The sequence below is a fragment of the Lotus japonicus genome, chromosome 5 (assembly GCF_012489685.1).
Source record: "Lotus japonicus ecotype B-129 chromosome 5, LjGifu_v1.2".
NCBI classification, from domain to species: domain Eukaryota; kingdom Viridiplantae; phylum Streptophyta; class Magnoliopsida; order Fabales; family Fabaceae; genus Lotus; species Lotus japonicus.
Window position 1 is genome coordinate 5259393 of NC_080045.1, and position 113072 is coordinate 5372464.

At 37.6% G+C, this 113072-nt stretch overlaps 10 protein-coding genes, 1 long non-coding RNA gene and 1 pseudogene across 15 annotated transcripts; 3 read left to right on the plus strand and 9 right to left on the minus strand.

Annotated features, from left to right (window-relative positions):
- Positions 1-7443: 7443 nt before the first annotated feature.
- Positions 7444-8904, minus strand: LOC130720517 (peamaclein-like). Its single transcript, XM_057571164.1, has 2 exons — positions 8650-8904; positions 7444-7916 (listed from the first exon to the last, which is right to left on the minus strand). Exons 1-2 carry the CDS (start codon positions 8729-8731, stop codon positions 7714-7716), a joined length of 285 nt encoding a protein of 94 aa, XP_057427147.1. The 5' UTR covers positions 8732-8904; the 3' UTR covers positions 7444-7713.
- Positions 8905-16008: 7104 nt separating this feature from the next.
- Positions 16009-17143, minus strand: LOC130718964 (uncharacterized; annotated as a pseudogene).
- A 328-nt stretch (positions 17144-17471) lies between these two features.
- On the plus strand, positions 17472-20050 carry LOC130718796 (uncharacterized). Its single transcript, XM_057569423.1, has one exon. It carries the CDS (start codon positions 17694-17696, stop codon positions 20043-20045), a length of 2352 nt encoding a protein of 783 aa, XP_057425406.1. The 5' UTR covers positions 17472-17693; the 3' UTR covers positions 20046-20050.
- Positions 20051-29160: 9110 nt separating this feature from the next.
- Positions 29161-32689, plus strand: LOC130717868 (uncharacterized). Its single transcript, XM_057568249.1, has 4 exons — positions 29161-29964; positions 30503-30850; positions 31263-31877; positions 31979-32689. The coding sequence occupies exons 1-4, from the start codon at positions 29497-29499 to the stop codon at positions 31994-31996; spliced, it is 1449 nt and encodes a 482-aa protein (XP_057424232.1). The 5' UTR covers positions 29161-29496; the 3' UTR covers positions 31997-32689.
- Positions 32690-44940: 12251 nt separating this feature from the next.
- On the minus strand, positions 44941-48529 carry LOC130720152 (uncharacterized). Of its 2 annotated transcripts, none has more exons than XM_057570767.1 (5): positions 47756-48529; positions 47358-47472; positions 46635-47252; positions 46318-46512; positions 44941-45368 (listed from the first exon to the last, which is right to left on the minus strand). In XM_057570767.1, the coding sequence occupies exons 1-5, from the start codon at positions 47830-47832 to the stop codon at positions 45363-45365; spliced, it is 1011 nt and encodes a 336-aa protein (XP_057426750.1). In that variant the 5' UTR covers positions 47833-48529; the 3' UTR covers positions 44941-45362. The 2 variants fall into 2 exon arrangements, with proteins under 2 accessions (XP_057426750.1, XP_057426749.1); XM_057570766.1 differs by having other exon boundaries at positions 46329-46512; positions 47756-48238.
- Positions 48530-50974: 2445 nt separating this feature from the next.
- LOC130721008 (subtilisin-like protease SBT1.7) lies at positions 50975-54648 on the minus strand. The gene is made up of 3 exons (XM_057571732.1): positions 53946-54648; positions 52973-53844; positions 50975-52389 (listed from the first exon to the last, which is right to left on the minus strand). The coding sequence occupies exons 1-3, from the start codon at positions 54526-54528 to the stop codon at positions 51526-51528; spliced, it is 2319 nt and encodes a 772-aa protein (XP_057427715.1). The 5' UTR covers positions 54529-54648; the 3' UTR covers positions 50975-51525.
- A 3471-nt stretch (positions 54649-58119) lies between these two features.
- Positions 58120-59465, minus strand: LOC130721009 (uncharacterized). Its single transcript, XR_009013318.1, has 2 exons — positions 58993-59465; positions 58120-58477 (listed from the first exon to the last, which is right to left on the minus strand). It is a non-coding gene; the product is annotated as an uncharacterized LOC130721009 (long non-coding RNA).
- Positions 59466-62110: 2645 nt separating this feature from the next.
- Positions 62111-66190, minus strand: LOC130717442 (acyl-CoA-binding domain-containing protein 3-like). Of its 2 annotated transcripts, none has more exons than XM_057567659.1 (5): positions 65303-66190; positions 63761-63866; positions 63584-63678; positions 63378-63444; positions 62111-62460 (listed from the first exon to the last, which is right to left on the minus strand). In XM_057567659.1, the coding sequence occupies exons 1-5, from the start codon at positions 65947-65949 to the stop codon at positions 62434-62436; spliced, it is 942 nt and encodes a 313-aa protein (XP_057423642.1). In that variant the 5' UTR covers positions 65950-66190; the 3' UTR covers positions 62111-62433. The 2 variants fall into 2 exon arrangements, with proteins under 2 accessions (XP_057423642.1, XP_057423643.1); XM_057567660.1 differs by having other exon boundaries at positions 62111-62445; positions 65303-66189.
- A 1857-nt stretch (positions 66191-68047) lies between these two features.
- Positions 68048-75908, minus strand: LOC130717880 (transcription initiation factor TFIID subunit 4b-like). 2 transcript variants are annotated; one of them, XM_057568273.1, is made up of 15 exons: positions 75734-75908; positions 75362-75566; positions 75175-75280; positions 72960-73492; positions 72690-72785; positions 71714-72553; positions 70372-70478; positions 70176-70263; positions 69953-70088; positions 69787-69842; positions 69653-69709; positions 69432-69569; positions 69215-69280; positions 68881-69145; positions 68048-68424 (listed from the first exon to the last, which is right to left on the minus strand). In XM_057568273.1, exons 2-15 carry the CDS (start codon positions 75398-75400, stop codon positions 68252-68254), a joined length of 2700 nt encoding a protein of 899 aa, XP_057424256.1. In that variant the 5' UTR covers positions 75401-75566; positions 75734-75908; the 3' UTR covers positions 68048-68251. The 2 variants fall into 2 exon arrangements, with proteins under 2 accessions (XP_057424256.1, XP_057424254.1); XM_057568271.1 differs by having other exon boundaries at positions 71684-72553; positions 75734-75907.
- A 7499-nt stretch (positions 75909-83407) lies between these two features.
- LOC130717002 (QWRF motif-containing protein 2-like) lies at positions 83408-88857 on the plus strand. Of its 2 annotated transcripts, XM_057567085.1 has the most exons (6): positions 83415-85115; positions 85588-85707; positions 86044-86160; positions 86302-86391; positions 88306-88413; positions 88511-88857. In XM_057567085.1, exons 1-6 carry the CDS (start codon positions 83697-83699, stop codon positions 88574-88576), a joined length of 1920 nt encoding a protein of 639 aa, XP_057423068.1. In that variant the 5' UTR covers positions 83415-83696; the 3' UTR covers positions 88577-88857. The 2 variants fall into 2 exon arrangements, 1 of the variants encoding a protein (XP_057423068.1); XR_009012233.1 differs by lacking the exons at positions 86302-86391; positions 88306-88413; positions 88511-88857 and having other exon boundaries at positions 83408-85115; positions 85588-85826.
- Positions 88858-91375: 2518 nt separating this feature from the next.
- Positions 91376-93392, minus strand: LOC130717004 (40S ribosomal protein S24-1). Its single transcript, XM_057567086.1, has 5 exons — positions 93226-93392; positions 92981-93022; positions 92672-92842; positions 91720-91806; positions 91376-91621 (listed from the first exon to the last, which is right to left on the minus strand). The coding sequence occupies exons 1-5, from the start codon at positions 93295-93297 to the stop codon at positions 91580-91582; spliced, it is 414 nt and encodes a 137-aa protein (XP_057423069.1). The 5' UTR covers positions 93298-93392; the 3' UTR covers positions 91376-91579.
- A 15211-nt stretch (positions 93393-108603) lies between these two features.
- On the minus strand, positions 108604-109770 carry LOC130720757 (zinc finger protein ZAT10-like). The gene has a single exon (XM_057571450.1). It carries the CDS (start codon positions 109615-109617, stop codon positions 108898-108900), a length of 720 nt encoding a protein of 239 aa, XP_057427433.1. The 5' UTR covers positions 109618-109770; the 3' UTR covers positions 108604-108897.
- Between the last annotated feature and the right edge of the window lie 3302 nt (positions 109771-113072).

A 113072-nucleotide genomic window follows, 5' to 3' on the forward strand; every position in this document is an offset into this window, starting at 1 on the left:
GAAAGAGGTCCAACGTTTGACGGGGCGAATAGCAGCTTTATCTCGGTTTCTTCCCAAGTCTGGCGACAGATCTTTTCCTTTTTTCAAGTGTCTTCGCAAGAATGTCGCATTCGAGTGGACGGCGGAGTGTGAGGAAGCTTTGGTTCGCCTCAAGGAACTCCTATCGTCACCGCCGATCTTGTCGAAACCAATACAGGGACACCCGCTGCATTTGTACTTTGCTGTGAGCGATAGTGCTCTGAGTTCTGTGATGTTGCAGGAGATAGATGGCGAGCATCGAATCGTTTATTTTGTTAGTCACACACTCCAGGGCGCGGAGGTCAGATATCAGAAAATTGAGAAGGCGGCGCTGGCGGTCCTCGTCACCGCCCGGCGGTTGAGACCTTATTTTCAGAGTTTTCCCGTGAAGGTGCGGACGGATTTGCCCTTGAGGCAAGTATTACAAAAACCGGATTTATCAGGTAGATTGGTCGCCTGGTCGGTTGAATTGTCAGAGTACGGTTTGCAATACGATAAGCGGGGCACGGTTGGTGCGCAGTCACTAGCTGACTTTGTGGTCGAGTTGACTCCAGATCGGTTTGAAAGAGTGGACACTCAGTGGACTCTCTTCGTGGATGGATCCTCCAATAGTAGTGGCAGCGGCGCGGGAGTAACGTTAGAAGGGCCGGGGGAACTAGTGTTGGAGCAATCCCTGAAATTCGAGTTCAAAGCAACGAACAACCAAGCAGAATATGAAGCTCTCATCGCCGGATTGAAGTTGGCGCGGGAAGTGAAGATCAGGAGTTTGTTGATAAGAACGGACTCACAATTGGTGGAGAATCAAGTGAAGGGAACTTTCCAGGTCAAAGATCCTAATCTGATCAAGTACCTTGAGCGGGTACGGTATTTGATGACACTCTTTCAAGAGGTCGTGGTGGAGTACGTTCCTCGGGCAGAAAATCAGCGGGCGGACGCGCTAGCCAAACTGGCGAGCACGCGGAAGCCAGGCAATAACAAAAGTGTGATTCAGGAAACGCTGGCGTACCCAAGCATCGAAGGCGAGCTCATGGCCTGCGTGAACAGAGGGAGAACATGGATGGATCCCATAATATCTATCTTGGCGGGGGACCCGGCAGAAGTGGAGCAATGCACGAAGGAGCAGCAGCGGGAGGCGAGTCACTATACTCTCATTGACGGACACTTGTATCGCCGTGGTTTCTCGACGCCATTGTTGAAATGTGTATCGCCAGAGAAGTACGAAGCGATAATGTCTGAAGTACATGAAGGAGTGTGCGCGAGCCACATCGGGGGAAGGTCTTTGGCTTGCAAAGTGTTGAGGGCGGGTTTTTACTGGCCCACCCTCAGGAAAGATTGTATGGACTTCGTGAAGCAGTGCAAGGAGTGTCAAGTGTTCGCGGATTTGTCTAAGGCACCGCCAAAAGAGTTGGTAACGATGAGCGCCCCGTGGCCTTTCGCCATGTGGGGTGTGGACTTAGTTGGACCTTTCCCGACCGCCAGGGCACAAATGAAGTTTATATTGGTGGCGGTGGACTACTTCACTAAGTGGATTGAGGCTGAACCCTTGGCCAAGATTACTTCTGCAAAGATAGTCAATTTCTACTGGAAGCGTATTGTTTGCAGGTTCGGGATCCCAAGGGCGATCGTATCTGACAATGGGACCCAGTTTTCAAGCAGTCAAACAAGGGAGTTCTGCAAGGAAATGGGCATACAGATGAGGTTCGCCTCTGTTGAGCATCCGCAGACGAACGGGCAGGTGGAATCTGCAAACAGGGTAATCCTACGAGGACTAAGACGACGGCTCGCGGAGGCTAAGGGAGCTTGGTTGGATGAACTTCCGGCGGTGCTGTGGTCGTACAACACCACCGAGCAATCTACTACAAGGGAAACCCCCTTTAGAATGACCTACGGGGTAGATGCCATGTTGCCGGTGGAGATTGACAACTTTACATGGCGGACTCGACCAGGTTTTGAAGAGGAGAATCAGGCCAACATGGCGGTGGAGCTGGACCTTTTGTCGGAAACGCGCGACGAGGCGCACATTCGGGAAACAGCGATGAAGCAGCGCGTGGCGGCAAAGTTCAACAGCAGGGTTCGCGTCCGAGATATGCAGGTTGGCGACCTGGTCCTCAAGTGGCGGTCGGGAGCCCCGGGGAACAAGCTTACTCTCAACTGGGAAGGGCCCTACCGCATTATTAAAGTTCTTGGTAATGGGGCCTATCACTTAGAAGAGCTTGATGGGAGGCGGTTACCTCGATCGTTCAATGGTTTGAGCTTGCGCTACTTTTATAGTTGATCGCAGGCGAGAAAGTGAACAAGGCGGAATCGCCGGAGCCAGATATCTTTAAGATTTTCCGAAGTGTTCTCAAATTCTCCAATGTACTGCAACGACAAATCAATAAAATAAAACGAAAATTCACGAAATTCGTGTCCAAAAAATTCCAGGGATTCCCTGACGATCGGAATTGCCGATCGACATAAAGAATTACGGCGATCACTAAGTGGGACAAGCTTGATCCCCAAAGGGGCTTGCTGGAACCTTGAAGGTTGTGGCGATTCCACAAATGGCCTTTGACGCCTGGGGATCACCCTCCGGAAAGTCTGACGTGATCGCCGGTCCCGTAAGCGATGTGCTGGGTAAGTCTCGCCAGAATACGACGAGCGCCGTTAACTAGGCAAAAGTCTTGGGACCCCCAAATGGCCATTGGGATCCAAGCATTGTAAGCCCCGAGCGGGCAAAGCCCCGGGCGAAGTCCTCGAGAATGGAGGCCGTTTCTTCCTATTAGGGAAAAAACGTCTAAAGTCTTGGTGGTGGAATACCAAGCAACAAGTCCTAGTTAAAATTAACGCACGAAATCGTTAGGCGTAATTCAATCATATGACGCGTGAAAAATAGCGCAAGATATAAGGTCGGCGAATGAATAGGAGGGAAGGCGAGTAGTGTACGGCGAAAACATTCCAATATGACTTACAAAATATCCAACGGCGATATAAAAAGCTATGGCGAAGGGTTGCTTAAACATAGACGAATGGCGGAAAAATGCACTACAAGGTGACAGTAAAAGATAAAAGTAATGTTAAAAATTACATTATTCATTATTTTCTTTCTCCTGTTCTTCTTCTTCCTCTTCTTCTTCAGTCGCTGTCCAGAGGTTTTGGTCAATCAGGGGAGGATCGTCGGGACCAACCAGTCCTGCGGCGGTTATCTCTTTCATTACTCTCATAGCGCTAAAGTCAAAGTTCGGGTACAAATGTTGGGCCTGATCTTTGGCGAGGTAGAAACCGCGCTCGCGGTTGTCAAGGGCGATGTTAGCGGCTTGTTCCCTCGCCTCAATGGCTTTGGCCTTCTCCGTCGCCAGCTCGTCCTCTAGACTTTTGATCTTTGCTAGTTGGGAAGCAATCTCGGCATCTTTCGTGGCGAGGGCCTCGGCATGAGTTTCGGTCGCTTTCTTGATCTCCTCGGACGTAGCCTGCATCACCGCCTCCATGTCAGATTTCGCCAAGGCCAAGGACTCCGCAGACTTTTTCTCTTGCTCCGCCAACGCCTTTTTCACTAACTCCAGCTCAGCGCACAGTATGGCAAGCTCTGACTCCTTAGCAATCAGCGCCTCGCCTCGGGCGATCAAGTCCTTCTCAGCTTGCTCTTTTTCCTTCTTGCAAGCTTGAAGGCTTGCATCAAGCTCATCTGCTTCTTCCTTCATCAGCGCCAGCTGATCCTCCAGCTCGCCGATTTTAATCCCCGCCGTGCCAATCATCTTGTCGGCATAGACTTTGTCTTTTCCTGCCTGCGTCGCCAGTTTGTCGAAACGCTTTTCCCAAGCAGCGGCGGCTTCTTGATGCTTAGCACTTTCGGCTTTCAACCGCTCAGCTTCAACGTTGGCGGCATTGAACTTCTCAAACGTGTGAGCAAAGATGCACCCAGCGCGTAGGAGGCAAGCAAGAGTCTCCTCCTTGGTGACATTCAGGCCCTGACTCAAAACTTCTTTTTCTATAACGTCACGGTTGAGACCAGCAAGTAAGAATTCTGAGGGTTCAATGGCGTTGGGGAGCATATTATAATAGCTTGAAGAACCGACCTCAGGAGCAGGGGCTTGTTCAATTTGAGCTGCTTCAGAGGTAGTGGCAGCGCCAGGACAGGATTTTTCCCCTTGATGAGGCGGGGAAGGCATGGGGCCCGCATCATGTGTTGAGGGCGGGCTAGGAGGCGCATCTTGGCGAGGGGGAGACTTTGGGGTTTCATTTTCTTTTTCCTTATCTCCAATAGGAGTGTCGGAAGACGCAGCAGCTTTTGTGGCGTTAACGCCGGCGGAGGCGGCTGTGGCGCCAATAGAGGACTCAGCGGCAACAGCAGCGGTCGCACCGGCGGAAGCGGGAGAAGAAGCTGGTACGGCGGTTGGCTCGGTAGCTGCGGCGACAGAGGCTTCAGCGACATTTTTGCCTTTAGGCGCAGCAGCAGTGGTGGGCTGAGCGCCAGGGTTGGATGTGCCGGCGTCGGAGGAGGCTTTGGTCAATCTTCTCCTCTTGGGAGCTTTGGTGCTCTCGGCTTGGTTTTCAGCACCGCCCCGTTTTTTCGCGTCGCCCTCAGTGTTGAATTTTGGGGAAAAGCGAGCCATTCTCCTCTCGCGGGCCTTCAGGAGCTCGGCGTTCGTGAAATTCATATCTTCTGTAACAATAAAAAAAAACGATCAGTGATAACATAGGAGTCGAGAAAGGAAATGTCAATAATAAAAGTGAGCTATGGGCAACCTAAGTATTTGGGAGTTCTTGAGAGGTCAGCGCCCTCAAGGACTGTTGTGCAGTCAAGGATGGGAAGTGGGGCAAGGAGATTAAGAAAGGCTTTATCGTTGGCGGACAAGGAATCCTCTGAAGGATCGGTGATCCCGTTGGGCTTCTCTGTCCAGTAAAGAGGAAAGAGGGCGGTCCCGTCTCTGAGGGTGAATGCCTCTGGGTAGGCGGGATGAACCGCCACACGGAAGTACTTTCGTGCGAAGGAGGACTTCGCGTTACTTTTGTGGGGATGCAAACACTTCCGGCCGGCTCGGGCCTTCAAGGAAATCCATCCTTTGTTTTTGATGGACTTGGGGTCGACGTCGTAAAGGTAGAAGAAACTGGTGGGGGATGGGGCGATGCCGACAGCGGCGCTTAGGATTTCAAAACATCGAATGAAGGCCCAGGCGTTAGGGTGGAGTTGACAGGGAGCCGCGTTGATGTCGCGGAGGACGGTTTGGACAAAGGGCGAGAAAGGAAGCCTGATTCCAAGCTTGCTAAACATGTATTCGTACGCAAAGAAAAAATGGGATCTCTTTACGTCGCCGTCTGGCTTGTGAAGCCAGGGGCGATCCCCGGGACTGCAAACCCAGATCCTGAGTTTGGCGTTAAACTCATCATCATTGGACAAGCCACCCAGGGAGTTCACGAATTGCACAATGGGATCGCTATCTTGGAAGATGGAAGGTTGATCTATAGCCTCGTGTTTGGGGGCTACTTGGACTGGAAGGGGCAGGGTGGCGTAGGTTTTTAGTCGGTGAGCTGGGATCTCCGGAACCTCTAAACGGAGGCCGCCGGCAGCGGTGGAGTCAGGGTCGCTTTCGGAGGAGGAAGAAGAGTGATTAGGGGAGGTAGGGTTTGAAGCCATTTTTAGAAGACAGTGAGGTGAAAGAAAAGAAAAGATCAGTATGTGTGCGATGTAAAGATAAGGACAGTGGGACTCACCGGAGTAGGATGTGAAGAGTGGGTAGCGGAAAGGGTGATAAGCGACGGCTCCGGAGCGGAAGTGGGCAGAAGGAGTTTGGTAAGCGATTAGGGAAGTGAAGAGGGGTCTCGGAAAGGGATGACAGTGGGGAAGAAGTGTTTTTATAGGAGAAGGGGAGAAGCTGGAAGGGTGACGCGTGTTGGACGCGTGTGGGAGGTTGGAAGTCATGATGGTTTTGGGGAGGTGGGTCGCGTGCAAAGGGGAGTTACTGCGCACGATGGAACGGTTATGAAAGGTGAAGTGACGGTTCCGGAGAAAGAGGGAAATTGATGTAACCAACACATCACGTGGGGCAGCCACGTGAGGCAGATAGAAATTTGAAAGGGTTTTAAAATAAGGGAAAGCGCGAAAAGCCTCGCCACTATAAGGATCAAACGCCATCGCCTGACGATTGACACCAACAACGAAGTTCAGTCGCTCGCCGGGGTCACCGCCAGTCAATGACTGAATGATCGGCACATGACCCATGCCTGCCACCTTTCCCGCCGGCGAGCGATCATACACCTGCTCCAACTTGTCACCAATACAAAGTAGTCGTCCTCACCGCTTGCGGACTTGTGGACTTGCCAGCTTGGTTTACTCGTCAAGTCAGTGGACTGGGTAACTGAAAATGCTAGTTTCCTTTTGCTCACGCCATGTTGGCGATATAGTTAACTTCTCTTTTTTCAAGCCATGTTGGCAGTGTAGATTCCGGTGTACAATAAGACATGTGACAGCATTTAAAAGACACCCTTAGCTCTCGTACCTCGAGCTCGGCGTCTTGTGGACTAGTGGACTGGGCGAGCCCCTAGAGGGGCAACGCCCAGCGTGTATCCCGCCCTGAGGCGGGGCCCTGGCCTTCAGATGGGCTTTGATCTCGGAGGCCCAATTGGCCCAATAGGTAGTACCCAAGCTCTATAAATAGGAGGTAGTTATCAATTGTAAGGGACTTTTGGCTCATTTGATGAAATGACACTTGAAATTCAGCACTCTCTCTCACTCTCATTCTCTCTTGGCACAATCCCTCTTCCCCTAGGTACTATGCCTCTCTTCAATGTTCATTCCCAGAACAATACTCAATTGCAGTTTCACAAAAACTGGTAGAGCAAACCCAAATACACCGTAAGCCACCGTTTCTTTCTTTCTTCTTCTTCCTTTCATTTATCAGCATTCAATAATCAATTAATCATTGACTGCATTTGACCGTACTGACTCAGGTCTTATCTCCATTTCATTCAAACCCTTTTTTTTTCATTTAAACATTTCTTTTTAAATGTGCTTGTGACCTGCAAGCTCACCACAACTTTTCTTTTTAATATAAAAACGTCATGAAGCTAATTAATTATTCCATCCGAATCAAGTACTCCTATGTACTACTTTTAAGTAACGCATTGTCTTTTTAATTTGTATAAAGAAATATGATTTTGTTATGAATCTTTATGAAATTACTTGCAATTTATTTTGATTTTAGAAAGGAAAGTGTCTACTTCATCTTAACATGCTCTGTTCTTCATAAGGAGAAGAAAAATAAGAATGAATGTTAAGAGCTTGATTCTACGAATTCCTCATCTCCTCACTGCAGCAGCAACTCTAAGCACCCTAATAAATCTTTTCAAACACATATAACCAAGCTTTTCAAACCTGAATCAACAAAAATCTTATTCATTTCAAATTAAGAGGTAAATTAAATTCATAGTTCACAAACAAAACCACCATGAGAGACAAAGTATCATACTTTTATTAGCAAATCATTAATCATGATTAGTCCAGATACATCATAATTAAGGGCACAGATGAACCCAATTTATTCTCATTCACATGATATACCCTCTACTACTATGACAACTTTTTCCCCACTCTCTATATATAATACATAAACATATATAATAACAAAGGAAAGCTTAATCATAAGGTGGAGATACATGCAGGGCAATAACAGGGGAATCAAAGGCTTTTTAAAGTTTGAAGGCATGGAGAAGAATTAATTAAGGGCACTTGGGCTTGCCCTTGGAGTTCTTCATGTCCCTGTAGCAAGGGCATTCATGCTTGTTCCCATAAGTCCCAGATGGCACACACTTGCACTTGCCGCAGCAGATCCCACAGAACCTAATGCATCTGTCCTGCATCCCAGCTTTAGAGCACCTCTGTGCACACTTGGAGCCACAGAAACCTGATTCCTTAACCACACCTAGTACATACCATCAGTTAATGCCAAATCAAATATTTACAAAAAGAAAATTAAATAACATATAGAAACACAATAAGTGGTAACAATATTGATTGAAACAATCATAAAAATGACAACTTTTAAATGCATGTTTGGAAATTAAATCAATCAAAATCAATTATGAGAAAAAGTAAGTAGCTTTTAAGGTGTCAAAATATTTTTTAGCAAAAAGTGTAGGATTCAAACATCATTTAGACTGTGTTTGTTATTTTTTTCCTTTGAAAAATCACTTATTTTTATTAAAGAATATGTTTTTCTTTGTCTCAGCTTAAAAAAATCAATAATTAAAAAAAATCTAAAAGTAACTTATATAAAAGTCTATTTTGATATTTTAAGATAATCAAACATATATCATTTTCATAAAACCTCTAAAAATAATCTTTTTTAAATAGTTAAGTATCATCTTTTAATAATCTTAAAAAAACACAATTTAAATATATGGTAGATTTTCACGTTTTAAGAAGCAGCAAGAAAAGTATGTTTAAAAATCCTTCAAAAAAAAAAACAAAAAAAATCAATTCTGGGCAGAAATTTGTATGAGTTAATTCTAGATATAAAAAATATTATGAGACAAAAAAGCTGCTCCAATCATAAACATGTTAGAAGTAGCTTATTTAAAAGAAAAAGTGATTATGAAGGAATAAAAATGAAGACAAACTATAATACTAGTTCTAATTAAGGCTTGATGGCATACCAGAAGCAGCCATTGACACTTCAAACACAGAGGAACTGAGGACAAGGCACACAAGTAGCAAAGCTGCAAATCCTTGCTTCATCTTGCTTTTTGAGTGTAGAGATAGAGAAGAACAGAGGGAAGAGAACTAGCTATGAGAAGTTGTAATTGTGATGTGTGGAGGTGTGGCAAGCAATTAACTAGAGTGGCTCTCAATGGAGCAGAAAGAGAAAGGAGACAGTGAAAGATTCTAGTTTAGGATGCTTCATGGGAGTGAGAGTCATCGAGTATTTATAGTAAGTGAAGGAATATGGGTTAGGTGAAAAGGTAGGAAGATGTAACTAATGAGAATTTATTATTACTATATCCCACATCGCTAAGCACCAAAACTTGCAAGAGGAGAGACAGCTGGCTAGTGGTATTTATGCATGAAAGCCGCGTACCTTTCGCTATATTGATCCGTAGTGGAGTATTTGTCTTTGTCCCCTTATATTGTGGGCTCACAACTTTCCAGTGCGCGCTGTGGTTGCTTACATCGTCGATCGACCGGTGCGGTGTCTGGTGGGTTAGGAGTTTGATTTTCACTCATGAAAATGAGATTGTTTATGTGATAAGTCCTGTATTTTCATGTAACTCATTGCGAGGAAATTAGTCATTGATTTCGGATGTGGATACTAGGTGTAGAAAAAATATTGTTGACACATAAAGTTTGCATTGTATTTGCATATATCGACATTGCCAAGTTGCCATATTCATTGCATTGTATGAGTTGTTATTTCATTGGATAAGTGCCACCTAGAACTCTGTTTACGTGGCTTCTTCTTTGGTCCACACTCCTCATTAGTTATCTTTATTTTCTTTCTTTCTATATAAGGAAAAGAGTTTGAGGAAATAGACTTTTTCTATTTTTAACTCATGATATGATGCTATATGTCATAAGATTCAAGGAAATAGGCCTTTTCTATTTATACGTCATGATATATAACATAAGATATTCAGCCAAGACATCAAACCTATAAGTATTTACAACAAGAATTGAATTCCAAAAATCTTTTTTAATACTGCTGCTCGTAAGTCGAACCAACCTGTCAAACCAATCTTACCTTAATTATTCAGTTGCAAAAAAAGTGCAAATTAAAAGAATGAGTTAATTTAAATCAACGTGTTGGTTTGAATTTTATAACAAATAGAAATGATCCGTTACACCAATTCAATCATGTTCAGTTGCAAAATGGACCGTCTCGCAACTTGGGCTGGACGGGCGTGGTATCTTTATCAAGTCGATCGAGCTACTTTAGAGGTCCATCCTTTCATTGTCACACTAGAGTCAACACAATAGTCAGACATCCCCCAATCACAGCAACGATCATACACCCTACAATCACGGCAGAATCAAATGAGAAGTCAAGACGTCCGACCAAATTAGTACAATTATTCCCTTTAATCAACCAACCATGTAATAGGTGTAGGAGATAGGGTTAGGATGTCCACCCACTATAAAAGGGGGACTTATGTATGTCTGAAGATCCATCCTATTCATACCTTTCATTTGTCTTACTTACTGAAAGTTCATTTGTAAACATTAGCGCCCACCGTGGGTCCTTGGTAAAACTCTTCCCAAGCCCTCAAGGTCCCCCACCTTTTTTTTGAACCATGCAAACCATATCTAGCAGTAATGGCACCGGCGGTCAGGCACCGCTGACTGAGAAAGAAGTGTGTGCGCTCTTGATTCAAATGCAGAAGCAAAACCAGGCGATGCATACACTAACAGTAGGGATTAAGGAACTCCGCCAGCAGATGCATGACATGCAGGCATAGATGGTTGGGATGGACGAACTCTTGCAGCAGAACCAAGCATTGCAAACACAAGTTGTGGATCTCACAAGAGATCGAAGGCAGACAGACGATCGTGGAGTTCCAACCTTTCTCGAAAGCCCTGGTTGCAGTCGTGATACTGGACAACCTTAGAACTTTAGTCCTCGATTCCTATGATGGAACGACCGACCCTCGTGAACATTTGTATGTCTTCAATACTAAAAATGCTGATCAACGGTGCGACCGAGGGATTGAAGTGTAAGATGTTCCCGAGAACCCTAAAAAATATGGCACTGACGTGGTTTTCCAGCCTTCCGGCTCGATCGATCATCACCTTTAGTGATGTTTCATAGTGTTTCTTATCTCAATTTTCAGGAAAGCAGACCAACCAGGTTCAACATCCAACAAGGAGTAGGTGAGACATTAAAAGATTACTTGTTTCGGTTCACTAACGTCTTCATGCTGGCTAAGAACAAAGATCTCGCGATTTGTGCCGAGGCATTCAAAAATGGGTTATCAGCGGAACATAAAACTTATGTTAGAATTATGTTTGAAGACACCAAATTAAATCAAATATCTTGGCCGACACCAATTTAGCCGATTAACTCTCATATTGGCAACCTATAATCAGATTAAAGACTCAATAAACCAAACTTGTTACCAGTTATAGAAGGCTAACCTATTAATATTATATTGAGTACTTTTGCTAATTAACTTGCATTTTTACACATGAATTGTCACCTATTGCCTATTGGTAATTTGGCATCATAGTATCACGTCCCCCCAAGTTAGTGCATGTCTGGCAGCTTGACACCTGCCCTAGTTCTCTCTCTATGTATGGTTAGCAACAAACATGCAAGATCTAGTAATAGATTTAGAGAGTGAGAGAATGGTAGGGCATGGCTGAAGAGATATGGAGGTTTCTGCTTAGAACACTCTGGATTAATGTAAGTACATGGCAAATTAAAGGATGGTTCCACCGAAGGAGACGGAGGTTGTTTTGTACACTATGTTCGCCATTAGGTCAGCTTTTTCACATGATGTGTCGGTGGACTCGGTACACAAGTCTCTCTCCTTCACATTTTTGGATAGTTAGTTCCATCCCCAAATCTACCTTCTTGTTCCTTGCTAGGCTGCTAGCTAGTATAGTAGTATTCGATCAGTACGAATTGAAGCCTACTTGTTAAGGTTGCTTTAAAATAAGTATTTATAAAGGTAGAATAATTCATATTGGTAGATTTAGGGTAGAGTTAGGTCTAACTTAAATTGTAATATGATATTGTAGTTTGCTTAAAATATATTTAATGAGATCATTTGAGTGTTGACCGCATATGTTCATTCATGCACATTTCACACATTAATTATTTTGCTTTGAGCGTGAACAAGTATGTTAAAGCCTTATATATTTAGGTAGGTGTTAATTATTTATAAAGATTAAGCGATCCTTATCTCTAAACTGAGATTTAAAGTAGAATTGACCTTAACGCAAATGGCTTGGCACCAAGGCTATAAGAAAATATCGTGTGAAGTGGATTGTGAGGAATTAGTAAACATCCTAGATAATGCGAACCTGGAGTGTATCCTGCATCATCCCCAGGTTAGCATCCTCAAAGAAATTACGGCGCTCATGGCTAGGGATGACGTGTGACGGTTAATTGGGTTCACCCGAATGGAAATACAGCAACGGATTGACTTGCAAAGCATGGTCATAGCCTCTTGGCTCTTGTGTTCAAGTTATTAGTCAACCGGTAAGCGAGGTTCAACTTCTTTTGTTGAAGGACTCTCTAGTTGTGTCTTAGTTTTCTTCTTTCTGTTATTAATTTTCTGATGTGGCAAAAAAAAAATCAAATTTTGTTTCTTTATTTGTAGTTCTAGTTCTGGACTAGTTCAAAATTTGCCCCTTTTGAGTTGTTTACAAGGGACATGCATAGTAAAAATAAAACAACTATTGAAAGCTTTCATAAAAAAAACTGACATTACCTAAGTAAATATTTAAGATCCAGATCAGTAGACGTACATCAACACTGGTGTATATTAAGGGTAGATAATCACTAGAAACAGATATTAGTATAAGAAAAAGGATTAAAATATATAACAACCCCTGAACTTTGAACGAAATCTGAAAAATCGTCCCTCGCCGGAAAATTATCTGAAATCCGTCCTCGTACTATCAAAAACAAATTTAACACATCCCTCTGGTCGCCTTAGCTCCGGCAAGAGTCATTTTTTTATTTTTACCCATCCCTGAACTTTGAGCGAAATCTGAAAACCGTCCTTTTTTATTTTTATTTTTTAAAATTAAAATTCCCAAATTTCTAAGAACTAAATTTAAATCTACCTAATTTGAAAATTTCCTAATTTCTAAGAATCAAAATTCCCTAATTTGAAATCTGAACTTTGAGCGAAATCTGAAAATTCCCTAATTTCTAAGAATTAAAATTGCGAATTTTTTCTAACAACAAGAAGAAGAAGATGATGTTGTTGTTGGTGGGGCCGGGGAAATGAGATGAAGATGAAGATGAAGATGAAGAAAGAAGAAAGAAGAAGAGAAGAGAAACAAGATCTGAAAGAGAGAGAACTTGGGAATTGTGGTTAAATTGGGATGAGTTAGGGTTAGATTAAGGGATTTGTGGTTAAATTGGGAATTCGGGCTTAGATTAAAGGGTATTAGATTTAATTCTTAAAAATTAGGGAATTTTAATTTTAAAAAATAAAAATAAAAATAAAAAAGGGACGGTTTTCATATTTTGTTCAAAGTTCAGGGATGGGTAAAAATAAAAAATAGCTCTTGCCGGAGGTTAGACGGCCGGAGGGATGGGTCAAATTTGTTTTTGATAGTACGAGGACGGATTTCAGATAATTTTTCGGCGAGGGACGGTTTTCAGATTTCGCTCAAAATTCATGGACGGTTATATATTTTAACCCTAAGAAAAATAAGTGATAAATATAATATATATGATATAAATTTAAAGAGAAATAAATAATTAAAACATATCTCAAGGTGTATGCAATGTTTGGTGATATATTATCACTACAAGATGTATACCTCAAATTATAGAAAAAGAGGTTATTAAAAATATATATTAAGATGTCATGAGTAAATGATTAACATGTTTTGGTTTATTTTTAATTATCTTAAAGTCATTTATATATTTCCAATAGTGTTCTCATCGGTACAAATGATCATATAACCAAACATCATTCAAATTGGACTAGAAAATTCATTGTCAAGTGAACATTGAATTGGTCATCCAAGACGATTAAAAATAAAATTTCAACTTTTTTAATTAACTGGTTGAACAAAAACTAAGAGGTTAAAAGTTGATTGTCAAACTTACTTAAGCAAGGATGACACCTCAAATGTGGCAAAGATTAAACATTCATGATTGCTCGCCCCGATTTCTATCAATACAAGTTTGATCATATTGTAAACTAATTAAGCCGTGCTCAAAAGTGCAATATTATAGTTATTCTAGACTTAGAGAATTTTCTCCCTAGTCCATTGTTAACTTAAGTGTTGAAGTGTCTTTTGCAGCTGCTTCCTCCATCGTGTACTCTCTACTCCACCATATTCTTACACATATTTACCGTCGTGCACCGCCAAATGCGATTAGGGAGACATCTCTGCACATTTTCTAGAAAAAAATTGGCGCGCCGTCTTTGGGAAACTTGTAAATCAATTGTCAATATCATGAATTGAACACATTGAAAGAAACAATATTCTCATGGAGATTCACGTTAAAAAAACTTTCTCTTGGAATGTCTCAATTAGAATATGTTAAAGAACCTACTCCTAAAGAAAATATTTGGAATCATATCCCAGTTCTTGGTAGTTTTGCAAATGAATGAAGCATCATATTGAATCATATCCAAGACTTTGGTTGATGCTCCTCCCTACGGTGGTTGCCCGACAGTGTGGCCGTGGAGGCCACAGTGCGTTTTCTATGTTTCAATCAGGACAAACAATTGGGTGGTAGATTTGGGAGCATAAGACGTACTCGATCTGCAAGATTCTGTCTACCTTCTTAGGTCAAAGGGATCAGGATGGTGCTAATGCCAGAGACGAGTTTCTCATCGCCAACGGTGATTGGCGTAGGACATTTGTTGGAGGTGTGATGGCTTTGAGATGGAGTTGTGTTGTCTATGGTCCAAAGGGTTTATGGTGGTGTCTTTAGGTTGAACGACTAGAGCGGTGGGGAGGGAGAAGAAGGAGGACAATGGGTGACTGAGGTCTGGGGTTGAACGGAGGGAGCAATTTACTTTTTAGATTTCGTTTAACTAGATCAATTTAGACTAAATTTAAGTAAATCTTTTTATAGAAAAAAAAAAGTTAACCTGCTTTACTTAGAATAGAAAGTCAAAAGGAGAATTGTGCACATTTACACAACTTTTTCCTTCTATACCATGAACCCACAATAATATCCTTAGCTCAAATTCTCTTTGTATACAAAAAGAGATCTAACGTCATCACTTGTAAATTATTTTCCTTTTGTACTAAATTGCTTTAATAATTTCAAATTGGTGTAGTAAATCTTAAAAGTTTTCCCATCATGTACCTCCTTATGATCGAACTTTTATCTAGGAGTTTAAAAAAACATTGCAACCCGCATTCTCTATGTACTTGTAAATTGCTTACCTATACGTACTTGTCATGAGGAATTAAACTGAAAATCGTGTTAATGAGTTCAATTTTATTAGTCGTGTAACTTTGTTGGAATATTCACTCAAACACATAAAAAATTGGTTTTTTTTTAATATGTAAGTGGGCTGCATTCAGGTTAGGCTTGCTTTGTTTGATGCCCATAAAGCTCATTGGGCCTATTATACGGACTTAAGCCGAACAATTGTGATATTTTTTTGCGTTAAATATGTACATTAACTAGGGTCTCCCTAATATACACCACTTTTAGAATGGTGCAATTTTACACTACTTATTTTGACCGACTATAGCAGATCAACATATTATTATTTTTTTAAAAAAATATTATTAAAAATTTGTTATATATTAAATTTCTTAATATATATAAGGGATGCTATTTTTTTTAGGCTAGGGTACACCTTAGAGAAATAATAGGGTAATTTCCCTAATATATAAAATATGTGGTACCCTTCATTTTTTTGGGTGTGGTACCCGAATTAGATAATTTAATAAATTATTATCATATTATTCAAGGTAAATATTGCATCTTTAAATTTTACTTCACTTATCAATTAACTTTATCTCATGAAATTCATTTTTTAATGAAAAATGGACGAGTGGTGGAAACGAAAGATGGTGATGAAGATGCGCGTAAAATAATCATGGTTAATGGATGAACAAAGCTCAGAAAACACAACTTGCATATCTCATGTCCCTAAGAATGGAACACTGCATTACTATGATATATCAAAATCAAAATTTTAATTGATACATGAGTCTTTATTATTGAACCATCTCATTTTGGGTACCACACCCTAATCTGGCTTAAGGTACCAGGGGCGGATCCATACCTTATATACCAGTGTGGCTAAACATAAAAGAAATTATAGACTAAAAAAATATATTGAAAATATAATGAAGTGTATTTATAATGAAAATCGTCTATTATCCATTTTTTGAAAATGAGCTAAAATAACATCATTGTTAATTGTTCCAATAACATCTCTTTCTATAAAAGTTACAAGACGATCATTTAACCATTGATCACTCATTTTGTTACATAAATGACTCTTCACAAATTTCATAGTTGAAAAATTACGTTCCACGCTTGCAGTTGCTACCGACAAGACTATTGCACTTTTTTGTTTCCACAAGTTTTGCACAAAGATCTGAAAGTCCTTTTAACTTTGCAAATTTTGGATCACATCGAACATTTCTAACATAATTCTGAAGCTGATGTCGCACTACCACTTCTGGCACAATTATAAAATTATTTGGATAAAGTTCAACCATCCTCAATAATTTTTGAACATCAAAAGCTTCAAATGATGATGAGTGACTCAAACATCAAACACATTGTAAAAGTTCAGTATTCTCTTCAACAAACCTAGCATTGAGCTCATGTAACTGCAAATCTAAAACACTAAATAAACAATCATGCTTATAACGATGCAAATTAGAAACACTAGATGTGATAGCATGTAGTCTAGGTTTCTTCGCTTGCACATACAGTGCATCCAAATCAGGCACATCAATGTCATGCTTATTGCAAATTTTCATAACCTTAGATATAAGTTCTTCCCATCCATCATTCCTCATAACCTTAGATAAAAAAAAATTAAAAAAAAAAACCGGGGAATTCCCTTCAGGATACTTTGAATACCTTGATGTGATTTGCACTAACACATCAAACCCATCTTTGATAATAGTTTACAGAAGTATGATTCTCACACTTCACTCATGCATTAGTGAAGTAAAGGATGATTTAGGATAAAGTAAACAGGGGCGGACCCACATAGTGTTGAGGGGGTTCAACTGACCCCCCTGAAAAAAAAAATTCCTACCTACCCCCCTATAATAAATTTTTTTTGACCCCTCTGAAATTTTAAAATTGCACCCAGCCACCCTGACCCCACTACTCACTCACACTCCTTTCTCTCTCTCTCTCACACACTCTCTCTCTCTCAGTCTCTCACGCTCACGCACTCACCCTCTCTCAAACTCTCACGCACAGACGCACTCATTCACACAGCACCACCACCACCGGCTGCCGCACCGCCACGGCACGACACCACCGGCCACCACCACGGCACCACTGGCGCCACCGTCCATCTTTGCAAGCTGTTGAAGGTTAGTACTTAGTTAGGTTTAGGTTTGGAAAACCCCAAAATTGAAAACCCCAAAATTGAAAACCCAAAAATTGAAAATCCCTTGATATATTTGCAAGCTGTGGAATTTATCCTCTAATTTCTGATTGTCAACCTTCACGTTTTACAGACTTGCTCCTTTTGTTTTAAAGGTTAGTTTCCTTCCCATGGACTTATTTGGCACAACTCCTTTGTATCAGAGGGATTATTTGATTATTTCAATGCAGCATTGATGTTCTTTGCAATTGGTTTCTCAGATATTAACTTAAGAGATGTGTGATACAATCATCCAAGTGATTTAACTATAGTATAAAATGTAACAAATCAGTATTCAGAATTTTTTAACTCTCTTTGTAGTTAAAATATATGCTTGTTGTCAAAACTGAAAGGAATTTTGTGTTAAGTATCCGTCCATCTTTGCAAGCTGTCGAACTAATTTAAGTCTACTCTATCTTGTGAAGGTCATGGATAAATTTTTAGTAAAGAGAGCAAGGTCATCAAGTGAGCAATGTGGATCAAGCTCGTCACAACAACAACCACCACATGTTGAAGTTAATCTAAATGAGTTGCCATCGGATCCTGGATTGCGACCAAGAATTACAACATATCATCCTAATGATCAAGATAAGATACGGAGAGCATATTTGCAAAAAGGACCATGTCAACCTAAGAATCACAACTTTCCACAAAAGAAAGTCGGAACCTCAAAAAGAAGATTTTCCACGGCATGGTTCACTGAATTTGGAAGTTGGTTAGAGTACAGCATTGAAAAAGATGCTGCATATTGTTTGTGTTGCTATCTCTTTAGGCCCGATCAAGGAAACCAAGGTGGTGGTGAGACATTTGTCACCAAGGGATTCAACAAATGGAACAACAAAGAAAGGATCACACTTCATGTTGGAAGTCCTAATAGTGCTCATAACATTGCTTTCAAGAAATGTCAGGACTTAATGAAACAAGATCAACATATTGACACTGTCATGTCTAGGCATTCTGACACACAACGCAACATCTACAGAACACGCTTAAAGGCAACAATTGATTGTGTTTGTTGGCTACTAAAGCAAGGCTTAGCTTTTCGTGGTCATGATGAGTCAAAGGGTTCTACCAGACAAGGTAACTTCCTTGAGCTACTTAAATTTCTTGCCATGCACAATGATTTGATAAAAAGTGTTGTTTTGGATAATGCTCCTGAAAACCATCAATTAATTGCTCCAACAATCCAAAAAGATATTGCTCATGCTGCTGCATCAGAAACTACTAATGTTATTATTGCTGATATTGGAAATGAATTCTTTGCTATTCTTGTTGATGAAGCTCGTGACATATCAACTAAAGAACAAATGGCAATTGCTCTGCGTTATGTTAATAAAACTGGAAGTATTGTTGAGCGTTTTTTAGGCATTGTTCATGTTAAGGATACCACTGCTTCATCATTGAAATCAGCAATTGATGAACTATTTTGTAAACATGGGCTTAGTATATCAAGTATTCGTGGACAAGGTTATGATGGTGCTAGCAACATGAGTGGAGAATTTAATGGTCTGAAAAGTTTAATTTTAAGGGAGAATCCATGTGCATATTATGTCCATTGCTTTGCTCATCAATTACAACTTACTTTAGTTGCTATTGCTCAAGAACATGGTGAAGTTTCCTTATTTTTTAACTTAGTCTCCAAGTTAATGAATGTTGTTGGGGGATCTTGCAAGCGAGTTGACATGCTTCATGAAAAACAATTGGAACATATTAGAGAAGAATTAAGCAGAGGAGAAATTTCTAGTGGGCAAGGTCTTAACCAAGAAACTAATCTGGCACGCCCTGCTGATACTCGTTGGAGTTCTCATTATGTCACTTTGGTTAGGATAATATTGATGTATTCTGCTATTATTGATGTTCTGCACATTATGAAAGAAGACGGATACCCCCGACAGGCAAAAGGTGAAGCATCTGGTCTTTTAATTATGTTGCAAGGTTTTGATTTTGTATTCTTCTTGCATTTGATGAGACGTGTATTGGGTATTTCACATGAATTGTCACAATCATTGCAAAGGAAAGATCAAGACATCATGAATGCTATGAACTTGGTTAACATCACAAAGACTAGGTTTGCATCACTTAGGAATGATGGATGGGAGCCTTTATTGAAGGAAGTAACTTTATTTTGCAATAAGCAATCTATTAGTGTTCCTCCTATGGAAAGTGTGTTTGTTAGTGGGCAGTCACGGCGTCAAACGCGTAGCATTACAACAGAGCATCATTATCGTGTTGAGTTATTTTATACCGTGATAGATATGCAGCTTCAAGAACTCAATGACCGTTTTAGTGAGATTAATACCCAATTGCTCCTTTGTTTGGCTTCTTTGGATCCATCTAATTTGTTCTCTGCTTTTGATAAGGCAAAGGTGTTGGAATTTGTAAGTTTTTATCCAAATGAGTTCACTCCATTTAATTTAGTGATGCTTGATAATGCACTAGATTGTTACATCATGGATATGCGAACAAGTGATGAATTTGCCTCTTTGGAAGGACTCCAACAACTTTCAGAGAAGTTGGTTGAAAAAGGAAGACATGTTGTGTATCCACTTGTTTATCTTCTTTTGAAATTGGCACTGATTTTGCCTGTTGCAACAGCCACTGTAGAAAGAGCTTTCTCTGCTATGAATATTGTGAAGAATAGGCTGCGTAACCGAATTGGAGATACATGGATGAATGATTGTTTAGTTACTTATATTGAGAGTGATGTATTTAATAACATTGACTCTGAGCTTATTGTTCAACGATTTCAGAATATGAAATCGCGTAGAGGACAACTATGATTTGTATAATTTCTTATGTATAAACATATTACAGTTGTTTTTAATTATATTTTTTATCGATGTACTCATTTGAAAAATTTGACCCCCCTGACCCCGGGGTCCTGGATCCGCCACTGAAAGTAAATAGAAGAAAAATTGACAAAAATAAAGTCTAATTTCGTACATATGTCTCTCCAGTTTTCTGCCAAAATATCTCTTTATATAGATATTTTAATATCCCTTGGTGAAGAGAAACATCACTTGGAGAAACAATTGTCAGAAAACCGTTATATATTATTAATGTTCAAAATGTATACAAACGGCTATGTTGGTTTATTTGACACGCGTCAGGTGGCATAACTGACGGTCCTGGGGTCGTGAGTTCAAACCCCACCGACGCATTTTTTTGCTATAAACTTGAATTGAGGTAGCATAGGGTGTTGCCTATCCATTAGACCAAATCACTACATCAGTTAAATGCCGAACATTAATTAATATAATCAATGATAAAATTCACATTTCCAAGTTCATCTTTTGAAAATATTTCTCACAAAAACTAGTGTTGCTATAGCCACACTTAGCCTATGAGTGGGTCCGCCCATGGTACCACAGCAAGCACACACACACACATATATATATATATAGATACGAGACTTCATGTTTTAATCTAGATCATTCATGATTAAATTTTGTGGTCGTGATTTATTCTTATTTTCTCACATAATTAAGATTACCTTTCTCATTATATATATATATATATTATCCTTTTACATATATTGTTCATTACCCATTTGAGCTGGTAGGATGAATCACACAATATTAATGGTCTGGCATCAACGTTACGTGAGGTCTTAGACATAAGAAAGTAGCAATAAATACAAATCGTACATGAAACAAGATAAAGAAAAGAATTCAATTAAAGACCTAAAAAAAAAATTGAAGGAGCTCGAATACATTAATTCCAGGCCTAAAGTTAACCATTACAGGAATCTATGAGATTCTCTCATAATTTAATTAACTTTGTTTTTTCTGATCATGCAATTGAGATTGCTTCCATGTGAAGTGTGTACCATTAGCATTATTTGGACTAATATTGGTCTTCATACCGAAAAGAAGAAATATCGAAGAGTATATCTTTGTCGGACTGCCGAATCAACCAGGCCATAGCCCATTAGCCAGGTACAAGGAAAGATGATAACACTACAAAAACAAAAACCAAAAACGCGCAGTACATATATATATATATATAGCGGCGGTTTGTTTCTTTGTTTAGCAGAAATATTTAGCCTCCGTAGAGAAATTATTGGCAGTTTTGAAAACCCCATAGTTGCGTTTGCCACAAACAATGATCAACTGCATTTTTCAGCAACCTCTCGGACACGTATAATTTAGTGGTGGTTTTTAACTTTTCACAGTTGCAAGTTTTGTATAATTTTAAAATAGCATAAGAAATGGTATTTTGCAACGGTTGTAGTTGCCGTAATAAGGATGTAATTGTTATTATGTAACGCAACGGTTTCCGACTCCCTAAACTGTTTCATGGGTGCAAAAAGCACCTAAAAATAGCATGTGAGCCCCTGAAACCTAGAATGTTAATTTGGAATTTATCATACTAATTAGTAATAACTAAAGAAATGATTTTTCTTAATTGGGAGTGAAAAAAGAGAGAGGGACCAAAAGAAAAAGAAAAATCCTAATCTTCCCAATAGAAGACAAGAAACATGACTAAATAAACCACTACAGAGGACAAAGGTTTCCAAAAAAAAAGTGGACGAGGAATAATTTTTTTTAACAAAGTGAATGAATAGTGGCTCTTTGAAAGAACACCACTTGAATTTGAGCCTAAAATTATACTAATTAAACAACAAGTCATAGCAGAAGCTGTCCTAGAATTTTAAGAACTCTTATAGAGAATACTTTGTCAAAAGGACTAACAAACCATCACATAGTACATAATATACAAAAATTAGTTCAAATATGAAAAACTCTTTTAGAAAAAATTTGTCAATAAGTAATATTAGACGTACATACCAATTCGCAAGACTGTTTGAAACTCCCAGACTCCTTCAATAAAATTGTTGTAAATTTAGAAGAATGCTAAAAAAATGAATAATATTTTCACAAGACTTTTACAGTGCCCCTTTTATAGGGAGAACCGCTCTATTGTAAATCCAACAAAAGTGGGTAGGACGTCTAAAAAATCATAATTGTCAAAAACGCCTCGCGCAATTAAACATGCATGAGGGTGGAAAATCTTGTCGTTGAGGGAAAGGGAAAGGTCAAGGGAGATGCCGAGACCGAGGGAAAGGGTAAAGGTGGTGGAGGAGGAGAGACGGGGCAGAATAAGTAACTTTACCGAATGGAGGGTGATAGTTGCCGAAGGAGGTTGAGGGTGGGTGAGGATGAGAGGGCCTGAGGGAGATGTTGGGGGTGATAGTGGTAACGAAAGAGGGAGGAAGGTGAGGCAATGGGCGACAGAGGAGGATTGGGGGGGGGGGGAGGAGGGTCGAGGGAAGGTAAGGGGGAAGGGCGGCGAAGTAGGGGGAGTTTGGCAAGGCAGGGAGAGACGCGGAGGAAGGTGAAAGATTGGAAAGAGTACGTGTTTGGGGAAAATGCGGAAGAGAGGCTTATAGTAAAATTTTGGGCAAAGAAGTCAATGGTCATTAGTGGTGGCTTGGCCGATGTGAACTTTGCCCATGAAATAGGTCGTGTCCATGTGGCATTAGCGTCGGTCATACTACGTTTGCCGAGGAACATAACGTTAGCCTTTAGGCGCTCTAATTTCCAACAAGCAAACACTACGTTGACCAGTTATTAATTTAGGGAATATTTAAACTGACAGTAAATATCTCAATTAGCAGACACAATGTAACGTCGGTTAAGTCGACGCTAAACTAACGTGTTTTTTTTTGCTTTGTGTTGTTGGTTTTGCGGACGCTAATTAGCAAAATTTAGCGTCGGTGTGACAACCGACGCTAAAACAAACTTTTGATGTAGTTTGACACCACAATCTCACTCACACTTAGCATGATATATAGAGAGAAAAAATAAAAGTAAAGGATTGTGACGTGCTAAGGAAAAAAAAAATGGTGAAAATAATATGTAAGAGAAAGTTTGGTGTGTACATGTGTATACTATATAAATTTTTTTTTTTTTTTTTTTGATGAAAAATGGACTAGGGGATCACATAATAGAGCTTATTTCTTTAATTACATCACCATGCAAGTAAGTGTGAGGAAGAAGGTGAGGAAGAGAAAGGGAAGGGGGAATTCATACATGTAAACCGGATTCATGACAATACAAAACAGAGGTTCCCTCTCACCAGTTCCCGTGATGAGCGACGTGATTAGGAAACGTGCTTGGAAAAAAGCAAAAGCTTGGTAGTAGTGGCTGGTATGAAGTGCACGTCCTTTTGCTAAATTGCAAACAAACTAGCTAGCTTAGTCAAAAAGTAACTACGACTACAAATATGTATCCACTTACCACCACAATAGACCAAAATTTGAACCTTCACCTCTTTAATTAATAATTTTTTTTTAAATTAATATTATATTATAATATTAAGTTTTCCATTAATGAAAAGATCTATATCAATATTCTATTCTCATAGCCTGAAACATCTATGTCTATCTATGCGTATAAAAAAGTTTATCTTCTCTGAAAAATGGAATTGACCTTGCACCAAGTTGGTGTCGTTTCAGATTTGGCTTGTTGGTCGCTCTCATTATTCAATTTTCGTCTCCTTCGTGGCCGCAAGTTGTAACATTATTAATACGAGTTTGATCAAATTATCCAATAATGTTTTGATTTTTGAATGTACCAGATACTGTTATTGGAAGCCAATAAAGTAATTGGGTCATATAAAGGTTAGAAGTTTCAACATCGTTTAGTTTTCTTCACATAGCTCAGCGACCTACCTATACCAAACGATAAAATTCCGAAGTAGTTGGTGAACAAGACTACGAGAGTGATGGTTACTTGACCTTAATGCGGCTTAAGGGTTAGTATTAGACCATGTACAATGGTCTGTTGAAACTGATGTTGAATGTTGTTGAAACATGTTTAGCCCTTGCATTGGTCTGTTGAATGTTGTTGAAGTTGGGAAAATGTTGAAACCGTTCAACATTGTTGAGAGGAGCATCCGGAGCCACGTGGCAGCTCCGGATTGGAGAACGCTAGGCGCGTGCAGGACACGCGCCGACAACGCGCGTGGCGTGTCAGTGGGAGAGGAGAGAGAAGACCGAGTGGGTGAGGATGGGACGCGTGGCAGCGTCCCATTGGCCAGCCGGATTTTTTTTTTAAAAAAACTTTAAACTGAATTATCTTGTTGAAATTTTTTTTTTTTTTTTTTTTTTTTTACCAAAATTCATAACTTTTTTTTCTCTATAAATAGAGACTTGGTTTGATAGATTTGGACACAGAAAAAAAAACCAAGTTTTTCCCCATCTTTATTATCTCTCTCACCATCTTATTATCCTTCTATTAGCATTTGTTTTGAAATGGATCCCAACAATCACCATTACAACACCCAGAATTCTTCAAGCTACCCAATTTCCAACCAAAATCCCAACAACTATGAAGATCCAAATCAATTTTCTTACCCACGTCCTCAAAATCCCACCAATTATCAAGTCTCACATCAATTCTCCAACCAACGTCCTCAAAATCCAAACTATTTTCAAGTCCCACATCAATTCTCCAACCAACATCCTCAAAATCCAAACTATTATCCAGATCCAAATCAGTATTCGAACCAGTCATCATTTGTTCCAAACTTTCATCCATCTTATGGATCTGTGAGATATCCATCTCAAACACCCCAGTCTAGTGGTTATATGCCAATGGTTCGTGCAAATTTTCCTAGTGTTGATGGACCGGAATTTCCGGAATTTTCAACACAAGTCAATCTTGGTGACGGGTCAGCTGATAATGAAGTCAATGAAGTCACTCCTAAGAGCAAAAAAACGCATGCACCCGCATGGAACACTGCACAAAATATGGTGCTAATTAGTGGGTGGATTAACTGTGGAACAAGCAGTGTTGTGGGGAAAAACCAGAAAGGAGAAACATTTTGGAGAGATATTGCTGAGTATTGTAATGAGCATTGCTCATTCGATCCTCCGCGTGATGGAATTGCATGTCGAAACCGTTGGAATTATATGAACAAAATACTGGGTAAATGGATTGGCGCTTATGATGCCGCTAAGCGTCAAAATAGAAGGTACTACAGCACTGGAGTGTTTACGTAGATTCTGTAATGGAATCATACGATTGTATGAGCACGAGTACCTGAGAGCACCAACTCAAGAGGACCTGCAAAGAATACTACAGGTTAGTGAACAAAGGGGGTTCCCAGGCATGATCGGGAGTATTGACTGCATGCACTGGGAGTGGAAAAATTGTCCTAAAGCATGGGAAGGTCAATTTACTAGAGGGGATAAGGGAACCACTACAGTTATTCTTGAAGCAGTTGCATCTCATGATCTATGGATCTGGCATGCCTTTTTTGGATGTCCGGGAACGTTGAACGACATAAACGTTCTAGATCGATCACCAGTGTTTGATGATGTGGAACAGGGAAAGGCTCCAACTGTGAGTTTCATATTACATAATATGATTGTTGAGGATGAACGAGATACATTTGCTCAACGTTGGACCGATTTTGAGCAATCTGGGGAAGGTGGATCTAGTACACCGCAACCATACTCGACCGAGGTGTTACCCGCTTTTGCAAATCATGTGCGTGCTAGATCCGAGTTGCGTGATTCGAACGTTCATCACGAACTGCAAGCAGATCTAGTGAAGCACATATGGACAAAGTTTGCAAATGCTTTGTGATGGAAGATGATTTGTATCGTACTAATTACGTTATTTGTGTGTTGTGTGCTTAGTTTGTTGTCTTGCATTTTAAGTTAAGAAAATAAAATAAATTATTGTGTGCTTCGTTTATCGTCTTCCATTTTTTAGTTAAGGAAATAAAATAAATTATTATCTATATTAAAAAAAATTAATTCGTTAAGTGTTTATTATTTAATTTAATTTAAAATAATAATTGTAATTTTATGTAAATAAAAAAAAAAAAACATAAAATTAAATAAAAATATGAAATAAAAAGTGGTGGGGTAGGGTGAGTGGTGGGGTAGGGTGTTGAGAGAGAAAACCATTGGAGTGGGTATTTGTTGAAAGTGTGTTGAATTGGAGAGAGAAGATGATGTGGAGTGTTGGGAAGATAAAAAGTGGTGTTGAATGGGAAAAACTTGTTTACACCATTGTACATGGTCTTATAGTCTTCTCCATTCATTCAAACTGTGATCGAGTTTGATTAATTAATTAAAAGAGATTTGCATATCAATCTAAAAAGTAATGTCCATTCTTGTACTTATGTATTGGACGTCATGTCAAACCAATTGGATGAAAAAATGAAATGATCAACACTTATTTCAAACAATGAATGTTCAAATGAAAATATTAAAATGAATGTTGTTAACACTTCTTGCATGAAAACATATGCATATTAAATACCCATTAAAATTGGGGGTTTTGTTATGCTTAGTGTCGGTTTAGCTGATGCTAAAGAGCTAAAGTTAGCGACGGTGTTTGGGCCCATGCTACTTTTTTACGCTAAAACAACATTTCACATAGTGAACACGATGTATATCATGTATTGTTCTGCATGATATCTACAGTTTAGGTGCTCCCAAATAGCGAGCAAATGACTCTAAGGAGATAAAAGCGTTTAATATGAAGATCTTTCAAAATTTGAATCGTAAGTTGAAAAGAAAATTTCACCATTTAATAAATATATTATTGGTTAAAAGAAAATTTATTTATCGGGTATTGGGAATATAGATAGGAAAATGAAACTTAGATGAAGAGAGATCGCTTGTCACGAAGGTCATACTCGATTGCGAGTAGTTCTTTCCATTGATGTGGTACTTTCATCGCCTCGACAAATCCTTTCAAGCTAAAGAGTTACCACGCGACTTGTTCCTAACAGCCTAAACTTTCGGTATATTGACAAATTTGACGTTGATAAATTACCGCCGGTTGAGACTATCGGTATATCAACGAAAGTTAGACTGTCAATAATTAATCGGAAGAATCATATTACCGATAGTTTTTTACAGTTGACGACTTTCGGCTATCGGTAATAATAACTTTCTTATAGTGTAGGACACGGTGATGGTGATGAAGGTTGGGCTAGGGCTAGCGGTGGCGATGGATAGGCGACGAGTGAGAGTGAGATAGGGTAGAGACATTTTGTAAAATGCCAAAAAATAGTAAATATTTTTTGTTACAATAATCAACTCAAGTGTGTTTACAACAGTGTTAATATTAGTTTGTTTGAAGCTATTAATAGTTTTAAATTTACAATTTGAAATTGTTAGATGATATTAACTTGTATTATTATTGTAACAAATAAAACTTGTATTATAATTTTTTAAAAATAATATTAATATATCCCGAGTCAAACGGTTCAATCAGTGATCCAATAGTCAGATCAGTAACTCATTGACCCAATAACCTGATCTAGTCAATTACCGGATCAAATTTAATAAGACTGGTTTAGAATGAGCCCCTGCCCACCATGCAAGTGAATGAAAAAGGTAAAAAAAAAGTGTTATACTCCATTCAAATTCTAAAAATGGGTTGCCAAGAGAGCTGCATTAATACATTCTCTCAATTTATATAACCAAATGCCTCCATGAAATTCGAGTATATTATTTGTCATCACTAGCTCTGAATTAAATAATTGAATTAATTTAGTTGTAATTTATGAAGCGCATGCTTAGGTTGAATATGTTTTGAAAATGTTTCTCATGATGGATCTGCACTGATTAAAGTATTCCAAATGATGATGCTCATTAGTCATTAGCTTGATGGAGAGTGGAGGCCAATACTACTATTATAAAAACCTTTTGCTAAGTTATGAGAGTTATGAGCATTGGTAACGGCGCTTTTCTGTCTCACTGTCTGGTTAGTGCCGTGGTTAACCTGTGGTAACGGTCGACTTTGATCGATTTGGTTCACAGATTCATTATTTACATTCTATACATAACTTGATTCATAATTACGGTGGAATTGAGCTAATTTGTAAATGTGAAGTTTCCGTATAGTATGATCATGATCTCATGTAATTGATCTAAATGATTGAGAATACATTTAGTCATAGTTTATAAATATGTTAATTTTGTAAAAAGTTAATATTGATTAAGAAATAAATAAAATATTGTGATTAAATGTTTGTTTTTTTTAATAAATTGAATGTTCATTTAAAATATAATTAATATTGATAAAATAAATATTTTGGTGGGCTTTGACACCTGACAGTGATACTAATCCATATATTATGATGCGCTAATGGTGAATTACCGATCACACTAAGTCTCGATTCTCTCAAGTAATGATTGAATCTTTAAGACTCCAACTTCATGATTAAGAAATAAAGTGAGCTAATCACTGTATTATTAGTCTTGAAGTTTTTTTTTTTGAACGTATTAGTCTTGAAGTTTAATGTACTAAAAATACCAAAACATTAGTAAATAATAATATTCTTAAATTAACAACACCTTGGGAGCATGCATTAAGTATCCCCATCCCCTCCCTCACATCACAAAAATTCACAGATCACATGACCCAGAACGATTCGCCGTCTGATTTTTCCGTTTCAAGTATCACCACACTCCTTTACGTTGTTTACTCCCTGTCCTCTTCCCATGCCCAATCCCACTCCTCACTTTCCAGATCCATACTCACCAATTAATTTTATTTCCATAACTTTCAAAATCAAAATTTTCCCAATTTATGCACCAAAATTTTCCTCAATTAAATAAATTTCACAATTTCTAACGCAAAAACTCTACCCAAGACCCAAACAAGTAATTTATTATCCATTAAGACAATCTTATTCCACACAGACGTAACAAAAGTCAAATGTAGGAGAAATTTATCTTGTATAAGAATCCAACTTCTCATATTAAGGTTTACACAAACACTTTTAACCACTCCGATTACACCAGCGTTAACACCCGATTACTCAAAGTAATTTAATTCTAATTCCTTGACAGAAAATATAAAGAAGAAGAAAAGAAAAGCTTTAAGTATTGGGCAAATTGTGGTGTGAGAATGAATCCAGTGTAGACCACAGTTTACTTACCTGTCTGGCGGCAGAAACACCAAATCAGTTGCTTCACACACACCTTTCTTTCCCTTCTCTTTTTCACTAACAATTTGTTTCCTTCTTTTCTCATAAACCCACTGTGCTGTGCAACAAAACACCCTCATTTGATTCTCTTCTCTTCTCTCTCTCTTTTCTTTTCTCTTTAAAAAAATAAAAAATAATAATCTGTTTATTTTATTTTATTTTGTTTTTATTTATTTATAACTGTCAGTGCCAGTGTTCCCCCTTTCTTCCCTCACTCACTGTTCTTCTGCTCAGAAAATTTGTAGAGGGAGTGGCAAAGTGGTAATAATGGAGAGAAAGCAAGGGTTCTTCTCGGCGCTCAAGGAGGAGGTGGTTCGCGGTCTCTCGCCGGCGAGGTCACGGGCCAAGAGTCCGGCGAGGAGCGCTTCTCCGATGTCGGGGTTACTCCGGCGACGGAGGAAGCACCACGCTCCGCCTCCGGAGATTTTCGTTACGAGATCGGGGAGTCTCAGGCCGGCGGAGGCGTTGTCGCCGTTGAAGGAGGGTCCCGACGGAACTGACGGCCAGTGCTCCAGCAGAGGGGAAGGACGGTGGGGGCAGTGGATGAAGGGACCACTGGCTAGAGCGCCGTCTGTTTCTTCTTCTTCGTCGTCGTCTTCGGGTTCTTCTTCTGCTGCCGCATGCAAAAAGTCCGATCTGAGATTGTTGCTTGGTGTGTTGGGTGCTCCACTTGCTCCTGTTCATGTCTGCACCACTGACCCTTTTCCTCATCTCAGCATCAAAGACATACCCATTGTTAGTCTTTCTCTCTGTTCTGTTGTGTTGTTTTGTTTTTGGGTTGGAGTTAAGTTTTTGTGATGATATTCATGTTCATTGATCAGTGAAATGGTCAAATTAGTTTGGGTGTGTGATGATTTTTCTGTTCTTTGTGTGGTATTGTTACAGATCAAATAGGCTTATGGTTCATACATATCATGTTTCTATATTCCCATTTGCTAATTCTAAGTTCTAATGTCTAGCCTGGAATAAATGGGTTTTTGTAATGGGTGATATGAGAGAATGATTTTGATTTGTGATGACAAGATGCAATTGGAAGATTAGGGAATATTCTGGATTATGGTAACCATGTGACTGGTTGGTGGTTTTGTGTCATGGGCTCATGGGGTTATATTTAGAACATTTAATGTGTTTATGGTGTGTGTTGTGTCTGTATTTGCAGAAGAGGTAATAGGGGCTGGTGTTACTTTTGATCTTGAAAAGGGTTCTGTTCCTTTGTTTTTATTAGATTTATTGTTGTGATATAATGTGGTTTTGTTGGGTGTTGTTGTTGCAGGAAACTTCTTCTGCTCAGTACATACTGCAACAGTACATTGCTGCTTCTGGAGGGCAAAAGCTTCAAAATTCCATCAACAATGCTTATGCCATGGGGAAGGTGAGGATGATAGCCTCTGAGTTTGAGACTGCGAACAAGGTCACTCGCAACAAGAACTCCTCCAAAGCTGCAGAGTCCGGTGGGTTTGTCCTGTGGCAGATGAACCCAGACATGTGGTATGTGGAGCTTGCTCTTGGTGGCAGCAAGGTTCATGCGGGTTGCAATGGGGAGCTTGTGTGGAGGCACACGCCATGGCTCGGTGCACATGCAGCAAAAGGGCCAGTGAGGCCTTTGAGACGTGCCCTTCAAGTGAGTTTACCCCCTACATTCAATACTTGTACTACTCTTTTTTTCTACCTTTAAGTGCATGCTTTATTGCTTTTGATAAAATTGATTGTGAAAAAAAAAAGAGTTGAAAGTAATGTGATTCTTTTGGATAGGCTTACTATAAAAGTGATTTTTTAGGAAAATATAAATGTCTTGTGAGGAGCTAAAATCACTTTCATGCTTACTCAAGAGCTTGGTCTTTTTGCTTTGACTTCAATGTGATTTTGTCTGTCTGAAGTGTTTCTAAGAATTTCACTCAAACATGTTATGATGATGAAAAACTACTCTAGAGAAGAGTAGAACAGAAATGCTTCTATGGAGGAGCAACGTGAAACCAAACATATACCAAGTGTTCCTCTTGCTAGTCTACAGCTCACACTCTTTCTATTTGCAGGGTCTTGACCCAAGAACAACTGCGAGCATGTTTATCAATGCAAGGTGCATTGGTGAGAAGAAGATAAATGAAGAGGACTGTTTCATCCTCAAGCTTTGTGCGGATCCCTCAACATTGAAAGCAAGGAGTGAAGGCCCAGCAGAGATTATAAGGCATGTCTTGTTTGGGTACTTCAGTCAAAAAACAGGACTTCTTGTTCACTTGGAAGACTCACACTTGACCCGAATTCAGAACAATGGAGGCGATGCGGTGTATTGGGAGACCACCATAAACTCATTTCTTGATGACTACAGGCCTGTTGAAGGGATCATGATTGCTCACTCAGGTCGATCCGTGGTGACACTGTTCAGGTTTGGGGAAACAGCAATGAGCCACACAAAAACCAGGATGGAAGAAGCATGGACAATTGAGGAGGTCGCCTTCAATGTCCCTGGCCTTTCTGTGGACTGTTTTATTCCTCCATCTGAGCTAAAGTTTGCTTCCATGAGCGAAGCCTGCGAGCTTCCTCAAGGTCAGAGGGTGAAGACTTCTGTGGTAGCAGGTGCTGCATACCATGCCAAAGTTGCTCAACTACAAAAATCACATGAAAGCAATATAAATAACGTTAACTGGAAGGTTGATGTTTAGCAAAAGAGGAAGTTTCTGGATTAGCCTAGATGTCTAGTTTTAATACTTTCGTGGACTGCTGACTAATTAAGTGCATGTTTGGTAAATAGGTTCAGTTTCGTGTGTAGCATGCGTATAACAGAAGCAACAGCGTGCAGCTTCTGCCTCGAATACGCGATTATGCCCTACGGAACGCTGAACCAAACATACACTAATGCAGGTAAATGGTAAGATTGCAGCAGGGTTGTCAAGAGTTTTCTGCTGTAGATCATTGCCTCATCAAATTTGTAAATAGAAATGATCAGTCATGGATCCAAAAAAGTGAATTTAAATACTCTGGGTTTTGGTGGATGATTATGCTCATCAAGGTTTGATTTTTCCCCTTGTTATCCATAAGGCTCAATTTGGGAATCTGCTGATCGTTTTGTAAGCTATAATTCGTGTAGATTTTTTTTTTCTGTGAAAGCTTTCTGCAATGATGCTTGAAGATCACAGTTACAACCTAGGTTTTATCACTGAAAAGTTTTTGCTATGAGTTTTAAGTCACTAATACTGATCTTGCTTGTGGTACCTGAGGAAATCTCTTCCATCTTTGACAGGAAACTAAATAGGGTTGAAGAACTTTTGAATGTGTTTCATGCTGCGTTTGTTATGAATTGTAAACCATGTACCTAGAGTTAGTGGAAGCTAAGTTATTCCTAGACCTAAGATTCTTATGCTTTTTAAGGACACATATATTGACTATTTCCACAAGCTTGTAACAATATTTAATTGTAACTAATGTCAGAAGAATTTCAAGATTTCCTGCACTATTCGAACTACTTTTTTTTTGTTAGCAAGAAAAAGCTATTCAATTATGTACTTTGAATGATGATGGCTTTTTCATGCAGTTTGATATCATCATTATCTCTGTCCCCTCATGCGCTGCTAGCTCCGTCAATTATGCTTGAGATGTTCACATCTGCTTGAGATGTCCACATCTCGGTATAGTTCTTTGCACTTGGAGATAATATAGTATTTTCTTGTGAAAATATTTTTCTAATATATATATATATTTGGTGAAAATAGAGTTGTTATCTTGCCAAACCTTTTGATCCCCCAATGGACTTTGAAACCCATCGACGCAAATTAGTTTTACAAGTAGGTAAGCTACCCCTAAGTCCACGTTGAGGTAGACGTTACATCCTCTCATACTTCTTTGTTGAAAATGGAAAAAGATAAGAAAAGAGCTCAAGTATAAAAAGGTAGTGTATTTACTGTGACTGATTTTCATTTCTTTCTTGGATCATCTCTCATGCGACTTCCAACTACTCCCTCTTTCCTAAATAACTGACACTATTTTTAGTTAAATTTTGTTTCTCATTATCTGTCACTTTACAAAGTTCAAGAGATCATTAATTATATTTTACCAATTGTACCCTTCATTTATTGGTGGTAGAAAAGTTGAAAAGTTAAAGGGTATAATAGAAAGTTAGATTGTAATTTTAATAAAACAAGAACATTAATTGTTATTTCTTAATACTTATGCAACAACCTTAAAGTGTCAGTTATTTAGGAACGGATGAAGCAGTAATAATGTGGTTAGATACCAAATAAGTGGAACATGAATAGACTTTCATCTAATTCATGAGTTTGTCCACATTTTTATTAAAATCCGTCTATAAGTGACAATAGATATTCGAAAATAATGATTTTATATAATTATTTAATGTCTAACACTCTGAAATTTGTGCTTTTAATGTACTACTCCATCCCATTTACTTTCCCCATTCATTAATATCTGTCACTTTAAGATTTGCGTACATGTATTACGAAAGAATTTTTTTTTAACAATACAAAATAATATTAATGTACTTGTTTTGTTTCTATCAAAATTATTACCCAACTTCCTAATGTACCCTTCATCTTTTTTTTTTTGACATACCCTTCATCTCTCTTATTAATTATGACTCTTCAATATTTCTATCACCATTGAGTTAAGGGTACAATTGGTAAAACATATTTCTTAAAATTGTAAGAGTGACATATAAATAAAAACAAAGATCAAAATATCTATAGATACAATAGAGTATAAGTCACTTACACTTTTATTCTCATATTTTCCTCTTTGTTTTATTCATTTTCTGATTTCTCCGTAAACAAAATAAGCATAGAATTAAATCACTAAGGTGCAATTTTAGTATTTTTCCCACGTGCAATATAGTCTTTTCTCCTCTTTGGCTTTCCCCCTTCCGATTTCTCCCTAAACAACAATGCGGAAAAGTCAAGATTTATGAGAAAATTAAGTATCATAAAGTGTTCTTCCAAAATTTGAGCTAATGAATACTCTTGATTTTTTATATTGTTCCACGGTCCTAAAAGACTCTTTCTGCATGGTAATGTAACATTGACATGGTGGGAAGAGGTATCTTTAAAGATATACCAATGCTCAGTATTGAGAAAGAAGCTCAAGGTCATATAAGAACGAGATAGCAAAATGAGCAATGCTTAAGTACATGAACAATAAAACTTGTATTTATAAGTATTGTTTGAGTCACACTCGAAACATTGGGCCTTAGCGAAGTCTTTATGTATTACTAACAAGTTGATGACAGACTATAGACAAACTCGCAATTGTCTTAAAAATATGTCGACTTAAACCCACTAAATTGTCTGTTGGAGAAAATAAAATTCACTCTTGATTATCTCAGTTGATCAATATAGTGTCCACTTAATTGTGGAACATTCGGGCGATATTAAATCTAGTGACATATTGAATCGACTAAAACACAAATGTTGCAAATTAAAAATTTAGAACAATGCACTAAAATAGTATACTAGAAAATATGGGCTTGGTGAAATCAAATGGCATTACTTGAATGCTACTGCCGGTACATGCGAAGAAATGATAAAAAGAGAGGTATTTGCCAAAGAATTGGGCGTTCCTATCGTAATGCACAATTATTTAACGGGGGATTCACTGCAAATACTAGTTTGTCTCACTATTGCCGGGATAATGGTCTACTTTGACTTGAGAAGAAGCGCATAAGATTTATGTGGGAAGAACTTGAAAAATGTATGTTGCAACAATGCAATAAAATATACTAGAAAATATGGGCTTTAACCTGAGAAGAAGAGAATTAGAATTATATGTGCGGATCTTGAAAAATGCCGTATTGATATTATTCGAAAGCTAGGCCCAACCTGCTAAAAATGTAGACTCTGCCTGTTATAAAGAAAAATGCTAACAATACTACCTACCTCAATTTAGTGGATTTCATATGAAGTGTTGAAATAAGAATGTCAAAAGAAAGTGCTGCACTATTTTTCATTGTTTTTTATTTCTAAAGGTTTCACAACCGTCAATTATGAGATTAATTCCCTTGAAACTCAATAATCACATTAAGTGAAAAAGTATTTCTGAACAAAACTTTCTCCATACACATTACCTATAATTAAAATCTAAACTAAAGATTTAGGGAATTCAGTTATCTACTAGCTATACCGGCCCTTATCTAAAAACTAGATGTTTCAAATACAAGGAGTGATAAGGTTTTAAAGAAAAGTTCAAGTAACACCCATTTTTCCTTGGTTCAAAAAAAAAAAAAGAGCTGGTGGTCGTCTAGAAAATGGGCACCACATGAATTTCAACAAATTAAAAAAAGTGTGCTAAAGTGAGTGTTGCTAGCACCGATTAGGATCCTCTCATTACATGACACACTCATGTAAAATTTAACATCTATCTCATCTATATGCTTTAGAAAAGAGGAAGGCTGTAAGACCCACCTAGATGATTTGGCAATCCAAGAATGACTTTCACCCAACCCCCATCTTTGTCTGACAAGTGTCACCTTCTTATTGTTTTGGACCAAAATAGTGGAAGCCCATTTTGATTTCAGATTTTTTATGAGACCCATTTTGATTTCAGATTTTTTATGAGGCCCATTATTGTATATTAAATTGGAATGGTGTTATTCCAAGCATTAAAATGGTATTTATTTTGCTTACAAAAGAAGTCAAGAATTACAGGCGTGATAATTTTGTGGAGAAAATAACGGGTCAGTCAATTTACGTCAATCATTAACACCATAAAACAATTTTGAGATTCATGGTCTAAAAGGTCACTTTCAAATTAAGTTTGATTGAACATATTAATTAATTTCATATTTTACTGTATTAACACCACTTTAATTGTATTTCATTTTTTTCCTAAAATTCCTCATTTTGATGATTAATTAACGTGCAGCCTGAAATTTTGGTCCATATTAATTAATTTATTTTGGTCAAAGTCCATATTAATTAATTTAAATGACGAAAATTGAGCGAAAAAAAAATTCCTTTCAAAGCACGCTGATTTCAAATTCTGTCAATTGTAGTTTTTTTTTTCCTTTTTTAACATGCATTACCAGTAACCCTAATTCTCAATTTCCTATATAAACCACCTCATGGTATTCTTCAACTTCATCATTCCTTCCCATCAAATATTAGCTTTGAAATATACTTTGTTCTAATGGCAATCGACGATCTTGCCACCATCTATGCCTCAAAGGAGAACTGGACTATTGTTGCAAAGGTAAACCGTTTGTGGCTTAGTCCGAGCTTATATGGCTCCAAACTTCCAATGTTTATATGAGTTTTGTATGGAGACTCATTTGTTGACAACACATTTATTTGAATTAAACCTATTTATTTTAATGCAAGGTCAATTGATTCCACTCATTTATTTGAAAAAATCAAATTGAAGAGTCACAACTATAGAATACAAACATTAGGATATTGGATTTTGCTTTTTCTTATTTAAAAAAATGGATTTATTTCCGAAATAAAATTTTAATGATTAAAATATAATTGTGAGATTTGAATTTGAAATACATAATGTCATAATGCATTTCCTTTGATTTAGGTGGTGATGCCCATCATTGACAACCTTTATTTTGCTTGACTTTTTGTGTTTAATGCTTGACTTTTTTCATTTAAAATATAAACTAAAATTGATTCTAATTAATGCTTGACTTTTATTTGTATGAATTAGAGTCCAATCAATGCTGTCGAATTTGAGCTAACTTGAATGGAAAAAAAAATTATCTTATGTTTAGTCATGATATTCAAATTATCCCTAAAAAGTCACTGCAATGAAAAAAAAATTCTAATAAAAAGTCAATGGAATATTCTTTTCACATTTTCTCATCATTAACCCTAATTCCAACTCAACTATAAATACTCTCTTAAGCTGCCCCTCTCCTCCATCATTCCAAATATTTCCCATTGACCCCATATTTTTTAAATTAACCTTTGTTCTCATGGCTGCCAAAATCGACGATCTCGCCATGTCTCCAAAGAGAACTGGACTATTGTTGCAAAAGTCATTCGTTTATTGGTAAGTCCGAGCTTATACGGTTCTCTTTGGTTCAATTTTCAATCGACCTTTTATCACCCCTTTATCATATGAAAGATTTTAACCATTTTTTTTTAACAAGTTGAATGCTTTTCAATTGCAGATGATGATTACCATATCATTGTTTGGAACTACATATGCACAGGGGAAGTCGATTTTTGATTTTTCATTGTTTATAATTTTCAAATCGATTTTTTATCTCCCTGTAATGTTCACTCATAATGTATTGATTTTAAGAAATAAAAAGTTTCATGTGATATATCATGTGCATTGAATGCCTCTAGGAATATTAAAGGTAATTTTTTGGTATATCATATGCGTTGAATGTATCAGGTGGACGATGATGGACTCAAACTTACAAATAATTTTAAATTATGAGTACCAAGTCTACATAGCTCCCCCAGATCACAAAAAAGTTATACTATGTTCCAGATTTCAGAGTACCAAATTATCAGCAAATTCACAAACATCACGTCCAAAAAGGTTTTAATTTTCTGATTTGGTTTCCTAATGCACAAAGATCAACAATTTCCTATTATTAAATTTGTAGTATAAACTTTTGATTTGATTGTGTCTAATAAATTTTCAAATCTTAATATTTAAATTAATATTTGACTAAAATCTAATTTTTTTTTATTCAAATGTGTATATTTGGTATCAAAATATAATTATTTAATGGTTTAAATCTGCAAGATTTTCCTCCATTTAAATGCTATATTCAATTTTTTTTTTTAAAAAAAACCTTTTGACTAAACCTATTTAATGATTATTTCAACAATTGAAGTAAGTCAAATATCAGCAAAATTAACGTTAGTCAAAATTAATGCTAAATTTCAGGTTAATTAATTTTAGTCAAATACTATATCCCTTACATTTTTTTATTTTAGTGATTAGTGAACTTATTGAATGATTTTTGAATTAACCTATTTAATGATTATTTTAAAAAATAAAGTTAGGTAAATATCAAAACCATTAATTGCTAAATTAATTTCCTTTTATGAAAAAACATTATTTAGTACACCTATTTAATAATTCTTAAATACATTAATTTTTACTCAATTAATAAATTCAATAAATTTTTTATTCCTTTCCTAAAAAATGATTTTAATACACCTATTTAAAGGTTTTTAATTACAGTAATTTTTAGTCAATTAATGAAAGAAATTAAATGTTATATATATATATATATAAATATATATATATATATACAATAAGTGCTATATTCAAAAAAAATTTAAAAAAATCTTTGAATTAACCTAATTAATGATTATTTCAAAAATTAAAGTTAGTCAAGTATCAATAACATTAACGACTGAATTAATTTCCTTTTATAATAAATATTTGAATATTTAAAAATATTTGAATCAGTTTATATAATGGAATAATTAATATATCATAAAACATGCATTTTTATTGTTTTAATTCATTTTCTATTTTAATATTTATTCAAATTATTTTTATTATCAATAAGATAATTACGGAGCAAAATACAACACCTCTTTAATGTTGATTAATCAACTATCGTTGTATTTAATTAATGTCATTATTTATAGCAAATTATTGACAACATTAATAATGTACAATTAGTTGCAAATTTCTTACATTTCCGAACTAATTTATGACTAAAAATGTTTTAATTACTAATTTTCATTGACTTCCACATCATGTTATTAAATGACGCCGTGCCTTAAAACCAATTAACATAGCCTATTACTAAAAATAAATCGAATTTCCCACAAATAGAACCAAATATGATGGCCTAAAAGGTTGATTCCTATTATAACTCCACACTATAACTCTTTTGTCCGAATACCCGATGTCCTAAACCTTGATGCCAACTACAACTATTTAATCGGTGAGACTGTGGTATATTTACCCGTGTCGTTGCATCTATGACGAAGGAGTTGTATCTAACACCACACACAACGTGGTGTATCAAAAAGTATTCGATAATATTTGACACATAAGTGCTTATTTATCTTACAATTAATTTCAAATTAAATGTTATTATTATGAAAACTGATATGGTTATTATTTTTATTTTTGACAACATAAAAAGATGTCAAGCAGTTTATTGATCATGTAATTTGAAGGTTTATTGGCGCTTTTATAAGGTTCGTTTATCATTTTCAAATTATACACAGTTTATATTTTTATTGGTTAATTATTATTACTCTTATATAAATTTTTTACCTTTGTAGGTTCTATACCTCAAATATGCTTGATTGACAACAAGATCGGTTATGAAGTTTTTATCATTAATCATAGACTACAACTTCTAATAAGCGTTCATGTCGTTGCCATTGTTATGTTTATCTTATTTCAATTTCAATGTAATGCATTCCTTCAAAATTTGGTTCTTATTACTATTCAAGTGTTGACATTGTGAGGTTTATACAACCGTGAGGTTTATACAACCTCATCAAATTAATATATTTATTGTTGCCCATTCATCTTAGTGGTGTCCATCGGGCGAATTCGGGCCAAAACGTCGGTTTTGGTCGGGTGAAATTACACCAAACCATGGGCCCGCCGCCGTCCGCCCATCACCATCGGATTTGTCGGGTTCGGTTTCATCGGTTAAACAGTTAGATCGGTCGGGTACAACAGTTGTTGATCCAAGAAAAAAATCACAAAAAAGAGAGAGGAGATGAGGAGTTCCAGGCAAAAATTCATAAAATCACATCTAATATACATAAATCCTGACTTCCTTGATAAATCAACATAAATGATAGTACAAAATTCCATATCTATATATCTCAGACACGAAAGAAATACAAAATACAAAATCAATCAAGATCTTCACCACTATGGTGCTGCATGCAATCCCTCCGACAACGTCTTCACCATCAACGAAACCATGGCAACCGACAACGAAACCCCTCAACCGCGATGAGATCGCTTTTGCTGCGATGAAATCTCTCCGTTGACGATCGGGATCGCTTCCTCCACCTCAGAAGGAGAAGGAGGTGGAGCCATGGAGGTGTGGACTTGCTGTGATACACGATGGTTGGACTTGGAGGCTAGGGTTGAGGCTTGAGAGGTGATGGAGTGGCGGCTGAGGCTTGAGTAAGAGAGGTGGAGGCTTAGTGAGAGAAATACAGAGGTGGTGGAGGCTAGGGTTGAGGCATGAGAGGTAGTGGAGTGGCGGCTGATGCTTGAGAGTGGTGGAGGTTTAGTGAGAGAATCAGAGAGTGGAGGCTTGAGTGAGGCTAGGGTTTCTGAGAGAGTACATATCTGAATATATATTGTAAGGCCCAAGTTTTAACGTTTTGGATAAGTGAATAAAATAAAGGAGTTATTTGATTAAGATAAATTTGGGAAGGAAAGAGGTTCAGGAAAAGTCCAAGAATGTATCGAAAAACCGAAAGAGTTATAGCACGACTAACATACGCTTAATCCTAGGTCGAAGGTATTAGTGAATAGTTAATTTACGCTTTAGGACACGATGGAAACTAATTCCAAAAATCCTCAGAGAAATGTTAGAACTTCTCTTTTCCGTCCTTAAACAACCATTTCGATGCGAAATCCTGGAAAGTACGAACGTCAAATTCCAATTCTCGGAAGTTTGCCGAAACGGAATCCCTGATAGTTCGAAAAACCTAAGATCGACAGACGATGAAGACTTTTTCTATCCGGAAACTCAAATGAAGATTCCACCCGCGTTCACCTACTTCTCTCATCATTCCTAATCTTTCTTCAGAAGGAAGTTTTCTTGTCCGACGATCACTGCAAAAAGTAGTTTTTCGGGATAAACCGACTTACACCGACTTATGCCGATTTTGGATCTTTTGGTTTAATTCCAAGAATTCTATTTTGAGTTCTGGAATTCTGTCGCCAGAACCTATCTTAGAATGCGCAGAGGAACGCGCAGGAAAAATCGGAATCGCAAAAAAATCATTTTTCCGTTTTTTCCAAAACCTATAAATAGCTTGAAAAATTAGATTTTTTTCACAAAACCCATTTTCCCCACCCCTCCAAGCCGCGAGTTTCTAGAGAGAGAGAGAGATCCGGATCTTCGTCGTTTCTTGCCCGTTTGCTTCACCGTTCGTCACTAATCGAAGACCTCGAGGTAGGTAATCTATACTCTCCTTCGAATCGTCGTTTCTGTCCATTTCTCTTGCGACTTTCTGAGTTCAAAATTTTGAGGTTTTTGAAAAACTGTTCAAATCAGCTGATTTCAGCGTCTAAACTTCTTCCCTGCATGCTCCTGAGCGTGTTCTGCGGATTAGATTTTGTCAAATGTCGACGAAATGCCGCCGGGATCAATTTCTACCCTAAATACCCATTTTTCGCCAAAGTCGCAACCTTTACGCTCTAATCTATCGACTTGGCTTAGTGCTAGTAGGATTTGTCGTCATAAACGTCGTTGTGGACGTCCCCATCCAATTTGTTTTTCAAAAATCCAATTTTGAAATTCTGAGCTAAAAATAATGACCAAACTACCCCTATATCAGTTTTCGATCCGAAAATTTTTCCGAGCCTAGAACCGTCTTAGTTACGGCTTATGTTAACCTAGGAACCAAGTTTGATCGAAGAAAAATCGACCCTCCCAATTAAGGAAAGTGGCCGAGAGCTATATCAAGGGGGGAGGAGAATCCGATTTTTCGAAAACTTGTCTTAACGCGTTAGATTGTCGTACCACGGAGGTAGTAGTGTACTGTGTAACCCTAGGACTCTTTGATTGCTGAGTTTCTGACTCTTGGTGTTGATTTCTGTGATTTTTGCTTAAGGTTCGTTTGAGGAGATTCCAAGAAACCAAGGAGAAGAGCTTGAAGAACATTTGGAGGAGGAAGCTGGAAGACCCACCGGTGAGGGCTACTCTCTGAATTACTAGATAATGCTTTAGGTGTCGATGAAATTCGACTTGATTTATGTGTTATGCACTTAATTGCTAAATGTCTGAAATGATTTCTGAGGCTTCGGCCGAACTTGTTGAGTACTTGATGCCATGATATTGTGTGCTAAATGATTCACATGCTATGTGCTACATGGTTAACTTAGGATGTGTTGGAATATGCTGTTTATGTCTTTTGGTTGAGCTGTTTCAATGATGCTATTCCACTCGTGCCTATGTTTCTGGAAAGTGAGGATTACGGGCAGGTCATGCCGAATTTTTATGAGATTTTGAGAGAGTTTTAAAAGGACGAACGGAGTTCGGACCTTGTCATGCTCCAATGGATCGAGACCTTCTCAGGGAATTACTTGGGTTTATGGGAACTTTGAAACTCATAGGGAATACGATAAGACTAAAAAGAGCTATTTTTATAAAGAAATTCATAAGATATTAAACAACCTCTAAACCTTTAAATAAAGATAACAATCTCGGATGCAAGCTTTGGATTGAAGTTTAGTTTTGGAAAACGAGAAGTGTCGTCGGATCCAAGTGTTGGGAAGATTTCGAGTTTTGGGTATGTTGATACTCATTCGCTCTGGGAGCAGTTTGTTTAGCCATCCAAGGGATGAGCCGAGAAGCTTCACGGAGGTGTGAGACCTTGTGAATGCGTGATACTCCACTGAGGCGTGAGACCTTGTGGAAAGCATGGATCTTCACTGAGGCGTGAGACCTCGTGAACAGCATGAAACTTCATTGAAGCGTGAGACTTCGTGCAAGTGTGTAAATTCACTGAGGCGTGAGACCTTGTGAAAGCATAAAACTTCACTGAAGCGTGAGACTTTGTGAATGTGTGAGACTCCACAGAAGCGTGAGACTTCGTGAGAGCATTGATGACTCGAAGAGTTGTCGTGAGTGGCTGCACTCTTTTGTTTATGATTAATTGTATTTTGTCGCAGAATCGACATTTACCTTAGGGTATTCTTTTAGAGACTTTAAGTTATCTAGAACACGTGGCGACGTGTCGGGTGAGGTCGGAGACGTTGTTTGGCTAATCACTTGCATTCATGCACTCATTTTGAGGTTAATACACGGCGTGATACCGGACCTCGGTGGATTCCAAAATGGTCATAAGACCCGGATTTCCATATTTAGGACACTACGGTGGTCCTCAGTAGCAGACGGAATGGCAGACCTACGGGTTCACTGCTGATCTGACTACTTTTGTGTGGTGTAAGAGACACGCGAGCAGGAAGGTACCCACCGTGGCTGGTGTTAGGGCCGTCTCGTTGATGTCCATCCTTCTTCCGGAATGCATTTTGTTACCCAGCATTGCATTTCATGCAACATACATGCTAACTTAGTTGCTGAGTGTGATTGGTAACTGTTTATCCTATTTTTTTGAGGCATGCTACTTGTTTTTGTGGCTCTTTATATTTATTGTGATACATGCAACCCTAGGAAGCTACTCCAAAACTTATAAGCCTGAGAGGCGAGTATTTATTATCCTATAATTATATCTGGTTTTATTAATTATATAATTCTTTGGAGTTGACCCTCGCGTCTGCTGTGTGTGTTTGGGCGGACTACGCCATTTGTCAGATGAGTATGGGGGATTGGTTTACCATGGTCAGCCCATCAGGGGGGACCAGGTACGAGATGCTTGACCAAGACGACCCAGGTGCATGGGTGGTCGATCCCGAGGGCCACCGTGCGACCTACACCGGTCGGATCATGGAGGACCGTGTCGATCGATTCGGACGCTTGACGGAGGGAGTGATGAGGAGGCACATAGTGAGCTTCAACCTGCCTCCAGGAGTACACTGTGGACCCGGCTTGGGAGTACCTCCACCGCCACCATCTCCTTCAGATGATGAGGACCCTTCTGAGGAGTTGCCAGTAGGTGGGGCTTCGACGGAGTCTAGTCCGTCTACTGCTGCTGCTGTCGTTGCGGATCTCGTTCCGGGCCCCGAGCCCGAGAGTCCAGTGCGGGAGCGCATTAGGGTGGACAGAGAGGGCAGTGTTGAGTACGTCGACCTAGTCGTCCTGGATGCAGATTCGGATGACGACCGCGCTAGCGTGTAGGATCGAGTGCTAGTGTGGGCTCCTCGGGTAGGGATAGTGTAGGAGTTGTGTCGATGCTCTGACCGTCATGCTTCCGTTTTTGGGGACCGGGTAGTTTTCCTACCGGTAGCTTTTGTGTGGTTTCCTATGGAGATCGCAGAGAGCTGGTTGGATTTAGGGGGGGTCTTTTCTTAGGCCGCTGGGCCAACTTGCTCTCAGTTTTTGTAGGTTAGTGTTGCGGACACAGCATCTTTATTTTGGACTGTACATATTGCCTTCGGGCGTTACTCTTTTCTGTCACCCGACACGAGGCATGTATATATAGTTGTATAGTAGTTCCTTTTATCTTTTGTTGGGGAGTTTTATTGCTTTCTGTCTTTAGTTATATTGTCGAAAAAAAATAATTCACGTTTTTCCGCTTAAAGTATTTTCTTTTGGTTACTAAAGTGACGCCACCGAAATCGGGGTGTTACATATATGGTAGGGTTAGTGAATGTGGGTTGGGTTGTGGGATTGGGCTGGCCGGCTGGGCTTGTAACTTTTTTTTTTTAAGAGTTGGTTCGGTCGATTCGGTCGGGCTTGAGCCCAAACCGAGACCGACCGACTTAAACCACTGCAAACCGTTTTTTTTCACTCGGTCCACCCGAACCCCGACCCGGACCGCCCGTTTTTGCCAAAAAGGCCTCGGTTTGGGCGGTTTCGGTTCGGGCCAAGTCCGTTTGGACAGGCCTAATTCATCTACTTGTTTGTATCATAAGTTCGGTTTCATATCTGTTCTACTTACTAAAAAGAGTCTAAACTAAGTTAAAACATATTTCTACTGATTCATCTTTAAAATAAATGTAATCGCCGTGCAACGCACGGGTAAAGAACACTAGTTAACAAGACATGTCTCCTATATATTACAACATCTAACAGGTCAATCCCATTCGTCATCTCCATTTTCATAAGGTACAACAGAGAGCTCTTCATGAACAAAAGGGGGCAAAGAATGAATAGCAAAAAATGGAAAATTGAGGTAATGTCATTGCCATGGTAGACTCTAAATAATAATACATTAAGTGGGAACCAGAAAACCTAACCTATCTTTCTTTCCAAAGGAACCACGTGGGTTATTTGCATGAACTTTGTTTCAAAAGCTTGTCTGTCCCTGGTGCAGCTGCCACCTAAAAACTATCGAATCGTGCATCTAAATCTTCCTTCTACATTGTGCGAAATGCAATCAAAACTGCACAGATAACGATCAGGTGTGAGGCACAATATATATTATATTTTGAAAAATATAATAATACTGCAAGCATCTTAGGGAGTTATTTTGAAGAATTGAATTCAGTCCCAAATAAATTCTGCCAGAAGCTAGAGACAAAAGCTTATTTGTTGAACATAATCAATTTTGAGATTTTACAACTGGATTTCATAGATGTAATGTACCTGAACATAAATCACTTCACTTTCAACTCACTTTTACTATAATCAATTTTATCAAAATCAATTGTGACAACTTTATCCAAACATGCACTAAGGATGTTATAAACACATCAGCGGGTATAAACAAGACAAACTATACAATTTGGCATATTGTTGGAAAGGAGTAAAAGTAACAAAAGTTACAAACTTCACATTCCAGATTACTCTTACATGATTTTTTGAGGCCCCTCACAAAAGAATGCCCTTGCATAAAGTCTAATAAAGTCAAAAATAAATAGCCTACTGTCTATGTATGAAATACACAACAACAATTAAGTGGGGAAAAACATGCACAAAAGTATGAAGGGATAGTCACAGGAATAACTTTATCCAAGAAAAGGAACAAAATTGGAAAAAAGCAAAGGAACAGAACGATAAGCAAGAGCTTTGTGATAAAAAGAAGCATAAGCAAATCAGTTGCAAGATGGCCACATGAATTATTGAAATAATTATTAAAATTAGGGTTAGGCCTAACTCTACCCCAAAAGCTAGCTTAGGGGTGAGAGTTGCTCTACCCTTTATAATTATAAGGACTATTTGGTCATATCTCTAGTCAATGTGAGACTTCTCAACAATAAAAAAAAGGATTAACAACTAACAAGGTAAAGCACCTCAAATAGCAAAGTTGTAAGAAGCTGTTTAAACAAAATTCCACCGTATGCAAGAACAAATAGTGTATGAAGGAATGTAGTATGGATATACACTCGTACCAAGGACATACCGATCAAACAAAGTAGAACAACAATCGAAACGGTTATTCGAACAGGCTGGCTGTATTGCATTTGGTATTGAGATCTTTGAAGCTGTCTCCGAATAGCCCCATACCATCCATAGAGGTTCTTGTCATAGCATTCATCGCAACTCTTAAGGCTACTTTTACTTCTTCCGTAGCATGCCATGTTGCCCTTTTCCAATAAAAGGAAGAAAAAGAAAAGAAATACATGATTAGTAATTCAACAAATGTGTTAAAAATAAATCAAGAGTCCCCATTATGAGAAAGAAAAACAAAAGCAGATTAAGAACAAACCTTATTTGTTTCAGCTGTAGGAAGTAGCGTACTCTTAGTTTCTTTATGATGATCCACTACTTTCAGCTTTCTATAACCATTCCTAGGCCACTTCATCTTGGATTCCATGGCACTAACAAATCCTGATAAACTGGGTACCTTATGCATTGGACCAGAAGAACCACTGGAGGAACTTGATTGCTGTGCATCATCGGCAACTGAAATTTTCCAAAAACCAATATCTGCACTAGCACTCGCTGCCCTACGATGCCCGCGTGGTGTCTCCTCCTTTGCTTCACCCAACCCAGACGAAATATGAACATTCTTTGAACAATTAATGACTAAATCATTATCACTTAATTGTGGATTTTCACCGTCCCTACTCTTAGACCAAGTTGGATCATTGCTTTCAGCTGCTGGCATTCCTGAAAGAAACGAAGCAAGCTCATCTTGTTCACCTTCATCCAAATGTATCCAAGGCATGGACGCTTTACTTCCCGTAGTGGATGATTCGTGTAACAAATGCTCAACTTTTGTTATCTTATCTTCAATGGCAGTGATAAAATCTTGGTGCCTAGTTCTTGCTTCACCTGAGGTCCGGCTATAATTTAACCTCGCTGCTCGTTCAAATTCCTCTAACTGCAATTCCCAACAAAGACACGATGCATCCACATTCTCATCATAATGATAAAATATGTCAAATGAACAACCTATTTTAGCTAATTAGCCAGGAATAGGAATCACCTGCCACTTAGCAGTGCCAAGGGTAGTTTGTAGATCTCTGCGGAGTTCATCGGAGTTCCACATACTCGAAGTATCTTTTGTTGCATGTAGCCAAGTCCTATATGCAGAATCCATCCTTGAAAAAGACAATAGTAACATATCAACAACAAGAAATTTCTAGCAGTGCAGGCTATAAGATTGAGCACACAAATTAATTTAAAAATCTCCAGCTTCCTTATTCTATTATGTAAATCTAAATTAAACATTCATAAAGAGTAAAAAAAACACAAAATACAAAATTTCAGCTTCAATTGTGCATTTCTTCTGAAAATCAAAATGAATTACAAATTACATGAAAGCACAAAGCGAATTGGAAGAAAAACAGAACGTAGCTGATAATAAATATGTGAAATTTGTACCTGTCTGCAGATTCCTGAACTTCTTCAGCAGCGTTAAAAAAAGGATCTTTCTCCCACCGGTCGAAACTCGACGCCATGAATTAAAATGGGTTGGCTTCGAATTTCGTATAATGATCACAATAATAATGAAAATGAGAAAAAAAAAATTGAGAACAATGATGAACCCAAAATATAAACCCTAACTGGGGAATTCGCTGTTGCAGTAACCAATCAATGAAATTGGAATTTCAATTGAAAACCAGAAAAGGAAAGAAAGGAAGAATGATGGATTCTGAATTTGAGAGAAGAGTTTAGAATTCTGAATTTGTTAGTTGGAGGAGAATGAAGTGGGTCTAAAAATGTAAATAGGACAAAGAATTTTGTTTATAGTAGTTTGACCTAATTTTGTTTTGCAGTCAACGAGATTTTCTCATATATTGGTGGTCAACAAACCACTGCCTCATCCTGCTTCACCTTACACTTCCTACTACAAAACAATTTAGAGAAGGTCCGGTTTTGATTATTGACCAGATTCATGATTGATAAGTAAGATTGCGCTAGCCAACCGAGTTGCATGACATACACCGGAATAGCCCATAGGACGGATTTAGCCAAAGTAGCGCGAGTCGGCTTATTTAACATATTAGTTTTCCAAGATGTATGCCTGGATGTCACCCGGTCACCAATAAACTAGTGATAGCAACAAACCTATCCTTCAAATCCCATCAACACATCTGGATGCTAAAGCCTTTGACTTAATGAAATTAACTTTGAGCCCCGACGCACCACAAAAAGATCTATCAAGGACATGTTAAGCCACCCTAACCTGAGCCACCTCCACTTTAGCAAAAAGAAGAGCATCATTAGCAAAAAAAAACAGGTGGAATATTCCTGGCCCTCATTGAGAAATAGTCATCGATTTCCATCTCCCAATAGACACCTCGTTCTGAATCATATGAGCCAAACGCTCCATGCAAAGCACAAAGAGATAAGGAGAGAGAATCTCCTTGACGGAGGCCACGAGTCACCTGGAAAACAGGCAACCTCACCCCATTTTAAATGATACACAAGGAAGAGGAAGATAAAGAGACACAATGCATAATGAGCGCAACAGAAGGCTGGGGGGAACCAAACTCACGCAAAGTGGTATCCAAAAAGCTCCAATCCACTCGATCATAGGTTTATTCCAAGTCCAACTTAAAAAGCACATTCTTACTACATTTCTTCTTAATTCTCTTGAAATGGACAATCTCCTGAAAAATTATAGTATTATTTGTCGTCCCTCTACCCGGGATGAAACTACTTTGCAAAGGCTCCATAATATCCTGTAAGCAAGGTCTAAGCCGTTGTACCAACACTTTGGTGATGACCTTGTACAAGACATTACATAAAGTGATAGGACATATGGACATCCACCTTTGGAAAGAGGGCCACTAAAGTTTCTGACACTGAAGCATCGAAAGTACCTATTACAAACACGTATTGAAATATAAAAAAGAATTGTTCTTTGAAAGATTTATATTGTGTTTCATATTGAAATATACAGAGATTAGGAGGATAGAGAGCCTCGGTAAACTGAAAGATAAAGGGTAATAATTTACCTTCTTAAACGTCCCTAGGCTGAAAATTTATGAGTCTCTTACACAACTCAGCTATACTAAGCCAAGGACACAGAATACCATTTTCAAGGGGCTTGATTTTACAGCAAAAAGGAAAGGGTTACGCATGACAAAGATATAGACAAACCTTATCTATAGCTTACAATAATTGACACCTTGCTTTTTTAATTCAGTTGTCATTTTCACCTCTTCTACATAAACTATGCAGAGTGACTAGGCAGCAGTTGCACACAAAAATCTAATCTATATATTCTTCCTTTGATCTTTTTCAAAGAAATTTAAGTTGTATCTCCAATCAAATATAAACCAGAACATAAGGATTCTTTTGCTTTGTTTGAAAAGTATGAAATGGCATCTTAGTCCTATTCATTTATTTAAACAGGTAAAGGAGAATTCAAGAGGAGAGTTAAGACAAATACTAATTAGGTATGATTTTCTACCTACAATCCACTGATTGCATTGAAAGAAAGATACTTATGCAGAAGCCCTTTTTGTGAAGATTTTAAAATAATTTTTCTATGAACAAAATAAATTAAGCCAACTCACACATAATCAATTCACAGATTGACAGTGGAACTGTGCAGGATTCTAAAGCACAAACTGTATGTAAAGGAAGCAATTAAATCAGAACAACTGAGACATCACTCATAATAGTTATTAGTTATTCATAGAAAATTGATTGCTGAATGGACAAAGCCAAAAAGTCGTTTAATAATTCAAAGCAGAGACGTTTGAGTCACAGCATATCCAACTTGAAGTTTGTTCTGCTTTTCTTTGGCTATTAGCTGGAATAGACCTACCACTTATTAATGCTAATAAGAGGTTAAACAACCTGCGTTCTATGCTTTATGTTTTGCTTGCAGACAAGTTTAATTGGATAGTTGTTGCCAGTGTAAATCGACGTTAGCATTCAGTTCGAGATGAAATGTGAAGATAACTTTTCTTATCGATTGAAATTATAGTTTGTTCATGTTGCACTCAAGTGATATCCAAACTTACGTAAACAATTGAACAACATGGAGTTTTCGAGCACTTCAACAGTAATGTGGTAGGAAAAATAATTACATTTTGGCCTTGTCTACCATTCACTTGAACATTTCATCCTATTAAAACACACAATTGGGTCGCAAATAACACTTCACAAACAATAGAGTGAGATTATCTGTCATCTCAATACATAATCAAGTTTCACGGCTCTAATCATCCATGTCCCACATGGTACATTCAGTCAATTCTTACCTTGCTGGATATCTGTTGGAGGTCAGTATCATTCTTAAAATGATAATAATGGGAACGCTTGGACCATTCACCTTTCCTCAATCCTGATATCTCTTTCTAATACGGCCAATTGTTGTCTAATCAGGTTCAATCATAAACAGGTGAGTAAACAGAAAAATGAAATAATCACCAATCAAGAAGGAAAGTGAAAGATCTAATACTTATAAAAAATTGTGTATGATGGAATCTGATCTATGATTTGAGGTATCAAAGCTAAGGCATATATATCCATACATTTAAGTAAAAAAGTTAATGTAATTTTCAATGACTTTAACTACCATGGACCAAGAAAAATCCAGTTCACATGGATTCCTTGCAAATTGGTTTCAACACATAATGAGCGTATTGAATTTAACATGTACAGATGTACTGAATGTTACATTTTAAAACAAGTAAGAGTATGGTTCATTATTGGACCAATTTTTAATATGATCCACCATGTCCATTTTCAATACATTATCTTAATTACATTGATCCACTCAGGATAGGTTATTTAATAAGTTGGGGTGAATTAGACAACCCCTTTATATAAAAGATTAAACTTTAAAGTAAAAATCTTATGAAACATGCTGGACCTGAAAACAGAGCTGATTCAAGCTTTCATCTAGCCGAGTTTGCAAGCTAGCTAAACTTGTCTCCATCATCATTTCATCTGATTTTTGAACCATGGTCTGTAAAAGCTTATATCCCAAATTTCACTTCCTCATATGAACTTATTGACCAAGTTCTAAGTTCTTTCACATCGTTAGATATAAAATTAACGACTTAGTGCGTGTTTGAAAATCCTTCTACAATTGATTCTAAAGCCAGAATCAATTCAGGGGAGATGCTTCTTTGTAGCTTCTGAGCCGCAAAATTGATTCACACGAAAGAGAAGCAGAAGGTATCAAGTCACTATGTCCATGTGATCGCGATTGGGCTAGCAACCCTATGCTTGCCATCAGACCAATACAGATAAGCAAAGCTCTTAGTACCAGAAGGCATTGAATTGCTTGTGAATGTCACAGTGTAGCTCTTCTTCTCATACAGTTCCTGGAACCTAAGTATCTGTGGTTCAACCGCAATCTTCACCGATGGTGACTGAGAAGACACAGAAGCTTTATATGTTCCTGGAGTTCCCACATTAGTGAGAGTCCTAGAGTATTTCACAGTAATTGGTGCATGAGAACCACCCCCTATACCAGAAGCAGTTTCCAAAGGAACAGCAAAAGAAGGGTAATTGAAATCCTCCACCCTGTACTTCTTCTTTGGATCACATTTAAAGTCCCTCCTAGAAGCAAGCTTGATCTCTAGTGAAGTATAGTTCAAGGCACATAAGAAGCCAAGGTAGTCATCAACATTTGCATCATAGACCAAACCAGGATCAAGGGAAGCAACAGGGTCCACGTGTCCGGCTCCGAAATCCAAGGGTGTGGCAGGTTTACCAGTTGCAACATCTTGAATGGTTTGTCCATTTTTGTAAGCTGTGTAAGACGTGGTCATGAGTGCAGACCTTATAGCAGCAGGGCTCCATTCAGGGTGAGATCCTTTGAGGATTGCAGCTAAGCCACTCACATGAGGGCATGACATGGAGGTTCCTGATATGATGTTGAAGCTCACATGTCTTGTGTCAACTGGTAAACCTGTTGGTCCAATTGCTCCAGTCCACCCAGCTAGGATGTTGACACCAGGAGCTATGAGGTCTGGTTTGAGGATCTTTGGTGTTAGGCCATTTGGCCCTCTAGAGCTGAAAGCTGCAACCACTGGGGAAGGCTTAACCTGCAAATAAAAAAGATCTATTCACACTAAAAATTCACCCACACGGGATAGAACATTGATAAATGAGAGATACGGTAACTGATTTCTGATTTCACAAGAAAAGAAGAATACAAACAATTGAGTTTCCATAAAATTGATTTTGAAGTGAACTATTTATGTTTGGATACAATTATGAAAAAAAAATAGTTTTTATAGGGTAATGCAGTGAAATCCGATTATAAAATTTTAGATTTGATTATGATCGAAGTAGAACCTACTCTCTCTAGCATGTAGCTTTTCCAAAATGACTGATAAACATCTATGGTATGTTTGGAAATTCTTTCGCAAACCAAAGTAAAGTCAAAGTCATGGTTCACGGAAGTAAAAACTAAGAAAAGTTGCTTCTGTCCATCATAATTTTGATTTCACCGTGATTATTGAACAAATTTCCAAACATGCACTATATAATCCAAAAATTGATGTTACTCTATCATAACTGGTTATAAGGTTTCCCAACGTTGTACCAAACACACACAGATAGAACTAAAAATGCTGATAGAAATTTGATGGAAAAGAAAGTTGTCCTAAATGTATCAAAACACACCTGCAAATGGGTGCCTCCAAACACAAGTTTTGCTGTGGGATTGCGAGAGGAGAAAACATAGTCTTTCAAAGCTTTGCTGGATCTTTCGCCCAAAGCTGCTGCAGGGAGGAGGTGAGAGTCAGCAACCAGCTCTTCCCCAAATTCTTCATTGTTTGCTAAGATCATACCAATCCCTCCAGCCCTCTTCACCACTAGACCCTTTTCCACCCTTGCATTCCCTCCTCTCTCACATATCACAATTTTGCCTAAAACCTTTGAAGGAACTAGAGAATCTGGTAAGCAAAGATACCCAACAGAGAAGTTGCTAGCATTACCAGCATAGACAAGTGGCAGAGGAGAATCAGACAAGGGTTTTCCTCTGTAAAGAGAAGCCCCGGTGTGTGTGATATTGTTTCCAAGTGTGATGTATGCAGGGAAATCACGGTCTATGGTTCCAGCACCCACAGTGGTTATCCATGGTGCTGTGTTGGAAAGGCTTGAAGGACTTGGTCCACCGTTTCCTGCAGAAGTGGACACTAGAATCCCATGGGAATTGGCAGTGAAAGCTCCAATTGCAATGATGTCTCTGAAATAGTCCGCTGAGCTTCCCCCAATAGACATTGATATGATGTTAACACCATCTTCAATGGCCTTGTCGATTCCAGCAGCTATGTCGGAGGAGAAGCACCCACCTAGCCAGCACACCTTATAAGCTGCAACACGCGCTTGTGTGGCCATTCCTCTCGCAGTCCCGGAAGCTAGCCCAAAGAGGCTAGCTCCCGCGACTGCAGAGCCTGCTGCTGTTGTTAAAGTGTGGCTTCCATGTCCATCATCGTCCCTCGCTGATCTTGATTCTGTGCTTACATCAATGGGTCCAAGAGTTGCTTCATACCCTTTAAAGGCGCGAAAATTTAGCACATTAAGTAAAATTAATAGTCATTAGTAGGAAAAGACACTAAAAATTTTATGGATGGTGAAAATAACATTTGAATACCTTTGGAGAAAAACCTTGCTCCAATGAGTTTCCTATTGCAGCTTGATGAGTTCATGTTGTTTCCAGCTTCACACTGGCCTTTCCAAGTGCTCGGCACCGGGCTGAGACCAGTGTCGTCCAAGCTTTTCAGCTCGGGCCACACACCGGTGTCGAGCACCCCGATAACCACCTGACTCTGCTTGTCAGAGCCAGGTGATAAAGTTGTGGTTTTCTTTAGCAACCCGAGGAACTCTGGGGTTCTGGTTGTGTGGAGCTCGTACCTGACTTCAGGGGAAACAGAGAGAACCCCTGGTTGTTCTGCAAGTGTTTCTGCTTCTTGGACAGTTAGCCTTGTGGAGAAACCGTGAGCTACGTGTTTGTAAGTGTAGAGAATCTCTGCGGATTCTGATACTGATTGGAGTGAAGAGTCAAACCAGTGTTGGTGATCGTTGAAAGTTGCTGGCATGGTGGACTTGTCCATGTGAATTATGTATGTTTTTTTTGCTTGCTGTGCTGTTTTCTTTTCTGCTATGGTGTAGCTGCTGCAGAAAATTAGCAGAAGAAGCAAAGCAGATTGAAGGAGCTGGAAAATTGGCATCTTCATCTGATTTCTATGCTGTGTCTCGAGCAGTTTTGGTAAATTGAATCGTTTGGTTCCTCTGGTTTTGCCTTCAGAGATGCAGGGATTTGAGTATGTATGATTGGAGTGTTGTAACCAGGCAGATATATATATATCTTTATTATTACTTGTACGTGAATTTGGAACCTTACCATTGATAGTGTTGTATCCAGGCAGATATATATACCATTTACCTTTAGGTAAATTCTGTGTACCATGAATTTTTTTTGCGTACGATACCCCGACTAGATGAAATTGTGAAATTGAAGGGCGGAGAAAGAGAGAAGATTAGATCTTTTAGCTTTGGTTGAAATCTTAGACGTCATGCCGGTTGTTGCAGCTCTTTTTAAGTCAGAATCTAGTGGAAAAAGTGGAAATGTATGCGATGTAAGAACAAGATATGAAAATTGGTGTTTGGCGAACGATAAGATAATCAGATAATCTACTAAAACGCTCATGAATGATGGTGCTAGAGGCTTTTAGAAGTTAAAAAAATTGGAGATAAAGAGGTTTTACATCATTTAAGGTACTGTACCCTCATTTAAATTAAGGTACTACAACAAGCACCAATATGATGGATTTAATGTCTGTAAGAAAAAAAGGTGTGATGGATTTAATGAGTTGTTACAAGCAATTGATGATTTAATATTGCAGGTAGGTAGCCTATTGAATTCCTTAAGCCTTGTTATAATTCCCATGCTTAAACATCCCTACTAGGCTGAACTTTTTTACCAGTGAAGTTGCACATTTTAGCTTAACTATTTAGCTAAAACATCTATGATATAGTTAAAATTATGATGGACATAATGCATCAATTTGATTTCAGTGATTTTCAAACATACCTTGTGAGTGAGAGAGAAACAAGTCTCTTTATTTTGCAACACAAAAGAAAAAGTTACTAAGACCAAGATAGACAAAATTTGTTCTTCAATAATTGACACTGCTTTCTTTTGAGTTTAGTTTTTTCTTTTAGTTCAGTTGCATCTTTACTCGATCTATACATTAATTATATAGAATGACTAGGAGTAGGAAGCACTTGGACAAAAATCTCATCCATATATTCTTCTTTGAACTTTAATTTGGACCAAAGGAAATTTAAATTGTATCTCCCAACAGAGGGATTCTTTTGCTTTATGACTACTATGGTCAGGTTGGGCGTGTAAAATGGAGATTGGGTCCCATTCAATTATTTAAGCTGCTAAAGCAGAAATAACAAGGAAAAGTTTAGAAAAATGCTAATTAGGTAAAAAATTCTACCTACAATTCACTTATTTTCCACGAAAAGGAAGATATTAAGCAAAAGATTTCTTGAAAAATTAAAAAAAACTAATAACAATAAAGTAAGCCAACACAATATGCACCTAATCAATCCACAGATTTAGTGCAAGTTTAAAAGCTTTTCAATAATTGATTCAGTGCAAGTTTAGAAGCTTTTCTATAATTAATTCTAAAGTTAGATTTAGTTACAAGAAGGAACTAATGTAAATAATTTCTAGAAACAGTCTGTACTCTGTAGTGTGTAGGCCAAGCAACAGAGTCTGTAGTGCGTCCCCTTACCATGGCTGCTTCCCCTCCATCTCTGGCCACTGACACTGAGGATGATATTTTAGTAAATTTAAATTTTAACTACAATGAATCTCAATCATTTAATTGTAAATTGTCATATCTAATGGTTGTATTTTACATAAATGGACTACCATGCTAGACAAAACCATTAGTTATGGGGTAAAAGTTTTAGAGAAGAAAATGGATTGTTGAATAGACAAAGTCTGCCTAAAGTCGTTTAATCATTGAAAGTAGAGACTTTTGAGTGATAGCTTATCCATCTCGAAACTTGTTTGTGGTGCTTTTCTCTAGCAATTAGCTGGTTTAATGGACCTACCACTTAAGTTAAGCAACCTGTTTTCTATGCTTAGTGTTTCCCTTGTAGTCAAGTTTATGACAATTACCAATGTTGTGTTTTCAAGCACTTCAACAATAACTGGAAAGCAAAATAAACAAGTTTTGATTGCAGTTTCAGCCAAATAAACACAATAAGTTGCATCATCTCAGCACTATACCTGGAAAAAGAACATCTAAAGTGAGCTTATATGTAAAATAAAGAAGTATCAATAAGTAGTTTTTTTAATGGACGACATTGATGAAATCACAAGACACATAGGGAGCCAGTTTGCTTAGAGCTTGTTTGATTGCAGTTTTATTTTCTATATTTAAAAATTATTTTTAGAAAGTGCTTTTAAAAACTGTTTTTTCAAAATAAAAGAAGAAAAAAAATGTTTGAATGAGATGTTTTCAATATTTAAAAACTATAATTTGAAAACTAAAAACAGAAATAGATATCTATGATGTGTACTGGTATTTTAGTTTTAAAAATTAAAAATAAGAGTTTCTGAAAACAAGTTGTGACAAACAGATTTTAAAATTTTATAGTTTTTAAAAACAGAAAACAGTTTTTAAAAACGTTTATTAATCAAACAGACCGAGTATTTTTTTAAACAATTTTCTTTTTTGTACAACTAGTAAGTACTCCATGCAATGCACACAGTTCTTAAATAATACTTTTGAAATATTATTATGTTTTATGTCTGTAACACATATAGATTGAGCCACATAAAATTAAAATTATATAATAAAGCTTTTAAGGAAATTGAAATAAACATAAATGTGTGCCAAACTTTATAAACTTTCTTGTAACAATAAAAACTTTATTAAATTTCTATAATAATCATAGTCACGTAAAAAAACATAGGAAAAAAAAAGTCACTTAAAAAGAAAATTAACTAAACATTACAAATTAAAGCTTGGGTTATTTTTTTTGTTTTATTACTTTTAAAAGAATACTTAATTCAAAATAATGATTTGAGGATGAAAGAGGAGGTTTTGATGAAAGACTAATTTGAGGAGAGGAGGTTTCTAATTAAATAGTTATTTTTTATTTTCTTTAAAAAATGTTGTTGCGCTTTAATGAGAGAGTGAGTTTTTGTGAGGAGTGTCTCATTGATCAGAATGAGAAGAGGGTGGATTAAAAAACTTATTGGTTAAGGTATTTTAGTTTTCAAAACTATTTGTTATTCTAGAATAAAAAAATCGGAACAAATCTTCTTTTTTATTGTCTTGACAAAGTTGATAGTCGTTATACTAATTTGTCGCTCACACTGCACTAAGAGAATTTCTAAAGTTGTTTTTAAATTAATATTAATATGATCAAACATATTTATTAAAAAAAAATTGTTTTGAAAATCAGTTCTTTTCAACATTATTTTTTTTATTTTCAACATTAGAATAATTTTTTAAAAAACATAATCAAACAACATACCTAGACTCTCCAATGACTCTCCAATAGGTATATCATTACTTTCTCACTTTATAGATAAAACTAAAATTTTAGGAGTTTTATTCAAATTTTGGATTGAGGCAGAGAACAAATTCTCTTACATACTACATTAAATTTCTTGAGCGGTGCATTTGAAGAAAGATTTGTTGAGAGATACTTACCCGCTTAATATTATCTCAGAGCCTTGAGAGAATCAGTTTCATAGTTGTTGACCGTAAAAATACCTTAAAAACGAAAGTATATTAAAGTCAATCCTTAACGTGGTAGATATTTATTGTATAATATCAATTTTAAAACATGCTAACACTAACTACACCCTAATTACAATTATTTCTCTCCTTCTGTCCCGTTGCATCACTTCATATTTAACATCTATCATATCTTTATTTTCTCTAAAATTTCTAATCTCAATTTAGGTATAAACTCCTAATTGGGGGTCTACAACACGTTTTGGTTTATTGGAGTTCAGTATCATTCCAAAAGCAATCACCGATGAGTGAGAAAAATGGGAACGCTCTTGGACCACTCTTCATGATTCTTCAGTTTTGATATCTCTTTTAGTAATGGGCCACATTCCACAAGCTGTCGGATCAGTTTCAACTTTCAATCATGAACAAGCGAGTTAGCAAAAAAGATAAAAATGAAACTAAAGAATCACCATGAATGAAAGAAAAAAGAACTGATACTACATGTAAGGATTAAATTAACTGTATGATTCCTTGCTAATTAATGGAACCTAATCAATCTTTGCTTTGATGTCTTAAGTTAAGCCCCACCTAATTAATGAAATCTAATCTTTCCTTTCATCTCTTAAGTTAAGCCACACATATATATAATATATTATCCATCAAGAAAATGATTCTGATGTTCCTCCCACTAAATTAATGTGTTATGTGTATTTCAATTTCAAACAATAAATGTATAACTAATTTATAGAAAGCAGCTGCCGGCAAAGATTTATAAATGTATAACTACTAATTTTATAATGCACTAGTACTTTTATAAAAGGATAAATAATTAAAATTAAAATATCTAGTATTTTAGTATTTTTTTATCAATGAAATAAAAAGACAAACTACATTATACCAGCACAACAGAGACTGGAAAGAAAATACCTCTAATATGTTGGACAATTGATTTAGAGTACCCTCTTTACCATGGGCAAGTCATCCATAGCTACTTTGAGGGAAGCCAGCTCCTCATATGACTTTGTTGAATGTTGGTGTCACAGAGTCTGTGCCTTCCATACCACCACAGGGCTAGTCATTCTTGGGCAGATCCCGCTCCTAAACATAAGGGATGAGGGCACCTGGGTATGTTACAAAAAGGGAAGGCATATCCTCAATCTATGTAGATGATTCAACAAGGTAGACTGAAGCAACTCGTCGATCAACTATCACCACATCGTTGCCAATAATAGCATAGCAATCAAACTAGTGCATTTCATTCCCTCTCTTTTATGTATCTTCTCAAGAGTGTCTCTACTAGCAGATTAAGTCAGGTGGTTTAGGAGATTCTTTAGAGACCTTCGCCGAAAGAGAAGAGGACCGCTCGCTTCACTTGTGTATCCTTTTGGCATATTGGAGGGGCTCGCCTTTATACTAGAGTGGGGGGTCGAGCATCAACCACCTGAACATGAATAGGCAGCAGAATCAACTCACTAGGCGACAAAGACCATCTATGAAGACCAACCTAACAACGCAAACCAATCAAGGCATTTATTCGTAGACATATTAGCCTCTCTTCAAACATGGTGGAAAGAGAAACGCTAGGGACAAGTAGAAATATCAACAATATCCAACATCACACCTTCTAGATGAAACATCAGAGGAGGGACTCTAACATCCACCAAGTTACTCTTGCACACGACATGGCGATAACCTAAATCCTAAGCTAGAAGAAGACTATGCTTGATGACCAAGAGTTATACAGCGAGAGTACATGAACCAAAAGAGGACCCTAAGAAGCCTCCCAGCCAAGTCGCAAAAGCATAGCGCAGTTGACCAACAAAGCCATTTTGTTGGCCCTGCACTTATGTTGTATTTTAGTATGTGCACAAGATTTTTCTAAAGATATTGATATTTTAAATATGAATTATAATTAAATATTTTTAAACGTCATATATATAGTAGATTTGAAATGGAAAAATAAATTTTGCATTTTTTTTCCAGTTACATTTGAAGAGCTACTAAAAGCGCCAAATCAATAACGAGATCGTAACACAACAACTGAATCAAGTTGGAAGAAGGGAACTTCCAAAATCGCAACAGGCTCCCATCTTGTGTTGCTTGTCTTGCCAAGGCGCCAACAACCAAATTGCTCTCACAAAAAACATAAATGATATAAATTTTCCATTCCCGAAATGACGTGCTTCTAAATGATATTAAAGTATATTTTTAAATTTATAATAAAAATATATAATAGGCTTAGTAAAAGTATTATTCCCTTAGTTTTATCGTCAAGTAATTTTAGTCCCTAATAATACCTAAATGCTCCTCCATTTTGCTTCAAGTTCCCAAACTAGTTTTAAGATCATTTTATTAACCATTCCTAAGTCCTAACTATTGCATAATGTTATTTTAAGTAGATACATATAAGTCTATAAAACATAAAATGGTAGGATGTCCATGACGTGTGGGTAAAACTAAGTGGAAGTTAGAATGATGTTAAGAAAATAACCAATGAATTGTGATTAGGGGTGAAATGTCATTCAAACCCCAGAGCTAGCTTTTATAATGAATCCCCGGTTCATCACATATTTCATCCCAATTTACAAAAAAATTATTAGTTTTTTTTTATCTTGAAATATGTGCTAATGTCCGTATGTATTGCCGCAACAAATAACTAAATAACTTGAAATTTATATGTTCAACATTAGTAGCTATCAGGTCACATTACCAGCCATATATAACATGAACAAAATCATTTGGAACCATTTCCAGAAGGCGTCTTTTGTTGAGAAGGAACCAAACTACAAGAAAGAACCTTGAAGACGCTCCGCTAACCGACCATGGTGTCTTGGAGGCTAATGGACTGACCCGACCCAACCGATTACTGGCTTGAGCACATGAGAAGATCAGGTCATGGAGGCATCAGCTTCCCTCTTTAGGCACACAAGTTAACCGAAGCACTGCAGCATGCGCCTTTCGAGGAATTTAGGGATCCTGACATGTACTAATATTTGATTGTATCACAATAGAAATGGGGAGAGACAGACTGAAACAAGAGAGATGATCTAGGCTAACAAAGGGGAAGGGATTACAGCACTTTTATGTGTAGAAAGTTAGATATTTGATTAGTGTATAGTAAAGGGTTTTGGCAACTACGGAACATATGCACACTTGTATTTTAGAGGCTGAGTCTTTTTGGTTCTATCTCAACTGCCTAGAGTTTATGATGTGAACAATATGCATAATCAGGTCCAACAGTACCAACATGGTAGCAGGTGGCTGGCTCATCGCAGACAACGATGGCAAAGACAAGATCGGTGAGTGACTGAGATGCATAGGAGGGTGAAGAAGGAATACATGGAAAATGACAATTTTGTATTCTAAAAATTTTAATCACAACCATTCAATTTCATAATATTATATTTATGGTAATTTTTATGCATTTCCATAGTCCAATTTTTCAATAGACCATATTGAACAAACTTCAATATATACTCACACTCACTTTTGTTTATAAAAAAAAAAAAAAAAACTCATACTCACTTTTTCATCTATCTCAATTACACTTTTTTCTTTGCTCAAGAGAAGGGTAGCTTACTTGGTGAGCTAAGAGAAATGAAGAGATTTGCAGGGTGAGTGGTCAAGGTTCAAGCCCTAACGAAGGAACTAATTTACTAACAATTAACAACTAACATTTGCCTCTAAAAAAATATCACGTTTCTTAATTTTTTTAATCTTGGTCTTTATTATGGAGGTGATGAATAAAAGACTAGTGCTATTTAACAACACACCCTACTTTGAAAAGGACATATTAATATTATAAACTACAGATTGCTGGAAGAATATACAAGAAATTCAACGATATTATATATATTCACTATAGCAGACTTCAGAACCATATATTAACAAGAATTTACCGCAACACCAATACCAGAATGAAAATCCAAAGATAGCAAATGTAACAACAGTTTTGGATGGCCGTATTTCACAGTACTAAGAATTTAAAAATAGGTGCTTTAAATTGGACTAGTTTGGTATACTGGCAAAAGATAGCATGACCATATTTACCTCAAATGGACACAGGAGTAAGATAAGATTAATAAATTAGTTTCAACAACCAGGAAGAGCACGTAACCTTTGGCAGCACATAAAAGATCATATTTACATTCTTTTATTTATGAACAATAAATATATGGATATATTAGCGGTTTGATATTGAAGAACACGTCATAATCAGCACATGGTCTACGCAACATAGGAGAAAACAAACAGCCCAAGAACCTTGCATACTTCGAACAAGCTTACATTCTTGGAATCAATCTTCATTTTGCTGAAATAAATGCAGGAATATGTCCCGTCGCGCGGGATATAAGCAGAGAGATGACATCATTTCTTAACCTGAAAATTTCCATGCTAAGCTAACTTATTATACACAAAACTAATGTTCATAAACACGCTATATCCACTCTAAGTGAGAAAGGAATATATGTGAGAAAAATGAGAGATATGATGACTCATGTGAATGTGATGAGAAAAAAGAGAAAGGTGAAAGGGGGAAAAAGGCGGAATTGGGATACTAGAAAAAATTAGTGTGAATATATCAAAGTTGAATTTACTTGCAAACTTCAATTACTGAAATAGCTAACCATGACATTGAGAAAAACATAGATAGTAACATGGCATGGAATAATTTGACAGCAACATCAATATAGTTTCATCCCTAAAGGGATTTGCATTTACAGGTTCTATACGTCAAAACTTTGCTGGTAGACATCATCAAAAAAAAGAAAAAAGAAATAGAAGATAAGACTTTTAATGAATGGAAAAAAGGGTTCAAAACTTGCAGTTTTTGCAACTACCTACATATCCCAAAAGTTTAAGATGTGAGATAGAGGACTAGGAATGATTATATCTTATATAAAATGTTCCCCCATTCAAGAACCCTTTGAGCTGAAGCGTGGAAAAGCGCTATGCCTAGCTAGAGCTTTGAGCTTCACTTCCCTATAAGAGTAGGGATGTGACATGAATAAATCAAACAACGGTGATAGTATAGCTTCAGAAACCAACACCTCATTTACAACACAACTTCCAACTGTCCCCCCCCCCCTCTTTAAAAACTCCTTCAGCAATCAGCAATTTGCGGACCATGACTTGCTATTAGCTCCTCATTTATTAAAAGCGTCTTAACTATTGATTTAGATTGAATGAAAGCATCATGGGTCTAGATTGGAATTTGGTCATCAGATAATGTCTATGTAAATAAGATTCAGAATTATCCAAGCTACTTATTATTCATCAATCTATCAGGCTGAATGGTTATAAAATCTTACCTTGTTCTCCAAATCTGACTCGGTAAGAGGGCTATGGTCCTGAGCACCAGACTCTAGTTCGAGTTCTCTGCAGAAGAGATGTAGTTACCATAAATTCAAATATACCAGTAACAAGCCCCACAAAATTTAAATCTAACAATGTTGACGGAAAAGTTATTCAAAACAGAGGCATGAACAATAATGTCAATAAAGGACTGACTGACTACCTATCAGTTACCATCATTTGCTGATGAGGCAAAGATGTGCTTGGAGCAGCCGACTCAGAACTTTCTGACTCCATCGGTTCATGTTCACCTGTTCCCTGCAAAAAAGGTTGCCTCAACTCCCTTGCTCACGTGACTTAAGATATTAAACACAATTATGCCTCAGCAGCACAAACTCACAGCAGAACTATCTTTCATCCATCCAGGAAATTTATCTGAAAGAAGGCTGATATACCGCTCCATAGCAACCTCTGGACTCATGTTCCCCAGCTTTTGCCAAGCATTCCTTGCACAACGGAATCAGTACTGTCGATCACTCATACAAAGCAGCACTGAACCCTGTTATTATAACTAGCAATCAAGCTATACCGTGGAACTTGTACAGCACGGCCATATGTGTTGCTTACATTTATTTATCAAGTTAGAAGGTTTGACACTTATTTTTTCCTCATGAATTATCCTTGCATTGTCTTTCATGGTTGGTTCATTTATCAGTCCAAATTTTGTGCATATTACATCATGGGAACTATGAAGCACAAACACTTTTCATTCCTGAAGTCAAGTCAAAACATTGACACTCATATGGCACTCGTATAACAAATGTTTGACACTACTCATCAGGTGTCCTATTAAAAGATATTTTTATCGGCTAGGACACTTAGTCGTACGAGTTGGACAGTTAGCTGACATGAGACTTGGACATTACACAACTTAGACACTTAGCTGACCGACATATAAGGTTTGACACTTGATATCTTTCAAAACATCAACTATAACTACAAAATAAAAAGTTAAAACCAGAGAAGTTTTAAGAAATGTTTCCAATATATTTCATTTGAGAATGTCACTTCTTCCTTAGTATCCTTGTATATAGTGTGTATCAAGTTGGAAGATGACAAGTGAGAGCAGCTAATCTTGATCATATAACCATACATGAATAGTCGAGATTAATTCATCTCATACTCTCCGTTGATAGTTTGATACACACATGTGAGTGGTGTGTCTGCCGACATTTGTGTCGTACCCGGTGTCCATTCTTCATAGCTTTGAAAATATTGATCAAATGCGTGAGAACAACCTAGTGACTACTTCTGCTAACATCACAGCCTAAATCTTATTTATGATCTTAAGCACCCAATTCAGCTTTGTTTCGTGTCCTTTCCTTTCAGTAAGTAAACCAAACCTATCCTCTAACCCGCAATGAAAACTTTCATCTTCACTTGTGCCTAAACAAACTGTCAGTTATTGGAATTTTTCTACATTCACACCTTACTAAAAATGGACCCTGTAACTAATCATATGTTGGGACCCAACATACTCCTTATGCAACAAGAAACAAGTCTTTGTCTTTCTTCACTCCAATTAACCATAGTCCAAACCCTTAAGAAAGAGCAAGAAAAAACCACACACGTAAAGTAAAGAACAAGGCAATGCAAATTAGGAGAAAATTTCCAATCCTCCCACAACTCTCAACTTTTTTCCACAAAATAAACTTATACTTTCCAAATTAGAAGAATGATAACATTCTTTTACTTCTCTTCTGAAAATTGAGTAACAAATAACAATTGAGTAATGATTTTAACACATGGAGTATCTACCAAACTGAAAATTATTCAGCAAGTTAAGCAATCCAATTCAATTCAGTTCAACAAAGCATAACACAAATCATAAATTGGTAACACTGAGGAAAATAGTGATTAGGTGAGGGTTAGAATTTGATACCACTTGGCACGTGCAGAGAGCATGAGAGGCATTGGCTGAGACTCACGGCAAGGTCCTTCCGTCGCAACCTTGTGAAGCCCATACAACTCCATCTGCACATCACTTCCACCATCATCGCCGCCACCACCACCACCACCACATCCATTCCTAGCAACAAATCCAGTAGCCGCCATAAACAACTCTTCCAACTCACTCCTCTCAACCCCTTCCCATTCCCAATCCTCACCGCTCCCCTCACCTCCCTCCACAACCGGAACCGCCGTCTCCGCCGAAGCTTCCTCTTCAACAATCTCCCCCACGCGCTCCGCAGCTTCCTCTTCCACCACCTCCGCCGTTAACCCGACGGCAGAATCCGAACCGGACTCGACCGTGAGGTCCGTGTCCTCTTCGACCAATTCGTGTCCGGTTTTTTCCACATTGGTTGCAACTTGAACCGGATTAATAAAACCAACCTTGCTCTCGGTCTGAACCGTAAGCCGATCCTCCTGAAGAACCGGACCGGCCGGTTCTTCTTCATGATAATGATGGATCGTGGCGGTTTGAGTGTCGGTGGTGGTGGCTAACGAGACAAGTTTCGCGACGAGGAGTGAGAGAAGGATTGCGATGGACGCAGTGACGAAAAGATCACTCGCGCTCACGAGTTCCATAACGCAACAAGTAACAACACTTTCTCTTTTTGTTTTTTTGTTTTTTGAGTGATGAATGAATGGTGTTTGTGAAGGGTGAAGATGAAAGAGGAAAGGTTTAAATGAAAGGGTTTGAGAGAGAGAGAGAGAGAATTTAGGAAGGAAATGATTAGAAGGAAGGAACTGATGAGGGAAAAGAGGAGGAAAGGATAATCTGCACAACAGAGTAAAGCATATTCTGGGGTTTTTTCACTTTATGCTTTGGTTTTTGAAATATAATATACTATATACTATTGAAAGATAAAGATGTGTATAAATCAGATTTTTTAAATTTATTTGGTAAACTTTTTGGGGTTGGTGTGGGTCCCGATGTTGCAGAGACGCAGGGGAAAGGGTAATCGACGACGTTGTGTTGTGTTGTGTTGTGACGGAAAAGCGCGAAAAGGCCTAGTATATCCACCACCACCATGGTTGAACTTGAACCACCCGTGCGCGTTAAAAATTGGTCTTCAAATTTGTCAGCTTAGCAAAACTTGTCACGTTGATATAATGTAAATTGAGGTTTTATTTTTTACAATAATTTAGAGTGAGAGGATGGTACTTCAGTCCAAAGCAAGAAAAGCTAACTAGCAGAAGTTTGAACATATGATATGTTAAGTACACGACTCAATAATGCTCCACTAAACCAACCTTTTTGAGATTAATGTAAATCGGGGTTGGGTTAAGCAAAAATTCTTGAATTTACAGTAAAAACATTTTTGCAAAGTCTTCTATCTTAATGTTATAAAATAAGTCAATCTCTTGAGTGGTAGAGAAATGTTATGTTCTCAAAAAAGAAAATAGTGGTCGTAATTGATCACGGTAAACATCAATTTTACTTATGGATAAATTCTTAGAGTATTACTGAACATTTATATTTTAAATTTGTCACTTGAAATAGGAACTTTTGCTTGATTGCTGTTCCTGACTAGATATTAGTTTTGTACTAAAAAAAACGCCAAAAACACTTCGTTGTTATTGTAAAAAAAAAACAAGAAAAATGTGCGAGTCTAACGCAGACATGTGATTTTAACTATTTTCTAGTTTGTTGTATTGCCCGTTACCACGTGGAAAGTCATCCCAATTTTGAGTTTCAATCTATTATGTTTAATTTGTCGTTGAGAAAACAAAAACAAATAATGAGTTGATATTTCAGATAAGAATCTGACTCCATTAAACGGTTTAAATTGTAATAAAAACACAAATTTATGTGTAATAAAAGTCAAGAATGGATTTTAAAGGAGGCTCACATGCAGACATAGAACTCTTTTCGTAGAACATGACAATCGGATAGGCTTCACTTAGATTGCGTGGCCTTCCCAGTCGGATCCAAGTCATGAATTGCAGCATAGGATAGACACAACAAACCTTTGCAATAAATTCTTGAATGCAGTTAAAATTTGGCTCCTATTAAGGTGAGAGGAGTACTTTAAATTATAAGGTAGAAATTTACAACCGTTAATAAAAACACTACTAATAGATAAAAAAAAAATTTTTTTTTCCAAACATGTGCATATATTTTATTGCACTCTAAATAATCAATTTTTCAAATAACAGTTATTCTTATATTCATAATGCACAGCTTAAAAGAATTAAATTAAGGGTTAAATCTTCTATAGTGGGTACACCATAATATACTGTTGATTAAAAACATAACTAAGCATACGTGCAAGCCCCCATTCCTTTGTTTCATCTCAGCTAACTTATGGTCAGGTCAAAGTGTCATGCATGGGAGGAAGTACCTGTATGATGTTATCAGGAACTTCAATTTCCATTAGTTTCTTCCTGGGTGTTAATTTTAACCTATGGAAGTGGGTATTTTCTATCTCTCTCACACACACTAACACACACACACACACAGGATCAACTAGCCGAGTTCAGAATCGATTCACTGAATCAACAGCAACCAATAGAGCATGTTTGAATCGGTTTCTCATTCATCAGAAACTCCGACGCTACTCACAGAAACTGTTCCTGATAATTGATTATGGCTTCAAAATCAATCAAAGAAGGGTTTCCAAACATGCAGGAACTTGATAATCGTTTTCGAACCATACAAGCTAAAATCTACCAGGAAAACTTTTTACAAGACAACTGTGAATACAGGAGAAAATCAAATTTAAATGGTAAACTATCGGGGGCTATAAGTAGTCAGGTGTACAACACAGTTGGTATCCGACTTGAGGAAACTTTTCAATTTAGTTGATAAGCATAAGATAATAATAAACTCAACAACAAAATTTAAAAAAAAAAAAATATCACCTGCTAGGTACTTCATTTATCGTTATTCAGCTGGAGCATCAGAATGAATTCTTTCATACAAGCGATGTACGAGTGGTGATTTAGACATCTGGGGTTCCCTCTCTAAGACTGCAATTACATCCTTCACAGAGATGCTTCGAGCTACCCTAGCTTGAGATGCAACAGCATGATTTCTCCCATGTTTTCCAGCAGAACCTATTAGAAGAATGCAAGGAGCAAAACAGCCATGAAAAAGCAGCACAAAAGTGAAAGCGGCACTAATAACTTGATTCAAACCTATCAACACCGTGAAGTTCTTTTAAACCATTTAGTTGGCAACATTTACCATATATAGTCAAACTTTATACAAGAGGACAATGGATAGTGGCCGAGGCAGGAGCTCAGGAGCATGATAAAGCCCCAAAGAAATTAGAAAAGGATGGTGTACATTTAGATATTTATAAAAACATTTTACAACAAGAATAAAAGCCTTGCAGATAAAAGGGTCAAGTTCACTTCCATTTATTACCTATCTTAATCTTTTTATCCGTAAATTAAGATATAGCATCATGGATCTAAGTTTGGTCAATATTAATATCTAAAATTGACTGCTATCTTCCAGCTTATGTTTTTGATAACTGAAAGATAAAACACAGCTTTAAATAAACTCACCTGAAGCTGCAAGAAAAGCAGTAGAACCTTTTCTCTCCCCTTCTTGGTCATCCTTTGTACCTCTTCCAGATGTTGATAAGGATTTCGGGTTCACATCATTTGATGGCTGCGAACCGGATGACGTGTCCATCGCCTCTTCACGTTTCTGCCTGGCTTGCTCAGCCAGAAGTTGCCACTTTGAGAGCATATCATCCCCCCCAACAGCAGCGCGGGCAGCAACATTTGCAGCATTCGTCCTCAGCTTGCCATCCTCTTCCTTGTTCACCTGCAGCGTGAGATAAATAAAAGATTCCCAATGTTGTAATGGTGAAATATGAGAATGAGACATTAATACCTTTGTCGATTTAGAACGACTCTCATCCTTCTCCGCATCACCATCATCTCCAGCATTGCTCTCAACCTATATTTAAAAAATACCATTTTAAATGATAAGCTCACAGGTTTCAAATGCAAATACACAATATACATGCATGCATTGGGAGTGTGCATGTTTTTTTAAGGCTTTTATCTTGTTATTAACTCAGCATAAAAATAAAAAAATTGGAACTCACATCATTTAGTTTCCGAAGCTTCTCTTCTGCCAGATTTTTCTCCCACTCTTCCCTTACTTTCCTATTTATTGTCAGTATTTGCTGCCCAACATCTGAGGTGACAATTGTCCGATGTCTTGTCTTCTCAACATCAACCCGCTAGTAGGATAATTCTCCCAAGTAAGAAATTCTATACAGTTATGAAAGACTATCCATGCAAGCAGCGATAGCAAATAACTGACCTGTTTTGACAGTCTAATCAGGTTACTTATGAGTCCACGCATTCTTTCCTCTACACACTGGACATTTATTTTAGAGCCAAAAGATTAAAAGCAAGCCTACTGCAACGAAAAGTGAAAAGTTGCTTGAATCTTACCAGTGACAAGCATCTCTCCACATCATTGCTCATACCCTTCAAGCCACACTTGGCCACTGCCAGGAAAAAAACAGCTATAAGGTTCTGTGGACCTAGTGCATGTATAAGCTCAAAAGAAAATAACAAAAACAGATGGACGTCGGGATGACATGAAAACGAAACTAACTAATGTCAATCAACTTCTTTTGCAATGGAGCTTTCTGCAAAATCAGCCTTTCCTCCTCTTCTTGCACAGCTTTTCGAGATGCTTCTGAAACTCGACTATCCTCTTTCTGCCCAGAAAATAGCTGCTCTTCCTCTTCCTGGCAAGGAAATATTGCAAATTTCAGATTTTGAATTCCCTACTTATTGAGCTATCTGACTAAGGTCAACATGACAAAGTATCATACCCTAAGATCAACTCCACTGACAGCAGTCACGTCATTAAGCTGTTCAATGCTTTGTTCTACAGATCCCCCAGACGATTTTTGTTTTTTACTGTAAAATGGGTAGCAGGCACATTATGAATACACCAAAGTCTGTTAGAAACTAAGAATTAACCCAAAAAACAAGTGAATACTTATCGAATAAAGTAATAAACGTCACCTTGGCGGAGGAGGTGAGGAACCAGGCACGTCAAGTTGTTTCTTCTGGGCAAGAGGAGGCTTTTTAAGAGGTGTCCTTGCAATAACTCCAGATACGTTCGATGGGGTCTGGGTGTTTAACAGATAAAATTAAAAAATGGGGCTATAGAAAATAGAGCATCAACAAATTTGAAGACATCATTATATACATGAGGTCGGTAAACATAATGATATTTTGGTATTTAAGAAAACAAAATACAAAGAAAAAGCAAGATTTGAAGTTCATATTTTCTGATAGCAGATTCTGTTTAATAAAAAGTAGAATCCCAAAGACATTAAAAAATAAGCACAGCCTTATGTGCTTGTTATTCTTCTTTGCAACTTATAATACATCTGTAGAATTCAGGTTAGGTCTGGCTCTACCCCAAAAGCTAACTCAGAGGTGAAGATTGTTCTACCATTTATAATAGCTTATTTGGCCATATCTCTAGTCAATGCGGGACCTCCCAACACACCTCCCTCATGCCTAGGGTTTGAAGTCTGAAGAGGGAAGTTTGTAGGACTGAACATCTACAGGTGGCCCATTTATGGGTGGTCCAATAAACGCATCTAGGTCCAATAAAATCTACCCCAAAAGCTAGCCAAAGAAGAGAAAAGAAGAGATTTATAAAATTGTGCATGCCATGAGTGAAAAAGAAACAGTGCAAAAAAGGCACTGAACACACGACAGCAATCTTGGGTTAGCCCCAAAGAATCAGAGCCCCTGGATCAGGGGTTCTGATTAAAACTTGAAAAAAGTGGAAAAACAATAATTTTGAATTTTATTGCTTGGTAAAATGCAATTGGTGATTACAATATATAGACTATAACAAACCTAATTCAGGGAAAACAAGGAAAATGAAATCTATAGAAATAAAACCAAAATCAAATCTTTCCTAATTATAGAAACTATGACATCAGATTCTACTAATTATGGTAACTATATCACACAACAAAAGAATGGTTCTTATCTGTTCTTGAATACTAAGTTCTACATAAAAGTCGAGTCAACATGCTACCTGAGAAAAAATATTTGCATACTCAATTACAAAATGTATCACAGAATTATTGGAGAAAAAGATTCTTTGCATTAAACAATTTAACAAAAATGATGAAATTTCCTGAATACATATCACTGACATAGCTTGTATTTCGTAGTATAAATAAAAGATAACATAGTACTAAAAGGATGCAAACGGCACATGAAAACAGAAACATATTTAGCACTAATTGATCCGCAAAAATTTGGCCATGGTATCCTTAGACAATATCATGTATGTCAGTCTTAAACTTACAGAGACATTAGGGTCTAGTTGGGTCATTACAGAAGTTGTAGGAGGCGTGCTTGTTGATGCAGGAAGACCTCTTGAAAACTCGTCCATTACAGTCCTTTGATTAGCACCACCCTTTTCAACCTGTGCAGAATTAACAGAAGGCAGTCCATGCAATTTAGACAAATTATGCCTATGTTGCTGCTCTGTAGACAAGTCACCTGGCTCCTTTTTGACATAAGAAGCAGACGACATAAAGCCCAAATTTTGTTCTTTGTTCGTTGGTGGTTGCCAGGCATTTGAAGTTTGCTGAGATGCTGCTCTGTTTACAGCAGCACACACAGATCCACCTAGTTTCTTGGAGTCATTTAAAGAATTCTGCTGTTCAAGCTTTGGTATACCTATCATATGTGTTGTCCCACCTAAGTGATTTGAACTAATGCTTTGATGTGGAATTTGACTCATATGTGAATCTTGTTGCTGTGGTTTAATAAATGAATTGGAACCACTGCTTGCGCCAGAAAAAGGGTTATAACTATCATTACTACTTCCATATGCTGATGGAAAGTGTATATGTTGTTGCTGCTGCTTATTAAGCCCTTGTATGTGAACTGATGATCTTTCTGTTTCTTGGCTAACAGCATTACGTGAAAATGGCAATTGGCTTGATTGCAATCCTTGAGATTCTATTTTAACATCCAATTCCTGAGATTTCCTAGCATTTCTCTCCATAATTTGGACCGCTGAGGACGTCATTCGATTTTGGTCAGCAGCCATGCTTCTCTGATGCATCTGTGCTGAAGCATGGGGATCATTCACATGCCTTACCCCTGAACTAACAGTTTGTGTCCTTACAGGGTGCTGCTGCCCAGCAGGTTCCTGGTTTGACCTTGTCTTTAACAGTAGAAAAAGATGAAAATTTTAGCAGGACCATGTGTTTCCATTTACACCAGGAAACACCATGACATCAATATTTAACTGGCTTAATAAAAATATCCATAGTACGACAGAAATTATGTTATCTCCCTACCTGGGATTGCACTTTTACTAATGCTAGTCTAAGCATCTGCTCCCCAACAATATTCTTCATCACCCGCACAAAATCGCTTTTCTGTATTTCATCTTTCTAAAACCAAAAGAAAAAAATGGACCAAACTGAAAATTAGTAGAATGAGATATCAGTTCATAAGTTGGTTTTAGCCTATCACAAAAAAGATCAAAACTTATCAGTTATCAAAGTTTAGTGTGGGGGGGGGGGGGATCAAAGGACCTGCTAGTGTGATTGGTCTGGGAAACCCACCTTCAGTTTAGCAAATAGAGTTTGAAGTTGCATGGCTTTGTCTTTGGCAAGTTGGGGAATCAAGACGGGTAGCAACAGACCAAATGGTACTTGATTACCACGATTAGTTTGGTTGTTTGGCTGCTCGGTGACTGTAGCCTGTTGATTACTCATCTGCTGCAACTTGGCATACTGAGATTCACTACTGGGGTTATGGGTTTTGACTACTTCATTATTAAGGACTGGATCTTTTCCAGAATTCTGACTTCCACTTGCTTGAGAATTTTGGAGGGAAACTTGTACAGTCGGCACTTGGTGACATTCATCTTGAGATTGTTTCTGTGACAACAGAGCATTATTTACATCCTGTGAAGCAACATGCTGCAGTTGTTCCACAAGAGGTACAGGTTGCTTCAGTTCCATCTCAGAAGGTTGCTCTTCCTGCACTACAGATTTAGGCTCTTGATTTTGACTGTCAGTTTGGCTGTCAAGGCTAGAAGTTGGCCACTGGGGTAATGACTGACTAACTGTATTATTGTTTTCTTGAGACAAAACTGCGGAGAACAAAGCATGTGCAATTGAGACATCAGTATCACCAAACAATTATTAAATATCATATGACCCAACACTCACTTAAAACTAAAACTTAATACTTTTCCCATTAAGGGGCAGCTTCTTTATACAAATTGGACCAGGATATGTCACTAATTTAGTAATAATGAATACTGCAAAGTCTTCCTTTCATATAGAAAGGACAATTAGAAGGAAAGATGTGATAAACAAGTCGCATGTAGAGAATATCATACACTCATTACCAAGGTGTATGCTCCAAGGAAGGGGATGGGAAGTAGATAATCAACACAAGTGGGCAGGAAGAGTATATCTGAAAATAAAGGGGAATCAACATGCTGATAGTTTGAAGCTTAATCAATTGCTGGGAGAAGGTGGGAATTCAGTAGCGAGAAATGAGAATATAAGAACGAAGGATAGGAAGTGCATAAAGAGTAAGATTCCGGAGGAAGTAGGCCCTCAAAGTTCTGCAGTAATTTTATATTCTTTTTGTTCTGCTTCTGAAAGCGTGCTACTGTAATACTGATCTTGTAAGGAGAGACACTTGTACTACAAGTTGGTTAGTGAAGTGTTAGTATTACACTGTGTACTATAAATATTGTGCTAAGCACATTGTTGTAACTACCTAATCATTCTAATAACAGAAAAACTGATTATGTTATTAGAATGATTAGGTAGTCACAGTTGTGTGCTTAGCATAGTAGTGCATAGTGTTATACTAACACTTAACTGACCAACTTGTAGTACAAAGGTATAATATACTCTATTACTATCATATATAGTCCAACACTTGAGTTTATGTCAATTAGGATTAGAGATCCTGATCCCCATCACCGAATTGTGGTGCAGACTGAATTCAGATAAATATCATGAAGAGATTTGGGTAATAATAGGATGAAAGCTCTTGGCTGTGAGGACAATGTGGGAAAAGGGAACAACCATGCTTATGTGGCAAGGGTGATGTAATGAAAGAGAGGAAATGGTTTGGAGGAGGCAATAATGAAGCAGAAAAGGGGAAGGAGAGTAGTATCCAGTAACTGAGTAAGGGTATTGGGAGGAAGATGGTAGGCGCCTCAAATAGCCTCCAGTTCTAATTTCCTTTTCCTGATTGAGAGAGATCTATGTACTACATTCCCTCTGTTTATGCAGTCATTTAGTTTCCTTAATAGAGAATGAATTTCAGTTCTGAATATCAGTTTCTTAGTAGAATTTAGCAAGAAAATTAACAGCAAGCAAAAGAATGAGAAATCTAACCACAAAAGAATACAAGGAGGAGGAACCAACTTGAGACATCACTAAATAATTTTCATCAACAGCCAAAATATTTCACTGTTCAAACATCACTAATTAACAAAGTTTCTTAATTTCTTTTGATCACTTCTTAATTTTTATCCAAATATGAATAAACAATGGGGTTGTCTAAATGGCCCTAGGCAAAGTATGGGTTAAATACCATTGGTCCATTGGTCCACCTAGGACAAGGGTGATTTAAACCAAACTTTTTCTAAGGTCATTTAGACAACTCCATAAACAACAGGCTCAAACATTTGCTTAAAAAACCGTAAATTTGAACGGAATGAGAAGAAACACAACAAAGAAAACATATATGGGCAGAACGAGAGACAGAGGGAGAGGGAGAAAATAATGAATACAAAAGGATGGATACCTGAATCTGAACCAGAAAGCTGAGAAGTAGATGCATCTCCTCCAATATCTCTATTTAGAGCAGCCTGGAAAGCTTCCACATCCACCCGCGAATGCATTGTTTCATCCTGTGACAATTCAAACCCGGCGATAGAATAAGCAAAGCCCCTAATCAATAATATAAACACATTTTCGGAAAAAAAAAAAACCTCGTCATCTTCAAGAAGTTTCACTATAGATGGGTCCATAGCACTTGTTATCTGGGTTCCTCTATCCAACCAAGGAGTTCAGATACTTCCTTCACGCCAAATGATGGGGTTGCAGGGATGGTAAATTTATCAAACACTTGGAGTGCAAAACGAAGCTACTATTGGTGTATTACTCAGTAGGAAACAAAATGCTAATTGTTTAAGGCTGCACACAAATCACATTCGAGAATGAACAACGATGCTATGTATCATGCATTGCAAAGTTGCAAAGTTATAGATCAAAATCATGTATGTTTGGAATTGAGATACAGAAAAAATAGCTAGAAAAATGAATGAAGCACAATCATGAGTAATAACAAATTAACAACTGACCCAGCCAGCCAATAGAGATTCTGATGAGGTTACGGGAGCAAGCACGCAAGAGATGTGATGATTAACAGTTTCTCCAAAATCGCACGATTCGAAATCAAACACACAAGCAAAGCGAGTATCAGTAGGGTTCGAATCTGGATACTCTGCAGCACCTCAATTCCTCAATCTCTCTGCAGCATTGATTCTATCCCTTAGATCTATTCAATGGTCCAGATATGCCAAAGATAAAAAAAAAATTAATCAAATAAAAAAAGGTAGTTGTTATTCTCATCCCTGACATCTAGTTCCACCTCTATTAAACATGTAAAATCCAAAAACACCCTTTTTCGTTGCAAATTTCAGCGTTTCAGTCGCAAAAACTGAATTTTTCCAGTCTAAGATCAAGATGAAGTGAACTACAAAGTTGAAGAGAAAAATAAGTAATTGCACGCCACAAGAGCGGTGTCCCGAACCTAAATTCCTTCATCTGCTACTTTATTTTGAATTTCAAATTTTTTTATTTCACCACAAATCTCCAAATAAATCTTGATTTATTGTGTTGGTCTCATAATTTTTAAAAATTGTCTGATATCAATTTTTTTAAAATTTGCAGCTAAACGCACTTTAAAGTGTGTTGCGTTAACTACGCACGTGCGTTTAGTTGCAGAGAAAAAAATATGAACGGCGAAGGCCAACGACGAGGACGACAGACAAATGGGAATGAGTGACGGGAAAAAACGAGAGAGGAGAAGATGGAGATTGTGTTTGGAGATGAGTATGAAGATAGAATGAAGATGGGATGAAGATGAGAGGTGTTGATGAGGGAAGGAAGATGAAGAGGTAGAGGGAAGAGGATGTGAGGATGGACGTGGAGAGAGTTGTTATGTTTTTTTTCACTAATGGCATTTTTGAAGTTTTACATTTTCATTAATGACATTTTTATCTTTTCGTCATTTTAAAGGGGGTGGAATTAGATGTCAGGGGATGTGAATAACAATTACACTAGCATGACACTATTTGGGAGGTGACGAAATGAAGCAGCGCAAGAGCAACATAAAAAAGAAAGATAGATACATGTTAATAAAAAAGGTTGAGTTTTACTGTTTTGAACAATTTTAAGGTTACCTTTTTCAAATTACTTGTGATGGCGGGCACATCATCGTCGTAGAAGATGAAACCAGTGGTGAGGGGAGGGGACACGATTCTGTTCAGTTTACCGGCAGGACGAATGACGACGCTCTTGCCGGAGAAGATTAATGTCAAATTAATCCTAAGTTTAAAAGCGTGTTTAAAATGACGTTTAGTGGAAGTAAAAAACAAGTATGTATAAAAATGACTGTCACTATACGTCATTTTCTTGACAATGGACTAAAAGCAAATAACTCTTTAATTAATTAATAAAATTAACCAATTAACTTGCATTTCAAAACATTAGGACGTGAATGGTTAAATTGGAGAAAATTACACATAATTTGGACTTGGATTGACATGCTAAAAAAATAAAATCATGCATGTTTTTTTGTTTGTTCAAAATCATGCATCTATGCTATGAGTAAGGAAAGAACATGTTGCACACTTGCACCGAAACTAGGTCTTCAAAAAAAAAACATAGTCCGTTTTGCACTGAACATAGTCTCTTGATTAGTTGGGCCACATAGCCCACTTCTCCTTACTTTTCACATACATTTTTTGTTTGTTGTAAGGGAGTTAAATTTTACACCCGTTACCCAATTTCTCACCCTACCCAATATTTTTAAACTCTAAAATATACCTCATTCAAAATAACCCCAATAGTTTTTTCCTTTCCATCTATCATTATTTCCCTTTCACGTTCACTCTTCCTCACTCGCACTCTCACTCTCAAACTCTTCCTCAGTCTCGCATTCTTCCCTTTCCCATTCTCCCATTCACTGCCACTTTAAAGTTTAAATACACGTTTATCATCTTCAACAACATCAATCTTCATCTTCGTCATTATCAATCATCTTCTTCTTTGATGGAGCTTTTGCCATCGGAGCAGAGCTTCATCATTCCAGGATTCAAAACCTGGTTAGGTTAGTTATGTTATAGGATCTCAATCCTGAATAATATTACATAGAATTGTTTACATAATTATTTCAGTATTTAGAACTCGAAATCTTTTTGTTCCTATTTTTTATTTAAGGCTTAGGATTTAGAACCCGAAACCCAAACCTTTGTTCCTTAGCTTTTTAATTTTGGTTCCAAGATTTAGAACTCGAAACCCAAACCTCTACGATTTCAAAACCTGGACACAAACTTTTTTCCTGGAACACAAACCTTTGTTCCTTAGTGTTTTAATTTTGGTTCCAAGGTTTAGAACCCATAACTTGTTGCTGCTTAGTTTTAAATTTGGGTTCCGTGTTTTAAAACCCGAAAGCCATTTTGTAGGTTCCGATAGGAACTTGTAATGCTTTTTTGGACTTTTTTGACATTGAATCCTATATTGGTAGGGTAGTTGATTTCATGTTATTGTTTGTTCATGGTTTTTATTAGATGGCTAGGACACGAGGAACCCATTTTAGAGGTACTAGTGAGGATGGCGAGGGTTGTATCCCTAGTGGTCGTGGATGATGTTGTGTACCACCTACAACTTCTAAGTGGAAACACCAACGGACCGTCCATTCAGACGAGGGGCATGCTAAGCCCTCAGATCCATCACCGTAGGTTCAAGAGCAGACGTCTGTTGCACCACCGCCACAGTAGGACGCTCATGTTGATGGGGCGCAGGAGGCCCGCAAGAGTTTGTCCCTTTTGTTCAACAATAGGACCCACCATTACATGGAGGGCCTGAGGATCTTTCTCGGCCCTTGGTTACCAGACCATGTGGCGTTATTAATGTGGCATGCTTGCCTTACTAGGTATGCAGGATGTTGGAGCTCTAGTTGAATTGGACCCCGGGACCCCGGTGCCTGAGGTTCTAGCTTTGGATTCGTCGCTTATTCTTCCAGATGCGTTGAAGTTTGTCAGCGTTATGACGAAAGCTATAAGGGATTTGATAATCGCTAAACAGGTTGGAGTTGTTTTCGATGGGACAGATGAGGAAGCCATTGAGAGCTACGCTATTCACCTAGTAGCTAACTGTCACGGTGGTGTTTATTTGGTGTTTTGTATTGGGTGATTGATTATTTGGTTCGAACTTACTTGTGCTTTTTGGCCTATGTTTTTTATTTTATCTTGGGCTCAGTTGTTGTATATATATGGTGCTTTTTGTCTGAGTTGTTCTAGTTGTTTTCTTTAACTTTTGAGGTCTTTTTGTGATAATTTGCTCATTTTTGTTGTAGTCTCTGACCTTGATTAATTCATATATATTTTTGCTTTAACAAAATATTTCTAAAAATAACTTAGGGTTCCTGATACATACCGATCTTAGCATCTGGTGCTGACTAGAACTAAACCACTCAAATTTTAATTCATAAGAAAAAGATAAAATTATTGTTCGTTTATATATATAGTTTCATCATTAAAACATTTTATCAGCCACCGCCACCAAATGACTACTCCTGTAAAGAGCCCATTAATCCTCATCCCATTTATATTCTCGAATTTCTGGGCTCCATAATAATACATCTTTTGGTGAGTTGGTCTTCTAAAGATACAACAGTTGTAGGGAACTTGTTCTAATTGCATAACCCAACCGTGCCATCTCAATTATCCAATTGGTCACAATGGGACCAAGAAAAGCATCAATTCTTGAAGCAAACCGTGTTTAATTAAGTGGGCCAAAAAGTGTTTGTTAAGGTTAATAAAAAGTTGCTTTTAGAAACCCATAATAATCATGGTTTGAAGTGTTTCTCAAGTGAATCAAGTGATGGTGTTTTCAGAACCCCAAATAATGTAATTTCATTGTACGAGTTTGGTTAATTTAAAGTGTTAAACTAATCATAAAGTTAATAACACACGCTTTTAAGTGGACCTCTTAGCCAACAATTCCGCATATGCTACTTTTCTCTCCCTTGTGATTTTCTATCCCTTTTCTTAAGATGTGCTATTCACTTCTCTTAAGCAACTCTAGTCATATTGATATGTTTTCGAAGCTGACAAGTCTAGAAAAAGGGAAAAGTGAAGTGATCGGTGAATCACAACGGAGAAAATGAAACTATAGTTTGCTATTTTTTAATATTATGACCTATGTCGCAACTAACACCGTGTTAACTTAATTAGTAAGGAAATACTATTTTTTTTTTCAGAAGGATATGTATATGTATTTGATGTGAACAATGTGTTAGTGGACACTGAACAACTCTATAAGTATATTTATAAGTAACAAATGATCTACCGTAAAAAAAATGATCTAGTAGAGGAAAAAAACGCATGTTGCAAGATGTGGAGTATATTATGATTAATCAATCTTAGATATTCTGATAGCAACGTGGTTCTTAATCTACAACTACTGATATTATATTACCAAATGAATCCACATACATCATGAGAGGTCGTGTTAGTTGGAAAATCATGGCTGCATTAGTTGGTTGTTAAAAAAATTTGGTCCTCCTTTTATCCAATCCAAGCGACATTCTCTAGTGATTAAGATAATATGTGCTCAGCCGAATGTCTGATTGTACGAACCAAATTAATTTTTTTTGGGTTAAATGCGGAAACACTAACCAAATTATTACGTAGGATTTTTTTTTGACGATGTCCCAATCGGTTCAAAAAATTGTAATTATCTCTCATAAGTCATAACAGCTTTTTGAGAATGTGTTTTCACATTTATAATGAGAGATCTAATTAACTAGCTTACCACCAAACGAACACATATATTATTGATGTACATATATAAGAATTTTATACACAATTATTATGGCAAATATTGTAAGAATTTCGTAAGCTAATTTTAATATTTTTGCCAAAATAATTGTGTCTCAATATTTGTTGAGGCGAATAAACATTGTCCAGTACTACACATACGAGAACACCATAAGCTTCAAGAGTGTTATTCTAGATTAATGTGTGGCAATGCACGGGGTTGGAGCACTTAGTATCCGCGCGCGGTTGTGGTGGAAACTGCAAATGACACTGCCAGAAACAGCCGCTAAATGTGTATGATGCTTGTTTGTCACTAACTGCTGGAGAAATGATTCCTTGTTATGAACTGGTGAACTCAAACCCTGCTAAAGCAAAGTGAAATCCATAAAGCAAAGGGGCAGAACAAAGACAGCACAAGCTCGAGCATCCTAAAAGTGATCGATGCTTGTTGCTTAGCTTGCATAATCATATCAAAGAAGCTAGGGCCTTCTTTTTGTAGGAAAAGAAATTAATGCGTGCTTATTATCCAATAGCAAATTAATCCAATTCGAAGTTATAATACAATGATCACACATTTGCATTTGCAATATATAAAACTGATAATTAACACCATCATTAGCATTCTCATTAGACAAATATCCGCAATTTCGTGATCAATTAGAATTTTGAAGGCCATGTTCCCTATTCTTTAATTTATCTGCCTGAGACGAATGTATATATTTTTCTGCCTCTTGTTCTCAAAATGATATTGTTTGCCACAACATTCTAGAAAACCATCATTCTCGATTTATTAGTATTATTATTTCAAGCATATCAACCAAAAAAAATAAAGTGGCCAGTGAAATGAGTCTTTGATAACGCAGAGATTCTCAGTTTAACCGCAATCAGTAATGACCAAGGAAATTGAATGTCATCTTGCCGAATATTTCTTTTTAAGGACGGTAAACTTATCATTGTTGATCGAGGAAAGGAACCATGAATGAAATTGAATACACAGGAAGTAAGTTGCTTTTGGAAGTGGTCCTAAAGGTTATAAAAAAAACTTCTATCATTGAATATGCGTCAAAAGTGAATGCGTGCATGTGAACCTGTCCACACAACTAGTGGTGAAAATATGTTAGGTGACCTATTAGGTGATTTCGCAATGATCTCACACGGATTTGAGAGCGATTTGAGCAGTGAAGATGGCGAAGCAAGTCGAGAAGCCTAAGTGCTACGGGAGGAGAATGCGAAGTTCGTGTTTCCGTCGTATGGAGTGGGGGAGCTTAGACAGAAGAGCAGAGCCTCCTTTCTATTGAACCACCCTCATTCCTCTTCCATCATATCTCTCTCTCTCTCTCTCTCTCTCTCTCTCTCATGGGGACTAGACCTTGAGTCTCACATCTACTCTCTACAGCTAGTCCATAGAGCTAGTGATGGGATAGTCCTTAGGTCTGGTCTACGAGTATTGTGGGGCTTGAGCTAAAAGGACGATCTCGTTGGCAGAAAGCACAGTTCGATCGACCAAGGGAGTGAACAAATGAGGAGCCTCCCGGAGCAGAATGCATAAAAAATATATATATTATCACTGCATCAAAGTTAAACTCGTAAAAGAAGTCATTCATCTTTTAAAACGAAGTTGTTTATTTCGCTTAAGTCGTGCCTTAATGTTTCACGTCATATATATCATGACTCTAATTTTAATCGGCGTAATTGTATTGTTATAATAATTCAAGTATAATATTATCACACATACATTAACTAATATATGATTGTTCTAGTTTAAGTACAAGTTTTAAGGTAGTCTCTATCAATATCGCACCACAATGGTCATCCCCGACTCAAATAACTGAAATAAGTGAATTTTCTTCAATGAGTTAAAATTTGGATGATTTCAGCTCCGGTCACAACCATGAGTCAAGACATGTTTCCGGGATCATAGGTTGTTTACGGAAGTAATTATAAATCCGCAACCAACACAATCTTCAAATCGACAGTGAGAGTCAAACATACAACCTTATGAGGAAAAATGATCTGCCATCACCGACAAACTAAGATGTGTTGGTCTCTTATCAATTAATGATAGTAGGTGTGTTAAGTATCTAAAAATAATTCAATTATAATATGATATTAATTTTTCTCTTAGCAGAATTAGCAATTTTTTGGGGCATAGTGTATCAAAATTCAAAACTAATAAAAAACCATTATTTTTCATTACCAGCGGTTAAGAGTGTTACTGACAAAACTCTTAGTGCAGTAGACTTGGTGGAAGTCAAAAACAATTTTTTAAAATAAAGTGATTTTTCTAACAAATTAATAATATTAATAAAATATAAAAACAGTCTCTCCAAATCTCATAAGTCAAAGCAAGCTCCAAAACTGAATTAATTATTGGCTATTTAAGTTCATCCGAACCTTTGTAGTTTAGTTTGTACACTGATCCATGATCCTACGCTGGAAAGTGAAACGGCTGCTTTTGATTTTTCGCACCCTTTATTAACTTAAGCAGCGTCGTTTGCGTAACGTCTCTCCCAAGATTCATCTTTCCATTCCCTCATCAGCACGGCCAAATAATCCCACATTCCCACCTTAATCCTCTCTCCCATCAACGTCATTTTCTTCCATTAGAAATTTCCCATTTACTTTTATCAAAAATTAAAAATTTGCATGTCAACAAAGCTTACATTCTAGCCCTGCAAAACTCGCTACCATCAAACGCGTAGTTTAACTGACATAACAATATTATTAGGTTATTCTGGCTTAAACAAAGATTTTGAGCTCAAGTCCTTCTGAATGCAACTGCGTTCAAGACCGAGAACTTTGCCGCTCATCGATACAGAGAAAACAATTAAATATTTACTACGAAGGTGGCCCCACAAACTGACGTAAACTCATGTTAAATTACCAAATTACCCTCCCATGTTCCTCAAGTCACGGCGAGTGCAGTTAATTCACTCTAGCACCGCGCGTATGACTGACACTATTCTGTTGGCTCAACTTCCTCCTTCAATCCAATCCAATTGAAGCACAATCACGCAGCGTGTGCCTCCACAGACAGTTACACTCTCCAGTCCCCACACGCTCACAACCCGCAAAACCATAACGGTCACATTATTTCACATTACTATTTCCGTTTCAATTCCCCTCACTCACCAAAACCCTCTCTCGCGTTTTTCATTTTTCTCTCTGCGTCGTCAATGGTATTCAATTTCAATTCTGCTCCATTTCTAGGGTTTCGATGAGGAGGAGTACGCCGGAGAGGCGGAAGGCGGCGGAGACAACCACCACCAAGCGAGCTCCAACTCCGACGAGGCCACCGCTGTTACCTTCCGGCAATGTAGCTCCTCCTCCTCCGCTATCTCGGAGGGTGAAATCTCGAGAAGTTACGTCTCGGTACATGTCCTCGTCTTCTTCTTCTTCGTCTTCATCTTCTGTTTCGTCTCCTCCGAGGCGATACCATTCACCGATTGTCCCGAGGACGGTGAATTCGAGTAAGCAGAAGTCTTCGACGATAGCGGTACCGACGCCGCAAGTGAAGCGGTCTCAGTCGGCGGAGCGGCAGCGGCAGAGGCCGAGGCAAGGTACTCCTCGGCCTAGCGGGGCCGGAGTAGTCGCCTCCGCCGCCGACGCTCCGGCTGCGCAGAAGATGCTTTTTACCTCGACTAGGAGCTTGTCCGTTTCGTTCCAGGGCGAGTCGTTTTCGATCCAGGTCAGTAAACCGAAACCGGCGCCAGTTCAGAGCGTGAGGAAGAGCACGCCGGAGAGGAGGAAGGCGGCGGAGGCGGCGACGCCGACTGCTGCAAGAGGAGGAGTAAACGGAGGTTTCGACCAGAGAGAGAATTCTAGGTTGCTGGATCAGCAGCGGTGGCCGGGGAAATCACAGCAGAATGCGAATTTCATGAACAGGAGCTTGGATTGTACGGATTCCGTGAGGAAATTGAACGGTTCAAGGAACGTGGTGAGGTCGCTGCTGCAGAATTCAATGGCGGATGTGAGAGCTTCTCAGGATTCGACGCTGAGTTCGGAGATCAACAAAAACGGTGGATCTGAGCCTGAATCTGAACCGGAGCCTGTTCCTTCCGATAACGAAAGCGTGACTTCTGGAAGCTCCTCAGGAGCACAGGAATGGGGAGGAGGACAAGCGCAACGCGCGTCGTCTCGAGCGATTGTGGTGCCGGCGAGGTTCTGGCAAGAGGCTAACAATCGGTTGCGGCACCAAACGGAACCTCAACCTTCTGGAAATGGAAACAAAGCAACGGTTCCTCCGAAGCTTCTGGCGCCGAAGAAATCAGGGTTTGATAGTCCTGTATCTTCTCCACGAGGAGTTGTGAATAGCCGGCTTCAAGGTTCTCCTATTCGATCCGCGGTTCGTCCTGCTTCTCCGAGTAGGCTAGCCACGCCTTCCGTGTGGTCCCCTTCGCGCGGTGTGAGCCCATCGCGAGCCAGGAACAACGGAGTCTCTAGTAGCCTGAGTAACAGGTTTGGTAGTGAACCCTCTGTTTTGAGTTTCGCTGTTGATGTTTCGAGGGCGAAGGTCGGGGAGAATCGTATTGCTGATGCACATTCATTGAGACTCCTGCATAACAGGCTCCTGCAATGGCGTTTTGCGAATGCCAGGGCAGATGCTGCCCTCTCTGCACAGACATTGAATGCCGAGGTGTATTCTTTTATTCAAATTTTAAATTGGTTTTCGTATTTGAAAGCTAGGAATGTTATACATACTTGTGCATTACTCTTTGAAGTTGTATTGGCTTTCATTCTGACTGTAGTGAATAGATTTTGTGTTGATTCAAGTTAAGGCGCATTTGTATTATGGATCTGATATTTACTCCTCTGAATTGTGAGAGTTCACTTTTAGAAGGAAAATTAAGACATTGCTGATGTTAAAATCAACTGTTAAATTTACAGGTGCATGAACAAATTCATGGAGTTTTAAAAATGTACTCATTTATATCTCTCAAATCTCATCAAGATGCCTATTTTTTTTCATCTAATGTGAATTACTCACTTTCAGAGAGTCAAATTCATATTTATTATGTCGTTTGTGGTATTTGTTTTGTCAATTAGCTTTTGCTTGTTTAGTTCAATTTTTGTATATTCTTTCTCCTAAATATACTTCCTTGTATCAGAAAAGCCTCTACGAAGCATGGGGAGCTACCTCAGAACTACGAGAATCTGTTAGGGCCAAAAGAACGGAGTTGCAGATGCTGAAACAACAATTCAAGCTGATGTCCATCCTGAAGAAGCAAGTAAGATCCAGAGCTTCTTGTGCTGTGCTAAATTTACTGGTGTATTTTTTAGCTTGACTTTATGGAATCATTCCTCCAGTAGTTTGATAGTCATGCCATTCAGTCCTTCAGAGTTTCATGTAGGTAGTTCCATTTCTTGCTCATTTGTTCCATCTTTGGGTATGCTGAGTTTACTCGTTCTTGTGTCTTGTTTTCGGATAGAAGTTAATAGGAATGTTATAGGCAAGCAGATTGAAAATTGTACCAAAATGTGTATACTCTGCTCTTGTCTTTCTTATGCCTAGAGATTTATGTTCAGCTTCATATTAGGTTCTCACTTGACACTATTTTACTCAGATGATCTATTTGGAGGAGTGGGCTGTTTTGGATCGGGTGTACTCTAGTTCACTTTCAGGAGCTAATGAAGCACTGCAGGCTAGCACTCTTCGCCTTCCTGTTGTAGGTGGGGCCAAGGTATTTTCCTTATAGCTACTTGTTAAATTCTTTTATGACTTTAACTAGTATATGTAGTCAGTGACATTAGTAATTAAACTATTATTACTCATTGTATATTTGGTATTAACTTAAAACCTGTGTATTTTTCTTTTTCTGCAGACAGACCTGCTGAATTTGAAAGAGTCTATTTGTTCAGCGATGGATGTGATGCAGGCGATGGCATCCTCCATCTGCCAATTGTCACCGAAGGTACATACTTCTTTTGCCGTGTTGCCTTTCCCTTATGGTCCTATCTTAATTATATATGTGATGAAGTAATGGTATAACTATAAGTGCTATTAAATGTCTAGTACTCTTGCCAACCGACCAGAAGATAAAAGCTTAGAAGGTTTGATGGTTCATATTGGCCATAGAAATCACTGCAAGCAAGGGAAATGACAATTGACATGGTTTTGTTAAAGAATTAAACTCCCATCTGAACTACTTTGAACTCATTTGCCTTATTTACTTAGTGTACAGTTAAACAAAAGAAGTCAACTGCCCAATTTGACAGAGAAGACTTTAAATTGTTACCATAAGTGCAACATTGGTGTGAGCAATTGCCAATTCTAAAAAGTGTTCTCAGAATTTCGTCTTCTCATTATATATAATATCATCTCTATATATAAAACCTATTTAATTTTTAATCTAATCCTATACTTAAAAATCATTAGAAATATATTGCCTGACCCAAATTTTCTACATAAGTCAGACTGTAATATGCACAGTTTAAGATTTGAGACATTGCTAATTTTACTTAGAATTACCAGCTGACTCAAGTCTTTTTTTTTGCTTGTCTTTTAATGCCCATACAAGAAGTATTTTCATATTATATAGAATTGTCTTCGGCTCTTCGCTTATGCCTGCTCCCCTTCTTGTCTGTTTATAACCGTATGCAAATGTACACATCAACTGAGTATTGTGAGAAGAAGAATGCATTATCTTTTTTAAAACAGCTTTTTAGTGTTAGGGTTAAGTATCCAAGACACTAGGAATCTGTTATATGTTGTGCTTTTGATTGTTCTGTCTTTGTTTGAAGTAAACTCCACTATTTCTATTATTGAGTTAGTTTTCAAAATTGTGAATTTTATGTATGGGGCAGTCAGGAAGAGGAAATAGGGATATGGATATATGCATTGAGAAAAATAAGGGAGTTGGAGTGAATATTATAGAAGTGAATATATTTATTTAATTTGTTTAAAATTTTATATTATAATCCCCTCTTAAAATTTGATGTATTGAAAATCATCTTTTTTGTTTGTTTAAAATCTTGGAACCCTTTGATTTTCTTTATCTATGCATTTTAAGGAGATGAATATTTTTGGATCTGTTGAAGCAAAGAAGCGTAGAACAAAAACTGATTTGTATCCTCTTTATTGGACTGCTATGTATATGATAAACTATTTCCCTTTATGACCTCCTTTTTCTTCTGTTATTTCTCAATTTGGAAAAGAGAGTAATATATTTAGAATTAAGTTTGAAAATCTGAGTTTATTGAAATAGTAGGTCGGTACAAGTTTTAGATTACATCCACCTTTGAGCTATCGTGATGGGTTTTGATTGTTTCCTTCTCTTTTTGCCTCTGTTGTTTCTCAATTTTACAGAGTGCAATATATATTGTCATGGTAGGTTTGAGACACTATTAGGTTTGAAATGGAAAAAGTATCCCTTAGGATTAATTTGGGAGGTAACATCAGCTATCTGATGAGTTGGTATATTGGCTTGACAGAAATGTGGATCTTATCTTAACCAGTTTTCCCCCTTTCACCTATGCTGTTTCTTGTTTTGCGTAAAGTGCTTGGGGGATATCTGACTCTGCATATGTTACCAAATGCAGCAAACCCTTTTTAAAAGTAATTTTCTCTTTTCAATTAACCTTAGAGTGTGTTTGTTTCGGATGAAAAAGAAAAGCTTTTTAAAGTTGGGAAATTACATATTTATATGTTTATGGATATCCAGCAAAAGTAGTAGATGCCATTACTCTATTTGCTTCTTGATCTTTCTTTACAGTTGGGAGTTTTTATATTTATATTTATGGATAATATATCCAGCAAAAGTAGTAGATGCCTTTTGGCTTTAGCAACTGGCATGTGAAAATTTTCTGAAAGCTTTTGCAATTGACAGGTTGGACTTGTAAATTCGCTGGTGGTTGAAGTTGCCAATTTGAGTGCAAAGGAACGTGCTTTGCTTGAAGAGTGCAAAGATCTCTTGTCAATGATGACAGCCATGCAGGTAAATTTTGCATCTGAAAAAAGTGGTACTGAAACTTCTATTAATGCAAGTTGTATAGCTGTGCAAACTCATTCATTAAAACCTTTTTCATGAGCAGGTTAGAGAGAGTAGCCTGAGAACGCATATTACACAACAGAAATGCTTACCCAGAAGCCAACAATGAAAATAACAAGCAAATTAACTACAGTCTCTGACCTGCATATACTTTCAGTGCTAACATCATAACATAGGAGTGGTGATTTTGGTCCTGTATATTCAGTACATGAAACCTTCATGATTGTTGGTGTCATAAGCGAAGAGTGTGGATTGCAAAGAGGAAAGTTTGGACTTTGTTGTTCTCTCTACATGGAAATTGTATACAATTTTTTTCAAAAATACTTTTTTGTTCCTTTGAGCTTAAAAGTCAAAAGATGTATATAAACTGTAGCATTTTATAGTGTCTTATTTTGTGTCTATAACATTTTTTAGAGTGTTTTCCGTCCCTCTGTCCAACCAGATTGCAGTTGCACTTGCTGTCAATCTCTATGTTTGATACGCAAGCGCGGAAATATAATCTATATCCAAATTGGGGAGAAAGTCACTGTCATTTTTATTTTTTACGGTTTTTTTTTATAGGCAAATGTTAGTTGTTAGAAATGTTAGTAAATTAATCTCTCCTCCGGGTTCGAACCCGAGACCCTTCACCCTCACCTCACCCTTATGTCCATAGCTCTTACCACTTGAGCTATCATTTACGGAAGTATGTAATTTCAATTAAAAATCAAAGCCAAAAATTAGAGTGAATACAAGACTGCAAACGAGCGGAGAAATTGATAGGCCAAATCGTGTCCGGATTAGAAATAGAAAATTTAGCTACCCCGTTGGCTTCCTGATAAGATTGGGAAAAGGAGTCTTTCAAAAAAAAAGTGTGGGAAAAGGAGATAGAAGAGAAAGATGAAAAAATACTAGTGCCAAATAAGAAATATTTTGAGATCTTCCATTAATAGCATGAATCACGGATTAGCAATCTGATTCCACCAAAATGTTATAATAATGGAAAATGCTACTTCACAAGACTAAAATGTCACTAAATTAACATAATCCAAAATCCATGTTATTGTGTTTAACATCATGGATTCTCTCTCCTCATTTATTTCCATCCATTTAGATTTTTATTTTCGATGGTAGTGTTGAATCGTACTTTTATGTATCGTGTCGTGTAACACTGCACATTGATAATTCCTCTCCCGGGCCAATAACATCCCTTTCTTTATACATGTTGCATCTGCAAAATCAGGCCTCATATCAACATTGTCCTTCGAAGATGTTGCGCAAAGAACTTCCCCTTCATAAATTCTTATCACAATCTCAGCCAAACACGAACCCAACCTCCCATTTCTCCCACTTCCCAGTGTAACGACGGCTTGAGGCGTGGCGACTCCGGTGCGGCGCCGAGGGGGTGGGGGGAACGGTGGTGCAAATGGAGGTTGAAGCCATGCCAATTCCGGCAAGGATTGTTGACGAGCAACGGTTCTGGCTGAGGTTTTGACGATGCAGTAGCTTGATGACTAAGGAGAGGTGACGATGGCTGGGTCAGATTCAACGATGGTTGATTCGAAGGTAGGGGCTTTGTCCTCTTCATCCCCTCTCTTTGTGGTTGTGATTTGAGGCAAAGTTAGGGTTTTCAGTAGTGGTTCGTCTTGCAAGGGAAACGATGGTGGCATGGGAAAGGGGTTTTTGGGTTGACGGTGGAGGCTAGGGTGTTTTGGTATTTCTGACTGTAGTGATTGGGAAAAAGTTGATTCAGGTCGAATAAGGATGTATCTTTCTCATCTCTTCTCTGTTGGAGATGTTGTGAATTATGTGGAGGAATAACCAACTTGGTATTGGTGGGAGTGGAGGGAGAAGATGGAAGGAGAAGAGATGAGGGAGTGACGTAGCTTTCAAACAGTGGAGGCTTGTTTGGGGAAGTGATGAGGGAGTGTCATAGGATATTTGGGTTTGTCACCCTACTTATGGGGCTTGGCACCCCACTTATTCAATCCGGGATTTAAAGTTCCGTATTCATAGTGGGTGTCAAGCCTCATAGGTAGGGTGGCAAACCCAAATCCCGTGCCATAGTTTTTAGGTTAGAAGAAAAGAAATTGAGAGATAAAGATGAAGGGTGGTGGTGCTTGTTTTGGGAAGAAGTATAATGAAAATTTGGGGCTTTGCTTGATGATGGAGGTTTTTATGAGGATCTAGGATGAGAGGTGGTGGTTGAGGATGTTGAGGAAGTTGAGAGATGAAGATGAAGAATGATGGTTCTTGGTTTGGGAAGAAGCATAGTAAAAATTCGAGACTGAAAACAAAGTAGGAAAGTTAGGTGTAATGCCACGTAAGATGCCACCAAGAAATAACCACATTATTGTTTTGCATTTAAGGTTGTATACCAAATAAAAAAATGTTATGGGGGCCAAAACCAAAGGTCCTCCAATATAGGGGGGACCTAAAACATATTTAAGCTAATGCAGTAATGCTTGTTGCAAAAGTCATAATGCTGGCAAGGCAATTACTTTAATCAGAAAATTAAAGACCAGGGTGACTAAAAGGGAAGGTGAAAAATGGACATAGGATATTGAGAAATAACAAAGAGGAACAGAACAATTTTATCTGGGTTCTTGAGTAACACACATACATGAAGACAACAAGTTGAATGGCATAAATCTAATCTGGCATAAAATACAGTTACCTTTATATTCCAAATATGCACTTTAGACAAACCATCATAGAGTATTGTAGTCCAACTCAAAGTGGGTTAGGTAAACGTCTTTAGGTCAAAACTTCTATTCATGAGCATGATACGACTTCTAAGTTCTAACTATGAGCATAATTCATGACCATAAAAACACCATTAGCACTATGCTTAGTGCCATCTAAGCAAAGATAAAATTATAAAAACCTATGTAAATCAAGTATAATGCAGACAGGTCCAACAAATAAGTGAAAGCAAAAGACAATCAAATGAGTTCTCAAAATTGTTCAATGCTAGGACTCTCAGTCTTAAGTTATAATCGAATATGAATTACAAAAAGGATCTGATGCTAACACCAAAATATCTCACTCTATGGAAATAGAATAAGATCATAGCTATTTGAAAACACCGATAGCAAAATAAACTTAAAATTGAAACATGGTGTCTCAAAACTCATTTCTTCTTTCCTGCCTTGGCAGCATCAGCAGCCTTGGTCTGCAGAAGAAACACATGCAAAATTTAATCAAACAAAGGACTAAATACAAGGTAAGAAACTAACAACAAACGACAATTATTGTAAACTGCAAAATCACCTTTTTCACACCCCGGATCTTCTTGGCTCTGTTCTTCCTTTCCTTCAACTGCTTCCTTGACTTTTCTACCTTAGTGTCAAGACCATTCTAAAATAGATACATATGTTAGTTAGCTCACAAAAACAATGAAGCCATGGCCAACATAAGCATATATTAAAAAAACTGTTATACATGTAAGAGTGTGTTTGGAAGACCCCCAGAAGTACATTCGTCTTGCCCAAGAAAGCCAAATTAGGCTTTAAAAATGTGAAAGCAAACTTAGGGATGGATTAACTTTGAAATGGTTGAAAGTAAAATAAAAAACACTAAACAATCCTATATTAAAAACACATGAGTTAGCTCTGTTCTTCCTCTCCTACAATTGTTTCCTTGACTTTTCTACTTTAGTGTCAAGACCGTTATAAAATATATACATATATTAGTTAGGTCACACAAAACAATGCAGCCATGGCCAACATAAGCATATGGGAAAATAACTGTTCAACTTTTAAGAGTGTGTTTGGAAAACACCCAAAAACACATTCATTTTGCACTCCAAAAATGTTAAAGCAACCTTGGGGATGGATTAACTTTGAATGTGGTTGAAACTTAAATCCAACACACTAAACGACCATGCAACAAAAACACATAGCAGGGGAGTAACCATGACAAGATATAGATGAAGTTACAAAATGACAACTTAAATCATGACATCAATTAAAAAACAGAATGACAGCAAACAACATTTCCAATCACAGGGTACTTCTATGTTTCTTCAGATAATATTGAAGAAAACTGATGCTTAAACATGCTTAAATGAGTGTTTGGTCAGGCAACTAGAAACTTTAACACTAGACCCTACCCCAGAAGTACAATATCACAATGTAAAGCACATTAAAAAGGATTACAGCACCAAAATAGTTATTTAACAAAATAGACATGAGGGTTTTGTTTATGCTGACTGTAGACTCACCCTGATAAGTCTGTACTTAGGCTCATACTTCTTGGCATTTTCGAGTGAGTCATAGATCAAACCGAAACCAGTGGATTTGCCGCCTCCAAAATGTGTCCGAAACTTGAAGACAAATACAGTGTTAGGGTCCTTCACATCATACAACCTTGCCAACTTTTCCTTAAGCTCAGCCTTCATATATCACATACACAACAAACCAATAAATACTAAGATAGACATTTGTCAAACAACAACAACTAAAAATCATTCTAATATTCAATTGCTAGCTAAACACACTAAAAATACAAACAAAACAGTAAATGAAAATACCTTGGACACATTAGCCCTCCCAGGATGAAGAACATCAACAATCTGCGATAAAACGAGTATTGAAAATTAGGCTAATAAACTACAAATTGCATAGTTGAGAGATTTGAATCATCAGATAAAAGTGGGCATCAAGAAATTTGATAGATCCAGAGATTTCCATGAGTTGGCAATCAAACCTAAGAAAACTATACATAAATCAACACGATTTTGAAGAAGAATCAGAATGACAAAGAATGAAAACTCACGAATTGCTTCCTGGAGAGAAGCCTGTTGGTCATGAACTTCCTGGTTCGGATGGTGACAGCTTTGTCAGCCATGTTTGGTCTGCAAATGCAAAGGAAATGTGGCAGCTCCGCTTCGCTCTTCAGACACAGAGAAACCCTAAACGCTCTTTCTCTCAGTTACAACAAAACCCAAGTTCGTTTTATAAATACTATAGGGTTTCTGTAAGGTTTTCAACGGGCTGGGTTTGTTTTTGGCGGGCTGGGCTTAAAACTGAAGACAACAAAAAATCAAAGCCTTTTTTTTCATGATGTTTATATAGTTATCTTAATGATTTAATAAATAAGTATATTTAGAAGAATAATAAAAAATTGACTGTTCAAAATTTCTAAGGTTACACTACTTGATCGTCAAGGTGATGTTCGGATGTGTGGATTTGCTAAATAAATGCGGAGCACGATGAGTGAGGTAGTTGTAAACGACATTCTGACGCTCAAATCAAACTAAAGAATATATGCGTATAAGAAGAGCGATAGAGAGCAAAAAGAGTCTACCTCAATTATACTTAGATGATTGTGTTTGTACATGTGGATGCCCTTATATATTTAGTTAGTAGGTGATGGTGTTGTATTGTCCAACCACAAGGTATAACAACTTAACTATGGTTCTAGCAGCTTAACTAAAGTGCCTTAGTTAGTTGGTTAGATTTATGGTAATGTGCTCTTCCTCTCGTCTAATTCGAAGATCAGTCATAGTTTTTGGGCCTTAATTGTTTGGGCCTGACTCTTGGATTCACGTTAGTTGCTCGGACCTTGGTCTAAATAGTAAGCCCCAACTTGGCATGAAACATGAGTGGTGTAGTCGAGGAAGCCCGACAAGAGTTTCATCTCATCCTCGTCGGTCCACGACCACTGAAACAACCTGTGCTAGTCATCTGATGGGGGATTTTTCTCTTTGAATGGAGATGCCGAAATTTAGAATCGGAGGAGTGGCCACGACAAATGTTGGAATTGCGACAATGATTTTGTTTAGGATGAGACGAAGAAGAAAATGAAGAAGGAGGAGAAGGATTATGGATTATGAATTCTAAATCTAGGAATTATAAATTTAGGGCCTAAGTCTGACCTGTTATCTATCATAGACTTTACTTAAGCCTAACTTATTACCCTTTTTAAAAGTGTTGAAGCCTATTCCTAAACAGGCTATTTCCTAAACAAGCCAAAAGGCTTATGTCTAAATAGGCTCAAACAAGCTAATGTTAAATTTATTAAAAAGAAGGTGGGGCTACAAATTTATCCTTTTTAAGAGCAAGCAAGCTATTAAATAAAAAAAATGAAAAATGAAAAAGAAAAAAATACTATAAAGGTCCACCACACACCAAGCTAACATTTTCCTCCAACAAATAGCCTATAGCCTATTACTCACTGACAAGCTGTCCTTCAAACTTTTCAAGCATGAGTCATTGTAAGAAACATTGTGGACTAAAACTGAAAAATATAGTTTTCAATTCCCCAAACTTTCAAACACTTGAAATTGCTTCAGCCATATCAATCCCACGTCTAGGAGCAGGAACTTTTACAAAACTTAGTACCTTTTTTTTTTTTTTTTTTTTTTGTAGATTTCACCCCGCATTAGTGAATTGATGTATCAGCTACTTGGTGACTTAGATCTCCACATATCAGTAGTTAGACTAATTTTGCTAACATTTCTCAACAAAGCCTTCAAAAATTTCTTCTATACCTCATATATTCTCAAACAATCCATTCTTGTTGTTTTCCGCCCTACTTTATGAAAATATGAATTCGCATAGTTCATCCTCAACCACATTAAAAGGGAGGTCATGCACCATTATAGCAGTTGTAATCATTTCCTTTATTTTCTCATTAGAATATCTAACTCCATAACTCATAAACGAAATAACTAGATTAGAAGGTTTGAAAGCAATATGAGTTTGCTTCTTCTTTGTAGCCATGTGAACCCTCTTTTGCATATAAATTTCACCATGTTTCTTTAAATGATTAGTGCTAGCCCCTGGCCCACTCACTGCAAATTTTTCTTTAAATCATCTGCAAACAACATTTCTTGTGCTTCATACCATTATAACCTCATCAATATCATTCCAAACAACTGAAGTTTTCTTCCTCTTCATCTTCATGACTAAAACTTCATTCACTTGATCATTGTCCTTTTCATTGTCTTGTGGATTATGCTCTAGTTGACTTGGTGCTTGTTCATTTCCTTGACTAATAGGAGCAGGAATAGGATTGGATGAAGACATTTTTTTAAACCAGCAAAAACTAAGCAAATGGTTTGAAATGTGAAAAAAGAAGCAATAAGTACTCAGGACCTATGAACTAAAGCACAAAAGTGAAGGTAATGACATTCTACAGGGTTATAGTTTTGAACAGAATCACTAGATAATAATAGCATAATAATGGCATCAAAATATCTGATCCCATTCATCCCAATCAAATTTCATGTGTTCGCATACCTTTATTTTTAAATGAAAACAAACAAATTCTTATCTCCAATTGCTGTAGTTTTGCAACGGAATAAGAAGGAAAATAATATGAAAGTCACTAGAGTCAACCTCATTAATATAAGCAATGTATATTTCACATAACTAATAAGATGATACACCAACAATACGTTTTTCAAATAAGTTAAATGAGAAAGCTCACATACAACATCATCTATTTTTCTACTGACTTGGTTATTTCTCCAAGTTTTGTTGCAGTTGTGGCAAGTGCGATTAAAACTTGGAGTTCCACGCCTTTCAATGACATGGTTTCCAGCGCAAAGCTGAGCTCTTCAGTGGCAACCTATGAATTTTCTATGTGGATTTTAGTTGCTGATGAGTTAGTCATGGTTTTGATTAACGAAGATAGTTCCTTCAATGCCTTGTTAGACTCAGAAAAAATCTAAATGCATGATGCTTTTAACTCTACACTTGAACTAAAGATATGCCTGCAATAAACAAAATCTATGAACTTCCAGCAGATTAAGCTCAAATTGTTTTCGGAATAAACATTCAAGTTCAAAGATCTCAGTTAATCATGCATTACTTTTATTTTAGAATTAAGGTAGTTGTCAAGGGTGTCAATTTTGTAATTAAGCACATTCCCAAACAAGTGTTACAATTTTCAAGTATTGCTTCCAAGGATCACAACGCCTAAAACTAACATAGCTTAGTTCCCACTCTGCAAAATTTTCAAAAGGGACTTCAATCCTTTTTAGAAAAGAAAATTTCAAAGGGGGACTTTATTTGATGACTTAGAGGAAAGAAAGACGAGACTCGACGACACGGTTACTTGGAGTGGAGTAACCTGTCATAGTGTAAACTTCGGTCACTTGGAGCGGAATGCAACCGTTGGTGATGGACCCAGATTGGTGTCCTAGTTTGACTATTTTCTTAGCAATAAACACGAACCGTAAGTGGAGTGACCATGATGATCTGATGAAGTGCCATGTCTATGCATTAGTTCGGTGAAGCGCACCGAAAGTCGTTTGTGGGATTGACTACATGTATACGGATGTCAGAACCCCGTTGCAGAACTTATCCAAGATTGATTGTTTGACCGTTGAGGAGAATGAAGGAGGCCTAACTCAACCCAAAAGCTAGCTCAAGAGTTGAGGTTTGCACAACCATATATAAGCAATTGTTTGGCCACATCTCTAGCCAATGTGGGACTCTAACACACCCCCTCACGCCTAGTGTAGAACATCTGGAGCGTGGAATGAAATGGGTGGCCCAAATATGGGGAGTCAACAAATGGATCTAGGATAGGGGTCCAGGCCAATGGTCAAACAACCGTCAGCTCTGATACCATGAAAGAGGTCTAACTCAACCCAAAAGCTAGCTCAAGAGTTGAGGTTTGCACAACCATATATAAGCAATTGCTTGGCCACATCTCTAGCCAATGTGGGACTCTAACAGAGAATCTCTTAGAGGAGGAATAGAGTCTTGTGTAAGGCTTGAGCATTTTTGGTAGAAAGCTTACCGTTGTTGGTTGAAGCTTGTAGGATGATCATATGAGTTTGTATTCTTTTGGTTTTAAAGGAAGGATAGGTCTTGATGTATGCTGTTTTGTGGTCTATCCAGAGTAGAGATCACAAGAACCTTTTCGAGCATAAGAAGTCTTTTGATATTTCTTTTTAAAGACTCAATTGTACGTATACTTTTGGATATAAAGTTATATATCATTGGGTAATTATTGTGCATTCATTAGAGCATGTTTTGAAAAAAAATATATACTTGCATATTTTTGACTTCGAAAGTTTAATCAGCATATTTAGTTTGGATAAAGATTACTAAAGTGACCTCGAAAAATCGGGGCGTTACATTTTTTGAAAGATTCACTCTTTTCAAATTTGTTAGACGTATTAGCGGGTGAAGAAGGCCAATTTCAATAGAATTTTTTTTAGAGCATTCATTCTTTCTTTCTTTTTCTCTCATTATCTTTTTCTCTTTAATTAACCTTGCAGTCTAACACGCAAAGGATGTTTGGCCTGAAATTCGGTACCTGATTTGCTAACCAGTGACGGCTTTTCATCACTTTGCCCTCCTTATTTTTCAATGTTAGATGCCGCATGGGACTGAATCAAAGAAGATGTGATTGCAAATGAACATGCTAAGATTGAAATAATTGAATAGTGTAGTAATAAGTAATTGACACGTACAAAATATAAGGCAAAAAGTTTTATATTCCTTTTCATCTACATAATACACATGTAAAAAAAGGCAAACACATGTTAAACATAGCCCTCCTCCTTGCTGTTTCAGGATTCTTTGGCGTTTTTGCAAATTTGTATTCAATTACGTGGCATAACAATAGTTGGACACATTGGAAATGTGAGAAAATTAACTTGGTCATTATTCATGTTTATTAAATTTAACAGTAACGATAACCATTGGAAGATATAAGTAATGTATGTGTCATTCCCACCAACTATGTTTGATCATAGTGTGTAAAATGACAAAACTTCGTTCTTATCTAAACCATACTAGCTCCATACACTCGAAGTATATATCCTCATCCTCTCTGATCTCCTCTTTAAAACACTACACACCATACCTTAATCATTACCACAGATACGGTTAAATTGGACCTTTCTTTTTCAAAACATGTGTATTTTTTTAAAGAAAGGGAACTCGAAGAGAAAAACAGGTGACATGTGCTATATTCGGCTTTTGTACCTAAGTGGTATAGGCCCCGTTTGGATAAACAGCTTAATTAAGATCTTATGGTCATAAGCGCTTATGATATAAGCGCTTATTCATAAGCTATTTTTAAAATTTTATTGAAATAAATTAAAAATAAGTTGTGTATAAGCATAAGCTGTTTTTCATAAGCTATCCTGAGTAGCTTATGAAAATAAGCTGAAAATAGCTTATGGCAGACCATAAGCTGTTTGCATAAGCTTTCCCAAACACTGGCATAAGAGCTTATGCTGTCAGATAAGCTCAAATAAGCTCTTCCAAACTGGGCCATAGTTTATTTTGAAAATTACAGCTTTGAGGTACTTTTTTTTCTATTTAGTCTATTTTTTTTTTTTTACTTTTTAAAAGAATCGCCAATGCTATTGGCGTTTTTGTTTTTGTTTTTTTTTTCGTTTTTTAAGTAAATCATCAACCATGTTGGTGTTTTCTTTTCTTTTCTTTTTTTAATTTTTTTTTCTTAAAATCGCCAGCACAGTTGGCGTTTTCTTATTTATTTTTTCTTAAAATCGCCAACAGTTAGCGTTTTCTTATTTTTCTTTTTATTTATTTTTTCCTTATTTTTTCAAATAAATCGTCAACTGTGCTTCCAACCGGAAATAAAGGAAATGAAAATCAAGTGCCGGAAGAACCTCGAAGGCAACGACCCCAAGGTGTGCGGAAAAAAATCCATTGCTGCTCGACTCCAGAATAAAAAATAATTTTCGCTTGAACTAAATTATGTAATGCATATGTTTATCCTTAAATATCGGTTCAAATATTTATGATCAAAGTGTTGCAAAAGTGAGTAATGACACAAAATTGTGTGTGAGTATCAATTGATTAAATACCATTTTAATTACTATTTTAAAAAAATTTAAAAAAACAAAAAGTAGAAAAAGCCAACTGTGTTGGCGATTTTAAGAAAAAAAAAGAAAAAAGAAAACGCCAACATGGTTGGCGATTTATTTAAAAAACAAAAAAAAAACAAAAAAAAAACAAAAACGTCAATAGCATTGGCGATTCTATTAAAAAGTAAAAAAAAAAAATAGAATCGCCACTGACAGTGGCGATTTATACTAATTTGGTAAATAAAAAAAAGTACTTCAAAGCTTTAATTTCCAAAATAAACTATACCACTTGGGTACAAAAGCCGCTATATTCATGCATGAAACGCAACACTAGCTAGCACTGAGGAGTGTTATATTAAATATCAAATTTTTTTTAACTCTCTCTTATTTATTAGTTAAATTTTATGTAATTCTACTAAATTAAAAGTAAGATCAATATTTTAGTAAATATCCCAAAAATATCAACAAATCAACAACAAAAAGAAAATCAAACGGCCTTAGCAACATTCTCACCATGCTCAAACTTCGCTTGTGATGGAAATCCGGCAGCTTTTGATGCGCAGCTGAAGAGTGGAGATTAATTGGGTTTAGCGTGATAACAACGCTGCAGCAGACTGGTTAGCCAAGGGTGCAAGTAGGATCCAGCTGGGTGACGGGGTTGGCCTTTTGGCCTCGCCTCCACCCAAGTTAGAAGTAATCATTTTGAAGGATGCGGTAGGCATCGTGTAGTTTTTGTTTGTGTCTTGTCATTTCCGATGTATCAAAAAAACAAAAAGAAAATCACCCCTGCTCATCATCTATGGCGGCCCACCCCACTTTTTCTTTCATGTGATTCATTATAGGGAATTGTTATTCAACCCCCCAACAACTATTTAGACCCCTCAAAAAGTGCAAAAATACTAAACTACCTTAAATGAAAAAATATATAAAAAATTCTAACCCCACTCTTCACATTCTCTCTCATCTCTCCTTACCTCTTTCCTCTTTCTTCCACCAACCACCATCACCCACCACCTCCGCCCCCACCACCACCACCACCCACCACCGCCACCACCGTCGCCGCCACCCCCACCACAACCTTCATCTTATTTCATTTTTTACAATTTCAAACTTTAGGGAGTTGATTCTGTCGTTTTAAATTTTTTCTGCAATTAAATGCACTCTAGAAGTGTCTGACTCACGCACTTTACACATTAAGGATAGTTTAGTATTTTTGCACTTTTTGAGGGGTCTAAATAGTTGTGGGGGGTCTGAATAATAATTTTCTTCGTTATATTAATGAAACTTAACACATAATAATTATATGCCCAAAAGATATCGAGTCAAAAGTCTGAATCGTACCTGGGTGTAAAAATATACTAGCACTTGTACAACTTTTTCAGCTAGTGAATAGAAAAATTATTTGCCCCACTTTTATTTGGGCATGGATAATTTGAAGATTTATTATATTTACAAGGTTTTAGTTAATTAGTAGAGGTTAAATCAATGAGGATTCAATGGGGATTCGGTTGGATAAGGACTTCAACACTAATTGAGCACATTTTAGATTGAAGATTGTGACATTTTGAGGTAGTAGTACATATATCGTTGTAGTCAGTTATTGATTAAGAGAAAAAGAATGATGCATCGACGGTGTAAAGTTTTTTTTACACCGTCAACCAATCAGATTTCAATGATGTGTCACGTCAATTAATGAAATTGAATAAAAAGAGAGATTTTCTCACATCCTTAAAATCTGATTGGTTGACGGTGTAAAAAAACTTTACACCGTCGGTGAATAGAAATTAAACTCTTGATTAACTAGGATTATGTGTTTAAATAAGTGTGACAAATAGTAGGATCTTAATTCTTAAGAAAGAAGTTAGTAACTAAGGTGCCAAAGAAGTATGACAAATAGTAGGATCTTTAGTAAGAAGTCCTTTGGGGAAAAAAAGTAGAAGTAAGTGTTGAAGCAAGTGTAATTCATATAGTTAGTTAGGCTCAGGAGGATTAACTAGTGTATAGTTAATGAGTGTTATATATAGTACACAATGTAACTGAGTTTGTGAGAGCAATTAATAAACAATTAATCATCTTTTCTCTCAAGACTTATCTCTTTCTAGTTTTCTCTCTCTCTCTCTCTCTCTAGAGAACCTTCTGGTTCTAACAGTGGTATCAAGAGCTCATCGATCAGGAGCCTGTGGTGGTGCCCAGGGCGGTGCAAGGTGGTGCTGCGGCGGCGCAAGGAGTTCCAGTGGCGGAGCTCAAGGCAGAGATCAACGGGTTGAGAGAATTGAAGAGAATTCAAGAAGAATCGAAGAACAAAGGGAAATGTCAAGATCGAATTCGCTTCCGATGAATCTTCCTACTCTCGATGGGAAGAATTATGAGCATTGGAGTGTCCAGATGAAAGCAATTTTCGGATTCCAAGAGTGCCTTGAGGTTGTTGAATCTGGGTTTGAAAAAATCACTGAATCTTCTTCTGAAACCCAGAAATCTGCACACAGTGAAGCCAAGAAGAAGGATTGCAAGGCAACTTTCTTGATTCATCAGTGCGTTGATGCTGCAAATTTTGAGAAGATCTCAAAGGCAAAATCTTCAAAAGAAGCATGGGAGATATTGGAGAAAAGTCATTCTGGGTTGGCAAAGGTGAAGAAAGTTAGACTCCAGACGATGAGGAGGCAATATGAACTGCTTCAGATGGAGGAGCAAGAATCTATTGCAGAATACTTCACCAGAATCAGAAGCTTGACCAACCAAATGAAGACCTATGGTGAGAGCATGCCAGATCAAGGAATTGTTGAAAAGGTACTCAGAACCCTTACTCCCAAATTTGATCATGTAGTAGTAGCAATAGAGGAATCTAAGGACACTGAAACTCTCAAGATCGATGAGTTACAAGGATCCTTAGAGGCACATGAACAAAGATTCAAGGAGAGATCAGGTGATAGGGAATCTGAACAAGCTTTGAGTGCTCAATGGAGAGGAAAAAATAATTCTGGGCAGAATGATAAGAAGAAAGACAAGGGAAAATGGTCTGGGGATAAGAGGAATGATGGTGGAGGATCAAGCTCACAAGAGCAAAGATCTCAGAAGTCAAATTCTGATTCAAGTCATGCCAAGAAAGGTGGAAACCAGAACAATGGGAAACAGAAGAAGGATAAGAGCAAGATCCAGTGTTTCAAATGCAGAAATTGGGGGCATTTTGCTTCAGAATGCAAGCAAAAGAAGGCTACCCGAGGCAAGGAAGAGGAAGCCAGATTAGCCAAAGATGATGATTCAGATTCTGATGAGGTTCTGTTGTTAGCAAGGTGTGAAAATCCAGATTTGAACACTGAAGAATCTGAGAGCAAGGTGCTAATGGTGACTACCAAGAATGACCAGAATGCTTCCAACAACTGGTATCTTGACACAGGGTGCTCCAATCATATGACTGGACACAAGGAGTGGTTTGTATCCATCGATGATTCTGTGAAGACAAGGGTGAAATTTGCGGATGATAGCTTCATTCGTGCAGAAGGAATTGGGAGGGTGATGTTCCAGAGGCAGAATGGAAAAACTTCCTACATTGCAAATGTCTTGTATGTGCCTAAGATGAAGAACAATCTTCTCAGCCTAGGCCAGCTACTTGACAAAGGGTACAGGATGAGGTTAGAGGACAGAATGCTAAAGGTTTTCAACAAGAAGCGGGTTCTGATTCTCAAAGCACCACTCTCACAGAACAAGACATTCAAGGTTCCCCTTCACATCAAAGATCACAAGTGTTTGGAGGCAGTGGCTGATGAATCATGGAAGTGGCATCACAGATTGGGTCACCTCAACTTCAGGAGCTTGGAACAGATGAGCAAGGAAGGATTGGTGACTGGACTACCTCACATCAAATCACCAACTTAATTGTGTGATGAATGCATGACAAGTAAGCAGTCCAGAAACTCTTTTGTTTCACATATACCAACTAGAACTACTAAACCATTAGAAGTTGTATATAGTGATGTGTGTGGACCTTTTGAGGTTCAATCTATTGGAGGGAATAGATACTTTGTGACTTTCAAGGATGATTTCACAAGGAAGTTATGGGTGTATCTCATTCAGAAAAAGAGTGAAGTCTTTGGAAAATTCAGAAGCTTCAAGAGACTTGTTGAGAAACAATGTGGTGAGAAGCTGAAGCTGCTGAGAAGTGATGGAGGAGGGGAGTATGTTTCACATGAGTTTTCTGATTTCTGTGAAAAGGAAGGCATCACACATGAGGTGATTGCCCCATACACTCCTCAGCATAATGGAACTGCTGAAAGAGTCAACAGAACCATTCTCAATATGGCTAGGAGTATGCTGAAGACTAAAAAGCTTCCCAAGAAGTTTTGGGGTGAAGCAGTGGCTACTGCAGCCTACATTCTGAACAGGTGCAGTACAAAAAGGCTGAAGAACATGACACCAGAGGAGGCATGGTCAGGAAACAAGCCAAGTGTGAAGCACTTTAGGGTGTTTGGCTCAATTTGCTATAAGCATGTCCCTGATAATAAGAGGAAGAAGTTGGATGATAAGGGTGAAAGATTGATTCTCCTAGGATATCATTCAACAGGTGCTTATAAGGTGTTTGACCCTGCAACTGGTAGCAGTTCATTTAGTAGAGACTTGAGGTTTGATGAGTCTCAACAATGGGATTGGAGCTCAGATACAACAGCTTCAAGGAAAGTCTCTTATCTAGACTTTGACAGTGGTCAGGAAATTACAAGTGGTGAAGGTACTGCCACTACTACTGTAACTCAGAGACCTCAAAGGGAAAGACAATTTCCAGCTAGATTGAGGGATTATGAGGTGTTCCCTGATTCCACAATCACATCTGAAGGTGATTTTGTGCACATGGCTCTCTTAGCTGAAATGGAACCAGTGACTTTTGAGAAGGCAACTAAGGAACCTCACTGGATTGAAGCTATGAAGGAGGAAATCAGATCCTTTGAGAAGAATGGCACATGGGAACTCACTTCATTACCCACTGGGAAGAAAGCTATCTCAGTATAGTGGGTTTATAAAGTGAAATTGAAGCCAGATGGGACAGTGGCTAAGTACAAAGCCAGGCTAGTGGCCAAAGGTTTCTTGCAAAGACCAGGGCTGGATTTTGATGAGGTTTTTGCTCCTGTGGCAAGGATAGAGACAGTAAGGCTAGTTATTGCAATTGCAAGTTCTCAGAAATGGTCTCTATACCAGATGGACGTTAAATCTGCATTCTTGAATGGTCCACTGGATGAGGAAGTGTTTGTATCTCAGCCACCTGGATTTGAAGTTTCTAACCAAGAAAAGAAGGTGTACAGATTGCATAAGGCACTCTATGGATTAAAGCAAGCTCCCAGAGCTTGGAACAAGAGGATAGATGGCTTTCTCTTGCAGCTTGGATTTAATAGATGCAAAAGTGAGCATGGTATCTACATTAAAGGTAACTCCCTGGATTCTTTGATGATCATATGCCTATATGTAGATGACCTACTGATAACTGGCAGCAAGGATGATGAGATTGAGGATTTCAAAGGAAAATTGAAATTGGAGTTTGAAATGTCAGATTTGGGGTCCCTTTCATATTTCTTAGGGATTGAGTTTTTCAGAAGTGATGATGGGATTCTAATGCATCAGAAAAAGTACATTACTGATGTACTTAGAAGGTTCAATATGCTTGAATGTAATCCGGCTTCAACTCCTGTTGAAACTGGAAATTTGTTGAGCACAGGAGTCCCTGAAGATCAAGTTGTTGATTCAACTCTCTACAGGCAGATGATAGGCTCTCTGAGGTACATTTGCAACTCCAGGCCTGACATAGCCTATGGTGTTGGCTTAGTCAGCAGATTCATGGAGGATCCTAAACATTCTCATATGCTGGCAGTAAAGAGGTTGCTTAGATACTTGAAGGGAACCATGGATCATGGGATTTTGTTCCCAGCTGAGAAGAATAAGGAGTTAAAAGTTGTGTATGGCTACACAGATGCTGACTGGTGTGGGGATAAAAGTGATAGAAAAAGCACCACTGGTTATTTGTTCAGATATGGGGATGCATCAGTGAGTTGGAGTTCAAAGAAGCAACAAGTTGTAGCCTTGTCATCATGTGAAGCTGAGTACATAGCAGCTTGCATGGGTGGATGTCAAGCTTTATGGTTGCAGTCATTGCTCAAGGAAATGGGAATGCACACTGAAGATCCTATGCTACTGCTAGTGGACAATAAGTCAGCAATCAATCTAGCCAAGAACCCTGTGTCTCATGGTCGTAGTAAACACATTGAGACCAGGTATCATTTTCTGAGAGATCAAGTAGACAAGAAGAACTTGAAGTTAGAGTTTTGCAAGTCTGAGGAACAACTTGCAGATATACTCACAAAGCCCTTGAAGAGGGACACTTTTGTAAAGTTGAAGGTGCAGCTTGGAATTGTTAGTTTAGCTAGTATGAATTAGGGAGGTGTGTTGAAGCAAGTGTAATTCATATAGTTAGTTAGGCTCAGGAGGATTAACTAGTGTATAGTTAATGAGTGCTATATATAGTACACAATGTAACTGAGTTTGTGAGAGCAATTAATAAACAATTAATCATCTTTTCTCTCAAGACTTATCTCTTTCTAGTTTTCTCTCTCTCTAGAGAACCTTCTGGTTCTAACAGTAAGAAGTCACATACATGTGTCAATTTTGCAAAGCTGGCAGTTATTTAATTTATTCGTCTAAAACAATAAATTGGATGGACGATTTGAGAGATTACTTGTAACATCTCCAGACATATCAAGTTACTGAAATTAAACATGTCTTTTATCATGTTTCATTGTACCTTTACATTTCAATTCTATTCTATTCTTCCCTTATCTTCTTGTATAGCTCGATTTTTATTCGTTTCTTCTCTTAAAATTCATTTCCTCTTGTTGCATTTTTATATAAATGAATCAAGGGTTGCGCTAGTTGAACCATGAAAGAACATCTAGATTTTCGGGCAGTTCAAAATCCAACAAATTTCATATATGGATACACAAAATTTATTGCGGTTTCAAATTGCCACAATCACATATTTATGCTTATTTTGAATTTTTTTTGCACTTTTTGGTTGTCTCATCAAAAATCAATTATTTCAAAAGTTTAAGTTATTAGGTAATGACATCTGAATGATCATACTTCTAACACGCACTTTCTGACCTTCACACAAGAGTCACTTAGGCTTGAAACGTGAACAATGCAAAGATCTACTTAACATGTGCTGAAAAATCAACTTTTCATTAGAAGAATTGGGGCCACAATGGTTGAACTCTAGACCAATTAGTATGGTACCATGTCATGAATCAATTTAAGAGAAGCAATGCAAAAAAAAATGATGGAGAAGAAGAAGAGAGAAGAGAAGGAAAGCGGAAAATGCACTAGAGTTTATGTTGTAAGCAATTGATTTATTGATTTGAAGATAAAGTACGTACATACACATATTTTAATTAGTAATGAGTACACTCCTAATCCTAATTAAATAAGGAAACAAATCAATCTAAGTAATAATCTAAATTACCTAAAATAAGATCAAGATATGATAAAACACTCTAAGATATGACCAAAATGCTTACAAAAAAAAAAGATATGATCAAAATATTATAGAATATCGTTTTTCATATTCTAACACTCCCCTCAAACCTATGCTAACTTAGCTTTAAGCTTGTTACAAATATACTCTTAAAAATATATTCAAAGAGCTTTGTCATTTCCATTAGAGAAGAGGAGAAACCAAAGGGTTGCCATCAAAATCAATACAGTCCAGAGACATGGAATCTCTATCGCCAACATAAAGACAACAACCTTCTTTTTCAAGATTTGAGACACCATAGTAGAGATCCTAGAGAAACATAACGGGATAGGGTAGATGTCGGTGGTTGTTGGAGTTGTAGTCTCTGAAACCCATGGGAAGAGGCGCGGCCTTGCATCACTATCACGGAAAAGCCATCTCTGCAATGAAGCTTGCGTTGCCATGGGGAGAATGACATAGCCTTCCACCATCGCATGAAAGAGGGTTCGAAACAAACTTTGCACCGCCATGAGTAGAGGAAGGGGGAGAGAAGGATGATGGTCTTGCACTATTGGAGAAGGCATTGGTGTCGCCAAGCGTCGTAGGAATATCACCATTGTTCTAGAGAGACATTGTTAGGGAATGAAAATGGGCGAAGAGGCAGAGGGAAAGAAATGTTTAGTCTTTATGGGAGAAGGGATCGAAAACCCATCGCGGAGTTGGATCCACAACAGTTGTTCCCAATATCAAGCTTGTTATTGATACCATGTCACATACCAATATGCTAAAAGCTTAAGTTGTTAAGTAAAAAACATATGAATGGTTAATCTCTAACAACTTTGTTTCCACCATGAAATCTAGATTTGTTTGAATTCCCATAGGGTTGGTGCTAGTGTTAACGCATTTTAGCTTTCACTTCAAAGCAAAAGGTGAACAATTTTTTTATGGCTTGAGATGATTGTGTTTTCCCATTAACTCAGCTAGTGGACCGTCATGGTTTCCTTGATCGTCTGGATTTCCTGTGGCCACCCAAATCGCACATATCCGTCAAATGAAAAAGGTCCAACCCAACTAAGTACGCCCACATGATGGTGATTTAGTCGGCAGTTAAAATAGATATTCACAAGTCGGTCGTGATCTCAGGAATGTAATTTAATATAGGATCACTATCTCTTTACTAATTGAATCATGAACTAGATATCTAAAAAATTCAATTATATACTAGTTGTAATACACATTTCTCTTCTACTTCTGAATTTAAGTATCTTCACTAGAAAAAGGGGTACATGAAATCCTTATTAGACTAATAGTTGTTACTCCCTCCGTTCCTAATTATAAGACCTAGTTTTAAAATTTTCTAGTTCCTAAATATAAGACCTTTAACAATAATCTAGCAAAAAATATTTTACTCTTCTATATATAACCCTTACACTAATGGTGTGTTTTCAATTCCAAAGTTTTAATTACCACTTATTATTTATTAGTGAGAGAAAATTACAAAGGGTAAATATAGAAGAATGTATGCATTTTTAAAAAACCAACACACTAATTAGATACATTTAATGTTTTATTAATAAGCGTAATTTTTTATATTAAGTTTTATAAACGGAGGGAGTAGTTGTTAGTGCTCCATATCCACCAGTAAAAACCGTCAACTTTAACCGACAGAGGGAACAAAACAATGCGCTCAAGTGAACTGAAACAGACACTGCCACCACTCCAGAACCTTGCCGCACTCACCACGCTGCTCTACCGTTTCATTAAAGCCATTTCTCCACCATTCTAGACACAACATCATAAACATCAATCATTCACTCATTCTTCGCACCACGCACGCGTAAAGCAAGCCAAACCCATAAATTCCACATTCAATGAAATAAATAAATTGAATTCCCACTTTCAAAACTACATTAAACGCAAAGTGAAGTCAGAGAGAAGACTTCAAAATACTCCTAAGTCATACGTTTCTACTATATTTACAAATTAAAAAAAAAAAACATCACAAAATTTTCTCAATAATCAAAAAGGAAAAAAAATTCCTAAAATGGGGCTTTCAATAATGAAGGCTATGTTTGATTTTCAGTTTGCGAGTCCGATATTGGAATTCGACGTCACACATTTCAATGCCCTAGGTGTGAAAGAGGCTTTGAACCTTCGTCATTCAATGGAGTTGAGGGATTTCGATCTTGGGTATCATGAAAACACGTTGCTTCTTCTTCATCACAGGGTGAGGGCTCTCAACCTCGTCTTCTCCGGCCTTGGTGCTTGGAAACTCCGGCAGAGCGGGTATGTTCAGATCGAAGTCACGGTGGTGGCTGTGGCTCACGGTGTGGGTGGATCCAACACCTTCTGACGCGGTAGCGCTGCTGCTCCCACCACCACCTTCATAGTGGCAACGCTTGTGTCCTCCTAAGGCCTGGCCGGTGGGGAAGGATTTGTGGCAGATGGAACACTCATGAGCCTTACCTCCACTTCCGGTGTTAGCAGAACTTGTGGTGGTGGCAACGGCAGAGGAGGTGGCGCCAGCGGAATGATCTTCACCCCCGCCGCCGGAGTGTTTGCGGTGGCTGGCCTTGTGTCCGCCGAGCGCTTGGTAGGAAGGGAAGGCCTTGTCGCACACGGAGCACTTGTAGCTGAGCCTGGAGGAACCGGAAGGAGCGGTTGCCGGTTGCAGCGGAGGGGTGGCAGTGGTGGTGGCGGCGCCGCCGCGAGCGAGCATGATGAGGCAGAGAGCGAGGTACTCTTCCTCGGAGCATGAACGAGATCGCTTGGAGCGTTTCCGTTTTGCCCACGGCTCCGCCGGGTGACGGAGGGTTGGGTGGTCGTTGAACGTGAAGGATGGGGCGGTGGTGGTGGGTGAGTTGAGGGCTTCCATAGCCATTACTTAATTAATTTCTGTGATCTGATTCTGAAACTGAGAGAAGAGAATGTGAAAACTTGAAATTGGAAAAGAGAGGTTTTGTTTTGGTTTTGGGATTGGTGTGGTGGTGAATGTTTATTGTGTTTTTGATTTGTTTGAGTTGAGTGGAAAAGGTGTGTGTATTGTGGGGGTTTATAAGGAGGTGAGAATTTGAGGGAAGTTGCGTGACAAGTGGTGAGCAAGTAAGCGCAGTGTGCAAGTTAATTTAAGTCATTTTTATTAGAAATAATGGTGGAGTATAGTGGTGGAGCACGTTTTTTAGGTATGGTTTTGGAGCTGTTTCTTGGTGGCCAAGACTCAACTTAAGTCGGTCAAGGGGAGTGGTACTCAAACTCTAACGCAACCTCGGCACACATCAGAGACTCACTTTTGTAAAAGTTTTTTTTATGTCACAAACTAAAAATTAACTTTTGTTTTTACACAGTTAAAAATTATAGCAAAAGTGAGTGTCTAATGTGTGTTGATATTATTATGTGTTTTGAGTATTTTTATTTTTCAGTGTCACTATGGAACTGTGGCTTTTTTTTAGGATAGAATAGAAGTGAGGCACTGACATTGAGAGAAGTGGAGAAGGGACTGAGAACCAACTCAATAAAAGCAAGTGGAGTCTTTAGAAAGACTTGGTTCCTAATTCCAAGTTGATGGTCAAAATTCTAGAAAGAAAAAGAAGTACAAAAGAGAGGATCTTGTTTTTCTATTTTGAAGTTGAGGGTCCAAGGGAAGTGAATGCGGTCCAAATTAGAGCATCGTCCACAGCAGCCGGCACACTAGTAGCAAGACTTTTCCTTGTCAACATCTTTAGGGAGCTAGAGCCGACCTTTATTGGAAACCCATGTATTGATGTGCAACTTGGAGACTAGTATGTGATTCATTGTAATTTCTCCTTAGGTATCATTAATTCATGGAAATAATTAGTTCAAGTAGGAAACATTAACATTATGATCAGTTAGGTCCAAAGGCTTAGAATCAAGGATTGTATGAATGGTGTTTATGAAATGAACTATGGGAGACTATAAGCTAAGAATAAGAAATAAGAGAAAAATTCCTAACTCAATCTTTCAGTATTCAAGTGAACATTTGTATAATCGCTCCTACTAGGTAGCTATATGTGTCGAGTATATATTGGAGAAGTGCGCTTTGACCTACTCAATAATATAAAGTATCTAAAATGTAATGGTCCTCTACTGCCCCACATGACCAAATGCCCATTTTGCAAAGATTGCTCATGAAGAAAATTAGGCCACCTCTCCAAAAGAATAACTCCATTCAGTTCTATTAATCCAAATTAGCCTTCAATTAATACACAAACTCGTAAGACATTAAACTTTAAGCATGGAAGTTAAGTGTGTCTATTTGAACTTCATGTCTCGCCCCTTTCCATCAAACACGTTTTAGTCCAAATAGAGAAAGAATAAATGCAAATTTCACATTAGAAAAGATGTGTAAAATATAATGAGGAGAGCTAGTAACACATTCTTATCAATTGACAATTGTTATATTCATGTTAGTTTCATATTTTTTAGTAGACCTCACTTAAACTTTAACTCATTAATGTATTGATGTGTATGTGTTTAATGGTTGAAGAGAGTGTTGGAAATAGAGTGTTTATTGTTTTCAAATATAAAACTTTCTAATTCATTGTACAAGATTATGACGTGAAATGATAAAATAAAAATGCTTAAATAAGAGATGCTTGCTACAAATGGCAAAGATGCATTAAAAAATGGGGAATAAAACAGGCTTGGCTTGACGCATTTGGGATATGCTTGAGTTTGTTACAAGGTAGGTTAAAGAGTTAGTGGAAAACGAGGAACGAGTGATGCAGATCACATGGGAAACTATTGTTAATGAGGTGTGGTCCAACAAGTGGAATAAACATGGAGTGGCCTATTACCAGTAATTTTTGGGAATTCATGAAAGTGGAACGCGTTATTATACCAGTGAACTGATGCAGGATTCTCGGATTTGTCTTGGAGCATAAGGAGACAGTTTTTTTTTTTTTTTTCAATTTTAAAACTGAACACTAAAATGTAAAAATAATTTTCCATAAAAAAATTAAAAATAATTTGAGCAAGCAGCACTGTTACTTTTTTTTTTTTTACAATACTTACGAAATAAAATGATAGGACTACTACTTTGTCAAATGTTTTGGGTTTACTCGAACTCATTTTAGCCTTAGATCCACACCTTGACCTAACTCTGTGCATATGTTTTTTGTGGAAAATAAAACGCAGTTTATGTTATTCTTTTTTGAAAATACTGTTTTGTGTCATTTTGCAAAAATAGAACCCATGAAGATTTGTATAAAGAAAATAGAAGATAGTAGCACACTAACCATAATATATATTTATATTACAAACTCTAATATTCAAGTCTTTCAATAATCAATTTAATTTATATATATATATATATATATATCGGTCGGGTCCGAGTGCAGATATCACTAATACCAACCCTAAACCATTCATAGCGAGATTTACCCGTCAAATCGGGCCAGTTTTGGGTTAGTGCCCACAAGTAGGAGTTAAATTGACATCTCTATACTTGTGTGTCAGAGTTAAATTGACATCAACTAATAGTGTTTTTAGGGTCATTTCTTTGTTGGTTTTGTGTCTTTTTGTTGAGTCTCATGTAGTGTTTCATGCATTTTTATCTTTCTTTGTGTTTTTACTTTGTTTTAGTAATTTTGTGGTTTTATAAGGACCTTTCTTGCATTTTAAGTAAGTTTATGACTTGCATAATTTCTCTATTTTACTTGAGGGTTCTCTTGGCTAATAGGCTCTTGGAGCTTCTAGATTTTTCCTTGGCTTGGTGGTTAAATTTTCAGGTCTGAAACTGAAGGAGAAGAAAGGTCAAGAAGCTTGGAATTGAAGGAAGGCTTAAAGAGGCTTGAAGAGGAGTTATGAGGAAGATAAAAAAGGTTTTCCAGCGAGCTTAAGCGCCTAGGCGTGCTCCATTAGCGCCTAGGTGCCAATTGCTTTTTCCAGGGTTTCTGAAATTGGCGCATTGGCGTGCTCAATTGGCGCCTAGGCGCCAATTGCCTTCTAGAGGCACATTTTCAGCATGGAATTGGCGCTCAGGCGTGCTGAATTGGCGCCTGAGCGCCCAGACTCGTGTGTTTTGCCTATAAATAAGGCTTTGGCCAATTTCTTTGTAACACTTAGACATTTTACTCATTTTGGATCAAGTTTAGAAGCTGAGGAGAACCTTGGGGCTTGTGAGAGGCTTCCAACTTGTAATTTTTCTCAGGTTCTTAACATTTCTTGTATGGATTCTCTAGCCATGAGTGACCAGTTTTCTTTTATGCTTTGGGTTATGAGATTCTATGAAGCTTTAGTTTTTTAAATCCTATCTCTATGCATGAGTTCTTGATTTAACCTTGTATTTCAATTTAATTATGCATGATTAGCTTGAGT

Bases quoted from the DNA above. Each gene is read 5' to 3' on its own strand.
- LOC130720757 (XM_057571450.1), bottom strand. From the start codon at position 109,617: ATGGCTATGGAAGCCCTCAACTCACCCACCACCACCGCCCCATCCTTC.
- LOC130717880 (XM_057568271.1), bottom strand. From the start codon at position 75,400: ATGGACCCATCTATAGTGAAACTTCTTGAAGATGACGAG. The intron at 73,493-75,174 runs GTATCCATCCTT...TGTTCTCCGCAG, and splicing joins GCTTTCTGGTTCAGATTCAG to TTTTGTCTCAAGAAAACAAT. The intron at 70,264-70,371 runs GTGACGTTTATT...CCCATTTTACAG, and splicing joins TCCTCACCTCCTCCGCCAAG to TAAAAAACAAAAATCGTCTG.
- LOC130717442 (XM_057567659.1), bottom strand. From the start codon at position 65,949: ATGGAACTCGTGAGCGCGAGTGATCTTTTCGTCACTGCGTCCATCGCA. The intron at 63,867-65,302 runs GTATCAAATTCT...CCGTTGTGCAAG, and splicing joins CTCTCTGCACGTGCCAAGTG to GAATGCTTGGCAAAAGCTGG. The intron at 63,445-63,583 runs GTAGTCAGTCAG...TCTCTTCTGCAG, and splicing joins CAAATGATGGTAACTGATAG to AGAACTCGAACTAGAGTCTG.
- LOC130717002 (XM_057567085.1), top strand. From the start codon at position 83,697: ATGAGGAGGAGTACGCCGGAGAGGCGGAAGGCGGCGGAGACAACCACC. The intron at 86,161-86,301 runs GTATTTTCCTTA...CTTTTTCTGCAG, and splicing joins CTGTTGTAGGTGGGGCCAAG to ACAGACCTGCTGAATTTGAA. The intron at 86,392-88,305 runs GTACATACTTCT...TGCAATTGACAG, and splicing joins TCTGCCAATTGTCACCGAAG to GTTGGACTTGTAAATTCGCT.
- LOC130720152 (XM_057570766.1), bottom strand. From the start codon at position 47,832: ATGGCGTCGAGTTTCGACCGGTGGGAGAAAGATCCTTTTTTTAACGCT. The intron at 47,473-47,755 runs GTACAAATTTCA...GTCTTTTTCAAG, and splicing joins GTTCAGGAATCTGCAGACAG to GATGGATTCTGCATATAGGA. The intron at 45,369-46,328 runs GTATGTCCTTGG...TTATCTGTGCAG, and splicing joins TGTTCTACTTTGTTTGATCG to TTTTGATTGCATTTCGCACA.
- LOC130717868 (XM_057568249.1), top strand. From the start codon at position 29,497: ATGGAGAGAAAGCAAGGGTTCTTCTCGGCGCTCAAGGAGGAGGTGGTT. The intron at 29,965-30,502 runs GTTAGTCTTTCT...TTGTTGTTGCAG, and splicing joins GCATCAAAGACATACCCATT to GAAACTTCTTCTGCTCAGTA. The intron at 30,851-31,262 runs GTGAGTTTACCC...TTCTATTTGCAG, and splicing joins CTTTGAGACGTGCCCTTCAA to GGTCTTGACCCAAGAACAAC.
- LOC130718796 (XM_057569423.1), top strand. From the start codon at position 17,694: ATGGATAAATTTTTAGTAAAGAGAGCAAGGTCATCAAGTGAGCAATGT.
- LOC130720517 (XM_057571164.1), bottom strand. From the start codon at position 8,731: ATGAAGCAAGGATTTGCAGCTTTGCTACTTGTGTGCCTTGTCCTCAGT. The intron at 7,917-8,649 runs GTATGCCATCAA...GGTATGTACTAG, and splicing joins AGTGTCAATGGCTGCTTCTG to GTGTGGTTAAGGAATCAGGT.
- LOC130717004 (XM_057567086.1), bottom strand. From the start codon at position 93,297: ATGGCTGACAAAGCTGTCACCATCCGAACCAGGAAGTTCATGACCAAC. The intron at 93,023-93,225 runs GTGAGTTTTCAT...GTTTTATCGCAG, and splicing joins TTCTCTCCAGGAAGCAATTC to ATTGTTGATGTTCTTCATCC. The intron at 91,622-91,719 runs GTGATTTTGCAG...TTTCTTCTGCAG, and splicing joins AGATCCGGGGTGTGAAAAAG to ACCAAGGCTGCTGATGCTGC.
- LOC130721008 (XM_057571732.1), bottom strand. From the start codon at position 54,528: ATGAAGATGCCAATTTTCCAGCTCCTTCAATCTGCTTTGCTTCTTCTG. The intron at 53,845-53,945 runs GTATTCAAATGT...GCGCCTTTAAAG, and splicing joins AGCAAGGTTTTTCTCCAAAG to GGTATGAAGCAACTCTTGGA. The intron at 52,390-52,972 runs GTGTGTTTTGAT...TTTTATTTGCAG, and splicing joins TTGGAGGCACCCATTTGCAG to GTTAAGCCTTCCCCAGTGGT.